The 144,179-nt window shown below is 38.4% G+C and overlaps 2 protein-coding genes across 3 annotated transcripts in view; both read right to left on the reverse strand.

Annotated features, from left to right (window-relative positions):
- Positions 1-47,044: 47,044 nt before the first annotated feature.
- On the reverse strand, positions 47,045-104,616 carry PPP4R2 (protein phosphatase 4 regulatory subunit 2). Of its 2 annotated transcripts, XM_069084087.1 has the most exons (9): positions 104,474-104,616; positions 103,786-103,867; positions 62,533-62,703; positions 53,848-53,941; positions 52,860-52,897; positions 51,162-51,236; positions 50,782-50,925; positions 49,804-50,108; positions 47,045-49,618 (listed from the first exon to the last, which is right to left on the reverse strand). In XM_069084087.1, exons 1-9 carry the CDS (start codon positions 104,505-104,507, stop codon positions 49,302-49,304), a joined length of 1,260 nt encoding a protein of 419 aa, XP_068940188.1. In that variant the 5' UTR covers positions 104,508-104,616; the 3' UTR covers positions 47,045-49,301. The 2 variants fall into 2 exon arrangements, with proteins under 2 accessions (XP_068940188.1, XP_068940189.1); XM_069084088.1 differs by lacking the exons at positions 103,786-103,867; positions 104,474-104,616 and adding an exon at positions 73,386-73,516.
- A 17,583-nt stretch (positions 104,617-122,199) lies between these two features.
- The window catches only part of GXYLT2 (glucoside xylosyltransferase 2), an 80,379-nt gene continuing 58,399 nt past the window's right edge, over positions 122,200-144,179 (reverse strand). Inside the window, exons 6-7 of the mRNA XM_069084089.1 lie at positions 133,505-133,677; positions 122,200-127,454 (exon numbers count right to left, since the gene is read on the reverse strand). Of these exons, the coding sequence (XP_068940190.1) occupies positions 127,269-127,454; positions 133,505-133,677 (359 nt within the window). The 3' untranslated portion in view covers positions 122,200-127,268. The remainder of the gene's footprint in view (positions 127,455-133,504; positions 133,678-144,179) is intronic.

Below are 144,179 nucleotides of genomic sequence, written 5' to 3' on the forward strand. Positions count from 1 at the left end.
CAGACAGAAAGATGTTAGCTGATATTTGAAGGAAGCCAGGGAAGCCAGAAGGCAGAAGTGAGGAGGGAAAGAATTCCAGGCAGAGGGCTTCTCTAATGGTTAGGAAATTTTTCCAACATGAAACTTAAATTTTTATCTTTGAAATTCATACTCATTCCTCCTTGTGCTGCCTCTGAGACCAAGCAGAACATGTCTGATCTCTTTTCCATCCATATAATAGTTCATCAGGTATTTGAACAGAATTCCCATGCTTGTCTGAGTCTTCTCTTCTCCTGGCTAACCCCCCAGTTCCTTCAAATGCTTCTCGTAGGAAATGGTCTCAAACCCTTTCACCATTCTGGCTACCCTCCTCTGGATGGTGTCCAGCTTGTCAGTATCCTTGCTAAAATGGGGTCCTAAGAATTGAGAATAAACTCTGGTTCTGGACCCTCTTGACAGCTAAGTCACACAGTTGATTCATTGAGTTTGCAGTCTGTTGAAAATCTCCAGCTCTGCTTCACAGGGGCTAAGATGATTTTTTTAACTTTGGCAAGATTTTACAATTACCCATATAGAAGTTCATCTTATTTGATCTGGCCTAACATTTGAGTCTGTTGAATCTTTCTGAACTTTGTTTTTTCCATCTGGTCTTAGCAAATCTCTCTCAGCTTTGTGTCATCTGGACATTTGATAGGCATGCTATGTATGCTTTTATAGGAGTAAATGAAAAAAAAAGTTTAGCAGCACAGACCCTCCCCCCAAGGTATTTCACTGGAGGCCTTTCTTCCAAATTGACAGCAAACTATTAATGACTAACCAAAATGTTTAACCAAGTTCAAATATACCCAATTGTACTAGTGTCCAGCCTATGTCTCTCCATTTTTTTCCATAAGAAATTATGAGAGGGGGCAGCTAGGTGGAGCAGTGAGTAAAAGCTCTGGCCCTGGAGTCAGGAGGACCCCAGTTCAGTTCCAGCCTCATACACTTAACACACACACACACACACACACACACACACACACACACACCTAGCCATGTAACCTTGGGCAAGTTACTTAACCCCAATTGCCCTCCAAAAAGGAATAATGAGAAACTGCCAAATTTGCTAAAATCTAGGTAAGCTGATGACAAACAAGTCATTGAAACTATCTGTGTCCTAGGCAGCCCAAAGACCACAAATTACAAATGAATTGCTATCTGCATTAGTGAAAGAAATTACATCAGGAAGTTCCTACATAGAAGAAGAAAAACAAACAAAATAATTAAGCATGAAAATTCACTAAACTTTTTACACCCTCTAACTCAGAGGTCCCACTAGACACATACCTCAAGGAGATCAAAGAAAGAAAGACCACAGACACATAAACAAAGAGTATATGGTTTGTGAATATATTACATGTGGTATATAGTTGGCACATATGTATATTCATACCAGCTCTTCCTATGGTAGGGGAAAATGGAATAAAACATGTGCTTATCGATTATCTGAAGGGCTGAGCAAACTGTGCCAAAATGAAATAATATTGTAAACAGTGACTACGGGGAATTCAGCTGAATATGGAAATGCTTGTATGATACAGAATGAAGTAAGCAAAACCAAGAGAACAAAATATACAATGGCTAAAATAATGTAAATGAAAAGAACACTAAAAATGAGGGCCAACACGGAATAATTATGATTGCCAGCTTAGGCCCCCAAGAAGAGTTAAGAAAGCAAGAGAGAGGGGGGCATGGATGAGTTGTCTACACTGGTCATTATATCAGTGGCTGGTTCATTATTCATCCATTCATCCATTCATTCCAGTTTTGCTTAACTCTTTTTCTTCGTTAAACAGGAGGGCTCCTTTTCCCTGGGATGAAGGAAGAGGTAGGAAAATGATGGTCCTGTATGAAAAAAAGGCTCTAATAAGGCATTTTTTTGGAATAAAACAAAACCTAGGTAAGCTTTAGCTGCAGCATTTCCCTAATCTTCCAATAAAGTAACCCTGTCAAGAGAGGAAATAGGTGAGTCTGATACGACCCATTCTTGATGACGGACCTATTCTTGAAATCCATAGCTTTTCTTTGGTCAGGAAGTTCAAGAAGACAAGTTAGGGAAACCAGGTGCAGAATGTATTTTAAAAGGCCTAGGCATGTGTTAGCAGCAGTAGCGTTGACAATCCCAAGGCTACATGTGCAAAGGACTCTCCCAAAGCAGATGGGAGAATCAGAGGAGATGTTAGAATAAAGAGGCGGGTTGGCGTCTGGGTCTTCCTTTGGGGAACCGGGAGTTCATCTAGGAAGAATTACATCTTTAAAAAAAAAAAAACCTGAAATGATTGGAAGCCAGCCATCAGCCCATCTTGCATCTGACAGAGGCATATGCATAAGGAAGATAAACTCTGGTGAGCAGGACTTAACACTTTACACTTCTTCCCATTTCACAAATGGCTGGACTGTCTCAACTGTTTTTGACATCTTCAAATCTTCCTCTAGTCTCCAAGTCAACATTTGCACCCAAATCACTGGCCTACTGTTCAGGCCAGAATATGTATTCTCTTTGTCCCTTTATGACCACTTGAGAGAGATCGTTATCCAATGAAAGCACACTAAATTAAAATTGTAATTAACCCTTTGGAAGACTTAGAACTGAGAGGTAAACAAATCCAACCTCCTCTTTTTAAAGAAAACTGAGTCCCAAAGACGGAAAGTGATTTGCCCACAGTTGGCCACCCAGCTAATAGGCGGCAGAGACAAGATTCTAACCAAATCCCCTGATTTCTGATCTAATCTTTTCCCTACACCTTGCTTATTGCAACACTTATTTATAGAGATTATAAAAATTTACTAGACCTATGACGCTGTGTAGTTACTTATTCATTAAGAGACAAATAAGTAGCCATCTCCTAAAAACTTACTGCTTAAAAAAACAAACAATTCCAGCCTTTACTGTACACAGGCTTGAAATAGATGACTGTTAATTATTCCAGCAACTTAATGCCTGGACGTGTTTACGTTTTAATTCTCAAACTTCTAAACAAAATCTCTCTGGCTTTATCTCATTAGCTTCTCCACATGTGGATGGTAGATTACAACTTTTACATTATTCAAAGGTTTGTTTCACACATTGAGTACTTTTCCATATTCTGGGTCTCTTTCAACTAATTTAGAAAGCATGCTGCTCCCCCTTGTGACCATTCTGCATATTGCAAGCCAAGGCTTTGTGTTCCCCCCTGGGTTTCACACAGGGATTCCAGTCAATCTCAAAAGTCTGTTCCCTGAAGGAATTCCTTCACATTGGACACAAAGGTCCGGATGCTTCTCATTTAAGTATCACCTAATGAAGGACTCTCCAGACTTACACACCTCTCACTGAAATCAGATTTTTAAAATTTGTTTCTAGTCACCAAAGTTCAGTCACAAAGTCCACAGTCCTTGTTTCTTGGCGAGGAGGGATTTGTATTTTTAATCCTCAGGTCCTAGCTCTGTATCTGGCAGGCAGCAGTCACTTGATAATTGTGTGTTGACTGATGGGTTGATCTTTCACTTTTCTCTCTCCAAAACTTTCTCTTGTCTAACTGGTCAAGTCTATACTAAGGAGGCATCCGTCATCTGTGTTCCCTTATCTCCACTTCCACAGCTACCCCACTAAACCAGGCTCTCATCGCCTCTCCCTGACCAAGTGCAACAAGCTGCTCTTTGGTCTGCCTTCTTCTAGCCTTTCCTGCTTCCAAGACATACACACAGGTACCAAAATAACCTTCCTAGGGCACAAGCCTGACCATTCACTCACTCCACAACTCAAGAAGTTTCAGCGGCCCCTTCTCGTCTGTAAGATAACATACAAAATCCTCATCTTGGCACATAAGACAGTCTGGTTCCCATTTCCCTTTCATGCCTTGGTTCATATCAGTCCCCTTCACACGTTCTCCCTTCTGGACAAACTGGTTGATCTTCAGTCCCCATATTCAGCCTCCATGCATGTGCACAGGCTGAATCTCATGACCAGAATATACTCCCTTCTCACCTCCGTCTCTTAGAACCAAGTACACACTTCAAGATTCATTTCACAGTTTTCCTCCTATGGGAAGTTTTTCCTTAACTCCCTAGTTGCTGACGATCTCTTCTGCCTCTAATAATTGGGTTTGGGTTGGGTGCATGTTGTGAACCCCAATCCTTTCTTCCAGTGGAATATAAAATCGTTGAAGGCAGAGATGATTTTTCTGTACATCTTTGTATTCCTCTACCTAGTACATAGTAGGTGCTTAATAAATGTTTATTAAACTCATGGGATTACAGGCATAGAGCCTCAAAGGACAAAAGAGGTCTCATTTTACAGAGGAGGAAACTGAGGCTGAGTGGAAAAGGGGCTAGTTCAAGTTAGCTTCATCTGGATTATCTAGGGGGATGGTAACTTCCAGGACTTATCAATAAATGCAAAGAGGCATACTCTAGGGAGAAGGGAGGAAAGAGAACATTTCGCCAAATTTAAGACACACCCAAAAATCTGATGGACAGCTCATATTTCAAAGCCAACTTGAACCTTGGGGGAGGTGGGGAGGGAAGTTGGAGTTTGTTTGTGCTTGGCAAGAAAGGACAGCTTCCTGTTTCTAAAAAGGGGGGCTTGAAAGGCCTCTCTAGCTCCTCAGCCCTCCAAGAACTGTTACACAACCACACTTTGATTACTTTAGTGTAAATGAATCGGAAACATGTGGAGTTAATTTCCCTGAAACTACACAAGGGATAAGAAGTAAAGGGGGGAGAAGGGCCTGGGGCCAAAGATGGAGCTGGGGCTGTGCCAAAAACCCTGAAACAGACAGCTTGTGATGTTGGACTAAGCCCCAAACATGGCCAGGTGGATCCTACCCTCCTCTGATTTTTATTGTCTAGGTCGAGAAAGCTCTCCCATGTCTGTTCACAGAAGGAAATCCCAGGAAAGCTCCCTCCTCTAACTGCTCATCTTCCTGGCTTTTGACTTTAGGAAGCTTGCTAATCAGGAACCGACTGCCTCCTCTCCCACTGTCATAGAGTACTGCTTTCTTTTTCATATATTGCTAAACCTAAGGCTGTGCCTCTGGAGCTTTGTCCCAGGGTGGCAAATTAAGAAGATGCTAATTGTACTGTCCTGGGCCATGGCAGTGGCAACAGTAGCCTCATGACAAAAGGTTCTTCCTCCCTTTCTTGGCCCTGCCTTGTTGTGGTAAAGGTAGTGACCTCATAACAAAATAAGCTTCCTCCCCTTACTGAAGCATAGGAAATTTGGGGTGACCCAGACAATGGCTCCTCCCCCAGCACTGCAACCAGGTAACCCCCTACTTCTAGTTGCCCCAGTGGGGGGGTGGGGAAATATTGCTACTTTCTGCTCTGTTAAACTCTAATGAACACTCATGTAAGATATGTATGTCCCATATGGGTTATCAAAATGTATAGACATATGGTAAGTGGGTGTCAAGAAAAGATATTTCTGGAATTTGGAATCTACCCATGTCCAAGGGAGATGGTGATTTCTACCTTGAGGGAAACAGAAGAAGGACCATGGCTGGGTGCTTCCTCCAAGTGCCAGTCTCCAAGGAGGATATTGGGCTAGAGAATATCTATTTGCCCCCTTCAAATAGTGCTGATTGAGTTGCTTGCCTGCTGTCTCCTAAGGGGAAGGATAGCCCTAAGCTTACACTTGCTAGTTTAGTCCCTCCCTACCAAATTAGTTATAAAAAAGACCATCCCAAATAGTGCACAGCAAGTAAGCCCGCGTATTTACATAAGCAAATAGCAAGCAGAAATTTAAGAAGTTATATAGATTAGAAAAATACCATAAACTATACGAGGGAATGAGCTCTTTAGCTTATACCAAGAGCTTTGCCTCACCCAAAGAGTTCTCTCCCAAAAGACTCTAGAAGATAACCTGGGAATCAAAGGTATGTTTAGGAGTCAAGTTCCCTTAAATGTCTGCAGCACCCAAAGTCTTTCTATCTCTATCTCTCTCCCCAAGTCTTAGAAGTTCTGACACCAACTCTCCTCCTTACATAGGCACATAGTATCATCTCAGCAGAGTCCAAATCTGGGTGTGTGAATCAGTGTTCCTTGAAATATATTCCCTTTTTGGGACACAGAAAACCCCCAGGCTGTGCAGAAATAAACCTATATGCAAAATAAAGTCTCTATCTTTGTCATTTATTTTTCTTTGAGTCCCGATCTTACCCTTAGCACAGGGCCACCTAGGTAAGTAGAGCATTGGGATTTGGTGTTAAAGGACCTGGATTCGAATCCCAACTCTGCTACTTACTAGAATAGACTGCAAAGAGTACCAGGTATGGAATTAGAAGACTGGAATTCAAATCCCAGGCCCTGTCACTTCCTGGGTGACCTTGGACAAGTCTCATCATTTCTCTAGCACTCAATTTCTCCTCCTTCAAAGTGAGGGGATTGGACTAGATAAACTCTACAATACTTTCCAGCTGTATGTGATCTTTCTCTTTGTGACCTTCAGCAACTATCTTAATGTCTCTAGCCCCAGTTTCCGGTCTCCAAGGCCCCTTCTGAATCATGTTCATAAGTGTTTAAAGTTTGTCAGAATCCTATCTGACTTCCCCCTTCTCCTTCATATACCTCCAGTTGCCATATCGTATCTGTTCTACCTGGATAATATCTCCTCCATCTTCTCAGCTCCCAATCAATCAAATGACAAGCATTTATTAATGGGTAGGCATCTACATAGTTAATGGCATTTATGTACTAGGTCCTGAGTTAGATGCCAGTGATACAGACAAAAATCGAAGCAGACCTCAATCACTTTTATTCAGGCCATTGTCTCCTTTCGCTTAGAGTATACACAAACATGGTTCCCATCTTAGGAATAGAGACTGGATGTGGGATTCTGCTGGTGCAGGGAATTCCCTCTACTAATGTGGGTTGGCACCTTTTCTGTACTTCCCAGTCTTAGAGAGTTGTCTGGGGGCACTGATTAGTGAGTGACCTGCCCAGGGTCCCCCAGCCAGCATGTGTCAGAGATGAGGCTTGAACCCAGGTCTCCCAGGCTCCAAGCTCAGCTCTCCATCCACTGCTCTGTGTTGTTCCAGTCACGTCCTCTCTAAAGAGCACCATCACATTCTGCCAAGTGATCTTCCTATCACACCTCTCAGATAGTGCCTTTCCTTTATTCGAAAACCTTCAGTGTCCCTCTGGGGTGGAAGTGAGAGGAAGGGGAACAAGCCTTCATTAAACCCCTGCTTTGTACCAGATGTTGCCCTAAGCACTTGACAAATAATATCTAATTTGATCTTTACAACAACCCTGAGAGGAAGATACCCCTAGCATCCATATTTTACACTTCAGGAAACCAAGGCAGATGAAGTGACTTGCCCAAGGTCACACAATTAGCCAGAGTCTGAGGCTGTATTTGAACTTAAGCCTTCCTGACTCCAGGCTCAGTGCTGCATCCACTTCACCATCTAGCTGCCATAACTTGCACAGACAATTGCCACCATCACTATGTACTGAAGTTCATCCTGGCCACCAGGTGCCATGTCCTGTAGGAAAGAGCTTGTATCTGATCCTCTGTCTCCTCTTTGCAAGTACAAATGATCTCTCCTCAAATATTTCATAGTGTTTTATAAGATGAGAGGAGCATAGATTCAGAGCTAAAAAAGGTCTTTGAGATCATCACATCCAACCCCCTCATCTTTCATGTGGGCACTCAAGGCCCAGAAAGGTTAAGGAAGTTGTCCAAAATCACACAGGGAGTATCTTTGCGCTCAAACTCCCTTACATTTTACAATTTTGTGTGCCTGTCCTACTTATTCTATGTAGCCCCTTAATGTAAACACTTAAATGCCTAAGTAGTTAATGCTTAAAAAGCATTAAAATGAATATAGAACCCCTAACATCTCTCTTCCCTTTGCATATATCATGCAGAGCCATAACTAGGAATTTGTGTGCTTGGGGCTAGGGTCACAAGTCAGGCCTAGGGCAACTGAATGAAGGGCACCTTCAGGTGTAGTGGGGGAGGTAGGCAATGTGGAGACTTACACTGACTTACCCAGGATGGCTGCTAGCACAGGTTCTTAGATCTGCTTTACTAGGAAAGCTAGCTGTTTAAGGGGTCAACAACCTTTTTTAATTACATTCACTAGTTCAAGGGAAAAGTCAGCACCTGAACTTCAGAGAAAATACAAGCTGAGAATTAAAGACAAAGGCCTCTGATTGCCTGAATCAACTTTACACTTTACAAGCATTCCCAGATGGAGAGAGCCTTTACATCTGAGCAGTCAGGAGCTCTGAACATACAGGGATCCAAACACAAGATCCTTCTCATTAGCAAGCCCCCAAAGCAAAATACCCACTCAGAATATATATGCACTTCTCAGAGCCAGAAGGCATCACAACCCTTGTGACTCAGTGCTAATTAGAAGTTAGCAGAGGGTGTGAAAGCCTTCCTGGAGCAAGCCTCCCCTAAGCAAGCTGCCCTTAACCAACTGCACCTGAGGTTTACTTGTCTCTTGGTTCTACCCCACCCTTCCAACTCAAACAGGAAGGTTACAGGCTAGATTCTCGGGGACAAGGACTACCTCAGATCTAGGGTAATTGATGGCTCAGCACTCCCAACCTGGAGTTCAAAAGCCCCCATGGGCACATTTACCAAAATAGTCAGATCAGAGATAGAAGTCGCTCAAAGCAAAGCATTTACTGAGATGGCATCCTAAGAATAGTAATAACCAAAAAGCCCTCCTCCCCTCCAAACCTGAAGCACCCTGTCCCATTAACACACACAGCATCATGAAGAAGAATTAGCATATCCATAGAGTATTATAGTGAGACATACTCATAGGGAATACGTGTGATAAGACTACAGTGATTTAGTCAACCAACCAACCAATCAATAAACATTTGTTAACTGCCTACTATGTGCTGCTAAGCACAGTGGGCAGGGAGGAGAGAGGAAGAAATCAGTTGATTAGTTGGGTCCTGACCAACTCTTCATGCCTTTAAAATGAACTTACAGATTTTGACTTAGAGGTCAGATAGCCCTGCTGTTCATTTTATGTATCGGGAAATGAGAGACCAGAGAGGCAAAATAATTTACCTAGAGTCACAGAGCTTGTTATCTGAAGAACTCAGCCCAGATCTCCTAGCTACTACTACATTGCTTGGTCTGCTTTCCTAACTCTCCCAAAAGAGTTAAAAAAATTTTTTTGAACCAAAACTTAAAAAAAAAAAAGGTTCACCCTATGACCGACCTAGTATGAAAAATATTTGGGAATAGTATTGGGGTGTTTGGGAGAGCTCTTCAAATCACCACACATACTCCATATACCCCCTCTACAATTTCCAAAGGTACCTAAGGGATTTTTAACACCTGAGTTTAGTGGCAGGGGATTGGAACCAAGGGATAAGTAACCTAGCAAGATATCATTTGTGCAGCAGGGAGAGGAAGCCGACAATGGAACAAATCAATTGAACAATTAAAGGGGGAAGGGAAACTTATTCCCAAGCAGGGAGTGGGCCACCTCCTGGTTTCTAAGAGCTTCCCACAGCTAATGGGAGCTAAGTAAAACTCTGCAGAGCACAGATTGGGCTTCTAATCTTTGTAAACAGATGTGAACATGGAGCTAGAGGGGGATATCTCCAATCCTGGGCAGAGCCAAAAGCAGGCGATGAATACAAGGGCCATATGGTATCTCAAAGTGTCAAATATTCCAAGCAGCCAGAACCAGATTAAAATGTAATTGGGAAATATTTAGCAAAATAACGTCGTTGTTCAGGCACATCTAACTCATCATGACCCTGTGGATCATACTGTCCATGGGGTTTTCTTAGCAAAGGTACTTGAGTGGTTTGCCATTTCCTTCTCCAATGGATCAAGGCAAACAGAGGTTAAATGATTTGCCCAGGGCTCACACAGCTAGAGATTCTGAAACTGGATTTTAATCCAGCTTCCTGACTCTAGGCATAGTATCCTATCTACGGAGCCACCTAACTGCCTCACAATAGAACATAGATAATGCCAATATGTGGCTTTCTAGCACACAGGAATCTGGTTTAGAGGTCCCCGTTTCAATTCGTTTCATGCCAGTGTGGTAGATAGAGTCTTGGAACTGGAATCAGGAAGATCCGAGTTTGATTCTTGCCTCTACCACTTCCTATCCATGCTACCCTGAGTAAATCACATATTCTTTTAGCCTCACTTTTTTTATCTGAAAAGAAGGGGATAATATTAGCACCTTCCTCACAAGGTTGTTGTGAGACTCAACCAAGATGTATGTAAAGTAGTTTATAAACTTTAGAGAGCTCTATCAGGGTGCATTATTATTAATTATTATTATTTATTACAACCATAGCAGGACTAGAGAAGCTAGCCCATCACCCTGGATAAAAAACAATGGAACGACACGCATGAGGAACAGAGAGAAACATACCTTGATTAGATCAAAGAGCTCAGGAAGGGTAGAGATGTCTAATACAGCTGGAAAGAGAGGTTGGAGCCAGGTTGAGAAGATTTTTGAGAAGTCAGAATCACAACTACACCCCTATAAAGTCCTAGCAGAGTAGGACTCTGAAAGAAAGAAAGGATTATTCACTTTTAGAAATTAGAATGGCATGGGGGATGGGGTGCTGGAACCAGCTCTAACTAGCTCAGGAAAACTGGTTGTTAAATTCTAGGTGTGAGCATTTACAAGTTGGAAATTCACAAATGCTAAAAATCAGCATGGCTAGGTGTCACCATAGTGCACAGAACACTGGACCTGGACTGAGAAAGACCCTTCCTGAGTTCAAATCTGACCTCAGATACGTCCTAGCTGTGTGACCCTGGGCAAGTCCCTTAACCCCATTTGCTTCAGTTTCCTCATCTGTAAAATGAGCTGGAGAAGGAAATGGTCTACCACTTAGTATCATTACCAAGAAAATCCCAAATGGAGTCACAAAGAGTTGGATACAACTGAATAGCAACAAATTAGGGCTTGATTTATTGTTTTGATGATTATCCAGTGATGTAAGTAAGTAAATAAGTGATGGAGAAAATGCAAATAATACAGATTAAATGTGAATTTCATGGGTACATTGTCTTCCCAAGAGAGTCAATTGTTAAACATTTACCAGCACACTCCTGCATCAAGGTCATATTAACATTTAACACACAACTTTACATTTGTATGGCAATTTGAATCTTTTCAAAGATTTTTCTTGTATTTTATGGCATTAGATCTTTACAACCACCCCCCAAAAATGCAATGAAAAGATAGATATGTTAGTGCTTTATTGGTGGTGCTCTGAATCAATCAGTCAGTCATTTTGATTTGATCATTACAACAATTTCAGAAAGCAATTTGGAATTATGCCAACAAAGTTATTAAAATGTTCATACCCTTCAATCCAAAATTCCATTACTGGACTTTTTAAAAAATTCAAATTACATGTAAGAAAAATTTTTAACTTTTTTTTAAATTTTGAGTTTTCAATTCTTTCCCTCCCTCCCTAAGATGGAAAGAAATTAGATATAAATTAGGTGCTGCCAGGTGGCTCAGCGAGTAAGAGCACCAGCTCCAGAGTCAGGATGACCTGGAGATCGAATCCCAGGCTCAGACACTCAGCACCACACCCAGAAATAACTGGCCGTGTAACCTTGAGCAAGTTAACCCCGATTGCTTTAAAAAAAAAAAAAAGAAATTAGATATAAATTATATATTTGTAGTCATGCAAAATATAATTCCATATTAGCCATGTTGCAAAAGAAACCCCCCCCCCAAAAAAAATAAGAAAAATAAAGAAAGTTTAAAAAAAAGTATGTTTTGATCTACATTCAGACTCCATTAGTTCTTTCTCTGGAAGTGGCTAGTATTTGTCATCATAAGTGTTTTTTAATAGTCTTGGATCATTGTATTGCTGAGAATAACTAAGTCATTCACAATTGATCATTGTAGAAATATTGCTGTTACTATGTACAATGTCCTCCTGGTTCTGCTCACTTCACTTTGCATCAGTTCGTGTAAGTCTCCAGGTTTTTCTGAAAGTATCTGGCTTGTCATTTTCCATCACAATCATATGCCACAACTTCTTCAGCCATTCCATAAATGTTTCTGTACAAATTGGTCCTTTTCTTTGGGTCTCTTTGGGCTACAGACCTCACTACTAAGCTTACACCCCAAGGAAACCATTGATAAAAAGAATTATACAAAATATACATAAAACAAAATATTTATAGAAGCTCTTTTTTGTGATGAAGAATTGGAAACAAAATAGATGCCCATCAACTGGGAAATGGCTAAGGAAATTGTGGTATATTACTGTAATGGAATATCACTGTGCTATAAGAAATGACAAATGTGATAAATGTAAATTATGGAAAGATCTACATGAACTGACTCACAGTGAAGTAAACAGAGCCAAGAAAACAATACACAATGCCTAAAATGATGTAGATGTAATGACAACAATGACAACATAAGTAAATATTGTGAAATTCACAAAGAATAAGCAGAGAAAGAAGAGCTATGAGAGGACACCCCCACCTTACCCCATTGCGGAGGAAAGAAGTCCAATAAATGCTGTGCATGGTGCATATTTTCAGACTTTGTTGATGTATTCAGTAATTATGCTGACTTTTTCTTCTCCTTTTTCTTTCATTTGTCTTTTTAAAAATATCATCTGTTATGTGAGATGACTTTCTGAGAGAGGGTGGATACTGGGGGAAATACAGTAATGTAAAAACAAAAGTCATGGACAAAAACATTAAAATGCTAATGATAGCAATTATATAGCACTTTGAGATTTGCCAAGTGCTCTGTATTTTACTTCCTTTGGACTTCACAATAATCCTATTATCAGCCCCATTTTATAGATGAGGAAACAGAGCCTGAGAGTGCTTAAGGGTCTTTCCCAGTGTCCCATAGCTAGTAAGGGGTGGAAGTAAGATTCAAACCCAGATCTTCCTGACTCCAAGCCCGTTGTGAAACTCACAGACAAACATGGCCCTTGAACTACACCCAAGTTTCCCTGCAGGTCACATATTGACTTAGAAAATCAAATATGAATATTACCTGTGCTCCCTTATATTTTTATTCATTTTGTTAAATAAAAAAGTACTTGAAAAAAGTACAAGTGGGGTAGGAAGTTATGATGAGGATTTGGTGAGCACCCATGTTTAATGGTCACCCCCTCTCTCTCTAATCTTCATTCTCCCTTAGTTCCTTCCTCATTGCCTTCAAACATGTCTCCTAAATCAATAAAATATGATCCAACAAAGGAACGTGAGTAGGAGCTGGCAGAAGGAAAACCAATGGAGAGGAGGGCCATGAAGCCAAGGCAAGAGGCAGCATACAGGAGGAAAAAGCGGTCAGCGACATTGAAAGAGGACTAAAGACAACCATTGGCTTTAGCCATTGAGATCATTAGCAGCTCTAGAAAGAGTAGTTCCCATGCAGGGACAATTCAGGCACCATCTTGGATATGAAGCCTTCCCTGATTCCCACCCTCCCAACTGCTAATGCCTTCCATCCCAGACCACGTTGGAATCAATTGCTTTGGTAGTGTCTAGTGAAAGGGGCTTTTTGTTGCTGTTGCTGTTCTTGGTTGGTTGGTTTGGTTTTTTGATGTTTGGGGAAACCCTGGCACGTTTGAAGGCAACTGGGAAGGAACCAGGAGAAATTGAAGATTGGAGATGGAGGGGATGACTGGGGAGGGAATCTGCTCAGAAAACCTGGAGAGGTTCAGATGAAGGGCACTAGAGGGATTGGCCTTGGAAATGAAAATGGAAATGAAAATCATCATCATCATCAGCTAACATTAGTGCTTACCACGTGCCAGGCATTGTGCTAAGTGCTTCACAATGATGATCTCATTTAATCCTCACAAGAACCCTGGGAGGTATGCACTGTTTTGTCCCCAGCAAACAGCAGTTAAGTGACTTGTACAGTCACACAGCTAGTAAGTGTCTGAGGGAAGATTTAAACTCAGGCCTTCCTGACTCCAAGCCTGGCACTCTACCCACTGAGCTGCCTAACTGCCATCTCAGTCCCAGAGGGTAGAAAGGAGGCAGAAGTGGGGCAGCAGAGAGAGCTCTGGGCCCATAGTCAGGAAGACCTGAGTTCAGATCTGCCCTCAGATGCTTAATAACTGTGTGATCCTGACCAAGTCACTTAACCTCTGTTTGTGCAATTTTTCTCAGTTGCAAAATGGAGACAATAATAGCACCTACCTCACAGGGTTGTTGTAAGGAACCAATGATGGAATACCGTGAAATGCGCAGTGCAGTGCCTGTCCATAGCAGAACAATGAATGCTTGTCCCCTTCTCCCGTTTGTATTCATTCATTTTACATTTATGATGTAGATGTAGTGTCCCAATAGTCTTAGTGCACTTTAAAACCTAACCAGCTTAAATAATGCAATACGCTAGAATATGTAATCCAAGTCCCAAAGCCCATTGGGATGGGACCCTCTCCTCATCACCGGGGATACCCTGCACCTGTGTGAAGAGTGAAGTGGAGTTGCTAAGTGGGAGAAAGGAGAGTTCTCTGGGATTTTTCCCATGTAAGGAAAAGCCATTGCTATGTATGTAATAGAACATAACAATACAGATCCCATGCCTAGTTTCCCCAGATGATCGCTCCAAACTGGGGAGCTAGGTTTTTAGGAAATGAACAGGCAGCCAAGTATAGTTATCCCTTCCACATGGGACTTTCCTCCTCACAGTTTCAATACATCACAGTTCAGAATAACAAATTAAATGTGAAGGGGCGGCCAGGTGGCTCAGAAAGTAAGAGCACCAGCCCCAGTATCAGGATGACCTGGGGATCGAATCCAGGCTCAGATACTTAGCACCACACCCAGAAATAACTGGCCGTGTGACCTTGGGCAAGTCACTTAACCCCAATTGCTCTGCCTTCCCTCCTCAAAAAAAAAAAAAAAAGACCAGAAATTAAATGGGAATTTTGGGAGAGTTTTGCAGAAGCCACAAATGACACATGAAGCCAGAAGACCACACAAAGCCTATGACCAAATACTTAGCCCAAAATTTACAGTAAGGTACTGTTAATACCCCATAAAAGAAAAAGAAAAAATTCAGACTTCCCCGGTACATAAAGAGGACCAAAAAAGGTCACAGGGATTTTCCAGATTGCTGGGTTACCATGCCCACAAACCCCGTGGTATAGAAGGAATAACTGTATTCTGTCTGGGCTATTTGGCTGCTCCACCCTTACTGCTGGCCCCATAGCTTCACCCCTAGAGGCACAAACAACACATGAAGCAAGCAAGCTCTGCTCTCCCAAGTTCTGAATCCCAGGAAATACTGAGTCCCTCAATGTGCCTTTGTTTCTCCGAGGTGGATGTAGTTCCACTTAGAGCTGGACAGGACCGAAGAAGCCAGAGAGTCCACCATTCTCATTTTATAGAAGGGAAACTAAGGCACAAAACGGCTATGTGACTAACCATGAACCACATAACTAGTGTCTGAGGTTGGTGGAATTCGAAAGCCAATCTTCCCACTCCAGTGCTCCACTTCCATGAGACTAGCTCTATAGGGCTTCTAGTCCTTCTGTATCTAAGAGGCTGGGATTTCTGATGCATGGGCATGATTTTCAGCACACATGCTCTTCTGCCCCTGGCTTCCTGAGGCTCAAGATGCCCCACTCAGAACCTCAGGCTCCTCATCTATAAAACAAAAGGATTAAATAATTCTGCCAATTTAACGATTCATCCATGGTAAACATTTTAGGCAGGCTTAGAACTTCAGGTCTCCTGACCCCCAGCCAAGGACCCTTCTCCACTACCCCATGCTGACCCTAACAAGGCAAAATTTCTAAGTTCTCACCTAGAAAGAAAGAACACTGGAGACTTCCAAAGCCAAGTTGTCAGAAAAGATCGTGCAATATTCTTCAAATGCTAAAATTCATTCTCTCCTCAGCCCAGCCCCTAAAGAGAGGTGTCTTCTCCTTATGGAGAGAAAAAAAGCAGAGATACCAAACAATTGTAGAGATCAATTATCTTTTCAGTTAGTAGACAACTGTTTAGTCACCAGCCACAGTTTGACTGCTCTGGGGAAAATAGTACGCACTCCAGGAGTTTTCTAATCACTGGACCGGTTATTCTGAAGAGGCCGAGGAGGGGGTTGGCATGCCTGCTGGCCTCTCTGTCCGACACTGTCAGTACCCAGAGCTCGGTGCCAAGAGCCCCACGGGCAGCCAATCGTGACAGCCCCTGCCAACTGCTGGGAGGAAGCTTGTCCTTTGCGCTGTATCCACTCTCATTTTAATCCCCAGATTTCAGTATTAGGTCCCTTGCAGAGGTTCAGTATGAATGTAAGTTCTGTACATCATTGATCTCTGTAATTGTCAGCTATCTACCATGCTTGCTTCCCCAGGAGACTAGTTTCTTTTAATGGTTTACATCTGGCAGGCCATGAAGGATTATTATTATCATTCTTTAATTTTAAAAGAACAGATGAATCTGGCATCAACTCGTTTGAACAGGAAGGAACCTAATGGCCTAAAACAGAGTAGATATTCATAAAAGTTTGTTTATTTGATTTGACTGGATTAATAATTTATCATTAGAATAAGCGTGTGCTGGTGCCCTATGCAAAATGAATTAGAGATGAAAAAAACAGAAGTAAACAGTTTACATGGTCTACATGAGGTCACACATACAGGGAGGAAAAGCTTTAGGAGTCCTGGGTTCCAGGCTTGGTAGCTGCTGGACCAACCATAAAATTGTACATGCAGGTTGTGTGGTATAGTGGATAGAGAGCTGGTCTAACAGTCAGGAGTTCTGGGTTCAAGTCCCTCATCAAACGCATCCTGGATGTGTGGCCCTGGGCAAGTCACTTAACCTCTGAGTGCCCCAGGCAATTCACTAAAGCTATCAGATGTGGAATAAGGGTCAAACTGTAGTGGTAAAAGGTGCATCTTCCCTGGGAGTTCCCTTTACCAATAAAATCATGGGTTAGTCTAAATGTATACATTTATGTATGTGATGTATGGAGAGACATAGACTGAGTCAGAGAAAGAGACTCAGAGGGAGAGACAGAGACACATAGAGTGATAGAGAGAGATTGAGAGACAGGGAGGTTGAAAGATAGATACTGAGAGTGAGACAGAGACACAGAGAGGGAGAGGGAGAGAGAAAAGCACAGAGAAAGGTACAAAGAGACAGACACCGAGAGAGATACAGATAGAGGTATAATATATCTTGGTGTGTGTGTGTCTCTGTATTTTGGTTCAGATGGGAGAGAACAGCTAGCAGTTTAATTTGACTGGTACATCAAGTGTGTGGAGAGCAGTAATAGGAAAGGAGCCTGGAAAGGCAGATTGGAGTTAGATCCTAGAGGGCTTTAGACCTGTGAAGCCTATAGACCAGAGCATACTGGAGACAGCTAAAAACCAGCTCTGAAAGCCAATTGCTAAATCTTTAGTGTGAGCATTTCACCTGGGAAATGGACAAATGAAGGCTTGATTTGTTGTTTTCTTGATTGTATTGATGGAGAAAATGTTAATGATGCAAATTAAATAAGTGTATCTTATGTACTTTTTTTTTTCAGAGAGACAGTTGTTAGTCTCTTACCTGTATGCCCCTGCCTAAAGGTAAAGGTTTCTCATCAAGCAAATGATATGGTCAGACTCCTGCCTTAAGAAAGTGGTTTTGGCAGCTATATGAAGGATGAATTGGGAAAGGAAGAGATTAGAGTTAAAGAGATCAGCAAACAAGTTCTTAAAATAGCCCAGGAGAGAGATCATCAGCCAGCAAGGGCCTGACTGAGGAACATCCACGTAGACTTCTGGAACAAAACATCAGAAGGAAGTCAATAAAATACATTTGGGCTGAAAGCAATCAGTTTCCTGTTCTGTAATCAATCAGTCAATCAACAAACATTTAATAAGTATCTACTCCAAATTTGTTTTGCCTGACTTCTTATGCATAATGGGTATTATATTTCTTGCCCATTCAATAGGTAGGAGAGAAACAGAATTTGGAACTGGAAATTTAAAATTTATTTTAAAAACTAAAATTAAACAAATATGTACTCCATACCATACTGTGTTAGGCATTGGGGATACCAAGACAAATAGAAAGCAGTCCCTGGCCTCAAGGAGGTTATGCTCTATTGGTAAGGTAGGTCATTGGATTCTTATGTAGGGTGTGTATGTTGCCCGGGTAAATTATACTCATGCCCACATGGGTTTCGCTGAATATAGTTCACAGGGAGGCATACATAGATTACCTCTGGAATTTTGCCTTCCTCTCTCCAAGGGAGAACTTGATTCTGCCCTAGAGGGGAGAAGAGCAGGGCCATGAGGCTGGCCCTTTCTGCTTTCCACAAAAAAAGGGATAGCAGGCTAGAAGTATGTCTATTTGCCTCACTAAATTTTGCCAATCTAAGGAAAATGGATTTTTAGGTTCAAGTGATTTTCTTGGTCATTATCCCTTAATGGGAAAAGAATGCACTAAGCTTTTATCTTAAACTTAAGTCCCTTCCCATCAAATGCTGTTGACGCTCCGTATCTCTCAACGCTGGGCATTCTCTCTGACTGTGCCTTTCCTGTTCGCGCCTGGAGTGCTCTTCCTCCTCACCACTGCCTCCTTCAAGTCCCAGCTGAAGACTCACTTTCTGGAAGAACCTTTTCCAATCCTCCTCAATCTTTGTGCATGCATTCTCTCTCTCTCTCTCTCTCTCTCTCCCTCTCCCTCTCCCTCTCTCAAATCATCCCCAATTTATCTTGTATCTCTCTTGTTTGTACATAGGTCTTTGCATGATGTCTCTACCATTAAACCATGTTTTTTGCCTTCTTTTGTATCCCTGGGGCTTAGCACAGTGCCTGGCACATAATAAACAATGGATAAATTTCTATTGACTTACTGCCTGACTGACTCAAAGACCATCACAAAAAATGAATGGCAAATAGACCCAAGCTGATAGAAAACTGAAAGCTGAGACATTGAGCAGAAGAGAATATACCCAACAACACAGAGAGCGAATGAGTTCTCCCACTGGGAATAAAATACAATAACTCAACCAAGAAAGGGTCCTCAGATTCACTCAGTGGAAAAGTCCCTAAAGTCTCCAGAACAACAAAGTAGAAATCAGAAAATCATCCGGGGCCTTCTCCTCCATCAGTCTGCTCTGGGAGCCTCAGTCTAGAATGTTTCTTGTCTCTTGTCTCAAAAGTGGAATCTTTCCTCCCCTCCCTTCTCACCAACTCCACCCTCCACAAAGGTGCAGAGCATTGATGAATCATTCTCTCTACCAATGAGGAGAGTCTTACACAAATGCAACAGGCCTGAACCCCAGGTTACAACTGGTTAAGTTCTCTTGAGTCATACAATAATAGCTTTCAATGCAATGTTATCTCCTGCATCCACAACTTTGCTAATACTGTAATATCTCTCTCGCTTATGGTCCCCTCTCTCTATGTACAGAGGATGGTATGCAGTCAATTGATTTCTGTTTACCTCCTTCAGTTTTCCACTTCCCTTCCTCAAATTCTTTCTTAATTAATTTTCTTTCTTTGGAGTTTGTTTTTAATTTCTTCCCTGTTCTCAGCCTTTGTCCCATCATGTTTTTTTTTCTTTTCATTTTGGCCACTGTTTATTTCTCTCTGCTGTGTTTCTAATAAAGTTCATTTTTATTGGTTTATTTTTCCCAGATACAATCAGAAAAAGAAAAAAACAAAAAGAAAAGAACCATAAGTCTATGGAGCTTGATCATAGATTGCACAGAAGAGAGCAAGGTATAAAAAAAAAAGAAAAATGAAAATATATATTTTAAATAGAAATTTTTAAAAGGTTTAAAAGTTAACAAAGAACCAGGTTGGAAAAATTCTTAAATGCCAGAAGACTTTATATTGAATGTTAAAGGAAAGAGGGAAGAAACTTGAGGCAGTGAAACCACCAAAAATCCAGATGAGAAGTGATGAAGGCCTAAATTTAGATGGTTATCCATGTGAATGGAGAAAAGGGGAATGTAGGTGTTGAGAAGGTCAAAATGACCAGATTTGGGGGAGAGCTAGACATTCAGGGTAAGAATAAAGAGTTGAAGGTGATGCCTAAATGTGTCAAAGCTAGATGCCTTGAGGATGGTGACGTTAAGAGTAATAAAGAAATTCATAAGAACGGAGGAGTTGGGAAAAAAGTGTAATGAGTCTTGGTTTGTTCATGTTGACCTTGAGATTTGCAAAGGAAATCATTTGAAATATCTAATAAACAGTTGGCAATGTATAATTGTAGCTTGGGAGAGAGGCTAAAGCTAGAACTCTAGATCTAAAAATCATCCACATAGAAATTACAAAGGGATTGTAAAAGTTCACCAAGTGAGATAGTATTGCACAGGAGTCATTAACCTGGAATCCAGCATCTGTGCATGAATGTCAGAGATCTGTGAACTTGGACCAATGATATCACAGGGTGATGTGTTGACTTACATAGGAATTGGGTTTAAGTGAGGCAGAGTTTCACAGTCATCAGCCCCACTCTCTCTTCCAGAGTTACCAAAATCCCGTGGCAAGGCAAAAATCAAGACAACTGGCTATGGCCCAGAATTGATCCTCTTTGATGTCTGACCAAGTGTCAATGATACTTGCAGCTGCTGTGGACACACCAGCATACAGGAGGGCTGCTAACACAGGTTTTTGATCTGCTTTTCTAAAGGAAAGATAGCTTTAAAGGGGTTAATAATCTTACCTTAATTAAACCAGGAGAAAGATGTGTAAGTAGAGAGATGTGAGTATCCAAGAAAGAAGCCAATAGACAGGGTTCCAACTGTCTAAACAGAGTAATGGAACAATTTACATCAGCAGACCAGGGAGCACCAGCATTGGAGTTCACAAAACTGTGGGGCCCCTTAACACCAGCTACCCAGAGTCTCATCTGGTCAAATCACAAAGACCTCTGGTGTACATTCTTCCCATGAGTGAGCCCCAAAGCAAAATCTCACCTCAGAATATATATACACTTAGGCTTGAGCTCAAAGGCATCACAACCCACTTGATTCAGTGTTTAATTGGCTCAGTACCAAGAGGTGTGAAAGCCTTCCAGCAAGCAAGCCTCCTAAGCAAGCTTCCCCTTAGGCAAGTTCCTCCCCCAAGGCAATATAAATCTCCCTGAATTTATATAGCTTTCACCTGATGGGCTCTATGTGCTTCAGCATGGAATGTACCACAGCTGTGAACTGGGCTGGAGTTCAAAGCACCAAGACATCCGTGACTGAAATACCTGTGTGCCTTTAGATCTGGAAACACGATCCCTGTTCCAAGGGGAAAAGGGAACACATATAGTCACGTAGGCTTATTAAAGAATGGGGAAGATTTTCATATTCCATTAACCCTATACCAAGCTATAAGCACTCCACAGTGCCTGCTTCCGCCACCTTCATGGACATTGGAACAAATTCTCATCTGCTCATTCCACTGGGGAAAGTCTTCACATGTCTGGAGGTTTGAGGCCTTGTTGTTGAAGGCCTTGCCTTCAACCTGGTTTAGCCTATCTACCAAGATGATTTTACTGGGGTGTGGCCTCTGGATGAGCAGCCCTGAAAAGGGCTCAGAAAGCCCTCACCCTAGAGGTCTTCCCTGAACACAGGGTATACCACATTGCTATTGGTAAACCTTTAACAATTCTCAGTTTGACAGAGGCAAGCCTAATCAGTAATTAAGGCTAGGTGTGAAATGAGATAGAGAATGATCTCTTTTACCTAGTCCAGAAAAAAAAAATAATAATTGCTATTTACATTCACTCTGAGCCCTCAAAAGTCAAACAATGTTGCCTCGCTCAAATGGAGATCTGTTAAAGACCTCGGCTTAAAATGACCGGGGTCTCCCACTTCATCCAGGGCCATATCCAGTGTCCTGATCTACTGCACCCAGATGGCTCTGGAGGAAAAAGTGAGGCTGGTGACTCTACATAACCCTCCCTCACTTAAATCCAATTCACTGCTTGTCATGAAATCACCTCCGTGATGTCATGGTCCTCTTCAAGAACAAAAGACAACATTGGTAAGACACTGCTATTGGCAAGGCATTTGGAAAGATCATTAAAGGAAGGAAGGATTCACATTGCACACTTTCTAACACATTATACTCATAATTGGATCAGAAGGTAGTGTGTTCTCAGGAACTAAGAGAGCCACAGCCCACAGTTACATGAATATATCCTTGAACCTGAATACACAAATTTCATGAGATATTGGAGATCATCCAGTCCAAGTGACCTCTCTAATAACTGGCTAGTAAATAGTATACCTAGGATTTGTACCCAGGTCTTCTCACTCCAAATTCAGATCTCTGTCCACCATACTGTAATAATAGCCAAAACCACTCTCCCATCAACTTTTTGTTTTTAAGTTTAGGGAGGAAACAATTCCCAGTCACCCTTTTCTTCCTCTTAATTCATCCCTCTTCATTCTCATGTGAGTAAGTGATTTATTAAACAAGAATTTATGAAGTGCCTACTGTGTGCCAGGTACTAATTATAAAGAAAAGCAAAAGGCATTCCCTGATCTCAAAGAATTTAGCCTAATAGGGTAAGTCATTTTCCTTTTGACTAGACTACAATTATTTCTTACTTAATTTACTTTGTTTATACTTTATTGTGCTATTTTAAATTTTTCAATTAACAAATATCTATTTTCTTTTCCTCCTACTTCTTCCCTCATTGGAAAAAAAAGAAAGAAAAAATGAGTACAAAACCTTTGTTTTCAAGGGTCATGTAAAACAAATTCCCAAATTGGCCACGTCCAAAAAAAATGTCTCTATCTGATGGAGTTTATTATCTTTCTGGCAGGAGGTGGCACCACCATGGATCCTCTAAAATCACAGCTGATCATTGAGTTGATCAGAGTTTTTAGATCTTTCATTGTTGTTTGTCTTTATAATGTTGTTATCACATGCATTGTTCTCCTGGTTCTGTCCACTTCACTCTGCATCAGATCATTCAGGTCTTCTTCTCTTTCTCTGAAACCATCCCATTCATCTGATAGCATAATAGTATTCCATTATATTCATTTAATATCATTTCTTCCACCATTCATTCCCACAATTAGTGGGCACCCTCTTCATATCCAGTTCTTTGCCACCACAAAAAGAGCTGCTAGTTTTACTCCTACTGGCCTCTTCCTTTTTCTTCAATCCCTGTGGGATAGATGCATCTGTCCCATTTTGTCATTTTCCATCTTGCTTTTCCCTCTGCTGACCCTCATTTCCATGTTGCATCATTTGTCACTTATCACCACAAATTTAAAGCTGCAATGAACCTTAGAGGTCATCTTCTTCAATCCATTCATTTTACAGAAAAATTAGCCGAGCCTCAAAAAGATGAAGCGACATATTCAAGGTCACACATACAATAAGTGGCAAAGGCCAGATTAGAGCCCAAGTCTGGCAGGATTAGACTCCCAAAACAGTCAAAATACTTTGGCACTGATGTTTTAGACTTCACTCCAAAGTGGTTTCTACATAATCTCTGTTGTGGTTATTTTTAAGTTTGTTGAATTATGGTTTTGACAGAATTGTCATATCTCAAAATTTGTTACTGACTAAAAACATATGTAAGGACTGACTTCTTTAAAAACTGAAAATCAAACAATCTACCTGTTACTAAACACATGACCACATGGTGGCACCAAAAGCTCAGTTTTTGCATTGTGTGACTGCTGGAAAAGTATCCTGGAAACCATCTTAATACCAAATAGTAACCCTATAGGTGTCCTTTATACATAGAAGTTCAGAGTTGTGGGCAAGAAGACAAAGTTCTGCCCATACCTAAAAAGATATCCCCTCCATAACATAACTGACAAGTGGTCACCCAGCCTTTCCCAAAAAACAGCCAATGAGTCTTTTCACTTTGGGGTTTCCAGACAAGCCTGGAGCATAGTCAATGAAGAGAGAATGGTGATTCTACCCTGTGGGACTGCTGAGGAGTATATTAGTCAGGCAAAGACATTCTTCATTCCTGATCTGAGTGGACAAGTATGGCTCCAGACACTCTAGGAGATTGACTCAAGACCCAAGGAGAGAGATGAACTTTGGAAAGCAGACATATGTGGGAAGCCGGCATCTCAACATTTCCTTAATGGCCAGTTTGCCTCCCTGGAAGTCGTTGGAGAATTTCCCCTTAGATAAGATTAGGGCCTCTCTTAGTCTAGCTGAAATATCTTGCTCCCATCTAAAAAGCTCATTCACTCTGTGTATCTTCCAGTATATTCCATGGTAGAACTTTTCTGATTTTTTGTTTCCTTTCTGATTGGATAAATGGGTTTACTTGAAATTTACTATTTGTTATGGTCTTTTGTGTAACATTTGGTGGGAAGGAGTCAAGCCTGCAGGTATAGTTTTGAATTGACAAAGACAGTGTCTGAGAAAGGTGTGTTTTAAACCTAAAAAAAAAAAAGCAATATGTATGTTTTTTTAGGCCATCACTACTGGAGGAGGGCAGCAGATAAATATAAAATTTTAGATTGATAGCATCTCTCTCAGAGGAAAATGGTTCAGCCAGCCTGATGGCGCCTTCTCCTACTATCCTTAAGGCAAAAATCAGTCTCCCTTCGAAAAGGATGGACAAGATTGCAAAGACACATCTCAGTACCTTCCCATGCACTGCCTTTAGACAAACCAGGTGGACAGGTAGAGCCTTTGTGAGCAGCACCTTTACAGAAGGACCTACCACCTCCCCATTCCTCTATTGGACAAGTTTCGTTATGAGGGAGGTTTTGTTTATTTGGTTTTTTTCCCTGACACCTAGTCTAAATGTGCTTCTTGGAAATGCCTGCTTACTGGCTAAAGCAAAACAAGTTTAATCCCTTCAGGTATTTAGAGACGGCTAAGTTGTTCCAGCCTTAGTCTTCAAAACTAAACATCTCCAGTTCCTTGCCATGATATTTCTATGACATGAAATAGAGCACTCTCCCCATTCCTGGTCTTCATCCTCTGGACCCTTTTCCTAAAATGTGGTCCCTGGAATTAAATACTTCAGGTGTCCTGGGACACCAGGCCATTGTCAGCAAGCTGACTGAATGAACTTCTCCTCATCGCCTTCTCTCTCAGCTCAGATAAGAAGTCTGGGTCGAACCCAGACTAGAAATTCACCAAAAGACTGAGGAAACAGTATGAATGATGAAATGACTTCAGTTCTGTCCCTCTCCCAACTTCCTACCAGAATCATCCTATAGAACCTTTTCTTTTTTTTTGCACTTCACATCGACCACTCTGCCTGGTTTCAGCTGTGTAGAACAAGCTACCTCACATCCCAAGCCTCCTGAGCCTCCCTCCCTGCCTTCCGGTCTCTTTTGTGTGTCTCCCTCCTCCCCCCTCCCCCCAACATTAGACTGTAAACTCCATGAGGATAGGAACTGTCTGTTTTTTTAACTGTACCCTAGCACTTAGCACAGTGCCTACCACAGGAAGTAGGCATTTAATAAATGCTTATTGGATTAGACTGGATTAAGTAAAAAGAAATCAGCAAAGCCTACAATTTTTTAAAAATCAAACAATATTTGCAATGTTGAACATCCATTGACCTCTCATCTCTGCAACAGAGTGGGGAAAGCTGAAGTCTCATATACATTCTCTGGGGCCAAGTTTGTTCTTTATAATTTTGCAACAGTCATTTTTCATTGTTTTGTGTTTTTTTTTATTTACATTATTGTAGTCTATATATATATATATAATGTATATCATTTCTTGGATCTATTTACTGTACTTTACATTAGCTCATCTAAGTTTTCCCAACCTTCTCTATATTGAAGGCACTCCTAAGGTATGCAGGGGGGACTTAGGTAATAATATGAGGAGAGGCTTGTTCATATAAATGTAAGGGGTGTAGCAAATAGTAAATAAACTCATTTATCCAAGTTAAGAGCAAAACAGAAATCACAGAAAGTATACATATGAGTATACTAAACAATAAGTGCATGACTATCCCATTGGGAGTGAGATAGTTCAACTGAGAGGGTCTTGGATCTCATCCAAAAGGAAATCTCCCAAAGTCTCTAGTATAGTAGACTGGGGATAGGGACATGGTCAAGGTTCCTCTACATGTAAACTTCTTCCCAGAGTCTTTTTCTCCCTTCAGGGACCTAAAGAGGGTCTGGAACCACATACCTTCTCTCCTGAATCTAGAAATCAGAAGATCAAGCTCTCTCTGAAGCTCTCACCAACTATCCCATTCACACAGGTGCAAAACATAGAATGATCAGTCTCCACCAATGAGGAGAGTCCCATACAACCAGGCTTTGGAGCATGGGTTATATAAATAATTTATTTAAAATGTATTAAAAAACACAAGGGTCCAAGTGAGGTATACTGATTTATCATAATAAATATGTCATAATTAAAATAGAAGTAAATATTATAAATAAAAATTAAATTTTAATATATTTTCAAAAATGTTGTTCCTACTAAAGTAATCAGAATTCTCTCTCACATTTAGTGATCTCACTAAATGAAGTCCAGGGTAGTTCTTAAAGGCTTGATATAAATTCATGCTTTGTTTATATCAATGCTTTACTTTCTTTATTTTTTTTAAAGCAATTGGGGTTAAGTAACTTGCTCAAGGTTACACGGCCAGTCATTTTGTGTGGGTGCTAAGTATCTGAGGCTGGAACCAATCCCGAGTCTCCCGACTCCATTGCATGAAAAAAACTCCACCAAATTATTTTTGTTTTGCTTTTTTAATCAAGACTTTTGCCAATAATGACATTCATATTTTCAGTGACTTCTTATCAAGGTAATGTGGCACAAACCACAAAACTATATTTTAAATAATGGTCTAATGAAGAATTATATAACCACAATCTCAGGGATTTTTTTTTGTCAAACTTTAACTTATTCCTACTTATTCTTCCTTCCATTGTTCAAATATGAGACTGAAATCACTCAATCTCCAGTCTCCTTTGGGCATTAAACTGACATTTTTAAAATATGGAACAATCTGACATCCTGAGACAAAATTTTTGAGGACAGCAGAACATGATCTTGAAAAGGGGGATGATGGGGTGGCTGGGTGGCACAGTGAATAGAGCACTGGCCCTGGAGTCAGGCGGACCTGAGTTCAAATCTGGCCTCAGATACTTAACACTTGCTGGCTGAGTGACCTTGGGCAAGTCACTTAACCCCAATTGCCCTGCCTTCCCCCCTCCAAAAAGCAAAAAAATTTTTAAAAAAGAGGATGATTTAGTAAAATATGGAATTTATATAAGTCCTGTTAACACTTTAGTGATCTCTTGACTAGTTTTGGAATCCAGACTTCTTTATGTCACTGATGGAAAAAAAAAATTTACAAAGATTTAGTGTGAGCTGCCCAGGATCTTTTATGTAAATTCTCCCTTATGTAAAAGTTATTGATGCCAGGTTTGCTACTGATAAGTATTGAAACCTATATGTACTATAACAACAACCCATTCCATCATTCACACTTTAATTCAATGAAACATGCAAGACCACCAACAGTTAAAGTGTGATCCCCACAACCCACTAATCCTTCCAGCTATTCACAACACTATTCATCAGATATCTCAAGAAAATGGATTCCATCACTATGGCTCACCTCCCAATTTTTTTTGTTCCTGTAATGATCTGGGTCCTCCAAAGCATAAACCCTTTGAAGCACAGTAATTCATGTACCACAACTTGTTCAGCCATTCCCCAATCAATGGGTAATTAATTACTTTCTTTCCAAGTCTTTGCTAACACAAAAAGTGCTGCTATCAATATTTTGACATATATGAGGACCTTCTTTTCATCAGTGAGCTCCTTAGAGTATATGTCTAATCAATGTAACCTCTGGGTAAAAGGGTATGAGTATTTTAGCCATTTTATTTACATAATTCCAAATTGCTTTCTAACCAAAAATCTTTTAGTTGCCAAATTTAAAGACCTCTCCTCAAGTCTCATTCAGAAGAATGTCAAGAATGATATGATGCAATTTCTCCCAAAATATGTCTGCTTTTCATTAAGTGAGAATCTCATCTTTGGAATGCCAACAACAAAATTCATATTTATAAACAGTCTACAAACTGGGGATCTTGGAACCTTCAACCCTTCTTCCCATCATTCTCACCATCACTACAGAAGGAGGTTTTGTAATAACTGAGGTTTATTTGGCAGTTTTCTTTTGATTCATGGATTGTTGCAACCAATAATTTCTTTGCCAACCGTCCAGCTTACTGGAGATGAGACCCTCCATACACAGGCTAATCCTCAGTAAAGGGATACAGTCAGTCGCCAAGGCCATGAACCATTCAGTTTAATAGTAAGAGACAGTTCTGTCTCTCAGTTCAGCTTCAGCTCTTTCCCCTCCCAGTTGTGTGGTTTGCAGACTTAATTGAAATTCAACTTCAATTCAATAAACACTTATTAAGCACCTACAATGCACTAGATGCTAGAGATACAACTAAGAAAAAGAAAAGATCCCTGCCCTCAAGGAGCATATGGTCTAATAGAGGAAGACAACACAAGAAGGAAACTTTAGCTTCTTTTCAGGAGGAGTGAGGGGAGATCACCTGAGGTTACCCAGTGTAGGCACATGATTTTCCATGGAGTTGAAAGCAAGCAGAGCTGCTCAGGGAGAGTGGAAGATTAATTCTGGGATTTAATCCTAGACAGGCCACCTGTGGAGGTGCAAAGGAGCCCCATTTCCGTCACACTCATTAGCTCATAGCAAACCCCTTACACCTCAGCATCCTTGATGCCTCACAAGTCCAGGGATTTCCCAAATGGGAAAAATAACAAAAGGAGTTAATGTACAATATAAATTTGGTATAAAACAGATTATATATTCCCACTCACAAAACAAAATGCTAAACATAAAAGAATCACAGCGCACATTAACAGAACAATTAGAACAGAATTCAGTAACAACTTAAAACTATGGTTATATTGGTTGGGAGGTTAATATTCAAGTCTCATCAGAATATAAGCGGTTTTGTAAGAGTGCTAATGTGGGACTGATACAGTGGACAGAGCACGGGGTTGGAAATTGAGAAAACTCATCTTTCCGAGTTCAAATCCAGCCTCAGAGACTGTGTGACCCTGGGCAAGTCACTCAACCAGTTTGCCTCAGTTTCTTCATCTATAAAATAAGCTGGAGAAGGAAGTAGCAAACCACTCCAGTATCTTTGCCAAGAAGACCCCAAATGGGGTCATGACCGAAAACGACTCAACAACAACAGAGTGCTAATTATTTTCTATTTCATCTCAGCACCACAATTTTTAATCATTTCCAGTACATATTTGCTTATGATATGGGCCAGGCTTGAATCAATTTTCTTGTCAATAGGTATCTTGTCCAATACAGAAAATTCCCCTGTCATCAACTGCCCATACTCCAGGGACTCCTCCCCTGTTGCCGTGAAGCTTCCCACACCATTGGAACTGCTAGACCTTCCAAACTCACAAAATCCTCAAGACATATACCTTTAGTACAAGAATTCTCAATCTTTATGGTGTCATGGACCCCTTTGGCAGGCTGATGAAGCTTTTTCAGAATATTTTAAATGCATAAAATAAAATACATAAGATTATAAAGAAAATCAATTATATTGAAATAAACATATAAAAATATTTTTTTAAAAACAAGTGCTAGGAACACAGGTTAAGAATCCCTGCTCTAGGGGTACGAATTCACTGAAGATAAGGAAAGAATAAACTAAAAGGCAGCCTGGGGACATAAGGTAAGTCTACCTACTTGAGAACATATTTCACTTGTGGTCAGTACAGGGGTGGGGAGAGTCAGTTGTCAAATTTTCAGCGTAGGCATTTGTACCTAAGAAATTGGAAAACACTATAAATCAAGGCTTAATTTATTATTTCATTGATTGTCTGGTCTTAAGAAAATAATGGATGGGGCAGCCAGGTGGCACAGTGAGTAAGAGTGCCGCAGGACCCGGGATTCCAGCCTCAAATACTTAACACCCACACAAAGTAACTGGCCGTGTAACCTTGGGCAAGTTACTTAATCCCAATTGCTTTTAAAAAAATGGGGGGGGGGGAGGCCAGGTAGCACAGAGAGTAAGAGCACCAGCCCCAGTGTCAGGATGACCTGGGGGATTGAATCCGGGCTCAGACACTTAGCACCCACCCAGAAACACCTGGCCGTGTAACCTTGAGCAAGTTACTTTACCCCAATTGCTTTAAAAAAAGAAAGAAAGAAAGAAAATAATGGAGAAAATATTTATAAAGCAGATTAAACTTAAAAGTGTGGGTTGCATGTATTTTTCCCTAGGAGAACAAGGAAATATTGTAAAATATTTACCAGCACACTCCTGGGTGAGGAAATAATAACTGTCCATTTCCCATGCCCCAATTTTGGAATGTTACACTTCTAGCCAGAAATGATCCTTCTTTAATAGTCTGATGCCTAGGAGCACAGAATGACCAAGGTATCACTTAAGGTTTGTGACATCATTTTAAAATATCAAGGTCTTTCAGCAACAGGTTATCACAGGGCCTAAAGCAACCCAAAGGTTCTCACATAGACCATTCAGAGCCAGGAAGGACAAATCTGAACATGCTTGATGCCTCTGTTATATCAGCAGGATAGAAATGAAAGTTTGTGCTGGCATAGACTTCAAAAACCCAACTTTATATTTATCCCAATGAAATTTCACCTTATTAGATACAGTCCTTCATTCCAGTCAGCCAATTTGTTTTTGAACCCTGACTCTGTCAATGAGTGTCTTAGCTACCTCTCCCCACTTTGTGTCATTCTCTAATTTGATAAGCATTCCATCTATGCTTTTATCCACACATCCCTGGGGCACTCCACTGGAGAACTCCTGCCAAGTTAACACTGAACAATTAATGACTATACTATAAATTCTACCATTCAAACCAGTTCCAAATCCATTTAATCACACTGTTATATAGCCTACATCTCTTCATCTTTTTAAAAAGCATAGTATGAAATGCTTTATCAAGCACTTTGTTAAAAACAATATAAACTATGCCTGCATCATTCAAAAAGGAAATACATTTATTCAGCTACTACCTGTCCTTGGTAAAGCAATGCCAGCTTTTTGAGATGATTACTTCCTTTGCTATACTTTTACTAATTACCTCCTTAATAATATTTTCTAGATGTAAGAGAAATACTAGAAGCCTTTCCAATAAGATTAAGGATAAAACAAGGACCCTATTGTCACCACTACTATCTGATATGGTTCTAGGAATGTTAATTTTAGCAACAAGATGAGAAAAAAGAGATTAGGGGACTATGCATAGGTAAAGAGGAAACAAAATTATCAATTGTTGCATATGATATGATGGAATAAGAGAATTCTAATTATAGAATTTAAAACAAATTAAAATAATAAGTAAAATAGTGGGATATGAAATAAATTCACAAAAACCCTTAGTCTTTTTGTATATTAGAAAAAAAAACCTAAAATTAAAAACTCGGGAAGAAGCGTTGGAAAAGAAATTCCTTTCAAAATAACCAAATAATATATAAAATATCTGAAAGTCTACTTACAAAGATATGGAAAGGAATTATATGAATAAAATTAGCATTTACAGCTAACTGGAGAGATAATAATTGTTTCTGGCTGAACCATGCCAATAGAATAAAAATTATAATAGTGGCTAAATAAATTTATAGATGCAACACAAGGTACTAAATGGTTACTTGATCAACTAGATAATATAACCACAAAGTTCATCAGGAAGACTAAAATGTCAAGAATCTCAAAGGAATAATGGCGGGGGGGAGGGGAGAAAGGGAAGGAGGGAAAAGGAAAGAGACCTAGTAGAACCAGATCTCAAGCTATATTACAAAACAGTTATGATGAAGACTATTTGTTATTCCTCTAAAAATATATAAATGTCGATCAATGGTACTGAATAGGTATAGAAAACCCAGAAGCAATCCAACATACCCAAGGGTATCCTTACAGGGGTAAGGACTTGTTCACTATTCCACAAAAAATGTTGGGAAATCTAGAAAACAGTCTGGAAAAAGTTAGGATTAAATCAACATCTCAGATGATATTCAACTTCAATAGGGTTCTTTGAAAGGGAGCAGTACTCTGCAGTTGGGGGCGGTGGGGGGGGGACCATCCTAGGAGACACACTGAATTTGGGGCTGGGGGTAAAGTTCTTTGGAGCAGGAGTTTTTTAACTTCTTAGTGACAAAGAAAAGGAAGAAGGACCTGGGGAGAGAAGAGGAGAGAAAGCATTCTTGCAGAGGAGCACCAGAAGAAAAAAACAGACCCAAAAGGACACAGTAGTAGTGTTCAACTACCATATTAAATTTAGTATCTTTTTTCTTAATGCTTTCTGAAGTAGAAAGTCATAATGTGTCATACATGATCTTTTTTTTCCTGTTCTTTGTATAAGGAAATATTCAGGTTTATTGATATTTGTTGAGTTCATAATTGTAAAGAAATTTTTATTTAAATGAGAAGCAAAAGTGCTCTGTTTTATATTTAAAGTTCTTCATAACCTGGCTCTTATCTACCTTTCCAGTCTTCTTATACATAACTCCCCTTCCATTCACTCTATAGTCAAGTCACATTGGCTTATTTGCTGTTCCCTTCATATGACACTCCAGTTGTCATATCTGCCTTTGCATTGTCACTAATGCCTAGGATGCACTCCTTCCTCACCTCCACAGTTCAGAATCCTTTCAAGATTTAGCTCAAGGATTACCTTCCAGTCTTCCTCATCCTCCCGGATTCTAGTGTTCTCCCTCCTCCAACCAATTTGTATTCATTTTGTATGTGATAAATAAAAGATTTTGTATTTGGTACATAAAAGAAGTTGTTAAATCAAGTTGACAATTTATGGAATAACCACATTGTAAATACTAAAGATTGTAAAGACTGATCAATGCATTAACCAGCCATGACTTCAGGAGACATGATAAAGGTAACCTGCCTCTTGGCAAAAAGATGATGGGCAGACTTAAGATGCGGATATGAGACATATAGACAAATGCAGGAGAGGATGTGGGAAAAAATGGGATACTAATGCATTGCTGGTAGAGTTGTGAACTGATTCAACCATCCTGGAGAGCAATCTAGAACTATGCCCAAAGAACTATAAATAATTTCATACCCTTTGACCCAGCAATACCACTTCTAGGGTTGTATCCCAAAGAGATCACAGAAGTGGGAGGAAGACCCATATGTACAAAAATATTTATAGCAGATCTTTTTGTGGTGGCAAAGAATTAGAAATTAAGGGGATACCCATCAATTGGGGAATGGCTAAACAAGTTGTGGTATATGAATGTAATGGAATACTATTGTGTTATAAGAAATGAGGAGCAGATAGACTTCATATTTACCTGGAGAGGCTTATATGAACTGATGCTGAGTGAGAAGAGCAGAACCAGGAGAAATCTGTACACAATTACAGACACATCATATGTGTGACAACCAACTTTGATAGACTGAACTCTTCTCAGCAATGAAGGGTCATAAGTCAACTCCAAAAGACTCCTGATGGAGAGAGATGTTTGCATTCAGAGAAAGAACTAGAAAGAAAAGAGTTTGAATGCAGATTGAAGCAAACTACCTGCCCTCTTTCTTTTTCTGGTTTGGTTTTGTTTCCTCTTTCCTGTTGTCCATTCCATCCAATACAATCCTTCTTTATAACCTGACTAATGTCTAATGGTAATGGGAAAGTATTTGCAGATCCTATATTTGAGTGCATGCTATGGGGGGGGGAGAGAAGGAGGGTGAGAAAATTTTAAACTCAAGGAATTGTGGAACTGAATCTTGAAAACTAAAAGTAAACAAACAAATTAATAAAGAAAAAAAAAAAGAAATGAGACATATTTTTGGACATAGCCAATGTGGGATTTTGTTTTGCTTGACTATGTATATTTGTTAGAAAAGCTTTGTTTTTCTCTTTTTGCTTTTTGGGGTTTTTTTTTTTTTGTTTTTTGGAGGGGGAAGACAGGGCAATTGGGGTTAAGTGACTTGCCCAAGGTCACACGGCTAGTTTTTGTGTTGTGTCTGATGCCAGATTTGAACTCAGGTCCTCCTGACTCCAAGCCCGGTGCTCTATTCACTGCGCCACCTCGCTATCCCTCTTTTTGTTTTATCTAATGGCAAAGAAAGGAGGGAAAGAAAATAAAGACTTCTTAATTTAAAAAATAAAACAAATTTAATGTAATAAAAATTGACAAGTAAAACAAGCCAGTGAACAAATAAGAGATTGGTGAGGGAAGGAAAGGGAAATAAGCAGAACCACAGGGATATAAAGTTGTTTGAAGAACAGGGACTAGGTATTGTTAGAGCTTCATAAATGGTTGTAGAGGTTCTAAATGATATTTATAAGATGAATGAAAATACCTAAAAGTATCTTGAAAACTAGGGCTGAGAATTTTAGTCAGAATCTTAGTCTTTGGCAGAGCCAAGATGGCGGCAAAGAAGCAGAAAAACTCCCTGCACTTCCCCCATAACCACCTCAAATACCTATGAAAAATGACTCTAAACAAATTTTAGAGCTACAGAACCCACAAAGTGACAGAGAGAAACAAATCTCCCACTGAAGGCAGCCTGGCAGGCCAGCAGTAAGGATCCACCGCAGCTCGCTGGGAGCCGAGCCCAGCCCCACACCAAGGCTTTAGCCCCAGGGCAGGCCTAACCAGCTGCCCGCCTGAGGGACTGCAGATCAGCAGCAGTTGTGGCCATTTCCAGATTTATCAACACATAGATGCGAAGGAAAAAGTGAGAGGTCAGTGCAGTCTGGACTTTGGGACCCAGTAAGTGGGAGTGCGTTTCTTTTGCCCCTGGGGCAAGAAGCTGCTGAGATGCCCTGCACAGCCAGCCAGCACCACGTGGCAGCTTCAGCTCCTGGCCTGCAGAGTATAGGGGGACCAAGCACCAGTCTGAGGGGTAATCGCTCTTGCATTAATCTTCTTGGATCTGGATTGCAGTCTAGGGTGGAGGTCCTGGGGTGTGTGTCCAGCTTGCCAGAGCATGTGGAGACCTGAGAAAAGGTACCCATCTAATACCTCTGGCAGCTGAGAAAACCCCAGCATTTGGGACAAAAGCTCCCCTGTATGGTGGCAGAGTCCTACTGTGGCAAAAAGCCCAGGGGTCAAGTGACTGAGGGGCAACATGACCAGTCAAAGGAAACAAAGCAGACAGAAGATTCCAACATTAGACTCCTATTTTGGGGACAAAAAGGAGCAAAGCATGGAACAGGAAGAAAACAGTGAAGTCAGAACTCCTGCACCAAAAGCTTCAAAGGAAAATACGAGCTGGTTGCAGGCCATAGAGGACATAAGAAGCAGATAAGAGAAGTGGACGAAAAATTGGGAAGAGAAATGAGAACGATGCAAGAAAATTATGAAATGAGAGTCAACAGCCTGACTGAGGAAAATCATACCTTAAAAAATAGACTAACTCAAATGGCAAAAGAGTCTCAAAAAGGCAATGAGGAGAAGAATGCCTTAAAAAGCCAAATTTGCCAGTTGAAAAAAGAATCTCAAAAGCTCAATGAGGAGAATCATTGCTTCAGAATTAGATTGGAGCAAATGGAAGCTAATGGCTTTATAAGAAATGAAGATGCTGTTAAACAGATCCAAAAAAATGAAAGAAAAAATGGCAATGTGAAATATTTCATGGGAAAAACCACTGACCTGGAAAATAGATCCAGGAGAGATAATTTAAAAGTTATTGGAGTACCTGAAAGCCATGATCAAAGTAAGAACCTAGAAATCATACTCCAGGAAGTTCTCAGAGAAAACTGCCCTGATGTTTTAGAACCAGAGGGCAATATAGAGGTTGAAAGAATCCACCGATAACCTCCTGAAAAAGTCCCAAAAAGAAAACTCCTAGGAATATTATAGCCAGGTTCTAGAATTCCCAGATTAAGGAGAGAATATTGCAAGCAGCCAGGAAGAAACGATTTGAATATTGTGGAAACACAATCAGGATAACCCAGGATCTGGCAGCTTCTACACTGAGGGATCGAAGTGCTTGGAACATGATATTCTGGAGGTCAAAGGAGCTGGAATTAAAGCCAAGAGTCACCTACCCAGAAAAACTGAGTATCATGTTTCAGGGGAAAATATGGTCATTCAGTGCAATAGAGGACTTTCAAGCATTCTTGCTGAAAAAACCAGAGTTGAACAGAAAATTTGACATTCAGATACAAGAAGTAAGAGAAGCATGAGAAGGTAAACAGGGAAAAGAAATCATAAGGAACTTATCAAAGTTGAACTATTAACATTCCTACATGGAAAAACAATAATTGTAACTTATGAAACTTTTCTCAGTAGTTGAAGGGAATAGAAATATATATATATATATGTGTGTGTGTGTGTGTATGTATATATATATGTCTATATATGAAAGTATATGGGCATATGAATACATATATGAATGTGTGTATATATGTTTACAGGTATACATAGATAGAGGGCACAGGACCAATTTAGTAGGAAGGGATGATACTTAAAAGGCGAAATTAATAGGTGAGAGAGGAATATAATGAGAGGAGATGGGGAGAGACAGAATGGGGTAAACTATCTCATACAGAAGAGGCAAGGGAAAATGGTTACAATGGAGGGGAAGAATAGGAAGGCAAAAGGGAATGGGTCAACCTTATTCCCATTGAATTTGGCTTGAGGAGGGAATGAAATACACACAAAATAGGGTATCTTACCCTCCAGGAGAGTAGGGGGGAAGAGGATGAGAGGGGGGATGATGGAAGGGAGGGCAGGCGGGGGGGAGGGAAGTTGGGAGCAATTTTGAAAACGGATGGGATCAAAGCAGAGAATAGAACAAATTGGAGGTGGGATAGGAGGGAGGGAAATATAGTCAGTCTTTTACAATATATCTGCTATGTTATTGTTTTGCATTAGCCACACATGTCCAACCTATACTGAACTGCTTATCTTCCCGGTAAGGATGGGTAACAAGGAAGGAAGGGAATGAATCTGGAATTCAAAGTTTTAAAATCAAATATTCATATATATATATATATATATATACTATTATTAATACTATTTTACATGTAATTGGGAAATAGGATATACAAGCACTGGGGCATGGAGATCCACTGGAAACATCAAAAGGGGTATGGGAGAAAATATGGGAGAGAGCAGATTGGAGGAGGAGATATCCTGTGGGACTGCTATTTTGGGGCAGTGGGTAGGGGGAAAATGGGGAGAAAATTTGTAACTCAAAATCTGGGGGAAATGAATGATGTAAATCAGAAGTTAATAAAGCATTTGGGAAAAAAAAAAGAAAATCATGAAAAAAGAGTCAACAACCTGACTGAAGAAAATAATACCTTAAAAAATAGATTTACTCAAAGGGCAAAAGAGGTCCAAAAGGCCAATGAGGAGAAGAATGCCTTAAAAAGCCAAATTTGTCAGATGGAAAAAGAATCTCAAAAGCTCACTAAAGAGAATCATTCCTTCAGAATTAGACTGGAGTAAATAGAAGCTAGTGACTTTATGAGAAATCAAGATACTATTAAACAGATCCAAACAAAAGAAAAATAGCAGGCAATGTGAAATATCTCATTGGAAAAACCACTGACCTGTAAAATAGATCCAGAAGAGATAATTTTAAAATTATTGGACTACCTGAAAGTCATGATAAAAAAAAAAAACCTAGAAACCATCCTTCAAGAAATTCTCAAGGAATATTGCCCTGGTATTTTAGAACAAGAGGGCAAAATAGAACTTGAAAGAATTCACTGATCACTTCCTGAAAAAGATCCCAAAAAGAAAACTCCTAGGAATATTATAGCCATGTTCCAGAGTTCCCAGATCAAGGAGAAAATATTACAAGCAGCCAAGAAGAAACAATTTTAATATTGTGGAAACACAATCAAGATAACACAGGATCTAGCAGTTTCTACATTAAGGGATAGAAGGGCTTGGAATATGATATTCTGGAGGTCAAAGCAACTGGGATTAAAAGCAAGAATCACCTACCCAGCAAAACTGAGTATCATGTTTCAGGGAAAAAATATGGTCATTCAATGAAATAGAGGACTTTCAAGCATTCTTGATGAAAAAACCAGAGTTGAATAGAAAATTTGACATTCAAATACAAGAAGAAAAGCATGAGAAGGTAAACAGGGAAAAGAAATCATAAGGAACTTATCAAAGTTGAACTATTTACATGAATACATGGAAAAACAATAATTGTCATTTATGAAACTTTTTTCAAAAGTAGGAGGATAGTTGAAGGGAATATGAATGTATATATACATATATATGTCTATATAGGAGGGTATATGTGCATATGAATACATATGTGAGTGTGTGTGTATATATATATGTGTGTGTGTACAGGTATACATTGACAGAGGGCACAGTATCAATTGAATAGGAAGGGATGGTATTTAAAAGTGAAATTGAGAGGTGAGAGGAATATAATGAGAGGAGATGGGGAGAAACAGAATGGTGTAAACTTTCTCATATAGAAGAGGCAAGGGGAACTGTTACAATGGAGGGGAAGAACAGGAAGGCAAAAGGGAATGAGTCAAACTTACTCTCATCAAATTTGGCTTAAGGAGGGAATGACATACACACTAAATTGTGTATCTTGCCCTATAGGAGAGTAGGGGGGAAGGGGATGAGAGGGGGAAGGATAGAGGGGAGGGCAATTTGGGGGGGGGGAGTGTAGTTAGAAGCACACACTTGAAAAGGGACAGGATCAAAGTAGAGAACAGAACAAGTGGGGGGCAGGATAGGATGGAGGGAAATATAGTCTTTCACAATATATCCACTATGGAAATGTTTTGCGTAACTACACATGCACAACCTATATTGAATTGCTTATCTTCCCAGTAAGGGTGGGTGATGAGGGAGAAAGGGAAAGAGTCTAGAATTCAAAGTTGTAAAATCAAATGTTTAAAATATATATCTATGTATTTTACATGCAACTGGGAAATAAGATATACAGGCACTGGGGTATGGAGATCTATCTTGACCTACCAGAAAGTTGGAGGGGGGATGGGGAAAGATATAGGATAGAACAGATTGGGGGAGGAGGTATACAGTGGGATCGCTGTTTTGGGATGGTGGGTAGGGGAAAGACAGGGAGAAAATTTATAACTCAAAGTCTTGTGGAAATGAATGATGTAAACTAAAAATAAACATAAAATTAAAAAAAAAGAATCTTAGTCTTCTTACACTTTAATTCCCACCCCCAACTCTAGTGTTTAACACATTTGCCCTCTGATTCTGACTCTAACCTTGAACAAGACATACCATCTCTTAGCTCTGGACGTTTTCTCCAGCTGTCTCCCATGCCTAGAATGTTTTCCCTCCTCATTCCCCCTACTGGCTTCCCTGGTTTCTTTCAAGTTCCAGATAAAATACCACCTCCAACAGGAAACCTTTCCCAACCCTCTTAATTCCAATGTCTTCCCTGTTTGGTGCATTTCTATTCAAACTGCATATAGCTCTTTGTACAGTTATTGACATTGCTCCGCCCCTCCCCCGTCAATTGTGAGCCCCTCTGGGCAAACACTGTCTTTTGTCTCTACCCCCCCCCCTTCCCGTGCTTAGCATTGTGCCTGGCACAGGGAAGATGCTTGATAAATGCTTATTGATGGACTGCTGAATCAGATACTAGGTGAAAGTGATCAATGGAAAAGGCAAAGTAAACACTTATGCTTCTAACATAAGATGCTGGGTATAGTGGTGATGGGGCAAGTAGATGGAACAGTAGAGTGTTGGATTTGAAATTAGGAAGACTTGCCTCAAACACTAGCTGTGAGACCCTAGGCAAGTCACTTCCTTTTTCTCAACCTCAGTTTCCTCATCTGTAAAATGAGTGGTAATACAAGTATCTACATCACAGGGCTGTTATAAAGATGAAATACATATGTAAACATTCCACAGTGCCCAACCATGTATATTACTGTCCACCCAAGCTGTGGAATAAGGGGAAACATAGTGGAAGTAAAGGAACCACAAAGGATATAAGTGAGATAGTCAAACAGCATAACCTGTCAACTAAGCATAAAACTGGCATGCGCATCTATAATCATTCCAGTTTCTTCTATTTTAGCATTTGTGTTGATATTGACAGGGGTCCCAAAATGATAAAAAAATAATTTATGAGTGTGAATGGTACAGAAATTGGTGGTTTCACTTTGTTATCCTATTTTCATATCTGCTTGGGAGTTGTCACCAAGGGATTAATGCCCTGAGTAGCTGTCTATCCAATGGGGTCATATTATTGGCCAAACTGTCTGCCATACTAGGTCCTTTTAGACCAGTGGTGTCAAACTCAAAAAGAAACAGATCCCTGCAGGTTGTATGTTGACTTAGAAAAGTATAGATTAACATTATCTCTGCTGTATTGTCTTTAATTTGTTAAACATTTCCAAAATTACATTTTAATCTGGTTTAGCAGCACTATGTTGCACTTGAATCAGGTCTATGACCGGTTGTTTTTTTGTCATGGCTTTTCTTGTACAGCAAGTGAAGAGGACTAAAGCAAGGTTGCAATGTATTGATCTTTCTGCATGGGTTCTTATAATAACATTCTCTATTTGCATAGTACCTTAGTTTACAAAGCCCTTTCACTGACATGATCTCATGTTCCCAAGCAGAACAATGTTATTAAAGCTTTCTTCCTCAATCAGTTATCACTTGGTGTCATTGCAAGAACCAAACAAGATCACTGTAAACTCTAAGGTATCATGTGAATACAAAAGCTTTTGTTATATACATTTATCATGTACAAAAAATGTTATAGCCAAAATTGGTTAAGATTGTTTGACTACTAAGGCTCTATATTACTAACATTTCATATTATGTAACACAACAGAACATATTGACACATTGGTCCTACTTCAGACATTGGTCTCCTTGGGGAAAAAAGTGTGAAAAAATAATATTAACTTTCTGACCCACTGGTTCCATTTTGTAGAAAACTTACTCCCTCTCCTACCTCTGAGAGAGAAACAGTGAGAGACAGAGACAGAAAAAGGTGAAGAGAAAGTGAGGCAGAGAGGAGGGAGGGAGGGGAGAAGAGAGAGAGAGACAGAGAGAGACAGAGAGAGAGAGAGAGAGAGAGAGGGAGGGGGAGGGGAGGAAAGTGAAGTGATTAACTACAGCCAATGTGGAAATTAAGGAATATTGGAATAAAGCCAACCAACAATAGTAACTAGAGTAATTTTATAATATGTACTCACAGAATTAGATATCTTGCAGAGTTAGGAAACTATCATATTTTAGCTTCTACAGAAAAAAAATTACCCAGACTCACTGTACTGATTTTTCCTTCAATAACTGTCTTGGTCATATGCCATTAAGATACATTAGATCCACTTGAGTTTCAAAAGACATTTTGTGAAATTCAATTTAATTTAGGGTATTAATTAAGTGCTTGTTGTGATAAGGGCAACTCTAAGACTATATATGTTGCAGAGACGTGCCAATCTCTCTCACCAGGAGTTCACTATGCTGATCATAGGTCCAGTAAAAAAAAAAAAAAAAATCCAAGGAACTGTGCTAAGTTCAGGGGCTACAAAAACGGGACAAGGAGAGGGAAAACATAAATACAAAGTAATTGGGGGAGAAGTGAGGCAGACGTGGATAATTAAATGGGTAAGAACTGGGAGGATCAAAAAAGGCTTCATATAGATGTCATCTGAGCTGACACTTCAACAAAGCCAAGGATTCTGAGAGGCACAGGTTAAGAAAGAAAGAGGGATCTGGAAGCAGAAGCTAACCAGAAGCAGGGCAGATGGAATGTCACATAAAAGAGGGGGAAATAGGCCAGTTTGGCTGTGAAGGGAAGCAATGTGAAATCAGTCTAGACAGTTATGTTGGAGCCATCATATTGCAGAAGGCTTTAAATGCCAGGGAGTGGTTTATATTTCATCCTGAAGGCAGAAGGGAATTCAGGGAGCTGAAGTTTCCTGAGCACATTGGTATGGTCAACACTGTGTGCAGCAATGTGGAGGAAGGACTAGAAAAGGGAAAGATCTAAAGGAATACAGGGACATGGCCATGACTCAAGCAGGGTTGAAGATGGCCACGTGACTAGAGAGAATAGGGCAGATACTAGAAAAAATGCAGGGATAGAAACGACAAAAGCTTAGCAATTGAATATAGGGAATGAGGAAAAGGGAAGGGGCAAGCTTTGCCCTCACAGTTGTGAACCTGGGTGACTAGAATGGCAGTGCCTTTGATTGTGATAAGAAAGGTGACTTTGGAATAAAGATGAGTTCTCCTTTGCCCACGCTGAGTTTAAGATTCTTTGGGGACATCTAGGGGAGATGGACAGCAACTGGTGGGTGATGCAGAGCTGGAATTCAGGAGAGATTAGTATTGGGCATGAAGATTTTTCTTCCCAAAGAGTTGTACATAGGCTATGTGCACCAACAATGAATATCCTTCAGTACTTAGACTGAAGGTTCTGCTGCTGTCCTATTTTCATACTAAAAAATTGAAGATTTTTTCCCACAATTAAGTGAAACTACATAGCCCAAATAAGCAATAAGCAACAAAAGCTTGGGGGTCGTTTACACAGAGATGATAGTTGAGACCAAGGGAGACGTGTCAAATGCTGTAGACAGGTCAAGGATGAGACCTGAGGGGTGAAAAAAGTCATTGGATTTAGCAATTAAGAGAGTATTTGTGTGACAAACTTTGGTGATGAAAAAAATAGCAACAACAAAAAAAATTTTTTAAGAGCATCAGTAACCTTGGAGTAGGGTTGAAAGCCTGATTGCAAGAGGTTTTGCAGTGAGGTGAGAGGAGGCAAGTAGTATAGATATAATTAATAATCTGGCTGTGGAAAGAGTGATACTTGACAATAGCACCAGGCAATGTCAGGGTAAAGTGAACATTTTTATCTTGAGATTTGCAGGCAACATGGAAGGGGCCAAATTGATTTCTTGGGACATCTCAAGTGCCTAGCAGCAACTGTCACATAGGTGCTTGGTAAATATGTAAAGAGAAACCGAAAATAAGAGATGACTGAAGGGGCAAGAACCTAGAGGCAATGAGAGCAGGTGGGAACAGGCCAGGTAGAGCGGCAGTCCTAGGAAAGGGAAGGGCCACCTGTTATTCAGAGAATGATGCAAAGCAGAGGATGATGGACAACACTGAAGGGATTTGTGGCAGAAGATCTCTTCTAAGACGTTTCACTATGCTTTCTAAGACCAAGGATCTTCACATAATTTTTATTTTATACTTGCAAGCCTATGTAAGATAATCTCTTCCTTGAAGCATAACAATAATGTAAGGGCAAACATTAATTAAATGGGATAACCAGAACTTGAAACTGTCTTCCAACTTAATGGTCTATCCACTACACATACCTTGCACAGAAAATTATGTGAAGCCACATGAACCACACAAAAATAAGAACAAGCAATGCAAGTGAGTTGAAGTTGACCAGTACTATTTGGTTTCTTTTAGCCCAAAGATTTTCATATGGACAAGTTAAGTTCACCTTGAACTACACCCAAGTAATTATTTTCTGGTGAACAAGAACAAAAAACGGCATTTTCTGGAGTGGAAAGAATACTGCATTGCAGGTTGGGTGCATCTTGTTGACACGGCTATTATGTCATATTGTCATAATGTCAACATATGTCATGTTGGCACAGCTAGCTATTAGATAATCTGATAGGTGTGGGTTTGAATTCTGATACTGTCACTCTTACTACTTGTGACCTTACTTCACCACCTCTGGGCCTTGACCATAAAGAGGTGATTTATACTACCAAGCAGTGATCATCAATACTATCTAGTGGAGTTTAAAAAGCTGCAGTTGATGAGTGAAACATTAGGTCCAGAGACACAGAAACAACTAATGTTCAATAAACCAAAGACTCCAACTATCCAGTTAAAAATTCAGCTGACAAAAACGACTGGGGAAACTGGAAAGCAATTTGGCAGAAATCAAGGTTAGACTGGTATTTCCAACCACATACCATAAGCTCCAAATAACAATGCATAAACTAAAGATTAAGAGGTAAGGTCAAACAAATTTGAAGGAAGTACCTTTCACAACTATGGATGAGAAGGGTTAACTAAAAAAAAAAGTTTCTAGTAAATTTCTAATAAAGGATTGATATCTGAGATGTATAGGGAATTGATACAAATATAACATGATCTATTCCCCAATAATCAAAAGATTCAAAGACAGCAAAAGGCAAAGTACTAACGACCATGTGAAAAATGTCCCAAAACACTGAGATAAATGTCAACTAAATCAACTGAATTTCTACCTCATATTAATCAGATTAGCAGAAATGATCCCCTCTCCTACAAGGAAAAAAGTGCTACAGGAAATATTATTGGTGTAACTGTGAATGAATCAAGTCATGCTGGAAAGTAGTTTGGAACTGTACCCCCCCCCCCAAACACAAAAAGTGCATGATCACAATATGGCTATCAGACATCTACCCCAAAGAGATGAAAGAAAGTATGCATATACACAAATACATATATTTGCTTTGTTTTTTGGAGGGGGGAGGGCAGGGCAATTGGGGTTAAGTGACTTGACCAAGGTCACACGGCCAGCATGTGTAAAGTGTCTGAGGCTGCATTTGAACTCAGGTCTTCCTGACTCCAGGGCCAGTGCTCTATTCACTGTGACACCAAGCCACCCCAAAATCACAACTCCATGAGAGCAGTGATGAATCATGTTTCTCTTTTCTTGTAATGGAAGTAAACTAAACATATGTAGGGTGAGACATACATTTGCATACATAGCCAATGTGTGGATTTATTTTGCTATTATAGGTGAGGGCTTTTTTCCCCCAGAGGAGAGAGAATAGTCATGTAGTCATTGAAATATCAAAAAGGGGGAAGCACTGCAAAAGACGTTTTTTAAAATCCAGAGTTCAAAATAGAACACAATGGAACAGCAGCATTGAAGACACCACTTTTAATACAATTTTTAAAAATTAATTTTAAAAATTTTTAAATAAAAAATATGCAATATTTATGGTGTTATCTTCAATTCTTTTGGTTCTCTCCCTCTTATATTTTTTTTCTTGAGGGAGGAAGGCAAGGCAATTGGGGTCAAGTGTCCTGAGGTCAAATTTGAACTCAGGTCCTCCTGACTCCTGGGCCAGTGTTCTATTCACTGTGCCACCTAGCTGCCCCTCTGTTTTTTAAATGAACATTTGCTAAGTGCATAATAAAAAATAAAATTTGAACAAAATTGTTATAAGGTAAAGAAAAAAGGTGGGGATGTGATCAGATCACAGATTCAAGAGATTTAGAACAATTAAGAGACCTAATGGGCTCCTTCCAACTCCAAATTCTTTCAATCAGACTAAATTTTCATTGGTTATTCTGAGCTAGACCCTGGTGAGAAAGATTACCACTATCTTGCTATCTACCAGTGTGAATTTATCCTCAATTCCTTTGTAGGCTTTATCTACTCCATAAAGAGAGAAAAACTAATTCAATGTGGCTAGCTTGTGTAGCCTAGGTGTAAACTATTATGAAAGCCAAAGCTGCTAATAATAGAAAAATATAGGAATTTACAGAAGAAACAAAATATAAAGTGGAAGACCAGTAGCTGTCATTGATATAACTGAGGGGCTTTTCACCTTCTCGAAATGTCTTGAGGAAAATACAAGATTAAAGAGCTGATCCCTTGTTGGTGTTAGACTAACCTTGGAAATAGTGAGGAAACAAAATTAAGATATTGACTTGTGATTTATACGAGTACGAGCATAATAGTCTTATCTACAGAGCACTTTTTAAGTCAATCGACACAGAAAAACCTTTTGGCAAAAAACAAAAGTAATTCCACAGATGCAGAAATTTGTCTAATTCGTATTTTATTGCATTATGAAAATAATACATTTTTGGCAAAGTAAGCTGGGCTCCAAGTTCAAATAATAAGAAAATCCTGAAGGAAGTTTATTATTGGTTCACTATATTTAAATATATTCTCATCAATACACTATCATTCTTATTAGACTATTAATGCATTAAACTTAGTCTTGAACCACTTTCCCATATAAAATAATAATTTAATGTCACGGCATTTATCCATTTTATGACTGCCATCTATCTCACAAATAGCTGAACATCCCTTTTGCCATGTACTTATGAAACTGTTCAGGGACCATAATTTTAAAGCCTCCCATAATTTAGTTCCTTTGGTTGTACAAGTTGTAAATTTATCCCCTCTCCAATTTTTTCATAAATACCATTTTAGCAGCTTTCCTAAGAATTACTTCACACCAGCACCTTTACATGAAAACTAGTTTATACTATATTATTTGAAAGTTAGACTCTGACTTTAGATTAAAATGCATAAATGCATGCCTATCTACATTGGCAAAATAAAGCACTCTTATGAACACAATGCTTTTATATAAAGCCAGTGCTTGCATGACCCAGTGTTTGGGCGGTTCTTTACAAAGTAGCATGATCACTGCTCCAAATTGCCAACAATAGACTATTATTTTGCCCACTCCCAAAGGTGCAGCCAAAAGTTATGATAACTTGACTGGGGGGGGGCGGGGGGAAATGATATTGACTGTTGTGTTCAACTATATTAGAACTGTTTTCAGCATTTTCAAAGCATACTGTATCCACTTTTAGAGGAAAAAGGCAAATTAACGAAAACTAATGTTTACTTATTCCTCAATGCCTAATTAGTACTAATTATTATTTTATATCTAGGCAAACAGCCTGAGTAGTTAGAAGCCATCTCTAGGCTAGAAAGGAAGAGCAAGGAAATGGCATTTTAAACCCAAATTTTTGAATCTTGATTTCAATCTTTTGAAATTCTGTTGGCTCACCAAGTTTAAGAAAAACTGTTGTCAGAATGAACATTGTTAAATGTTGGAAATGTACCAATTACTAAAACAGATCTGATATATTATTTTAAACTGTTATATTTTCTTAGTTTATCTCCTGAGTGCACCTTTTCAAACGTAAGAAAAAACTTCTCATTCCCTGATAGTTACCAACACCCTTACAGCAGCTAAACAAGAAGCCTATACTCAAGTTTAACCATGGAAGTATTTGTCCCATCCATCCTAATAAAGAAGTATGAAATATTCCATAAGTAAAACCCAGAGTATTCTTCAGTTAACCTTGTGTAAACAGCAACAAATTTGATCTATGATCAACATTTGAAGACTAACAATAACTAAAAATTAAAAAGCATATCTCTCATACAGAGTTAGGATAGCATTTTATACATTCATCATTATTTTACTTTATTTAATAAAGAGATGCATTTACCCTTGCAAAAACAGCAATTGCAAGTTTACAAGTTCACAGACCACAAAACCACGTTGCTAAATTTTAAAACTTAAAATTGACAAAGTAAGTTGGCTATAACCATTATATTAACAAATAGTCCATGGCACTATAACTATTAAAATAAAAATATCAAAAGGTCGTAGATGCTTAAAGAATAGGTTTATTGACAATATTTTCACAAAAATTCTAAAGGAAATTCCAAAATTTCTAAACTCAAAATGTTTAAAATTTGTTCTCATTGGCAAAATATCCCTTAACAAAAAAGTAAAATTTTACTATGAATGAATGTCATATTTAACCTTGCTTCATTTCAACATTTTGAACGTTTATTTTTGATTAAACACATCTGCAGTTAGCAATTTTGCAAAAATAAAAAAAATTTACAATGTTTGATTTTTTCTCTCTGGGAGACACTAATCAACATGCAGTGTTTTTTTTTGTTTGTTTGTTTGTTTTTAACTACCAAACATTCTTAAATATATCTTCTGGCTGCTGTGAACCTGACAGACAAGACAGTCAGTAATAAGTAGTCTACAAATATAGAAACTGAGCCAAATTATTCTGGTGTTTTTGTAAAGAAAATTTAAACAGACAGAATCCACAACCTGTGTTTTTCCCCAAATCATTCGTAAAGCATATGATATGGTCTCAGAAATTGCATCAACTTTTTAACCCATTTGTGTATTTCAGGCATCTGAAACTAAAAAAAGGTATCTTTTGTTTTGATAAAAATGTACTCGAATATTTTATAACATTAATATTTATTGCTTTATATGAATACTGTATTGAAAGCCCAAGCATTCAGTTTACACACAGAAATTATACAATTATATACCGCTTCACAAAGGCAGTGAACACATTACAATCTACAAAATCTACTTTACAGAAATTTAAAAATTCTAAATATCAAAAAGGTACAGTTGAAGAAACAGGTATAAATTTGGCAGCCAGTAATTTTGACTGGGAAGTTGCAGCTTGCATGACTTTATGGGAATCTGAAAACATTGAGTTGAGCAGTAGTTGTGCTTTGCGCTGATCTGAAAAATATAACACTGGCTGTCGGACTAGCATGTTCAAAAATATTTAATTCACTTCAAAATGTCATACAAATTATGTTGGTTTCTATGCACCCCTAGAACTGTCAATCACTTAGCTCAGGTACATCACTAAGGTAATATATTAATTCCTCCAGTACGATGGTGTATCACACCAAATCCATCTGCATACTTTCAAATAATTTAGAAAGAAATGTGTAATATTCACAATGTTCATAGAAGCAAGCGAAAGGTCGGGAGACCTGCCCAGCTCTTCTGAGATATTCTCACATCAGCTTCATAAGCATTCGCCCTACAAAACATGAAGCTAATGGCTGAAGACGGTTCTTAACATAAAGCAAATCTTCCTCATAAATAAATGAAGTCCTTTTAGTCAGGCACCTCAGAAGTATACAAAAGGGTTGTAGTTTGAACAGATTTCTTGGAATGTGTTTAACCTGGTATTTTCAACAGTGTTAAAGATTTCCAGGGTTTCATAGGGGCCAGATTTTATTTGAATCATCCAGAAGTGAAAGAAATTGCCTTCTGAAAGAGGTGAATTCAATTATTTCCAATAGAAAAAGTATTCACTGTATTCATCTCTTATAGAAACAGAAAAATAGAACATTTTCCCCCTTAGAATAGTATATATATATTTATACGTATTTATGACTTAAGGTTCCATTGTACATAGTCAAACAATAAAATCTGGAAACCAGCATGAAACCCTATAATTCACATGTTAAAATGTTGAAACTATGACCAAAATATGAAAACTGCTAGAGCTGTCAGAAATAGACAAGACAAAAAGCTTTCTTGCATATGTATAAACTAAATGTGGTAATCTCCAAAAAGTTTGTCAAAATTATAATTATTACCTTCCAGTTTAAAAACTTTTATTCTAAATTAAAAAAAAATCTATACACATACCACTGATTTGACCAGACCAAAAAGTCAGCGGTAAGCAGGACCTGAAGGAGCCGATATTCACAGTTCTTACATGTAAAACTCTTTCAGGATTTATTCCATGGGAGAATATTTTACAACCTGCTTCTCTTGTAAAACTAAAGGTCCACTTTATTACATAAAAGTTTTATACAGTGGAAAATCAGGGCCTTATGTAAAATACTGCATCTAAATGGGCTTCATGGTTAGTCCTGCTCCATAGGCTCTTCTGCAGCATCTGGGGCCTCGTCACTGTTTTCCATCGGGGATTCTGATGGGACTTCTCGAGTTTCACTGGCGTAGGCTCCTAATTCTTCAGTTTCACTGCAATCAGCACCACTACTTACAGGTCTTGTATTTTCACTGTCTTCAGAATGCAAATCTTTGTCTTCCTGAGATAGGACAGATTCCTCCATTTGATTACTCTCCTCAGAAGTCTCTTCACTCACAGTTAAGGCCTCATCAGTCTCTTTTTCTTGATCTTTTCTTTCCGGAGTAATTTCTTGTGAGGTCACAAAAGATTCTAAAAATAATCAAAAGTTGAAACAGTTAAATTTGTATTTTCAAAGCATTCTCTCCCAGTTAAAGTTATATTCATCTATACAACAGGCCAAACAATATCCTGAAACTTGAGCTACAATCAGAAACATACCTAGCACCAACACTGAAACAATGGTATGTGAATTCCCTCACTCTATTTTTAAATACCTTCCTCCTCCTCCTCCTCTTCTTCTTCTTCCTCCTCCTCCTCCTCCTCTTCTGTACAATGCTGTCTAGCAGAGCTGTTTCCTCTGTCTTTATCCTGAGATGCAGATGGCGTTCCTGTTTCTTCTACCACAGCTGAAGACATCTCACCAGGGGAACTCTGGCTGGTTGTGTCTCTGTCTTCACCTTCTGTGTCAAACTTGAGTCTTTTGACCTCATGCCCATCAGCTTCCACAGAGTCTTCATCGGAGTGTTTATTTTTTACAGGACTCGCTTGGGTACCTTCTGATTCAGATGTTGATGAATCACTGTGTAAATTTTATAAAAGCTTTATTAGGTGATGATATATTTGCCATCTCTACCACATTTTTGTATTTAAGGTATATCCTTTTCTACTATTCTGCTGACAAGCTAATATGTCGGCCAACAGAGGAATCTAGAAAGTCAACACCTCATGGCAACAACTCCCACTTTTTTTACCTGCTTCCTCCCACCTGCAACTGTGCCATTTACTATGTGAACCTCCTCTACCTACTCCTTGTCTTTTTACTGCTGATTTTCTCTTTTGATGTGAAAAAAAAAGGCAAAGTAAGCATGTTCTTCCTTTCTATTTCCTTTGGATACTGTCAGGAGAAATTCTGTCCCACGTGATTTCAAACCTTATTTGGAAAGATTGTTTTCTTTTCCAAGTATCTTTTTTAAATGATAAGTATATTTTAAACCTTATAAATACATGTAACTCCTCAAAACCTAGCTGTATGACCTATAGGTCACCATTAGAATATTCATTTGCTCCAAACCCCATGTTATAGAAGATTCCAAAACGTTTACCATCCAGGCCAAACACTCAGCTCAGAGCTGATCTCCCTCCCTATTAATAGCTTATATTTGTACATTTAGCACTGACAACATTAAACTATATTGGAATCTAGTGGCAGATTAACTTTGCTGAAAATACAGATATGAAAAATATATACAAACCTGTGGTTTTTCTCCTCAGTTAGTTGTAAATTTGACTCTTTACCTTCTGTGTTCTCAGGTAAACCATTTGTTGTCATAGGGGCTGACAAAGAAACCTTTGGTCGGTTTACTGGTCTGGGAGTTCCAGGACCATTAATGTTAGACCTATAATAGAGCACCATTATTGTTTTGATAAAAATTAATCCTTCCCCAGATATGAACACAAAAATTCCCCAAAAGGTAATATGCTGAACATTTTGTCTCCCAAGTCTACATGTCAAGAAATAAGACTTTTCTGTTTGCTATTTGTTCATTCCCATCAACAGCCTATGTTTGAAAGGACAGGACACACTTCCTAAAGTGGGGAAATGCTGTGTCTTCTGTCACTAAAACCAACTTACCTGTCAGTGTAACTTGGTGAGTTTCCAGGAAACATAACGCCATTCATCCGATTTAAACTGTTAGAACTGTTTTTCCTATGAGAAATGAAAACATTCTACTATATAACAAAATGCTGAAATTCTTTAATTTTGGTAATGAAAACCATGCCTTCTAAAAGAGGTAGAGGGTTTTTATTTGAGTCAATATTTGGTTTTAATACACCTAGGAAAAATATGTCCTTATTTCTCCCAAACATAATGACATGACCTTAAAATATATGTGCACACATAAACAGTCAAGGCTAAACGAGAGCCTTAACCAAGAGAAATAATTTGGGAGATATAGGAATGATAAGGAAAAACTTCATAAGATAAATCCTGTTTTACTAACCCTAAAAGTTGAAGACTTTTTTCATATTTTCCTCAAATTTTCTTTTTTTACCCCTTTCACATATTAGACAATATTACCCATGATAAATTCTAACCTAAAAAGTCAAACCGGCAAAATCTGAGTTATCAGAAAAGTGAGCTGCCTTGAACTCTCTTATAATACTAGTATTATAATTCCATTCCAGTGTTGAAGCTTTGGGGTTAAATTAGCAATGTCATTATTCTATAGACTTCTTATTTATGCCTTTAACAAAGGATAAAAAATGTTTTTATTGCCTTTCTCTTAGTTACTCTTGTTGGTTTTTTGTCTTTTTTGCCAATAAGTACAATAGGTTCCAGGGACGTTTCACTTTAAAACTTATGTTCCAGAAAGAAGTTTGTAAAGCGAAATAAATCTAATCAATAAGTCTAATCACCCACCCCCTGGGGTAGGGGTTCTTAATCCTAAGTCAACTTGTTCTTTAAATATTTTGATAACTACATTTCAATATATTAAGCTTCCTTTGCAATCTTATATCTTATGTTATATATTTAAAAACAAGAGATCTACATCACACACAAAAAGATAAAGATCCTTTGCCTTAAAGGTATCCTAGAATAGGGGTACCTAGCTTTAGGGTGGGGTAATTCTCCCCAAGTTTCACAAGCAGTATTTCATCTGTCAAACCTTAAATAAATCAATCATCATGGGGCAGCCAGGTAGCACAGCAAGTAAGAGCACCGGTTCCAGTGTTGAGAAGACCTGGAGATCGAATCCCGGGCTCAGACACTTAGCACCCACCCAGAAACACCTGGCCGTGTAACCTTGAGCAAGTTACTTAACCCCAGTTGCTTAGGGGTGGGCCAGGTGGCTCAGTGAGTAAGAGCACCGGCTCCAGTGTCGGGATGACCTGGATCCAATCCGGCCTCAGATACTCAGCACCACACCCAGAAATAACTGGCCGTGTAACCTTGAGCAAGTTACTTAACCCCGATTGCTTTAAAAAAAAAAAAATCAATCAATCATCAAAGCTCTGTCCTTTAAGATGGACAAAGAAAACATTATTCTGCCTGCACTGGACATGTCTGACAAATTACAGGCAAACTCCCTATCTGTGAGACACCTATATTATACACATTCAAAAGTCTGAGATTTTAATATGTTTAACCCACTGGCAACTGAAAATACAATTCCAAGTAATGTCTATCTTTGTGATGGAAAACATCACAAAAAAAACAAAACACCCAAATTGATGAGGCTAGGGTGAAAAGGCAGAGATGGGAGCATAAATTCCACAATTCCAAAAAAAAAAGTACTTTTAAAGCTATTTCAAGAATTTTTATACTTACTCTGAAGATGGATATACACAGCTAACAACCATCACATTCTGCAATAACAAAAATTGGTAATTTAGTAATAGAATAACACCACATGATGTTGTTTACTAATTCTTACTGTCACAACCATCCTGAGGTAAGGTTCCTGCTATTTTACTAATAAAGAAAATAAAGTGATATATAAAGATATTAATCAAAACCCCAAAGTTAGGGCCAAAAATCAAGCTTTTCCCCAACCATAATAATTAATTACTATAATTTGTTTCTTGGAAACAAAATCCATCAAATTTTCTTACCCTAAATATTGTCAATTTCTACTAAAGTTCTATTTCAATGTTCCATCATGGTGTGAAGGTGACTCTAGGCTTTCAAAGACTATGCAGTAGAAGACAATCTCTGGCAGCTCCTACATCAACCTAGAAAGGCATTGATGGAAGGAGTATTCTCAGCACTAAATCATGGATCTTTTAAAGTAATGAATACTTTGGAAGTCTAACACTGGTGGGGGAAAATGCTGGCAATGAAGTCCCAGACTGGAGGGTAGGCTCTGACAATAAATCTCCCTGGCAGAGCAGGAAAATTAATAGTACTGCTGAGTGTAAATGCTCTCAGTCAGAGACCTGGTAAGCCATAGAGAAGGAGATGGGATACAGGGATAGAAGAGTAGAAGGGAGCAGAGTCATGACAGAAGGAACTAACCCAGAGCCCTATGAAACATAAATGCCCTCAAATCCTGTTATTTTAGAGGTTCTAATAAGACTAAATTTAATTCGATGTTAATCAGAATTTTAAGATTAATTCTGAATATATTTAACAACCTGTTCCCAAATAAAGTTAATATAAATAAGGATTGACATATTATTACTAGATATAACTGATAAAAGGATAATTTTAACAAACTCCTAACAAAACAATTAGACCAAATCTCTCTTCTCTCAAGGTCCCTCGGTCAACCCTATTTTTCTATAGATACAATCCAATTCAATTAGGGAAAAAATACCTTTTCTACTCCTCTGAGAAATTTGTCTGTTCCTGTATAGTTCCTCCTTGGATCTGTTAGCAATTCACAAAGTCGTTGAATAGTAAAAGGAATACTGTAATAGAATACAATTTTATAATTAAGAAATTGTGGTGTTAGTGTGTAAGAGAACTGTGAGCATTAAGTTATGGACTAAGTTTTCACTGAGAGTATGTCCTAGTGCAATTTAACAAAATTGTGTCTTTAAGTGATGGTATTCAAAAATTCAATTTGTCCTTTAATTACTTCAAAAACCAAACTATTCCCCCACCCCACCTTCCTTACCTAAAAGGAAATACTACTTAAATTAGCATAAAAATAAAAAATATTCTAACTTAAAAATAATTTCAAAACATATGGTTAAATTTAGATATTATTTGAAATATAAGTAGCTCTGCACCTAACCTCACCGGGTTGTTGTGAGGATCAAATGAGGTAATGTGAAATTTAGCACAGTGCCTCGCACATAATCAACATTTAATAAATGCCACATAATCAACATTTAATAAATGCTTATTCCTTTCTCTTATTACCCCCTTGTAGATCAAGGTACCTAGCATTAAATTTTATAATTTCAAATTTTAAACAAAAATTCTTAAAATTATCACAAGTAGTCATAGTCATTTCATTCTATAAATTCAACTCTAATCCTTAGCAAGAGCTCTTCTGTAAGAGTCTAAGAAAATTGTATTTTTCTGTAGGACAGACTTTAAAAGTGAATTACTTTTGACTGCAAAGAGTACTCTTATGATTTCAAATGGAATTATTTCTTCATACCTAAAAATGTTTTAAAAGTATCATTATGGGCATATACCCCCAAAACAGAGAAGAATCTGTGTACCCAAATTAGCAAATACATTCCAATACTATTCGTAACAGAATTATTACACTAAAACACCTAAGTCCTACACCAAAGACAGAACTGTCATTAAAGTACTGCTCTAATATCTCACCACACATGGCCAGCTGATACTTCAGGCTTCCCAGGGACTATCCCTAAAAAGCACAAGCTTTGGTAAGTCTTATACCAAGTTGGAATAACGGTACTAGTTATTCTTAAAAGACCAACCTAGCTAAAAATAAGTAAAAGTTCATCATCAGAAAGATGGTCAACAGGGAAGGAATTTGGGGAGCAACAACAATTCACAAAGATCATGTATTAAGGCATAATATGATGGCACTCTGCACCAATGGAGGAAATACCTACATTCGTGAAAAAAAAAGCACTGATCCACAAACTTACTGGAAATAGTTATACACCAAGTTTTATTTCAACAAAGAAACAAAACAACTCCCAGTATGAGTCCCCTATCACAATGAACTTCAGTTCAGACACTAAGATCTGTAATAGGACAACATATTTAATTATATTTTTCCTAGGTACATAGATAAAAATCATAACAGTTACAAAACCTTGCCCTTTGAAAGTATCTGCTACATACATTTCTACGGTTTAACAGTACATTCTCTTATAATCATTACAATGTAATGAAAAGAATTTATATTTGAATTAAGACAACCAACTGAAAGTATATTATCAACATCAAGACACAAATACTCATCCATACAAAATGAGGCGGTTTTAAATATAACAAAGTACATTAAACACATTTTTAAAAACATAATATTTACACTAATTATTCTCTAAAGGAAATCACTGAATGTGTACTCTATTTTTTCTAAAAACATAAGCATTGCTAACAATATCCGACACCTGAATTAATCAGATATCACAGGTCATGGTTACTTTAAGCAAAAGTTATTCATCAAAATTAAAGCATTCTTTTGGTCACTTATGATACAGAGATAGGTAAATAACATCAAGAAATTTCATTTTCCAAATTAGCATATTGCTCTGAACTCAATACAACTAAAAATATAGTTGTAGTACAAAAGATGAGGCATGTAACTCAGCAATTACCCTTTTAAAACTTGTATCCCAAATACATTAGCCTATTAGCATAACTAAGGGACTCACTTTTTTGATGCCAAACCAAACCTTTATTTTTCTCTATTTTGCAGAAATTGAAGTATACTTAAAAAAATTAACTTAAAAGGAAGGAATGGTTAACAGACTAGACAGACATATCACTACAACATTTTCTCTCAAAGCAACATTTTAAGGACCAAAAGAAAAAGAATTAGTACATTATAATTACCACAAACTGTTTTCCTACTAAAATGTTAAAAGCGAAAATGTTACTAATATGTGTTCTTGAAGTTCTCAGGTTCTGTTTTCTATTTTTCTGCGTTTCAGAAGCACTCAACAGCACTTTACTTTCTGCCCAGGAGATGGCAGTATGTCATTTTTTCGTTTCCCATCTCTGACCAAGGCCAAAAAATTTCAGAGTTCTAACTTTTGGAAAGATGCCTTTAATAAAAACTGACTTTTGAGAAAAGAATTTAAAACACAGAAGTAACTATGAAATTACAATGTTGCATTCATATAGCTGGAAATCTTTTACTCAGAAATTTATTTCTGCAAGTTAGTGAGCTAATGATAATCTTATATGATCAATCAAAATATACCAAATTTGGTTTAATTATGGAAAAGGCTTGAACATTCCATTAATTTCCATTTAAGATACTTGGGAAAATGCCCTACCCTAGTAAAAACATTAGATACATCTCTATAAAAAGCTAAGAATAAAGTTGCTCAATAATATTAAACAAGGTTAACAGAACATTGAGAAGTATAAAAAAAAATTATTAAGTGCCTATTTGCTTGAAGAGGATAATCAGAGGCACTGGGGAGATACAAAGTGTTTTTCATAAGAAATAAACCCAGCTCCACTCCCCTCAACAAAATTAAACAGGAAACATGTATCAACTTCATTCAAGATTTTTTTCAAAGGGGAGGGATTTCAGGAAAGAGTGCAGTTACAAAAAAATGAGAAATAAAATTCAAGTTAAACAGCAATTACATTGATATTTTCAATTTTGCTGATTTTCGGAAAATTAATCAGATACTTAAATCAAATCAGGGAAAACAAGTGAAGTGCAAAAAGTATAAATAGAGTCAAAGTAATAGCTGGAAATCATAGGATTTATCCTAGCCTTTAGGTTGAAACAGAACACTAGCTCATTAACAATTAACCCTAATAAAGACAATAATAAATTACTGAAAAATAAACACTTCTAAAATCATTTGATAAAAGATCTCCAGTGCATAATACATAAAAATATGTAAGAGCAAAGTGAAATTCAAAATACTAGAAACCTGAATTAAACTATACAACAGTAGTGCAGGCCAAAAAAAAGAAGAGAAGAAAACAGATTGCTAAGAGTTCAATGAAGCCAGTCTCTAGCTAAGATTTCACAAAGGAAAAAAACTCTCCAATGCATCTACCAATGTTATGTTTTAAAATTGTAGTTTCATTAAAAGATTGTCAGTTATGTTTCAAATCTTAAGCATTCTTAATATGTACAACATGCATTCAGGTTGAAAGGACTAAAGAAAAAAGCAGAAACATAATCTCTTTGATAAAGTTAAAGCTATGAATTGATTTATCACTGGGGAATCCATGACAGTGCTTAACTATCTTATAAGATAAATTTAGTAACAGAAATTTCTTCATACTCAATATATAACTACTGTACTCAACCAAATTAAAAAGTTAAGAACACAAAATATTTCCACGTAGGCTAGTTAGTCCTCACTATCTTTACAAAAGGTTAAAATGAAAATGAGAAATGATTTTGAGGAAGCTTGGGTTAGGTGATAGGAGGTTTAGTCAGGAAGCCCTGAGTTCAGGTCCTACATGTGACACACACCATGAGACAGAAAAATCATTTAACTTTTTATTGCCCCCAAGCATTCATAAGCCTCAAAGTTTTAGTGGAATTGCTAATACGCTGGAAATTCCCTAAACAGTTAAATGAAAATACATTTCTGGGCAAAGCTCCTTACAATAAGAATAAAGTAGGCACTATAATCTATTTAAGAAAACATGTCCCTTTCTTCTATATGACAGGCCAGCTAAAGCCCTTCTTCAGGGTTCATTAGATCTGGTTAGCAATAAAAAGAGCAAAGCAACCTCTGGACCAAATGGGAATTCATTCTGCTCAATCTGAGTCATTAACACAAAGTTCTTAAAAACTGGATGTCTGTCTCCTAATGCTTTTTTTTTTAAAACCATTCCCTGGTTTTGAGGGACTATTTAGCAAAAGGGGCCATTGACACTTGCCCCTTCCCTTTCCAAGATCTTGGTTTTGTTTCAGATCTACCCTGAAGAAATCCTCCTGTAAATGTCACTGAAAATACAGGTTTTTAACTATAGGACCTAATTTGGATTTTTAATTCCACTAAGTGAATAGAGATGTAACTTTTCTTTTTTGTGCCCCAAAAATATTTAAAATAAAAATCAGCCCTATCACTGACTCAGAAAGGCATAAGGCAATGGGATATTTTGGAAAATACAAAAGGAATAAGCTCCTCTAATAATTTCAATGAATCCCAAAGTACTGACAGTGACCAGCAATTATATCCTGAAAAGAAAAAATGAAACCCCTATCACATCTATCTGTCAAAGCATTCTTAGGGTCTGTATGAAGACTAGTGTCTTCTTAATTTATTATTTCAAGAAAAACTACATTAGTTTACTGCTCATTTCTCATTTTTCCATTTCAAGAATACTAGAAGTAGAGCAAAACAACCTGCCACAATAAACCACACTAACCAAATAATTAACTTTTCCTAGATGACTTTATAAAAATCAAATTAAGTCAATTCTCTCTTATCTATGCTAAATGAAAAAATCGCAGTGTAAAGTAAACAGGATATAAAGCAAACATTTTAGTTACTATTTACAATGGCTTCACTGTAAAAGCAATTAAAAAAAATAAACTGAATACAATTTCTACTCCTCTAGCTTCACCTCCTACCCAGTGACCAAGAAGGAGTAAGAGGGAGAAGGAAATAAGAAAGATCCTGAAACAGTTCCTAGACAAGTTACAGAAATTAAGATAAAGAAAGACCATTTGCCACCTACAGAGAAATTTTCCTCTGAAACCGCTACTTCTGGTCTCATTTTTTTTTTTAAAGAAAAGCTAGCTAATAACGGTATTTTCTTTAATAGTACAAAAATCAAACATTTTTGTGCATGCTCCAAGATAATCAGAATCCCTATTCTCAAATATGCTTCCTATAAATGTTACATATTCCCTTAATATTTTATTCAATAAATATTTACTGAGCACCTATATTGTACAAAAATTTTAGGGAGGTACTTCAAAGTAGGCTATATGTCTTAATGGCAAAGACAAATGCCAAATCAACTGTTTACTTAGGTATAATGAGGGTTCCTGAATCCCTACATGAAAAGAATTTTTAGAAGAAGAAATGTAAAGCTATAAGAAAGAACACAAGTAACGAAGGAGTTACTTTTAAAACAAATTAGGGTGGTTGATTGAGAGTTGGGAAAGACCCTGGAGATTATGTAGTCTAACTCCATCATTGAACAGATGAAGAGACTGAGGCCAAGGGAGGACAGCAACTTGCCCAAAGTTCCCTCAGTGAAGTGGCAGAGCCAGGACCTCTGACCCCAATCAAGCACTCTTTTCACCACACCGCACATGCTGATTCTTGAGATGTGTCAGTGGTTCATAGTTTTAAAGTAACTACTACAGCAGAACAAGAATACAATACAGATTCGTGGTTCTTTAAAGATGAACACATTACATAAATATGATTGTTTCCCATAAAAATGTGGAGATGCTACATTATGACTGACATGGCTATACTACAAATGACTTAATTCTAATAGCTAAAAAGAAGCTTCCTCAATAAGCAAACCAGAGTTAAGGACCGACTTAGATTGAGGAAATGTCTTTTTTGTTTTTAACTGCCATCAACATGGTCTTCATCCTAGCCATGCAGAAAACACTTTTCCCTTTCTTTTAATCCAACAAGTATTATGAACTATTAGCATATCCCAAATAAAGAACAAGCCTAGGGGCCACAAGCAGATGACTATAAAAGTCCCTCAAAGTCCATGGTTCTTAACTTGGGGTCCATGGACTCAGATTCAAGAGTCTATGAACTTAGATGGGGATAGGGGAATAGCCATCTTTATTTCAATATGAGTTGTTTTCTTGGTAACTGTTATTTTATTTTATGCATTTAAAAATATTCAAAGAAAGGCCATCCACAGGCTTCACCAGAAAGGTTAAGTATCCTTGCTACATGGCCTGGTTTTTTCTTTTCTTTCCTAACTTAACCTTAAAAAAGGAGAGGAGAGGAAAGAAAAGGAGAAAGAAACAGGGAGGTGGGTGAAGGAAAGGGAGGAGTATGTATTTGGGAAGAGCCTTTAAAAATTATCCTACCAAATTTTTCCAAATATCATCATTGTTGCCTTAATTTCTCTTAATTTGCAGTTCTGGTGCTTCAACTTGAAGCACCAGGTAACACGAATGCCAAGTAACATAACTGCCTTAAAGACTTGACAAATCTTTATTTTATCCTAATACTCTACTCGTCCTATCTGTTTACTTCTGTCATTAAGAGTGGCTAGTTTCTGGAGTATGGATAACACTGTCACTTCTTTATCAAAATTTTAAAGGTATTCATAAACTAATTTTAAAACATAAGAAATAAAAGGCAAAACTTCAGGTAAAAAAAAAAGTAAAAGCTTTTTTCTGCAATACAAATTCACTTACATGTGAAAACAAATAAAACGTATACATTTTCTCATTTCCAAAGGGAAGGAAACTTTTATAATATACAAAAATCAATGTTAAAAAATTAATGAATGGCCCATTTTTGAAAAGCAATGCAAAAACACAAGACTCACAAAAATAAATCTCAGGCATGAGGTGACCAAACCACAGGGATAAATTTTGATTACACTAATGCATTAGAAAAAAAATGGAAACAGTAAAGTCCTCAAAAAAAAAAACCCATAATGTATCAAAGATAAAGATTCTGACTCTACCTAACTAAACAGAAACAGGGAAAAAAATGTTTTTTGGTTCATAACTCTGAAATCAAATGAAAAGAGGATATACATAAGTCTAAAATATCTTAAGAGCCTAGTTATATATATTGTTATTTTAATTAAAAGATAAACTCAAAAGGGAAGCATCCCTCTTTCCTCCATTATATCCCAGAATTTAACTAAATCCATCAATATTTCAAAAATTTTGTGTATGTCAGTCTAATTTCATAGCATTATGTGTTGTGTACATCTATCTTCCATATCTGATCACTTTGAAATATTCAAAAAGCAGGTTTGCAACAGCATATAACTCCACAGTATTTAACAATGAAGTGTAAAATGAAATTTAAAACATTTCATCTTATCTCAGTTTTTAAGAAACATACTGATAGTCTGGTGAACTTAAAGTTTAAATGCTATAAAATAAACGCTCACATTTTTTTTTTACATAGGCAACTATTTCAGAAGTCCATCTCCTAATTCATAGTGTTAGCTGGTTTCTACTTTTAAGGTGACATTAAAACTCTATTTTTCTAGTTTAAAATTCAAGTAAGTATCCTTACTTTTAAAAGAGTTCATATAAAGGTTTTATAATGGACTTCATATTGTAAGTTTTTGTTCTTTTTAGAGACATATTTTCAAGACATAGGGTTTTTGTATCCCTTCCTATATCACCCACCTCTCCCATTCTCTGGAGATGGCTTTGAAAAAAAAAAAACAAAATATGATTAATGAAAAGACAGAAAATTTAACGATCATAAAGAGTTTAGTAAAGATCAGTGTTGTAGTCAAAGTCTCAACATTGTTTATTACCTAAAAACATTAAGGACTTTTATGCTCCATCAACTGTCCTCACAGATGAAACCCCTTTCAATAACTACCCCAGGGTTTGAATATAACACAGATCTATTACTCATCATAACTGATGTTTTAAAGATATCAATTTGTTAGTTGTGAATCTAATTCTGTACAATTTAAATTCCCAAATATTTCATCTATTTCACAAATCCTTTTAAGTTGCTATTATAGGAAATTATTTAAAATTTCAATACCAAATAAGAGAGAAGACATCCATTTTTTTAAAATCAGCTTTATTTTAACAAAATATGGTTTCAATGAAACTTCTCACAAAGAAGCAAATAATATATGTAATGTGCTTTTTAAAAATGAGTTTAAAACCTGTCACCTTCCAGAAAAGTTACTCTGGGCAATTTTAAACACTTAATAAAATTTATATTAACTTCGCTGTAGGGAACTTCTGCAATTTACAAATATGTGACTATTATTAGTAAGCTATAAGTTCTATACAAACTTTAAAAATATCAAAAAGTTACAGTACCATTTAAGAATAAAATTCTTTAAGTTAAATACAAATCCTATTTACACTGTTGTTTCAAGAATACATTTTGTAAAATCTAACTTCATTAAAAAAGGCATGACGTATTTTTAGTAGAAAAATGAAGTAACTGCAAATATTTTTTAAATTAAACTGCACATTAGCCAAAAACTACTTACAGGATAAGACTCCCAAAAATGTTACTAACATGTGTTTTTAAATCAAATTCATACATTCAGATGTTCATAAAGTCACTCATGTTAAATTGTTCCAGGAAGCAAAATCTAGACTTCTTAATGGCAAGTATACTTAAAAAAAAAAAAGACATAGCAAAACTTAATTAAACAGTTAACATTTTATTATGAATTCAATGTTTAAAATAGTAAAAATGCATACCCATTGAATCCAGTGACAATTTTCAGAATTCTTTCCTTCATTTCATCAAAGGGAATATATTCAACATTAGGGTTAGGAGGACCTCTTGGTTCTGGAGCTGACGTTCTGAAATCATCCATTACTTTCTCCAATTTGAAAATAAAATAGCCTTTAAATTGGGACCATTGAATCCTACAAGTTTAAATAAAAAAAAAAGAGAGAGAGAGACCAGTTAAAATACAATATCTTTATAATTCTTTTACTATGGATAAAACTACACAAGTAATTCAACACAAATGTTGACAAAATAACACGAAGGAAATGATAACACAAGTAAAATGCAGCAATCCAGTCCAAACAATTTGACCAGGTTGGATTGTAGCCTTTAGGCTCCCTTCTAACTCTGATATTCTAAATCTCTATCTGACTCAGTGGTCCAAACTGCTTCAAAGCAGGTTCATATTGATCCAAATAATTTTTAATACTTGTAACCTCACCAATACAAATGTTTAGTAGTACTAAGCAGCAACAAAATAAAAATTTTAATTTTTTATAATTAAATTATTACTAAATAATTAGGTAAAAATTTTAGATTTAGTTAGTGTGTGGTAGAGAATTAAGGTAAATTACATAATCCATAAATTAACCCACAGGGCCTAGTTCATCACTAAAACAAGCATGTTTTGTTTTATTCAACAAATGTTTCTAAAAATACATGCATAGAACAAATTCTGGTCAACTCTATTAAACTTTGATTTCACTTACTTGCTGTCTTTACTATGCATATAGTCTTGCTTCATTTAACACATTTTTATTTAAAAAAATAACAGGAGTATATCATGTAATATGAAATCTGAAAACGTACTGAATGTTAATCTACATCGAACTCACCCAATCTCCATGCATCAACCTTACACTTCCATATCCCTCCTAATTCTATACCATGCTTCTCCCAATCTGTCCCTCTCTCAACAACCCCTGGCCTACAAATATACGACTAACACAGCCTCCTAACTGTGAAGGGAGACAGAAGAGAACTCTCTGATGGTTCTTTTTTTGAACCAAAGATAAAACAATTAACAAAATGAAATGTGAATAATAGAGGTAGAAAAAAATTAATTTTTTGCTTAAATAATTTTACTAAGCTTCTGGAGGAAGGGAATAGAAACAATAGTTTGAGATTAAGCCTATATTTAGAATGACAATACAAACAAAATCTTTCAGTTGCTTTCCAATCCATTACTCCACCCTTTTCTCAGAAGGCACCAAGTCACAGTGCCATCGAATAATCTGCCTCTGTGTGACCTTGGGCCAAGTCACTAGACCTCACCTAGCCTCAGTTTTATCATCTGTAAAGGGAGGGGATAGAAGTAGAAAACCAATAAGGTCCTTTTCAAACCTAAATTTATGCCCTAAGGGCCCCTCCAACTCTAAATAGCTCAATGTACTTAGCAATACTATGTAGAGATAATGCTGAAGGAAGACATTTTGAGGGCTCAATTAATTCTACTACTCTCATACTGTGTAAATCCTGAGAAGTCACTTTCTCTATAGTAAATGAGGATGAAATTATTAACCAGCTGCTTGAAAAAATTTTCCTTATCCTATTCTGAAGTCGAAGGGGCCGAAAATAGCTAAAGGAGAAAGAGCACTGGATGTGGAAACCAGGGAGGGACATGGATAGAAAATCCAGTTCTTTTGCTTTATTCTATGTGTACCCTTTGGGCAAGTCACCAAACCAAGCTCTCTGAGCCTCAGTGGTCTTGTGTTTAAAATGAGTGGTTTGGATGCGATTGTCTCTAATATCCCTTACAATTCTTAAGTCAATGATACTATGAATTTCCGTAAGCAAATACTAAATACTGTATTACAATTTGATTACTCTTCAATTGGCTACAGATCCTTAACTTTAAAGACCTTTAAAATTAGAATTCTTGTAAGTAAATCCCTTGTAAAATATAATAGGAATAGCTTGATATGTTTTATAAATTAGGATTTTTGTGTACGGATTTTTTTTAATACAAAACTATCAACCTTTGCATTAAATTATGGCACCCTCTTTCTAAAAAGCACCAAAAAGAAATTTTTAGATAACTCTAAATGTCTACTTTGACCTTTTATATGAAGATCTTCCTTAGGGAAACTTATACTTGATATTAGTAACCTCTTACAAACAGGGCATTTAAAACAAAAGCTCTTATGTGATAAATTCAATAAAATAACATGACTTTATAGTACTGTGTGTATGTATAAAAATAAAAAATTATATCCCTCACACACACACAATAGAGTTAGAGGTGGTGAAAAGTCAAGATCTGGAACATATACAGGATATGGCCAAGTAATTTAATCTCTCAGCACCCTAAGGAAATTTCAGAGATCTGCATTGGTGAAGGGAGTATCGATACCTCAAGATCCCAGGTCTGAGGAGTTCTAAGGTACAGGCCTTACCCTATGCTCTGCACCCCCAACTCCAAAGTATAATTAGCTCAATGGACTGGAAAAGGCACCAAAGGTGGGTCTGGAGTTCCAGCTCTCTCACTCAGCCTTCTGTGTCTCCATTTCCTTATCCTATATAGTGTTCCCTACACATTCCATTGGGGTCTCCCAGAGTTGGAATGATCTCCCTCCTCACCTCTAAGAACTGCTAGGACCTTCTCCTTCCTGATTCCCCCAGCAATTAGTGCGCTGTTTGTTTATGAACATGCTGCATCTCCCCATTAACATGTAAGCTTCTTGAGGGAAGGACTTTTCTCACAGTTTAATTCTAGGGCGCTTAGCAGTACCAGGAAAAAAGATTCTTTAAAAAATTCTCATTGATTTATTTGCTACAAGAGATAATAGCATTTATACCACAACCTACCCAAAGAGTTGTCAGAATCAAATTAAATACTGCATGAAAACATTTCATAATCATAAAGCACTATATAAATGTCAGCAATGACAATTATGATTCAGTATCTTCTTTATAAGCACTGATCTATAAAATTTAAATTGCTATAAATAATTTCTGGTAGTTTTTCCCCAACTAATAGGTTTTTTTTTTTCCTTTTAGTAGTTCCCCTTTCTGTATCTTTGGCTCCTTACTGGCATGCTGTACCTAAGTCTCCTCTGGCAGGACATTCCTCAGGCTTTCAACATGCAGAAGGCAGAATGTCCTGACATGTGCTCTAACTGACCACCTTTCTTCCCATGAAGGAAAATTTTCTGCCTAAAGCTTTAATTTCTTTAAAAGTCAACTGAGGGGGCGGCCAGGTAGCACAGCAAGTAAGAGCACGGCTCCAGTGTTAGAATGACCTGGAGATCGAATCCTGGGCTCAGACACTTAGCCCCCACCCAGAAACACCTGGCCGTGTAACCTGGAGCAAGTCACTTAATCCCAATTGCTTAGGGGTGGCCAGGTGGCTCTGAGTAAGAGCAAAGGCTCCAGTGTCAGCACCACACCCAGAAATAACTGGCCGTGTAACCTTGAGCAAGTCACTTAACCCCAATTGCTTTAAAAAAAAGTCAACTGAGGCAGTTATTCATCTTTGCCTATCTCAAAAAGAAGGTGGGATTCATTGCCTTCCAATGTCCAAAGCAACAGAAAACTATCCTGTCTGAATTTCCCTAAGGGAAAAGGATATAGATGGGGTGCTTGGGATCTATATCTGTAAAACCAATTGGCAACATAAGTCTATAACATCAATTTGTAAAACCAGTCTGTAAAATCCCTTTCCCAGCCTCAAACTCTGCCCCTTCCCCCTATGGCCTAGCCAACAACTTGTGACTCCTTTGTCCTTGCTTAATCTCCTCATGTCTCCTCCAGTCTGGCCCAAATCTCATCTCCAAGTTAAACTCCTCAAACTTTTATCTATGCACTGAAGTCACAAGTTCCTCTCAGTCAGCCCTAACTTTTATCTATGCACTGAAGTCCCTTACATCCATGTGGGTCAGCCCAGACAATGGCAGCCCTACCATTTAAAAGTAAAAGCCTGTGCCCCCTTTCACTTGCAGGTCCCCTAAGGATCCTTGCCCACTGCAAAGCATATAATAAACTTTTTCAACTCTGACTCCCAAGTAAGGCTGAGCTGAATTCTTTCCAAACTGAATCTCAGGTTCTGGTCTTAGATAAGATCATAGTTCCTGCTGAACCTATTGGGAGCCATCCCTCACTATTTCCTAAAAGATTACATAACCTGTACCTGATAGCTACTAAGATCTTTGTACTAACATTTATTCCCCCTACTCCTTACATTTTTATATATTTTTATTACTTAACAAGGCTTAATGTCCATGTGCATCAATTATCTTTCCACTTTGTAAATGTTTACCTATGTCTTTCTCTTTCCTCATTTACTTGTACTTCACATCTAGATTTATGAAGCAAAGAAAGAAAAGTCACTGGTTCTAAAGTGGAGTGCCATTTCCTTAACTCCATAAGTCTACCACTCTCAATTCTTGTTATGGATAGTAAGAGGCTGGAAGAATATACCAAATTTAAGCAAAGCTACAGTGGTGATGTTCACATCTGATATTTAAAAACAGAAGAAATATAGGCAAAGATGCCTGACCTCATTATTTGCTTGAAGAGAAACAATATGCCGTCTATTCTAAGACTTGAACAAGGTTTTGAGAAAAGAACAAGAATCCAGAATAGCAAGTGAGTGACAGGAAGATTTAAATTCAAGAGAAACCACAAAGTCTCTTACCTCAAGTTGTTTACATTCTAGTAGGGCAATAGAGATAATTCGTACAAGAATAAATAAATACAAGGTAATTTGAATGAGAGAGAACAACAGAAGACTTAGAGGCTTCAGGGAGGTGGAGTCCCTAGAACTGAAACTGGAAGGGAAGATCTGAAACTCTGAAATGCTAAGGTCCTTCTAAGCCTGGGGGTTGTGGAAACAGGAAAAGGAGGGCTGATGGACATAGTACATATCCCCAGCAACATAAGTGTGTGATATGAAGTGGAAAATGGAAAGGCTGGTGGGGCAGGGCAGGGGGAGAAGAAGGTTATGTTCAAAAGGTCTAGCAATCTCAATGACTCCACAGTCATGGATGACAAAAAGGCATGGGCTGCAGTGAAGGCAAACTTTCAAAAATAGGGAGGTATTTAGGCCACTATAGACTCTGCTCTGGTCAGACATCTAGAATCCTGTGTTTTGTTCTGGACACTATAGACAACTTGTGACCACCTACAGCAGAGCCTTCCAAGCTCACATAGGTCTGATCAGTCAGAAACATTGCACCTTGACCACAAGGTGTGATGTCATTTTGATCCTCTGAGTACAAAGGACAATAACCAACAATTTATAACAAAGGAAATGATAAACAGCAGGATGTCCAGGATGGTCAAATGTCTTAAGTCAGTATTATATGAGGTTTAAGTTGAAAATCTTAAGAGAAGCCTAAGAAGAAACTAAGTAGATTCCTTCAAGAAATCTCAAAGGCATATGGAAAGGGGATTGACTATATTTATTCCATTTGTCCTCCTCAAGCAAAACCAGGAGTAAAGGGCAGAAACTTCAAAGAAGCCAATTTTAGGCTTGAGGTAAGGAAAAACTTCCTCAGAATTAGAGCCATACAAATGCAGAATGTGATCTCAGTGAAGGTTTTGAAGCAGAAGGTAGATGACCAGTTAAGGGTGGGGATTCTTTCTGGGTATGAACTAGACCAATGGATGCTGAGGCCCCTTTCCAAATCCAAAAGGTCTATGATTCTGAATTTTTCTTTTATCTCAATGATAACAATCCATTAAATTGCAAGATTCTTGAGGTCAGGAAAGACCGAAGAAGCATCCTTTGGCTTCTTTTTGTATCCCCAGCACAATCCCTGGCATATAAAAGGCCCTTAATGAATGTTTATTCCTCCATTTAATTGACCACAGGGAGCAGACAGTAGTATTGATTCAATCAGACTTGTGCCTGGGTTGGTTGGTTTGGCAGCTCTTAAGAACTGACTGAAATTGGAAGAAATTATTCAAAAATTACTCTTTACAAAAAATTTTTAAAAAGATGGTTTTTTTTAACCACACAAAACACAGTGCAGAATAAAAGTTAGCATGAAAAAGTACCCATTTCAACAAATTTTTAAAAATCATGTTGAGTTAATTTTAATGAATTCTATCCAAAATTCAATTTCCCAAAAGATAAACTATTGACTGTGCTTGTTATGTAAAATTTAGGTTCTTAAGAGAGTTGCCTAAGGCTCAGAAAAGCTATGTAACTTGGTTATGGTCACACAGCTAGTAAATGGCCTACAGATCTTCCTCATTTCTTTTAAATAGTTTATATATTAAATGTAATATATTTCCATAAATTCCAATCTGAAAATTAAGTTCTGTCTGTTAGTCTTTACTTTGTGATCAAAATTATTAACAGTTTGAAAAGTTATTGGATGAAAGGGAAAAAATTGTAGCTAAAATGTTTTTAAAATTACAATAAATACTTAAAATGAAAATTAAGTTTAATAAAAATTTTAAAAGTAGGCTCATTGTAATCTCAAATTATTTTTCTGGTAACCTGTATATTTATAACAAAAAGAACTCTAAAACCTCAACTGACCAGAACATACAAGGATATTTTGCTTAAATTTACTTTTCTAATTATCTAAAAATTATCCAGAAATCTTTATTTCAACTTTTATAATGGAAAACTTTCTAAAATGTATCAATATGTAAGCAATTTTGTACTTAGGTATTCCTCACTTACCTATCTCCTTTACAAATCAAGTGCAGACAGACTTATGAGACACAAATTCCCCCTTTCCTCCCCTACTATTGCCTACATTGAACAAATCCTTCTCTGTTCCTAGAAATCAAATTATCTTAATACCAACCCCAAAGAGGCAGGGTGGTAGAGTTAGTAAAAAGCTGACAAAGAAGCTAAAAGATTAAAGTCCCGCCTCAGACACACTGTGTGATTCCCCCCAGTATGTCATTTAACCTTAGTGGTCTAGCTAGCAACTAAGACAATGAGTTACAGAGCAAGTGCATTAGTAGAGTAAGTTTCTTCACCTTAGATAGAGTTCCCTAAACCAATAAAACTCTAGATCTACCACTACCTACCCAAAAACCATCCCTCCCCCCCCTTCTACTACTAAGGACCCCCCACTCATGGTTTCTCATATCTTTCACCTCTGCCTCAATGACACGGATTTCTATTAAAATGATATCAACACGGGCAGCTAGGTGGTATAGTGAATAAAGCACTGGCCCTGGAGTCAGGAGGACCTGAGTTCAAATAGAGCCTCAGATACTTGACACACTGTGTGACCTTGGGCAAGTCACTTAACCCAATTGCCTTGCCTTCCCCCCTCCAAAAAAAAAAAAAGATAAAATGATATCAACATCAGCTAGAATTAAGAAGAAAGACCCTCCCCTGTCTAATTCCTGGTTTGTATCAATGATAGATAACACATGCAAGAATTCTGCAAACCTTAAAGATCCTGCTATGATAATAATTATTATTATAATACTTCTACTACTCCAACACTCCCAATTCCTCCAGAGCTCTTCTCTGTGGTTCTTACTTTTACTCTGCTACATGCTATTTCTGCTCCTTATCTCCACCTTCTACTAGTTAGAACTTGTCCAGGCAAACAAGGAAGGTATGAAGGAAAGAAAAGGTCAAGCAACCCGTTCTAATTCCTTGTGATTCATCACAAAACTGGCCAGAGTTCTTATCCTTGGTTTTCGACCCCAGTGCCCTATCTTCTCTTCTTACCCCATATTCTATACCCTCTCGCTCCAGTTGTATACTGGATTTCCCACAACACCATGATCCCTCTTGATATTTCCCTTCTCACAGCCTAACCCAAGAGGTACTACTACCTGTTCAAGAGAAGGACCTTCCCACTGTCAGTGAGACAAGAAACAGAAATAAAAGTTCTTGTTCCAGGGTGACCAGGTGAAGAGAGGGGTAAGGAGGGAATGAAGGAAACCTGTAAGGAGAGCATAGGATTGTTGTTGTTTTTTTAAAGCAATTGGGGTTAAGTAACTTGCTCAAGGTTACATGGTCAGTTATTTTGTGTGGGTGCCAAGTATCTGAGGCCGGAACTGATCCTAGGTCTCCCAATGCCGGGGCCGGCGCTCTTACTCACTGCACCACCTGGCTGCCCTCAAGAGCATAGGATTTTGTAGTGAAGACCTGGATTGAAATCCAGGCAGTACTGGCATACTACTTCGGGTAGTAAGAGGTACCAGCACAAACTCTCAGGGCTTCAATTTCTTCATTTGTAAATCAAAGAGGTTGGGCTAGATGATCTCTCAGGTCCTAATGGAATTGACATCCAATCTTGGAACTCGAGAAGCATTTGCCCTTAGAAACAATCTTATGAATTAATGGTGTTTAGATTCTATTGTATTATGTTTCAATTATATTATGGACTGTTTTTTAACTAATACTAGGTGCTTTAAAATATTTATTGTTGAGTGAATGAGTAAAACAGAGGCTTTCCTAAAACCTGCCCTCATCTCAAGTCATTTCTTTGTGATCCTGTCTTTTTGGTTCCCAAACAACCTAATAGGAAGGAAGAGACTAACTTTATTTTTCTACCTTAGTAACAGATACGTTACAATCAATTTTGAATTTAAGGGTTTTTTATCATACAGTAGTTTCATGCAGTCATTATTTTGAAGACAGAACTCTAGAATTTAAACAGCACTTGAGGATCACATAGCCCCCATTTGCTTAATTTTACAGATGAGGAAACTGATGATCAGAAAGGTTAATTGATTTTGTTATGTCCTTGAGTAGTTAGGAGCAGAGCTGGGACTAAAACTAGAACTTTAGGCCTCTCTCTCCAATCATGAATACTTAATGTACAGGATGTCAAATCATAATTTAAGAAGTGCCTGTTATATGCCTAGCTCTATTCTAAGTAAAAAGGTTTCAATATGGTACATATGCCACAAGGAATTGTTGCTTTTTGGAGGGCAATTGGGGTTAAGTGACTTGCCCAAGGTCACACAGCTATTAAGTGTTAAATGTCTGAGACCAGATTTGAACCCAGGTCCTCCTGACTTAGGGCCAGTGCTCTACTCACTGCACCACCTAGCCGCCCCTCCACAAGGAGTTTATAATTTCTTAAGGAAAAGTGAGAAATACAAAATGAAGCAATTAGAAATAAGACATTTTCATGCAATACAAGGGTTAAGTCAGAAGCATGTCTACAAGTGGGCTAAGAAATATTTTATGAATAACACACAGCTTCAGATGGCTCTTTAAAAGTATAGGCAGAACATGGAAAAAGAAATGAGAGCTAAGGTATGAGAATAAACATTCATGCAGAAAGGGCAGTGTGTATGAAAACTAAACAAAAATTAGTACATAAGGGTTATACTGGCAAATGGAGGGAATTAAGTATAGATACAGAGAAGATGGTACCAGAATGCTATGTATCACAACCCTTCATACCTTTTCTTCTTGCGTCATTCTTGCCCATATTTTTCCATAAATTCTCCACAGTATTCAATGTTCTGGAGACCTTCCTCTGGTTCTTTTAATAACTTAGGGATACTGAAGTAAGAATCAGATTGTTTATCTTCAATGTGTAACTTCCCTCTCCCTTTTTGGGTTTTTTTTTTTAATATTTAAACTTTTTTATTGCCAAGAATCATACAGATTAATTACCATGGGCAAATCAGGCCCTGGGGAGATGATGTTCCCTTTTTTGTTAAATATATTTGAAACTATACTTCTAACACTTCTTTTGTGCACATCACTGGTAAAATGCTATAGCCGAACATCATCATCCTATTCCCTTTTGGTCACTTGTAATTCTGATTGTTCTAAGATCATAGTATTCCTTAATTCATAGCCATTTAAAAGAAAATACAAAACACGCATTTAAAAAACAGGTTATGAGCAGGTGGAAAGGAATTTAAAAGCTAGGCAGAAAAGTTGAACTTGATCTGGAAACAGTATGATTGGAAGGAAAAGGAACTTAGGCAGAACAAGTGCTAGGAAACTACTTCACCATATCTGCAGGAACGAGAAGGAATACAAATCTGAGAACCATGAAGAAAGAATGACTGGACTGAACAATGACGACCTAACAAGGGAAGATGGTGAAGCTTCAACAAGTGACAAAGCTGTAGGTAGTCTATAAAACGGGATGGAAGAGGTAATTGATAAGTTTTATTTTGAAGCAGCTGAGTTTATGAAGATGAATTTCAAGTGGAGAAATTCTGTAGACATTTAGAATACAGGCTGGGATCAGAGGTTAGAGATGAAGGTGCAGACTTGAAATTATCCACAAAAAAGCTATAATAAAGCAGTAGTTCTCTGATGGAATAAGTATAGAAAAAGGAGATAGACTAAAGCATCCATTACATTTGAATTTTGCCCTAGAAATTTTTCTGTTCTGTTGTTAAATCCACGATGCAAATTTTTTTGTCATTTGCCTTTTTCATAAAAATAAACTGCAGAAAAATTTTGATGGTTTAAGAAGGCTCCAGGGTGTAGTGAAATTTAACATTTTGTTTTTTTCTACACATTCAAATATGGATTATTTTGTTGATTAAATTCTAAAGAATTTCCATCCTTCACTTGTTTAGCAAACATCATCTTCTACAATAAAGTTCCTGATAAGAAAGATAATCCTTAAATATCTGTGAAAAATTATATAAACACTACAAGGATGCATTAAAAAAATCCTAATTAAAATTAGTCAACTTCCAGCTGAGAACAACACTATTATTGCACACCTGTCCTGGTCAGGGAGGTTGTAAAATTAAAAATGTCTACAGCATGAACCAAAAGGTAAGCTAAAGAAATTAAGGTCCTTGTCCTAAGTAATAAAGTGCATACAAGCATATTGCCCTCTGCTGAAACCAGGGCTCTGAACTCAAAAGACCCCTAAAAAATTAAGTGGAACTTCTCCAAACTCACTCGTATTTCTTGATACTGTTGTAAAGTAAACAGCATTAGCAACAATATGAAGACACACCATGATGGATTAACTTGCTGTCTTTAACATAAGTCCCGAAGACACAGCTTCAACTCCTAGTGTAGAAAAGTTTCTAAAATTAAACAGAACCAATGAAGAAGCTTATAAGTTTGACAAGCCACTCAACTTTTTTATGGTTCGGGTCTTAGCAATTATATAAATCTTTTCAAATAAAAAGTTAAATATTTAACAAAATCACATAAGTACCAAGGTTAGTATTTAATATTTTCTGTCTTATTTCTGCCTTTCATGCCAATAATATTCACTATTAAATAATATGATTAATAAATCTGTATAGTAGTAAAAATGTATCTGGATAATGTGGCATGTATCAGAATTCCAAAGACAGAAGCACAAAATTTCACAATGGAGTTTCATCCTTTTAAGATGACCAATTCTACTGTCTTTAAAACTGAGTTTCTGTGTGCTCACATAAGTAATTTTACCAACAGCAACTAAAGTTGGGACACCTTAAATGAAATCTGTATGAACATAATTTCCAATTTTTCAGGAGGTGAATCAAGCGGCATCAGCCAGTTTATACAGTCTGTAGAATGGGAGTAAGGGAGAATGATAAATGATGGTAAGTAAAATCCTTGATGAATATGGTTAAACAAAAATATCAGTCATATTTGGAGATGTATAAATAGGGTGAGTATAGGCATATCATTCTTTAAACCAAACCTGAAATCTGAAACTCTTTAACTTATCCAAGTAGGTAAGTCAGGAGCAAATTATTCAATTTTGAGAAGGTTTTTGTTTTACAAAAGGAGTCATGATGACCACAGGATTATTTTAAATCATAAACTTTCCAAAAGAGCGTTTCAAGTGGCTAAATCTTTAATAGTTCCATTTTAAATCGAATTTTGCAATTTAGTAGCATAAAATGACATGATATACATGTAATACTAATCATGTGTTATAAATACCAAAATAAGTCATCTACTGCTTTCCTCTACTAACAAAGAACAATTTAGGACACATTTAAACTCCAACTTTATACATCCCTTGCTTCCTAGGGGTGCTCTTTGTGTGAATACACAAAGTACTGAATAACTTTTAACTGAATCCACACTTCCGGATACATAATTGTTGAGAGAAGTTGTGTCTTAGGATGCCTTTCGAAGTCAGTTTTAACTATCATCTTTTCTAATCATGTTCTAGAAAAAGAATATGAAGCTCACCTTAGGTTGGTACAAATCACCAGATTAAAATAATTAAGTGCTCCCTCTAAAGCCTTTCCTTAATCAAGGGCAATGATTAAGTGTTTAGGTTTCAAAAAACTTTCCTGTTGGAGGGGAAGCTGTACGAAAAGTGTAAACAGAAAGAAGGACATGTGTCAGGACAGATAAGCAAGCAAAGAAGGTATAAACAGAGATGTATCACAACACAAATAATTAAGATTGTGTGCTGTACAATTTGAAAGAACGAACTGTTAAGAATAAACTGGCCAGGGGCGGCTAGGTGGCACAGTGAATAGAGCACCAGCCCTGGAATTAGGAGGAACTGAGTTCAAATCCAGCCTCAGACACTTAACACTTACTAGCCCATGTGACCTTGGGCAAGTCACTTAACCCCAATCACCCTGCCTTACCCCCTCCAAAAAAGAGGGGGAAAAAAAAATAAACTTACCAGATTGAGTCACAAACACAAGTAACTGTTTCCACACTAGTTTTTTACACAGTACATTTTTCTTCAAGTGCTGACATTATCTTATAATTCTGTCATATAGCCCATAAGTCACTTATTTTTCAGTCCCGTTGTCTAGAAATGAGGGCAGCTAGGTGTAAAGTGTAAAGTGTATCAGGCCTGGAGTCAGGAAGACTCATCTTCCTGAGTTCAAATCTGGTCTCAGACACTTACTGGCTGTGTAGCCCTGGACAAGTCACTTAACCCTGTTTGCCTCAGTTTCCTCATCTGTAAAATGAGCTGGAGAAGGAAATGGCAAACCACTCCAGTATCTTTGTCAAGAGAACCCTAAATGGGGTCACGAAAGTCAGACACAACTGAACAAATGTCCAGAAGTAAATCTGTTCTATAAGTGAAGAGATAAACTACACTTTTGTAGTCATTTTAATTTTTATCATCCCACTCTCCACTCAATGAAAAAACTGCTAGGATAATTTTTTAACTTTTTCTTAATGAGCCATGTTTCTATGTACCCATTAGAGGATTTTCTGTGAAGGTAAGAGCAAACAACTTTAAGAAGTTGTTTGAAATGCTGAAGAATCATACAAGCCCTGAGAATCATCTAGAAAATTTTTTTTAAAGTCTTCAAATGTAAGAGGGGGGGGGGGAGAGGAGAGAAGACCCGTGATTGCACTGATATCTACCAATGAAGATATGAAACCACTCTACAACTTACAGTTTTAGGAAAACGCTTAGGGCACTGAGAAATTAAATGACTTGCTGACAGCTAATACCTGTCAGAAGAACCTAAACCAAGGTCAAGAAGACCTTGGGGTCCAACTTGTGTTCCCATTCTTTCCCCCTTTCCTTTCTCCTTTAATGCCTCCCTTGTCCAGGGACCCAGAACCTATGAGGGATGCTTGACTGCTCCCACAGCTTGGATGAGATGGAAGCCAACAACTATGGTAAGATGGAAAAAGTACCACTGGGGCTTATCATTACAAATGCCTTCTAGCTCTAGAGACCCTCAGCACTGACTGTCACCTGTTATGCTGATAAGTTTTAGGTCCCCTGGACAACCTCAAGTATTTCTAGACCTTCCCATCCACCCTACAAATGACCTTTCTTTTATGTGTAGCTTCTCTCCATTAGTGTGAGGGAGACAATTCTCCTTGAAGAGAAAGGATTAATTTAACTCTATTTGTGCCTAGTGCTTAGCATGTAATAAACTTAAGCACATTTTCTCAATTATATATGCTACACTGCCTTTCATACTTATTATTTTTTAAAAAATTAAATGACCTTTGAGATTAAAAGTTTAGCACTTAATTTTTGTGCTAAAAGTTATGACAATACATATTCTAAAACTATATCAACATATATTTCAAACTTTTAGCTTAAATAATACCTTAGTTAATTAATATACTTTAGTTTAAATAAGAAAATTCGTTAGAAAACACAAAAACCTTGGGTTTTTCAGGATTCCATGTAGCTTAGTATGAGAAACACTGACCTAGACTAAAGATTTTTTTTAACTATTTTGTGAGAGAGTGCTAGGAACATGTAAGTATATTTAAAAAGTGTTAAGTTTTAAGAATTTCTTAATATTATGTAAATTTAAGCTATAAATAAATTTCCTTATTTTTTTTGGAAGGAGGAAGGCAAGGCAATTGGGGTTAAGTTAAATTTTCTTTCTAAATTTAAGTTCTCTTTTATTTCCACTCAACATCTCTTCACAAAGTGCATCTGATCCTAATTAAAAAAAAGCAAACACTTTTTTTTCACCTGAAAATATAAAAATTTTTACATTTATATATAACTTTAATATGAAATAACACTGTAGAAAAGAAAAATATTTCATTGTTAGCCACAATCTCTCTCCAATGAGAAAGTATTCTATTCTAATGTCTAGTAATTCAGTGGAAGGACACTGACTGGTTTAAAGGCTACACCTACAGAACATAAGTTCTGGTAGGACATGTACAAAATGCAAAGTTGAGACTACTAGACCAATAATATAATGCAGTATCTCTGTCCCCTAAAGACAAGACCACCCTGGTCCAGAGAGGTTCATAACCAGATTAACTTCAGAGTAAAGAAATTCTAGCTAAGAATTTCATAATAATTTTCTAGGTTACAAAAGAGCTTCGGTCTATATCAATGTAAGTGATATTCACACAGTAAAAAAAAGTTACAGATCACTGAAATATTAAAGAAATAGCAACCTAACTACCTAGTTACTAATTACCTAAATACCCATCCTACCCAACCCCAACTACTACAATATAGTATAAATTCATTTCATCACAGCTTCAAGTACTATTCCTGAAGTCAAGAACAGGATGAAGTTTTTTGTTTTTTTTAAATAAATGTATTTAGTAATTTTAATACTTTAAGTAGGAAGAAAAGCTTGGTATTACAGATCTTAAACTGTACTTCAAACCAGTAATTCCCAAAACTATCTAATATTCTACAAAAAGCAGCAAAGATCTTCCAGAGAGAGTAGGACAAGTAAGACCTACAAAAAAATGTGCTCTGTAGTCTATAGTGTCTACCAATCCTAACCAAACTACTAATGTGACTAGGGGGAAGAACTGAGGATTCACTCAACAATAACTAAGAAAACTAAAATTAAGTTTAGTCAAAAACTGGTTTTGAGTAACATCTTTTAAGTTACACCACAATAAATTAATCAGTTCTAAAAATGAATAATTTATTCAAAGTAATACCATAAGTAATTCAATGACAATAGAATGAAATGCACATATACAACACAATTACAGATGGGGATGAATTCATGACCCAAGGATAGACAAGGCAAATTAAACACTTGAATATACAAAAAAAACCCTTCTGAACAAGTAAAATCAATGCAGATGAGACCAGCAGATATGGATTAGGAAAAAATGGACTACAAAAAATATTGCAAAAAAAAAAAACTTTGATCAAAGTTTGGCATCCAGATATATAAGATTAAGAGTTTTTCCCCAACATGATAAGTAGAAAACAATTTAGAATTATACAATAAAAGTTACTAAACTGTTCATACGCCTTGACCTAGAACTCTCACTACAGGGTCAATATCCAAAGGAGGTCACTGACAGCAAGAAAATATATTTATAGAAGCAATTATTTGTAACGACAGAAAGTTGGAAATAAAATAAAATGCACCCACCAAATGGAGAAAGGCTGAATATATGTAAAGGGCTTCGCAAAGTTTAAAGCACTATATAAATGTGTAATTGTGGTGGTGGTTGGTAGTAATAGTATTAGTAGCAGCAGCAGCAGTCATGTGGTAGTGGTGGTGGTAGTGGTAGTAATAGTAGTGGTGATAGTGGTGGTGGTGGTATATTCATGTAATAAACTATTATCATGCCATAAAAAATGATAAATATGAAGGAATTATGCATCCATTCATTCAAAAGAGCCCATAACTACATACAAAGAAAAAGAAACTATACTTGGTCAAGGAGCCTACATTTCATTGGAGAGAAACAATATGAACAATGATTAAATACAGACAGACATTTTTGGTGGGGTCCAAGGAAATGGGCAACTGGAGGAGGTGCAGGATAACTCAAGACCATAACTTTGAACCTTCTACAAAGTGGTACATTCCAGCCAGGCATATGGAAGAGCCTGTACAAAATGATAGAAATGGAAGACAGAATATGTGTTTGGGGGGAGAGGACAAGTAGGTCACTTTACTTGGAAATGTCAGGTGCAGGAAGCAAAGTAAGAATAATATGCTTTAAAAAAAAGAATAATATGCCTAAAAGCAATGCTTTAAATTTCACTAAGACTTGTGGGACTCCCCCTTCAGGCTAGAGCCAGGATGTGACAAGTTTTAAATGTCCAAGAGAAGAGTTTGTATTTTATCCTAGAAGGTACTGGGAGACACTGGAGATAAAAGAAAACTACTGATGATGACAGCAACAATGTTAACATGAAGACACAATAAAACTAGTGCTATTTTTAAAAATACGTACTATATAGTAGACACTAGATGCAGGAAAGATCAAGTCCCTCCCCACTACAAGGTTTTAACAGTAAGTTATAATACTAGAGCATGTACAAAGTACAATCTGGCATGCAATCTAGAGAAGGAAGTAAAAAAAAAGAGCAGAAGGAATATATTTTTACTCTCCACACTATCAGCGAAAGAATTTCTTTTTTCTCTTGAGGAAGACAAAGGACCTAAAGAGGCAAAAGGAAATTCTGACTCATGTGGGCAGGTGAAATAATGTTAGAAAAGGATTTTTTTTCAAATGAAGAACATGATGAATACAGAGAAACATGGAAAGATTTAGACTTACATGAACTAATGCAAAATGAAGTAAGCAGAGCCGGGAAAACAATATAGACAATGACTACAACAATGTAAATGAACAAAAACAAAATAATAAAAAATGAATATTAATAAATACAAAGCACAAGCCTGACCCCCAAAGAAGATACAAGAGGGCTATTTACCCCACTCCTTTGCAGGGAAAGGAGGGAATCCCCCATAGGTGCAGAACACCACATATAACCTAAAGAATTTTTTTTCCTATGTATTGATCAGTTTTGCTAAAATATTTTCTCTTTCTTTTAAAAAATTCTGTTATAAGAGAAGGATCACTGGGAAGATTAGGAGGAGTAATAGAAGGGAAAGTCTAGGCAACAAAAAGAAAGCAGCAAAAATATACATTTTTAAAAGGAATCAAAAGACCATTGAACATTTGGAGCTATATAATAGGCCAAAAAAAAAAAAAAAAGAGGCTCTTCCTACAGAAGAGGAAAAAGAATTTCTAGAGAAAGTAGGCTCCTGTGTTCCAAGGAAATGATAATGTGGATCCTTAGGTGACACTAGTAAGAAACCATCCAAAAATGACCAGAGGAAGTAGAAAAGTAGAAGTGGTTGGCGAATCCCTACCGAGGGAGCTGTGACAATTAAGAGGCAATTAAGAGGCATGTGGTCTTCTGGGTCATGTATCTAGGACAAAAGAGAGTGTCCCAAGAAGTGCCAAACTTGATAACTACTACACAATTGTGGCAATGAATGCTGGATTAGCAAAGGGGAAAATATTTTTTCAATGTTTCAAAAAAGGATAGCGAACGTGATCTGCAAACTAAAGTTCAATGAATTTAACTTTTTTCACAACAAAACTTTAAAACTTATAATTAAAGGGTCCCCAAAGTTTTGTTCTGATGCTTTATTATTAGAATATAAGCTCTGATAAATGATACCATGCAGAAAAGGTTTCAAATAAGGTCCTGGAAAAAGACCATCTTTGCTTTTTGAAGGCCATACTGCCGTGTTAACTCATGAAATAAATAAAAATACAAAATGGCACTCAACTGAGTTTTAAACTTCCACAGTGACCATGTTAAAGTGGAAGACAGGCCGAAGGAGGTGTTCATCGTGACTCAGCTACCTTCTCACCCTGGAACTTCCCCCAGTACTCAGAGCCTTCTCATTCTGGTATATTCTTTCTGGGCCCTTTCTCTATGATTAGTTCCTTCCAGGGGCCTCCATTTTGGGATCTGGCTCAGGTAGCCCATACTTCATTCCCCTCTCTGCTGTACCTCCAACTCTCTGGATTTTGCTCCATCTGAGTACTTTCTCCACCACACTTTTCAGCTTCCTTTACAGCTAGTCTTTCCCCCATCAGAACGTGTCCCTTGAGGGTAGGGACTATCTTTTTGTTTATATTTGTATCCTGAGTGTTTAGCGTAGTGACTAACATATATTAAGTGTTTAATAAATTTGTTGCTTCCCTGATTGCTTGGACTAACAATTTTTCTGAAAGTATAAACTCATCTATCTATACACATTTATTTAGATACTGGTATACTATTTGTGAACTCCATTGTTAACTATTTAACAGGTGGATACACTACCAGAGGAATCAAATCTACAGAAATGAAATCAAATAATAGTTGCAACGAAAGGAAAGAATGATGGTTTATGGATTAAGCACAGAGAAGCTAATAAGAAAGTTGAGTTTTATTTTGATTCCAAATGCAATGAGAAACATCATTTTATAGAACACTTGACATTTGATCATATTATGTTGTAGTGCTCATGCTAAGTATTTGCAAAAAGACCACTGTTAAAAATTGCAGCTTACATACTAACATCTGTTGCAAAGGATAAGAAAAATTCAAAGAACTCAATGTGACCCCTCCAAACTAAAACAATACAAACTTTGATACTTGATAACTTTAATGCAAAGATGGGTCAGAGGTAAGGATGTTGAAAAATATGCTGGAAAATGATTCAGGAGTGACACATGAGCATCATACCTAGACACTGTTAATACTGAATATACACTGAAAAAAGTACTGTAAAATGCTAGACATAGAAAGAATAACAGTAGTCACAGTAATTCTGGGACAAAATTTAGAAATAAAACTCACAGATATCCTCTAATTTCTATAAACAAATGTACCAAGTGCAAGTATAAAACAGGGTGAAATTAGATATCTTAAAGCAAGGAGGCAAATACTAACTCATACATATCAACAAGTGTAAGTGGGATAGAACACACTCAGGACTGGAATACTGCTCTGGAAGGATGCATCTGGATCAAAATGAATAAAAAGTAAAGGGAAATTAGCATTGTATATTAAGCATTTGTATTCATGAGGAAATACAGACATCTGAGGAGAAACCACAGAACACTTTTGAGTGAGGCAAAAAGAGAAGTGACATTGCTATAAAGATGTTCACGAAATAGATCACAAACCTGACACCTATGAATCATACAGTAGTGATAGGCTGACTTCAGTTATCTAGACATCTGTTGGAATTTTCTCTGTGCTAAAAACAAAGCATTTAATAATATGTAACTTGCTTTAATTTCATAATTTCTTCCTTCAAAAGATGAAATAGACAACTGCTGTGCTGGACCTAAGTCTGACCAACAAGGAAGAATTATTTTGCTAAAGCAGACCCATCAGATTTAGAGCTGGAAGGAACATGAAAAGCCAGTCATCTACATCCAAAAGGAATCATCATGATCTCCAAGCAGGAGGAACACCACACCACCTCTTGGGGAAAGCCATTCCACTTGTGGTCAACTCTAATTGTAATTCAGTTTTTTCTGAGTACCACTAAATGTACCACTTCCAAATATCCTTTCTTTTTTTCTCCTGGTTTTGCTCTCAAACCAAACAAAAAGAAGTTCTATTGGTCTTCTACCTAAAAGCCCTTCAAATACTTGAATACAGTTATGCTGTCCCTTCTGAGTCTTGATAGCAAGTGACCATTCCATATTTGATAGAGCAAAAGAAAAAGGTCAGGCATTATCCAAAATTTACCCTAGATTTTGAGAGAATCGATTTGAAAGGCTTTAACATGAGTAGGATCTGATGGCCTAATATTTTACAGAAGTCATCCCAGGTTGAATAAGAAGTTCTGAAAATGCAATTCTGAAGACACAAGAATCTAAAGGAATGGAGAGAGGAGCTACTACCTAAGAAGATCAATCTACACTGGTTTTAACAACTCAATGACCAAATTAGATTTTTAAAAGACAATTATAGCGAGTAGAATGGAATTATAGAGCAACAGAAAATAAATTAGGATACATACAAAGGAATAACATGTTTTTTTTTGTTTTGTTTTGTTTGCATTTTAAAAGGCAATTAGAGTTAAGTGACTTGCCCAAGGTTACACAGCTAGTTTTTGTGTTAAGTGTCTGAGGCCGGATTTGAACTCAGGACCTCCTGACTCCAGGGCCCATGCTCTATTCAACTCACTGCATCACCTAGCCACCCCTTATGACATGGTCTTTTGAGAACTGTCAAGTTTAGTTGTTGTTTAGTCAGTTAGTTTCACAACCAAAAGATAATGGAAGAGGACCAGTGATAAAGGTGGAAAGAATAACAATAACCAGTGATAATGAAAAAGCTGAAATGTTCAACACTTATTTTGCTTCTGTTTTCTCTTTCAAGGGCGTTTGTCTTTGCAGCAGGGAAAAATAAGACAAAAACGGTTAGCAGGGAATGGAAAACCAAGATAAATGAGCTTGTCAGGAATCATCAAATTCGCCCTCTGTAAGTCCAAGTCTTCAAGCAAGAATAAATGAAATTTCAATATGATAAAAGAACCAGGATACAGAAATACTAAATCAGTATAAATAAGCTAAAATAAAAATCTCAAGGATGGAAGAGATGGCTCAGGATAAGAAAAAAGCAAATGCCCTGACAATTAAAAAAAAAAAGGCTTTAGGTCTTCAAACTATAGGCCAATGATTACAAAATTCTAGGAAACATAAAAGAAGCACTAAGTATTAAATGTTATTATGCTTCAAAAACTAAGATAAAAAGAGAAATCAACTGGGGAAAAAAATTTTTCTATCAAATACCTAAGAATATCTCATATCCAAGATACATAAAAAACTAACACAAACATAAGATCAAGAACCATTTTCCGATAAAAAAAATAAGACCCATATAAAAGTTTGCTCCAAACCACTAATAAGAGAAATGTAAATCAAAACTCTGAGCTTTTACCTCACACTTAAAAAAAATTGGCAAAGGTGATAAAAGATGAATAAATGAAAAAGCATTTAATAAGCGTTTAATACACACTGGGATAAGATGGGGACACTCATTCTAATAGAGGGAGATAAAAGATATAGAAGGCTTCAGCTGAAGAGGCTTGGGGTGTAATAGTAAAACAGATGGCAAAGAATCCAATTTAATTCCATTTCCACTGATAAACTTAAAGTCAAAGTTGGAGCAGCTGAAGGAAGACAGGAATACCCACACTTCTGGTGGACCCATGAGCTATCACAATTATTCTAAAAAGAAATTTAGAATTGTGCTTTAAGAAAAATTCATTGGGGCAATTAGGTGGCACAGTGAATAGAGCACCGGCCCTGGAGTCTGAAGGACATGAGTTCAAATCTGGCCTCAGACCCTTAACACAAAAACTAGCCATGTGACCTTGGGCAAGTCACTTAAACCCAAATGCCCTCCAAAAGAAAAATTCATCTTTTGCCTCAGATCCCATTTTTAGTCACATATCCCAAAGACATCAAAGACAGAAAGAATAGTCCTATATACAACAAAAAAATTGCTTATTGTTGTTTAGTCATTATCAGTCATGTCCAACTCTTCATGACTCTGTGTGGGGTTTTCCTAGCAAAGATACTGAAATGGGTTGCCGTTTCCTTCTCCAACTCATTTAAGAGATGAGGAAACTGAGGCAAAAAGGATTTAAGAGACCGTCCCAGGGTCCACAGGTAGAAAGTATCTGAGGTCTGATTTGAACTCAGGAAAATGAGTCTTCCTAACTCCAGGGCTGATACTCTATCCACTGCTACATTTTGTGATCAAAAAACTGGAAACAAAGTATATTCATTGGTCAGGGAATGGTTAAATAAAACCATTATCATGAATGAATGGAAAATTACTGTGCCCTAAGGAATTATGAAGAATTTGGTGACACAGGAGATTTGCAAGAACTGTGATAGAGTGAGATAAGCAGAATTAGTAAAACACTAAACAAAATTTACAACAGAAATCAAAGAAGAGAAAAGAAAAGCAAATTGAACCAAATGTAATTACAATGGCCAAGCTCAGCCCCAGAAAAGACATAAGAAAATGAGCTACCCTCCCCTCTACTTAAGACGCAGTTGGACTGCAGCTGTGAGATTCAGTTAAGAGCCTGCCTTCTTCTTTCTTTTTAAATAATTATGTTACAGCTGGGCCCTCACTGCAGCGAGGTGATCTTTCTACACCTCCCTCATCTATCACTATCCTAACAAGCAGAGGTGATTTGGACACCTTTTCATCTCCTCCCACTCACTCAGTGGCAGACCCACCTCATGTTTCACTAAAAAATGTAGGCTCTTCGACCTTCCTCTGCTCTATGTCATCCCACCTCCCTCAGAAATCTTCCTCAATAATCTCCTTCACACCCACCTCACTTGAAGAGGTAGCCTTCTCCTTGCCAAGACAAGCAGCCCCTTGATTCCATCCTGTCTTCTCCAGCAGACTGTCTCTACCATTACTCCCACATCTTTCTCTAATCGACAATCTCTCCCTACCCACAAACAGGTTCACCTCTTCCCCAGTTGATCCTACTATCCTATCTATATCTTTTCTCCACCCCATTTTAGTTAAACACCTCAAAAAAAACCTAATTAAATGACCTCATCATTAAACTGAACTGTCAAACCTAAAGCTCTTTTTTCAGACTTCATTGTTCTTGACCATCTCTACAATCCCTGAGTGTCAAATCACTCTTCTCTTGCTTCTCTACCTACTTAATCTCACAGTTCCATTTTAGTCTCCTTTGTTAGATCTTCATCTAAGTCATGCCTACCAAAGAAGAGTTGTCACACCCCAAAGCTCTGTCCTGCACCCTCTTCATTATCATTATTATTATTAGTGATTTCAACTCCCATGAGTTTAATTATCTCTATGCAGATGATTCCCAGGTCTATATATCTAGCTCTAATCTCTGGGCTCCAGCCTCCCATCAACAACTACCTTTTGGACCTCTAGAACTGGATGGCACACAAGCATCTCAAACTCACCATGTCCAAAACAGAACTAATTAACTTTCTCCAAAAACCATCCCCTCTTCCCAACTTTTCTATTACTGTCAAGGGTAACCACCATCCTCCCCATCACCCTGGGTCCCAAATAGGTGTGTCACACTGGCCTCCTTACTCAAACTAACCTACATAACATACCATCCCTCCTGTAAGATCTGTAAGCCATCCCTTCCTCTTCACTGACTCAGGTTTGACCACAATGGAGGCCTCTTACACCCTGTTACATCAGCCTTCTGCTTGGTATCTCTGTTATCAGACTCTCTCCATTCCAATTCACTCTCTTTTCAACTGCCAAAGTGATTTTCATAAAACATAGTTCTGACCATGTCACTGCCCTATCAATAAACTGGAGAGGCACTTGTTATGTTTAGAATTACATTTAAAATTCTGTTTGACATTTAAATTCTTTTACAACCTCTTACATTTTACTCCCTTCCACACACTCTACAATCCAGAGACACTGTTGCTGTTTCTTACACAAGATGCTCTAGTTCCCTACTCCATGTCTCTTTATTGGCTGTCCCCCATGCTTGAAATGCTCTCTCTTCTCATTTTATCCTCCTGGCTTCCTTAAAGAACCTGTTCAAAGCTCACCTTCTGCAGTAGGCTCTTTATCTCTGATTCGGTGGATATATTTGGAAAGGAATGTAATATGACAAAAGGCACTAAGATTTTTTAAATTGCATTTAATGGAAAGCAACAACTAATAAGATATTCCATAAGTGAAAAAGAAGAAAAAATCAAGAATCAATAGAGCATTTGCTAAGCATGAAGTAATGTGATAAGCACTAGGCATGCAAAAACAAAAATGAATCAGTTCCTACCCAAGAAAAAGGCAAGATGAAAGAAGAATAAATTCACATGATACAGGAGAAAAAGCACTGAGCTCAGATTCAAAAGATCTGGGGTGAAGTTAAAGAAATGACACTTAACTCTCCAGAAAGCCTTAGGTGAGTCTCTTTACTGCTCTAGATCTCCCTTAACTTGTCTGTACAATGATGATAACACTCAACTATGCTTATTAAGTGCCTACTATGCGCTAGGCACTGTGCCATGCATTGGAACAGGTGTACTACCTAGCTCGCAGATGGCTAATGGAAAGAGATCTGTAAATCTTAAAGTACTATGGAAACACATCACTAAATTTATGATTAATCTGTTCTTTTTAAATGACTCAAAGTGAGCCTTTAATAAGTAAAATGTTCAGAAAGCATTTAAATTAATAGTGCATAATTCTATTTCTTCATTTGACGCAGTAAATATATGGGCATATTTCATCTTGACCTTAATATATAAAAATCAAAATTTGTGATAAATTAGGGACTGTTACAGAACAAAAGTCTTCCCTTAACAAGGAAACTCAAAATTTCTTCAAATGACAACCTATACTAAAGGATTAGAAAACTTGAGTTAATAAATACATAATTTACATTAATTCTGTATGCACTGGAAAAGGTAATACGGTACAGTAGAAAAAGTAGTGGCAATGGGATCATAGGACCTAGGTTCTCTTGTCTTTGCTGTTTATTGCCTGTGTGACTTTGGGTACCTCCCTTTAGCTCTATTGGCCTCAATTTCTTTCTGTGTAATATAAAAGGGTGGTACTATATGGTTACTGTGGTACTTTCCAGCTCTACATCTATGATTCTACAATCCTATGAGGTACACTTGTATTTTCTTTTTTCTTTCTTTCTTTTTTTGTTTTTTGGGAGGGTAATTGGGGTTAAGTGATTTGCCAAGGTCACACGACTAGTTTTTGTGTTAAGTGTCTGGGGCCACATTTGAACTCAGGTCCTCCTGACTCCCGGGCCAGTGCTCTATTCACTGCACCATCTAGCTGCCCCCCTATACTTGTATTTTCACCAATAATTCACAAAATACATCACTGGTAGGTACCTTAAATAGCCCAATTCTCTCATTTTATAGGACTGAGACCTACAGATTACATTCTGCCCCAGACCAAAGGGCTACTAAACAGCAAAGCCAGATTAAGTTAGACCTCTAATTTCAGCACTCCAGTGCCACCATACTATGCTGCCTGTCAAAATAGGATATAATTATAACAAATACCTGCTTTATTTAATATACATACTGGATATAATAAATATTTTACAAAACCATGAGTTCAATTTAGCAAAAATGTAAGGCACTAAGGACACAAAGCTGAAAAAAAGATAGTCCTGGCACATAAGACTTTTTTTCTAATCTACTAAGAGGGATACAATATGTACAGAGATAATTTAAGATGAAGGAGCGATCCAGGCAAATCAAAGTAAAAACCTCAGAAAATACAGTCCTTTATTAATAACCACTTTTAAACAGAAAAGGCAATCTCCATTTCTAAATAATGGCTAACATTTATATGGCACTTCCTATGTGCCAGGAACTATGCTAAATGCTTTCCAATTATCTTATTTGATCCTCAAAACAGCCCTTGGAGGTAAGTGATATCATTATCCCCATTTTACAAATGAGAAAACCAAGGCAAATAAAGGTTAAATGAGTAGCTATTTGGAATTTCTTAAAAGGCTGACAAAGTTCAATTGCAAAAATTAATCCTGTTCATTCCATGAAGATACTAAGTAAAATGACATCACAAGAGTAATTTCACAGAAAAGTTAAGTTTACTGTCCCATCTGATTTAAATCTTGGGGAATGTACCAAATAATAGTCACATAGGGTTTAATGACCTAATAGCGGGTTTGTTTAAAATGTACTTTAATGGAGTTGTTTCAAAATAATGCTAGTGACATGTGTGATGATTATACAGTGCTAAAATCAATAGTGAAGTATATAGATAACAATATGTATCACTGGCACCCTTAAGAGGGATTTGATTTGTTGATTCATTTGAGGATTCAGCAGAAGCACCAAGTAGATCCATTTTTAACTTGTCAACTAAAATAGAGAACAGAGACTTTTACCTGATTGCATTTCTAACTGTAGGACAGTGGCTTTGAAAATAATGGATACACTGACACTAATAAGTAATTAGTGATGACAAGAAGTCTATCAATTTCAAGACAGGTTCCAACAAAAACAGAAAGGAAATTAATATTGAGGGTGGCTCCCTATGTTCTGGGGGTCTGAATAACAGAAATGAAACTTGTATTGAATGTCACTGGGACTTTTCTTAAAAGTATGGAAAAAGGAAAGGTAAGAAGGGAATAAACATTTGTATAATGACGACTTTGTGACAGGCACTGTTTAAATGATTTATAAATATCTCTTATTTAATCCTGACAACAACCCTGTGAGGTAGGTGCTATTATTCCCATTTTACAACAGAAGAAATGGACACAGAGTTTGTTAAGAAACTTGGCCAAGGCCACATAGCTAAATATATCTAAAGCTTCATTTGAACTCAGGTCTTACTGATTTTAAGACTAACATTCTATCCATAAGCCATATAGCTGCCCCTAGAGAAGAGAATTCTTTCAATCATCAGAAACAGAATTTTCAAAATGCTGCATTTTGCTTTTGGAAAATTAGATTTCCAGGGAGAGTGCAGAGAAAGAAAACTACAAAACAATTTCCCTAATGAATAGATAGAAAAATGTTAAACTACTAGCAAAGAAATTGTAGCAACATATCATAAAAAGGTTGGATTTATATCAGAAATGCAGGGCTCATGCATTATTGGGAAAACTATGAAGTGTCACATATCAAAATACCTTATACAAAGAAGTATATCAACAGATACAAAAAAAACCTATCAAAAATACAATGCCCATTTCTAATAAAAACACTGGAAATCATAGGAATAAATGGAGTCTTTCTTAAAATAAGAAATATCTTTCTTAAACCAAGAGCAAGCTTTTCTGTGACTGGGATAACTAGAAGGTTTCCAATAACATCAGGAGTGAAGTAAGGATGTCCATGTTTTTTATCACCATGTTTTCAATTTGTACTAGAAATGCTAGCTATAACAGTAAGAAAAGAAACTTAAGAAATAAGAATAAAAAACAAGAAACAAAACTATCACTTTTTGCAGATGATATGATCATATTCATAGAGAATTCTAGAGATTCAACTTAAAACTAATTGAAACGATTACAAACTATAGAAAAGTTGCAGGAAATAAAATGAACCCAGACAAATCATAAGCATTTCTATATACTGCCAACAAAATCCATTAGGAAGAGATAAGAGAGAAATTCCATTTAAAATAACTGCAGATGGGGCGGCCAGGTGCACAGCGAGTAAGAGCACCAGCTCCAGTGTCGGGAAGACCTGGAGATCGAATCCCGGGCTCTGACACTTAGTACCCACCCAGAAACACCCGGCCGTGTAACCTTGAGCAAGTTACTTAACCCAGATTGCTTATAAAATAAATAAAATAAAATAATTGCAGAAAGTATAAAATACTTAAAAGTTCACCTGCCAAGACACACAGAGGAACTATGTGAACACAATTACAAAATATTTTTCACACAAATAAAGATAGATCTAAACAACTGGAGAAGCATTAATGGCTCATGAGTAGATTAAGCCAATATAACACAAATGACAATTCTACCTAAATTGCCTACTCAGTGCCACACCAATCAAACTATCAGGTAGTTATTTTATAGAACTAGAAAAAAACAATAACAAAATTCATCTGGAAGAACAAAAGGTCAAGAATATCAAGGAAATCAATTTTTTTTTAAAGCAAAGGAAGGTGATCCAACAGTGCCAGATTTTACACTATGCTACAAAGCAATAATCACATCAAAACAATATGGTACTGATAAGAAATAAAGTGGTTAATCAGTGAAATAGGTTAGGTACACAGTATACAAAAATAAATTACCACAGTAAACTAGTGCTTGATAAACCCAAAAAATCCAAGAAATTGTTTAGAGCAAGAACTTGCCATTTGGCAAAAATCTCTGGGAAAACTAGAAATCAGTTTGGCAGAAACTAGGTCAACATCTCACATCAGATACCAAGTCAAGTTCAAAATGGATACGTGATTTGGACATAAAGAATGATATCATAAGCAAATCAGGAGAGCACAGAAAAAAATTACCTGTTAGATTTATGGACAGAGGAAGAGTTTACGACTAAACTAGAGAAAGAGGATCGTGGGAGGTAAAATGAGTAATCTTGATTATATTAAATTAAAAAGGATTTGCACAAACAAAATCAATATAGCCAAAATTAGAAGGAAAGCAGGAAGCTGTTCTGATAAAAATCTCAGTTCCCAAATATATAGAGAATTGAGTCAAATTTACAAAAATAAGAGCCATTGCCAATTGATAAATGGAAAGTATATGACAGGCAATTTTCAGAAGAAATCAAAATTATCAAATAGTCATATGAAAAAATACTCTAAATCAATAATCAGTGGAGAAATGCAAATTAAAACAACTCTAAGGTACCACCGCACAATTGTGAAGTTGTGAACTGATCCAACCATTCCGGAAAATAATTCAAAACTCTGTCCAAAAGTCTATAAAACTGTGAATACCCTTTGTCCCAGCAATACTACCACTAGGGTCTGTGCCCTAAAGAAATCAAAGAAAAAGAAAAGATCTATATGTACAAAAATATTTATAGTAGCTTTCTGTGGTGGCAAAGAATTGGAAACAAGAGGATGTTCATCAACTAGGGAACAATGAAACAAGTCATGGAATATGATTGTGATGGAAAACCATTGTGTGATAAGAAATGAAGATGATGGTTTCAAAAAACCCTGCTAAACCCTATATAAACTGATGCAAAGTGGAGTCAACAGAGCCAGGAGAACAATGTACATAGTAAGAACAATATTGTCATGATTATCAGCAGGGAAAGGCTTATTAGCAACTTTTATCAGTGCAATGATCCATGACATCTCCAAAGGACACCTTCAGAAAGAGAACTGATTGAAGGCAGACTGAAGCATATTTTTTCCTATTTATTTTTTTGCTTCTTTTTTTCACAACATGGCTAATGCTAAAACGTTTTGCACGGTTTGACATGTATAACAGGTATATTTCTTGTCTTTTCAAAAGGGGAGAGAACGGATGAAAAGAATTTGGAATTTAAAACAATTAAAAAAACAAACAAAAAAGACTTCCAATTTTTCCAAACACAAGTCAGTTTGGAAAATTACACACAATGATGCAATATTTGAAGATATCCAAGTCTACTATTGTGCTTACTTCATAGATCAATGAAAAAAGTCTATTTGTAAAGGATTATTGGGGGGAGAGGGGGAGGCAAATACAAAGAGGAAGGAAATTAGAAAAGGATGTCATTGTATTCAACTCATAAAAATAATATCCCTATCTATCACACAAAGGAATTATACAACTACAACTACAAAACATTATAGAAACACAGACCTAACTAGAGATATTAACTGCTCATGGTTGAGCCAGGCCAAAATAATAAAAATAACAACAGTACAGAAATGAATTTGTATATTTAGTGCCATAACACAAAATAATGTTTATAAAACTAGAAAAAGGAACAATTAATCTAGAGGTTAAAAAAAGTTTTTTTTAAGATAAAAATGAGGGGCAGCTAGGTGGTACAGTGAATAGAGCACTGGCCCTGGAGTCAGGAGGACCTGAGTTCAAATTCGGCCTTGGACACTTGACACAATTACTAGCTATGTGACTCTGGGCAAGTCAATTAACCCCAACTGCCTTCCAAAAAAAAAAAAGGAAAAAAAATACTTTCAAAGTATCAGAACTCTGATCAGTGCAATAAGCAATAATGACTTCAGAAGACTGATGATGGACCATGCTTCCCATCTCCTGACAAAGATGTGATGTAATGGACTAGAGGTGCAGAATGAATGAGATATCAATTTTTCAGACACAGTATGTGAATGTGCAAATTTACAATACTTTCTTGTTAAAGATAGGGATTCTATGGGGGGGGAGGGAGATGAGAGGGGGATTAAGCTGTGGAATTGGAGAAATTGGTGGGTAGTGATAGCAATGCTCCCCCCAACAAGAAAAAAAAAAGTGTCAATAAAACTCTAAAGAATATAGGAGAAGAAAATCCATAAAGGGACAAAGATAAATCAGAGCAATTTTGTTACTGTTCATGTTTTAAAAATGATGCTTTTTCTTGAACTAACTATAATTCCACATTATGGCTGAATCCTGTTGGGAACTTAATTTATAACAACAACAACAACAGTAATAGCAGTTAAGTGTGCCAGGTACTGTGCTTAATAATAAGCACTTTATAATTATCTCGATCCTCACAACACCCCTCGTGGGTAGGGACTATTATTATCCCCATCTTATTTTTTTTTAATTTTTGCCTTTTGGAGGCAAATTGGGGTTAAGTAACTTGCCCAAGGTTACACAGCTAGTTTTTTTGTGTGGGTGTTAAGTGTCTGAGGCTGGAACCGAACTCGGGTCCTCCTGACCCAGGAGCCAACGCTTTACTCACTGCGCCACCTAGCCGCCCCTGTTATCCCCATTTTAAAGATGAAGAAACTAAAGCAAATAGAGATTTAAGTGTAAAGGGACACAAAGTTAGTAAATGAAGTCACATTTGAACTCAAGCCATCCTGACTCCAGACCTGATACTCTATCCACTGCAGCACAAATATACATATACATATACAAAATTATATGTGTGTGTGTGTGTGTATATGTCAAATTAATGTATCAGACTTATAGGAACAGGGACCAGACCTGGATTTCAGTAGTACAATAAACTCCCAGATGAGGAAACTCACTCCTGCAATGCATATCAGCTTTTCCTGTTAAGTGACTTTCCCCAGACTCACAGAGCCAGGTACATGTCAAAGGTCTTACTGGTTTTAAGGCAATCTCTCTACACTGTAACCTATCTACCTGACTTTACCATGTCTTCTTACAAATTTCCTTCTATTCTGTAATCTTTTTTTGTTTTATTAACATTCTTTTATTTTGAAAGAGCAAATCACTACCCATCCTACACTATCACTTTAATTATAAACTATTTATCTGTTTCAAGATGGCTTTGAGATAGGCAGGAATGAGACCAGATTTGCCTTCAGGCTTACAACTAGACTTCCAGACTTCTTTGACATCAAGCCAGAGAGAGCCTAAGTCATCTGGCCTGCCTAAGACAAAGTTACATTCTGATAAAAATCTGGAGCTAACCCAGAATATACTGACCCATACACAGGATACATAAAATAATTTTTTAAACTTTAAAAAACTTTTTAAAATCACACTAACTTGATGTGTAATAAAGGTCTGATAGGCATATGTACTTTTATATGCATGTGTTTACACATATCTCAAAACACTGCTGAGGAAAAGGTGCCAAACCAACAATCTCACCACACCCTAAACACGTGAGAATCTCCTTTTGCAGAACCTGCTTCCAACTCTGTCGCACACTTTAAATGTTCTTCCCTATCATTCTAAGTAACTATAATCCAAAAACAATTATTTCGTCATTAAAAGCATCAATATCACCTTATTTTGCACTTGTTTTTTTCTACCAATAAAACAGGAAAAAACAAGTAGAGAAACAATTCTGATTAGCCATAATTAAATGAGGCAAAGAATAAAAACAAAAACTAAACTTCATCTCTGCACACAATACAGCTGGATTTATTATACATTTGTGGACTGAAACATAAATTTGTAAAGATCCAAATAGTACACATCAGGCTTTTGCCAAGGGAAAAACATCACTTAAATATTTTAATCACAGTAAAACCAAAAAGGCATGCTATCTTCCTCACTGGAACCATGTGCATAAATTACAATGGCAGCATTACAAGGCGCAATCCATACAAAACCCAAGTACAGCATTTATTAGCTAACTGAAACTCTGAAAAAGAAAAGTGTGTTGTATTCCACATTTTGTGTTGGTCCTTCAGGCCATACCAACCACCCCAACATGGATATTCAGAAAAGATGGGGGTGTTAAGAGGCAGAAGGGGTTCAATCCGGTGGTCCAACGTTACTGGGGTCCTGTATTACTTCTCAGGGTCATTTCAGGTCCATAGGTACAGTAAGGAGATGAAATATGTTTTGGAGTTGATCACTGTCCAGAAGATGAGTCTCCAAAAGTGTGTAAAGTATAAAATCAAGTAAACTATGAAATTCTCCTCATATTGGTTAAAATTATCCTAGTTTTCTTTTTCTTTCTATAGAAAAATCTAATTTCTAGGTTCGCCCTCCTTACAAAATATATGGCTGGCAAAGGGAGAAAGGTAAGACAAAAACAAAAAAAACACACTGGCCTGAAGATGGAGGAAGAGCCACTCATACACTGCTCCAGACTCTACCTTGGGGACCACTTCAAGCAAGTCATCTCTCACCATCCTAACCAGTTTTTTATCTGTAAAACTAGGATGACACAATCTGTGATCTTGATCTCAGAAATGTTCTGAAGACCAAATGAAATAATGCAAAAGCACTTTGCAAACCTTAAAAAACAATGTGTATAAATAGTTGATGGTAAAGAATTAAACAGTAAGTTTTTGCTATTTATGTAGAAATGCAGTACTCAGCTTGGGTGAAAGGTTATGGGGAAAGACTGACTCCTAGCAATTATTCTAAATCTAGCAATGACTGCTTCTTTCATTTCTGAGGGACTATCCATATCTATCTATTATGCCATTACATAAAAGACACCTTTTTCCTAGACAGAAAGCAGAAATAAATCATTTACAAGCTTATACAAATTACTTGCCTCATGACACTTTGCCAGAAAATTTCTTTTTTTCCCTCAAAATGTACTAAGACAAAACACAGTCTAATAGGTCCTATGACATATCCTGGCTAGTATCTACGGTCACTGGTGCCAAAGCAAGAGATGTGAGAGTAACAGATATATATGGGAGTCTAGGGACAGTGAGTGTCATGGAGAAACAGAATTTTCAAGCAAAGCAAGTAATACAGAGTCTCAAGCCTGGTTTCTATGAAAAAAGCATAGCACAATTCCAAATTGAGCTCCAAAATATTTTGAGAGATTTAACAGGAAGTAAACATGAGAACAGAGAAAATAGGAGGAATGAAGACACCTAAGTAGACATGAAGGATTCCAAAATCAGTACTTCCACCTGGAAGTTCCCAGATAATTAAAGAACCAGGTTAACCAATTACAGCCTACAATTTTTAAAGCAATCACTCTAGGCAGGACAGAGGATGGGACTTCTGAGAAAATGCTAAACAATACTTAAAAGAGGCCATAACACTGAAAGGAAACAAGCCTGGAACAATCAAAAAGAATGGGGTAATGGGGGGAAGAGCAGAGACTCAGATATATACACATGTGTATAGGTACATAGTCTTGTATATCAAAAATAAGTTTCCAAATAAGAGGGTCTGACTAGAAAAAAAAACCGCACTATATGAAACATTAGTTCAGCATAGATATGGCAGGACACCTGATAAGATTTGAACAAGTAAGTGGTGACTATATTAGCCTTAATTCTAGAGATTCCAATTCAGAAATTTTAAAGTATTCATATATAGCAAATAAATGTAACAAAAATAAACAGTAAATTTTTCTCTCTACTATGAAGTGTAGTATTTTTTCACTAGTTTTTTTTTAGGCCATATTTGCATTAAAGCTTATATAGGCGTGGCTAGGTGGTGCAGTGAATAAATCACCAGCCCTGAAGTCAGAAGGACCTGAGTTCAAATCTAGCTTCAGACACTTAATACTTACTAGCTGTGTGACCTTGGGCAAGTTGCTTAACCACAACTGCTGGGCTTTCCCCCCTCCAAAAAGCAAAAAACAAAACAAAAACAAACAAAAAAGCTTATAAAGGCATTTAAACACAAGTAATTGAGCTTTACTGCTAATCTGAAAGAAGTAAGGCTTTTTAACCATTTTTGTCACAGATTCCTTTGGCAACCTAATGAAGCTCCTCAACTCCTTTTCTCAAAATGATGCTTTTAAATGCAAAAAAAATACAAAGAATTTCGAAGGAAATTAATTATACTGAAATAGTTGTCAAAACAAGCTTAAGAAACCTTGAGCTAAAGGAATTTTCTAAAGATTCAGAGCTAAAAAGGACCCTGGAAACTATCTGGTCCACCCTCATTTTTCAGATGAGGAAAATTAAGACCTAGAGACATTAAGTGACTTTTCCTAAGGTCACAACAGGTAACAAGCAAACAAAGCTGGGATTTGATTATAATTATAGTTTTATATTCCTGAATCTTTGCTGATATTAAGTGTAATAAAACAAGTGACGCTCTCAAATCTCATGCTGGAAGGGACCTCAGAAACCATCTTGGGCAGCCCCCCTCCTTTTACAGATGATGCAACTAAGACTTAAGTTAGCTGGCTACAGAAACTCAGATAGTACATCAGAGGTTCTTTGAGAGTAGAGGTCCTCACGTTTCTCTACCCTTAGTGTGCTCCATCTGTTTCAGTACTACATATGAATTAATTGAGCAACAAATATTTAAGTGCCTACACTATGCCAGGTTCTCCACTAGGCACCTGGTATACAAAGACAGAAATGAAAGTCTTTCCCTCAATTTTATATTTTAATGAGGAAAACAAAAGCTTACCTACAGCCATACCAAACATATCTAGTGAATTGGATTTAAGTGAAGGAGGACTGTACAAAGTCTCCAGCCTCACATTCTCCTGAGCTATCTTGGGTGCAGTGTCAAGACGTAGATTAGGATGACTAGAGATAACCCTGGAGGCAGTGAGAGACTTCCGTCTTTTAAACTAAGGTCTTTAACAGATCTCAGTTTGACTGAGGGAAGGTCCAATCAGTAATTAAGGCTAGGTAAGAAATGAGCCAGAAAATGGCCTTTTATCTAGTCAAAACAAAACAAACCAGAAACAATTGCTATTTACACTAAGAGCCATCAAAACCCAAACAAAGACCAAAAAAGGTTTTAAGTTGGGACCTATTATTGGCCAAAGGAATTTTCATTGAAAAAACCACCAGGGTTTACAGGGTTAGATTTCTTTCTTAAGGACCAGCCTTAAACCCAAATTTAGTGCTCTCATAGATTACACAACAATAGGTCCTGGAAAAAGACCCACTTGGTCACAGAATGTAAACAGCAATTGTTTCAATTTTGGCCAGAAACCCAGAGGATCTTCCCCTCCCAGATTGACTATGCCATTAAATACTTGTTCAAATGTACAACAAGAAATTAAATTGGAAAGAGTAAGAAACACATCAACAATCCAGTCCAGATACACTTAATAAAAGGGGTACAAAGTAAATAAAATTAAGGCAAAAATTCATGGTGGTGACCATATTGTCCTATTCCTGTCTTTTTCGTAATAAGTTTTCAAAAAATGAAACTTGGACAATGTTTTCCCCCTAAATTCCAATTCAAGATTCTCTCAGGTTAAATTCCTGTGTTAAAATTACACTGCTGTGTTCCTTTTGATTCAATGAATAAGCATATTTAAGACCCTATGAAAATATTACTGGCCCTTGATAGATACAAAATGGGGAAAAAAATCCTGCACTCAAGAATATCTCAATACATTAAGGAGATATATAGCTATGCAGATACATAATTATATGATGACATTTCTAAATGAGTAACAAGAACGTATATATCATCAAACATCACCGGTCAGCATTTAGTCTCATTTTTGGTCTCAATGAACTTTTAAAATGCACTGTTACAATTTAAGACAGTCAATATTTACTGAAGAACTACTATGTTGCTAGTCACTAAACCAATCATTCACAGGAGTCCTCACAATTAATCTCAAAAGAATAAGTAACTTATTCTTGAGAGGAAGTTTTTTTTCCCCATGTGAGTAACCTTTATTGAAATGTATCAGGGTTGGAAAAATCAAAGAACTGTTTACCCTATTCCAGTATACGGAAACACTTATATAGAAAGTTTCTTAAAAACTGACCTAGACCAACTAATATAGTGGTATGTTTCAAAGAAACACAGAATAATTAATGTACCTCTTCTGAAATCACAAGCAAACTATAATATATAGAGGTCTCCTGCCTAGAGACAAACTTGGAAATCATTTTCAATATACCGGAAGAGAATCCTAATATGCTACAACGATAAAGACAGAGAAGCAACCTGACATAGTAGACAAGAAGGTTGGACCTGGGAATCAGAAATACCCCAGGGTTTGAATTCTGCCCCATACAGTTTCACTTTGAACTTGGGCAAGAGTTATCCTCAAGTTAAATCCTGGCCTTCGATGACTCCCATCATCTTTCATCTTTGTTCCTACACACATGCTGCTGAACTAAGGTGGAAAAAAAAAATCACACAATCATTCTGACAAGGTTACACTATAAATTTACATTATACATCATTACATGGGCCCTCACTACTACTAAGCAATTCTTCTATACCTGCCTTAACAACTCACGGGCCCACAGAAGCCCTTCTAAATTTTTTCCTCCTTCCTCAAACCTCCCACGTCTCCACTCCCTCTCCCTGAGAACCCTGCTTCATATTTTATACAGAAAAAAACTGAGGCTACTGGCAGTGAGCTCCCTCTTCCTGATCTCCTATCACTCAGATGCCTTCCTTCTGCTACCATCTCCTCCTTTACCCATATCATATTATAAAAATGGCCTCACTCCTTACCAAGCGTAACCACTCTACTTGTTCAAGCAATATTATTCCATCCCAACTCCTCCAAGAGATTGCCCCCTTCATCCCAACCCATGTAATGATTTATTTTCAAGTTCTCCATACCACCTACTAACACGCTCATGTCTCCATCATCCTCAAAAAACCTCTAATGAACCTACTATATCCCCAACTGTAATTTATATTTCTTCTACCCTTCGTGGCTAACCTCTTTGAAAAGGTTGTCTACTAAATCAAAGTTATGTATAGTCATATGAAAAAATGATTTCAATTACTACTGACTTGAGAAATGCAAATTAAAATGTCTGAGATACCACCTCATACCAACCAGACTGGCTAACATAACAAAAGGAAAATAATGAATGATGGAGAGGATGTGGAAAAAATGGGACATTAATATATTGCTGGTGGAACTGTGAACTGATCCAACCACTCTGGAGAACAATTTGGAACCATGCCCCAAGGATTAAAACTCTGCATACCCTGTGACCCAGGAACAGCACTACTACATCTGTATCCTAAAGAGAGATCAAAGAAAAAGGAAAAGAATTTATACAGACAAAAAAAATAGCAGCACTTTTTGTGGTGGCAAAGAACCTGAAATTGAGGGGATGTTCATCAATTGTGGAAATAGTGAACAGATTGTGGCAGAATACTACTGTGCTTTAAGAAATGACAAGTGGGTGGTTTCAGAAAAGAGGGTGAAGACTAATATAAACTGAGGGCAAAGAGAAGTGAGCAGAACCAGGAGATAGATGCACACAGTAACAGCTATTATTGTATGATGATCAACAACTAGCTTTTCTGATCAATAATGATCCATGACAGTTCTAAAGGACTAATTCTGAAAAATGCTATCTACCTCCAAAGAGTCTGAGGGCAGACTGATCTGTATAATTTTCTCACTTTTTCTTTTTTTCTGAAACATGGCTAATAGGGAAATGTTTTGCATGATTTCACATGTATAACTGATATCACATTTCTTGCCTTCTCAATGGGTGGAGGAGGGGCAGAAGGTAGAGTTTGGAACTTAATATTGGAATTTTTTCAAATGCTAAAAATAAATAATGGGGGGGGGTGTAAAAAAAAAGGGCTGCCTAATCTACAATAGCTGGTTCCACTTTCTCTCCTTTTACTCTCTCCTTAACCGTTTACAATCCAGCTTCTAACTTCATTATTCCAACAAAATGCTCTCTCCAAAGTTACCAAGGATCTCTTAATTTACAAATCCAATGACATCTTCTCTATTCTAATTCTCAACCTCTCTTCAGCCTTTGACACTGCTGATCATTCTCTCTTCCTTGACACTCTTTTCTCTCTAGGTTTTTGGGACAACAGCTTCCCCTGATTCTCCTACCTATCTGACCCCTCCTTCTTAAGTCTCTTTTGCTGGATCCTCATCCAGGTGGACCTTGCCCTGTAACAGTAATTGTCCCACAGGGTCCTGCTCTAAGCCATCTTCTCTTCTCCCTTTATTCTGTATACCAGTGGTGGCAAACCTGTGGCCTTCTGATTGAGTCCATGTTTTACAGAACAAATACTTTTATTAAGGGGATTTGTTTTGTGAACTTCTCTACTCTGACACTGACACCATCCTGGCATAGGCCTTCATCACTCACACCTAGACTACTTCAATGGGGGGGGGGGGAGAGAAAGAGGGGCGAGTCTGCCTGCCTCAAGTCTCTCCCCACTCCAATCCATCCTCCATTCATTCAGCCACCAAACTGATTTTTCTAAAGTGTAGGTCCAACCATGTCATGTCCCTAACTCAATAAACTCCAGTGGCTCCCTACGGCCTCCAGAACCAAATATAAAAGACTATGTTTGGCCTTCAAAGTCCTTCATAACCTAGTCCCCTCCTGCCTTTTCAGTCTTCTCACACCTTACTCCCTGACACAGATTCTTTGAGTAACACTGGTTTCCTGGCTTTATCATAAAAAAGATCCACCATCTTCTCTGGCTGTCCCCCATGTCGGAAATGCTCCTCATTTTATACTTGATTCCCCAGCTTCCCTCAAGTCCCAATTAAAATCCCATCTTCCATAGGAAGCCTTTCTAAACTTCTATTGAAGTAATCTTCCCTCTTTTAATTATCTATTTATCTTGTATACAAGTTATTTGAACATATTTTGCTTGCTTGTCGTCTCCCACATTTGTGAGTCCTAGAGTGAAGGGACTGTCTTTTGCCCTTTATGTATCCCCAGTACTTAACATAGGGCCTGGCACATAGCAGGCACTTAACTTCCAAGACTTTGATGATTTGTAAAATGGGAAAATTCACAGGATTATTTTGAGGATCAAGTAAGACAATATAGGTAAAGCAAACTGCAAAATACTAAAGCACAACAAAAATGTCAATTACAATAAAAAGTGACCTTTAAAAGTTATGGGTAAGTTAATCATTTCCAAATTTCATTCATAAGCTTTTTTACTAATGTCTTATTTTTATTTCATCCTGCATCTTCTTTCTTATTATATCTTAGAGAAAATACCAATGATCAAAAGTTTGACATTTTCACAAACTACATTCAAAAACTGAATTGCTATTCGTCCATTTTTCTTTCCCCAGCTGCAGAACCAAAAACCTGACAAAACTGAACAATCACAGGTGTACAAATATTTTAGTTTCTCTTTCACTATCAAAAGTTAATCCATACCCACTCTGGGAAAAAAATTAATACTAAGCGAAAAGCATAAAGATGTCTTGGTTGTGTGGCAAGATGACAAAATGTGTTCCAAAATCTCGGAATGAATAATTTTTAAATACTGATCATTTTAACTCCAGATGTTAATATTTCACAAATATTTATTGCAATAAATAAATTCATTTAAATTCCCCAATAGGGATAAGAAATAACTTCCAAGTAGCTAGGCATATTCAACTGGTGAGTCAATAAAGTAATTTTCAAAGAACTGCCTACTGGCCTCTTTACCATATTTAAAAATTCAAAAATTAGGTATAACACCATCTATCATTTGGATTAAGTTTATTGGTCTCTCTATATATTTACTCACAGATGAAATTAGTAGTAATTATCTATTGGAAATTTTCAGAAGTTTTGGGACCATGGACCATTCCACTGCTTTTCTTTGAATGTTCTGCTAAGATAAAGAGGTTTGGCTTAAGTGGTCAGTCAATTATGAGGATTAAAAATGTGAGCCTGTATAGTGATATTTTAGAAACCAATGTACTTAAGCAAACAAAACTTTACTAAGTTTTAGGCTTGTCTGCAACTAAAAGAGCAAAAATGATCCAGTTACTGTATATTTACTTTTCATTTTTTCTCAAAATTACAGTGCACACAGAGGCCAACATTAGCATTTAAGGCAAATATTTTTCTCAAGGTACATTATTTAAAAATGGAAAATGACAGTCACCTTTCAGCTCATTGGTACATTTTCAGCAGAATACTAGAAAGGTTAACCTTTTAAAACATATCCATTAATTTAAGCGTTAGGGTTTGTTTGTTTGCTTTCTCTTTGAGACCAAACTTGTTAACAATACAGCATACAAGTACAAACAAATCCTTTATGAAATCAGAATTTGATAAAAGTAAGAACCCATCACTTGCTGAAGCTTATAATCTTGTACTAAGCCTCAAATCAAGAGTTGAGGAAGGAGCCAGAAAGAGAGCTTATTCCCTAGCATAGCACCCAAAGAAATCTTTCCCCTTCCTGCCAAAAAGTGAGGCAACAAGGAAGTCATTAATGTAGCTCAGCTTTCCAGAGATTAACCCTAGGTAGGGCACAAAAACAAGTCTTTGTGTCACACACCAACACTTACACATGGTACTGATAAAAACATCCTCCAACTTAAGATGAAGGTGACTTTCAGGCCAAGTGTCCAATAAAATGCTAAGTATAAAAACTCAATTATCCTAAAAAGTTTCTAGGGCACATGAAAGAGGAGCAAATGGCACTAATAAGATACTTGTCTCTTCCCCCAACCCAACAAAAAAAAAATAAACAGAAATGGGGCTTCACCCATCTACAAAATCACACTAGGCTGGACACTACTTTGAAGAAAATGGTATCCTCGAAAGACAGAATCAGAACCACAAAATTAGAAGAAATGTGGCCAAATGAATTTCGGTGCATTTTTTTCTTTTCACTGATGCAGATTTAACAGGATTTTTGTTTCAGGACTTCTGATTTAACCATCAGTTGTGGGAAACTCCTAAAGCAGAAACTCTTCCCCTATTCTGGAAAGGAAGCCCCAGCAAGGCGCAACTGACAATCCAAAGGAAGCTGCCTGGGGCACGGACACCTTCAGTTTCAGGCTCAGGACCTCACAACCCAGAGGTACCAAAAGTAGTCATATTTACACCAAGTTTTTCCTTGACTCCCAGGCAAGTCCTTGGGCCCACCAGGCCAAGACGTTCTATCAGTCTAACCCAAAATAAATGGGACATGATATAGGGAACCATCGGCTCCTAGAATTAAGAATTAGAAACATTGCAAAAGACACCTAAAACCAATTATGAAACTCAGATAAGCTTCCCGGGTAAACAACCCTTTCAAAAGCTGGAATAAAGTAAGTGAATATAAGTGTTTAACTTCCTGAATGCTTGGTTTTTAATCCTCTAACCCTAACTCAAGAATCATGTTCGACCTCTATTCCTTTTTATCCATTAAAATAAAATGCTTGAACTCACATCGTCTCCCCCGTTTTGGCTACGTGGGAAAGAAACTGATCCAGCACTGGGCAGACTTCCTTTTTCCCCCTCTTCTCAAAATCTGGGCCGGGGATTGAAAGAGAAAAAGAAAAGTTAAGATCGCGCCGTGTTTTTGTCCCTCTGCCCCCCCCATCACGAGGGACGATGCCGGGCTCCCCCTCCCCACCCCCCTCCCCCTTCTAATCACAAACTTTTCCCCAAGTTCCTCCCACTGTCATTCAAAAGAAGCGACAAGTCCCGGGGCCACCCCACCTGGGGGCTTCTCTCCGGCCCGGCCGGCCCGGAGCGGGGGCCCTCCCCCTCTCCCTAGCAACCCGAATTTACAGGCTGCGGCTTGGAACGCGAGCAGCCCAGGATCCTGTGACACCGCCCGGGCCGGACCGAGCAGGGGAGAACTCTCCAGGTGCAGAGCCGTCCCAAAAGTTCACAGCCGCCCGTCTACACCGAGGTCAACAAGTGGAGGGCGGGGGGCGGCTCCGCTGCCCCTTTTTTCCTGTCTTCCTCCTCCCCCCATCCCGGGCTTCGGGGGGAGGGGAGGGACAGGTCCAGCCTCCCCTGCCCCCCAGCCCCTACGGCTCCCGACACAAAGCCCCGGGCGGGCGGGGCTGCCCCCGGGGCCCGGGGAGGGGAGGGGTCGGCGCCGAGAGCCCCCTCCCCCGGCCCCCACCTTTGAGCGCCTCCTGCAGCCTCTCCATGTCCATGGTGGCCCGCGTCCCTCGCCGCCGCCCCCGCCGCCGCCGCCGCCTCCCTCCGCGGTGTCCCGAGTCCCCGGGCCCGGAACGCCGCCGCCCCCCCGCCGCCTTCACACGCGCGCCCCCACGCAGGCCGCACACACGCAGGCACACGCGCGCACACTCGCGCCGTCCCGGCCCCCTCTCTCTCACGCACACACACACGCGCGCACACTCGGCCGCACACTCGCGCCCTCAGACACCCACACCCACACACCCACGCACACACCCACCCGCACACACGCGCGCACACACACACACACACGGAGGCGACGGTGGCACTGGCGGCGAGAGGGGCGAGAGAGCGACGGAGCACCTCCCGAGCGCCCACAATCAGCTCCCCAACATGGCGCCCGGCACGTCACCGCGCGCACGCTCCCCGGGTCGCCGTCCTCGTTCCCGCCGCCGCCCGGCGCGGCCCCGCGCCCCGGCGCGCCCCCACAGGCTCTGGGCGGGGCCAGGGCCCCGGGGCGGCCGGAAGCGCACCTGGGAGGCGGGGCGGGGGCGGGGCCTCCGCGACAACGCCCCGCCCCCCGGCCGGCAGCGAGGCTGAGAGTGCAGGCTGCTGCTGGCCTGGAATCTCAGGGTCGCTCCAGCCTGCGCTCTGTTTGGACACTTGTGGAAACTGAGGCCCTGGAGGGGAATCGCGGGATGAGGAGTACTGGGTCTGGGGGCAGAAATCCTGGGTTCAAATCCCTCCTCTGATCCATTCGACTGTGAGCCCCTGGAGGGCAAGCGCTGTCTTTTGAGTGTAGTACAGTGCCTGGCACCCAGTAGGAACTTAATAAATGCTGACTGGTCGATCATGTCATGGTCGATGCTTAACCTCCTTGCGAGACTGCACCAACCAGGTCACCTTTCTCGACACAGTTTGTCCATCCATCCAAAGAGGGAATTTTGGACCAGCTCCATCACTCACTCATGCATTCATTCATTCAGTAAGCACTTATTAAGTGCCTGTTGTGTGCTCTCATAGACTCCAGGCCTCTCAGATGAGCCAACCGCCTTTAGGAAGGGCACGCATGCTCAAATCTCACCTCCCACACTTGACCCCCGGGTGACCCCGGGCTGGTCACTCCCCCATGCTAAACCTCGGTTTCCTAGTCTGCGCGATTCTGGCCCGAGCTGTCCGCAGTTCTGGGAGCTGGATCTGGGAGCGCGGCCGGAGGCGATCTGGGCCGGCTCCTCACCGGACCCCTGAGAGGCACCCCGGGTGGAAACCGCGTGCGTGGAGCGGTCCCACGGGGAGCCAGAGAGAACCACGATAACCCACTGAAGGTCTGCAGAGCACTTAGCTCAGCCCGTCTTCCTGGGTCCACTCTCCCAGCAGGGGAGTAAACGCCGCGATTATTCCCATTGGACTTAGAAAGAAGAAACTAGCCCCCCCTCCTCCACCTTCTCCCCCCCCCTCCAACTTCTTCCCTCCCCTCCCCCCTCCCCACCTCTTCCCCTCCCCCCCCCCCCAGGCTCAGTTTCCTCCACTGTAAAACACGGATGGTAAAAGCACTCCTCCTGGGGTCATTGAGAAGGTCAAATAAGATAACATTGATTTAAAAAACCGTTCAGCACAGTACCTGTCACTTAGTAAATGCTACAAAAGGGTTAACCACAGCTCCTGCCCTCAGCAGGCTCACATTTCAAAACTGGGAGATAAAACACATTAAAAGAGATACTTCCTCCGCTGGCGGCTTATCATCCGATCCTGGGCTCCCCTTCCATTTACTGAACTCTTCCTGCAAGCCCTGACGGAGACAAGGAAACAAATGATAACTAGAGAGAGGGAAAGTAAAAACCAAAGCGGGGCTAATAGCCAATGACCTTCCCGAGCTGAACCTTGAAGAAGTCAAAGAATTCTAAAATAAGAAGAAATAGTGTGTTCCAGGCACCCAAATGCAGTCTGTGTTAATGCACGGAGGTGGTAGACGGATTGCAGATCAGTTTGGCTCGATCCTCCCAGCGATATCAATAGATATTTTAACACTTGGTGACTCCAGTGGGAACAAGTAAGGCAATCTGACTGGAACATGGCATGTGTGAAGGACCATACTGGGGAAAGAGACATGGGCAGGAGCCTGGTTTTAAACTCACTTATTCAACCAACATTTGTTGAGTGCCTACTCATTGCCCAGTGCCTATGCTATTTCCCGAACCCCAATCTTCAGGACTCATGATGACAAAGGATAGATACCCTTTTGCTGTTGTTGTTTGTCCTTTGTTCTTCGAGAGGATTAATGATATCAGGGGGCAGATCTTGACTTGTGAGGGAATTGTATTTGAGTGAGTTAAAAAAAAGTTAAAAAGTATGTTTTCTTCAAATCAGACCACCTCAGAAATTCTGGGGAATATTGTTCCAAACCGCTGGGCTGGGTACTCAGGGGAATAATAAAGGTGACCAAGACAGAGCTCTTGCACGCAAGGACTTTTTTGATGGTTTAATAAGATTGATAAAATTATGTAACAGAATAATACAGTAATAGCTAACATTTATATAGCCCTGGCTATGTGCCAGGTACACTTTTTACAAATATCTCACTTAATCCTCACAACAACCCTAAGAGGTGGGTGCTGTTATCCCCATTTTACAGATGAAGAAACTCAGGCAGACAGAGGTTAAGTGACTTGCCTAAGGCCACTCTCCTAGTGTGTATCTCAGGATAATTTTGAATTCAGGATCAAAGAGATCTCCCTCCACTGAAGTTTTCTTCCAAAGATTCATCTGGTGTGGGTCCAGACTCATAACCTCATCAACATGGCTGCTGGGAGAAGGCTTCTTGTCCATTCCCTTGTGCTGATACATCTCAACATGGCAGAGGCCAAGAATACACATCTGCCCTCCACCTCTGATCACAGCCAATACAACTTGTCCTTTCCTGAAGGAAATGTTCGATTTTCTAGGGCCACAGACTTCCTTCTCACATAGTTAAAAATCAGAGATGTTCAGTTGGTCTCCCATGTCTGTACTACTAATATTCCTTAAAAAGGTAAAGCTTCATCTAAAACCCCACTCAGTCCAATAGGCATATAGAACACACAAACCACTCCAGAGAAGATCCATCAATCATTTTACAAGTACTTTTTGAGCTCCTACTGTGTGCCAGGGACTGAACTAAGTACTAGGAATATAAAGACAAAAACGAAAGGATCCCTGCCCACAAGTTGCTTACATTCTTTCTGGGAAAACAATACTATAAATAAAACATAAGCAAAATAAATGCAAGATAATTTGGGGAAGGAAGTGGCGAGGAATGGGGGGGAGAGAAATACAGGACAATTGAGAAGTCCTGACCCAATGCCTACACTGTAATTTTTGCCCAAAATGATAAGTCTAAATTTGATTTTTCATTAACCTTCTGCAAAGTATTTCTCACTATCAATGACTACCTTGAATATTTCTCAGACTAACTTGCAAATACTCTATATGTGAGTAATGTCTTGTAGAAATAGGGGAACAATTTCCACTATACCCCCCACCCAACCAGGGAGCATTTGAAAATAGGGAAAGTTGTTAGATAATAGGGTTTAGAACTGGAAAAACACCCTGAGATAATCTAGTCCATAGTCTCCCCTACCACCCCCTTTTTTTTGCAGAAGAAGAAACTGCTTCTCAGAGAGGTGAAGTAATTTGCCCAGTCACATAAAGAGTACACAGCAGGGTCAGAATTTGAACCTACATCCTCTGACTCCAAATCTCTTTCTTTTTCTGCTACACCAGTGACCATGTTTCACAATCCTCTAGTAACCAGTGGACCTCCTGAAAATTGGCAAAGAGGGTAATATGGTAACAATAGGCAATTAGGTGGTGCAGTGGATAGAATGCCAGGCCTGGAGTCAGGAAGACTCATCTTCCTGAGTTCAAATCTGTCCTTGGACACTTACTAGTTGTATGAATCTAAGCAAGTCACTTAACCCTGTTTGCCTCATTTTCCTAAACTGTAAAATAAGCCAGAAAAGAAAATGGCAAAACACTTAAGTATCTTTGCCAAGAAAATCCCAAATGGGGTCACTAAGAGTTGGACACAACTGAAAAACTGACTGAACAAAATGGGAACAATACTGGCATTCAAGAATTAGTGTTAAAGACATAATAAATTACAGGAAATGTAATAGTACTAGTAGGCCAACTATGTCAAATGATGTTTAACAGATGTTGCTGATGGTATCCCCAAAATATCCAAATGCCCAGAAGAAAATCTCCAGCGCATTGAGTAGGTACTACATGGATTCAGATATTAAAAGGTTCATGGATGAGATCCTGAATTTAGTGAATCATTGAAGCATAACTTATTTTGGCTCCCATTTCCACTTCTGATACTTTCTTAGCTCCTTTTCAGCTCCATGATGGAGTAGTCTGTTTGGATAGCTGTCCAAGGACCAGTCAAGGATGACCGATAAGCAATGGAATTGTTGGTCATAGAGTGGAGGAGACATACATGGACTCTTCATTCCTTCTAGTTCTTGAAGCTGAGAGAACTTCTTCACTCATTAGAGGTAATTTCCTAAACTGTCTATTTTAAAAGGTCCTTTATGGCCCCATCACATGATGGCATCTGTGATAGTGTACATGAATGGGAGTGAAGAAGCCCCAGTCTGGGAGCTTTAAAAACAGCGTCACTGGAGTCTTGTGATGGAGTCTGGTGCCAGCTCCCAAGATGCAGTCAGGAAAGATGGCATCTAGGGGACAGAAGTGGGCATAAAGTAGACTGAGGTTGGGGATCTCATGATCCGACTGATCATGGCTGTGAGAACAGTCAACACTCGCTAGACTTTTGCATTGAGATGGGATGGGAGCCAGTTAAGCAGGGTAGACTGCAATTCCTCTTCAACACCAGTGCCATGAATGATTTGTGTCCTCTAGCTTTGTTTGGGAGACCAGGGAATTAATGAGGGATGATTGGTGCTGGAGACATTTCGACAACCTGATTCTATTCTTGCTGTTTACTTTGGTAAGCTGATTCATTGAATGTCTTTTACTCTGCATTTGATTGTGACATGATCCACCACAGATATACAGTAGTGGGGTCTTGGAGCGCTGGATTTGAATAGGTAACGGCCCAAATATTACCGTAAACTCTGTGAGGCATTTAAAGGAATGGGATACTAAAACAGCAGGTCCAAAAAGCATCAGTTAAGGGGTTATGACATGCACGGATCAAGGAGTGACCATGAGGAAATAATTTGTCTTTTGATATACTGAAGAGGGACTACCTGAGCAACTGAAACATGAGCCAGTCAGCTCCTCCATGAAGCCCTTGCTGATTCCCAGGCCTAGGAGCTACAATCTTTTCCCACATCTGAACTTCCTTAATGTTTTATTTGCACTTCTCTCAGAACACCCAATTCTGCCCTGCATTATAGTTATTTGGGCATATATCACTTTTCTCCTAAAAACAATCATAAACTCCTTGAAAAGGATGGAAAAAATTATCTCGAAGTTCCCTGCTGACTCTTCAGTTTTATGACTTTGAGTTGGGGAAAGTTTGAAAGGGCTTTGTTTTCAAACACATAGCCCAGCATCTTGGCACATAAAAGGCATTCTATCACCATATGTTATTGAATCTTCATTTTATCAAGGTACAGCTGAAGTTTTCCCTGCCTTGTAGTGCCTTCCTCACCCTCTCTTGGAAATTCCTATTACACTTATAATTTACACCACACCATTTGGCCCTTTTTTAATTTATTATAGTTGGAAGATCAACAAGGTTTCTTGCTGGCTAGCATAAAAGGCTCTGAAGACAGAGCAAACCTATGATCATTCTTTTTTTAATTTGTTCTTGAAATGCCTGGCCCACTCAGAACTTATTGTTTTCTTAGACATGGGTTCTGCATCTTGGGCTTTTACTACTAAGAAATATTCAGAATAAAGACCAGAATATGAACCAAGTTTGATGAGTGATAATGACCTTGACTCCTTCATCTAGTTTTTATTGGGGTCAAGAGGACTCTGGGAGCAAGATAAATTTCTGTACCCCACCTTTCACATAGTTCCTTTTTCAAGGTTCCAAAGGTTTCAGGAATACAGGATCACAAACAGGTAATTAACAGGAGTTTAAAAAGAATTTTCTAACCCAATCAGATAGATGTCCAGAGGCAAGGACCGTGAGTCTGCACCTGAGAAAAGCTGTCCAAAAATAGACAAGCTTAGCCTGTGGGATTCTGATAGCTTTTGCTGGCTGTCTGGATCATACACTCAGCTAAGTACTAAAGGAACATTACTGCAGCTTCTAGGCACTCCACCTCAGTAGTGAATGGTAGCAAATGACCCAGTAACACCCAACAGATGGTAGCAAAGACCAGCTTGGCAAATATAATCAATCATTCAATCAACTATTTTTATTTATATGTACTTTGTGCTATGCTTAAGACCAGCAGGGGCAATATAAGGGAGAGGAGATAAGACCCCAGGCAGAAATGAGGCAATGGCCAGTAGAAAGTTGGGGGAGGGTGTGTGTGTGTGACATTTCAATGACATTACCAGAGGATATTGATGCAGTTTGGGGTTACTGGGAACCCCAAAATGTAAGGGTACAAGAAGCATCTGCCTGGAAGGAATTCAAGCACACAAGTCTTCTTTCAGTCAGAGTAGCAAGGTTTATTGTAACTCCAATAGGAGCCAGAAAGATTTCTAGTGAATATGGGCCTTGATGGGGGTGAGATTGATACTTATATACAAAAAAAATACGGTAAGAAGATTTGGATGGGATTAAGGAGGGGTAAATCTGGGGTGAGTCAGGTGCAACAGTGTAAGGACTATCAAGTAGTCTAATTAGTCGATCTAAATGGGATTAAGGAGTGGTAGGTGTATGGCAGTAGTCTGGGGTGGGCCAAGGGCACAGTGAGAGGAATGTCAAATAAATTAAGTGATCTAGGTGGGTTGGGTTGAGCCAGATACCTTGGGCCAGACTCCAGTGATCAAGGCTACTGAAATATATGGGAAAATTCAGGGACTGGGTTGCTCAAAGACATGTTCTTTTCCTTTTATGGGTCTGGGTCCCATCACCCTAGTCACCTTGACTTGGTCACAAGCTTTCCCAGTGTTCCTCTGGCCACATGACTACCCAACACAGGTACTTTCCATATGTATGCCTGGCCACTATATTTCCTCCATGTTACCACTGGTCACATATCTTCTCTCTATGTATACCCTCCTCCATGATGACATGGTTACCTGTGGAAAAATGGACACCTTGGGATGTCTAGGTGGCAAAGTGAATAGAGCACCAGCCCTAGAATCAGGAGGACCTGAGTTCAAATCTGGCCTCAGACACTTAACACAAAAACTAATTGTGTGATCTTGGGCAAGTCACTTAACTCCAAATGCCCTCCAAAAAGCAAAAAAAAGAAAAAAATGAGCCCAAGAATGGACACCTTGTGTATGTACATGGTGGGAGATAGAGCAGGCAGGAATTTTTTTTTTTAATTACATTGTTTTTAATTAATTTACCAATCCCAGTCTAGCTCTAAGGTTAAACTGCTTAGTAGATACTTGACTGCTTGATTCAAACACTGAAGATAACAGAAATCCTCAAGACATACTTCACAAGGAGGTGAAGAGCCAGTCCTTGTTCAACAGCAATTAGAAGAAATTAGCCAGGAGGACAAAAGAGGGCTGGGTTTCTGGCCAGGAAATTGCCTTCAATCAAAAATCAATTTCCCCCAAATCTCCTCCTTCTAGATCTCTTCCTAAACTCAAGGTACTTCCATACTGTTGAATTCTCCAAGCCTTCCCTATTGTTGGACTTAAGTGTTTCAGGATGATCCCATGTCATTTGCCCATCAGTTACATCCCTAGAGTAAGTGATTTTTAAAGAGGAATGGGCAAATATAACTAAAATGGGGTATAAAAGTGGGGGAAGTTGAATAAAAATAAAGTGAAACTACATTGGTATTCACAGTTTTTTTTTTAGGTAAAGGTTATAGAATGTATCATCATTACTTATTATGAGCAAAATACTGAATTAGATGGCATTTTGATTACAGACCCTTTTAGACAGGAACTGTGGCTTTTATTTTATTTCCTTTGTACCTCCCCCACAGCGTGCTGCAGACAGGATAAATGTTGCTTACCTTGTGGGGGCAAAATGACAAAGATGTAAGAGGCAATTCCTGACTTCCAAAAGCTTATGGTCTTAAAGACTCAGCTGCTGTAGTTAGTTCATATAGGTAGCATTTAGCAAACACAATATCTGGAACAAAATAGGTGCTTAATATTGTTGTTAATTGTTGACTTTGATGAAGTGCAGGCTCTGGGAACCCCCTTGAACTCTGATTAAATCTTCCCATTTGATGAGGCATTTGCATGAGGCCATAAGCCTTACACTGTGGCTGGTTCCAGACCTCTGTTACTAGCCTAGCCCTCCATTGTCCCTCTACTCCCCACCCTTGAGCCTATCAAAATATCAATCCACCATTGAACTGGCCTAGCCCACCATGGTCTGCCAGGTAGCCTCCTGCAATTTCCCACCCTTAATCACTCATTTACCTCATTAACTCCTCCTGAAGACCCTCCCCAACCTCCTCCTCTAGACTACCACTAGATTCCTCCCACAAACTTTCTGTATATAAGATCCCATCTTCCCTTCATGTGTGTGAGAGCGCCATAGAATGACCTAGCACAGACTTACTCTGTGTCCAATACAAGCGAAATTTTAATAAATTTTGTTTTCTTTGGCTGAGAGAAGACTTGAGTTGAATTCATTTGGCAGGACCTGGCGTGTTGGTATTTTGGGGTCTCCAGAGCAACCCTAACCCTCTTTATGGGTAACCTCTTCAACTTGACCAAAAGAGTAGTGGGTTGGCCATGACCATATCCTTCACAAAATGAAACAGTACTACAGTTGAGTGTGACTCAGCCAAGGTTGAGTTGTACATTCTCTTATGGTATTTAGCACATTCTGTCTTGTATCAGTAAATGTTTAAAGAAGAGAAAGAAGAAAAGAAAGAAAAATAAAGTTCATCAAAATAAAATGAAAGTGGTGGGAGCTGTTTACTACTAAGAGGAAAGGGGAAAAAAGGAAAGAGAAAATAGGAAAGAGAAAGATCACAAGTGAAAGGGAAAGAGAAAGAAGGGAAATATCATAAGAGCAAATGAGGAGGAAATTGAAACTCAGAAATGTGAAGCAATTTATCCAAAGCCACAGAGATGGTAAGTAGTCAAGGAAAGAGAGGGATAGGGAAAGAGAGAGAGCAAGAGTAGGGGAGGAAGAGGAGGAGGAAGGAAAGGAGGGAAGAGAGAAGAGGAACAAAAGAGAGGAAAGTGAGAAAGGAGGGAAAAGAGGAAGGAGAGGGAAGAAGAGGAAGAAAAGAGAGGGGAAGAGAAGGGAAGGAATGAAGGAGGAAGAGGAACAAAGAGAAGAGCCTGGGTCTTTGGCTTTTGCTTTTTTTTCCATTCTAAGTACAGAAGGCAGAGTTTCTGATCTGGGCCAGGAGTCCAAGCAATGCAGATCCAGAAGTCCAGAAATCCAGGCCATGTGTCAGAACCAGACCAGCAGAAATACCCTGAGGAAAAAGGGTCTAGGACTCTAGCCCAACAGAAACTAGTAGCCATGTTGTTGGACATGAACTTAGTTAGATCAATGATATGTAGGAAGTAAGCTAAATTGTAAGCCTAATTCTATCCCTAGAGACTGAAATGACAGAGGGGGTTATGCCCCTGAAGTGTTGAGACAAATGTTTCTACTTGGTCCTGGTTAGATCTGTAAAATCAATATTCCTTTGTAGGAACCTGAATGCTAGTCAATGGTCTCTTAAAAATGAGAGGAACATAGCCAGTGGGGGCTTGAGCTGATGGCAGACAAGAGAGGCACTCCAACTCCCTCTGGGTATCTGAGTACCCTGAGAGACCCCCAGAGAGTCAGGCCAAAGTCAATTCGTGTTACATTTGGATGTTTATAGAGAAGAGAGAATGTGCTCAGGGTCAGAGAAGAGAATAGCCCAGTTGGGGTATAAAGTTTATATTGAAAAGTAGTCACAGATAAAGTTGGTGCACAGGTGGAGCCAATTTGTGTATCCTGCAGACATTGGAGATCCAGAATGAAGGGGTGGTGATAAGACAAAATTAAAATATTAACATCTAGACGTACCAGAAAGCTAGGCCAAATTGTTCGTCATATTTTTATTATATCATACATTTATTAAGTGCCTACTATGTAACCAGATACTGTGCTAAGCACTGGGGCATGTCCCTACACAGATGCATTGATTTCTCTGGACTACATTTCCCAGAAGGCTGTGCACAGAATCACTGTGCCCCCTCATGCATCACTGACTTAGATCACGTAGGCATTCCTTCTAGTATAAAGAATTTAAAGACTAGACAGTCTCGTGGTGTGCGATGGGGAGGAAGAGGTTGGTTAGCAGAGAGACTGGAAGGAATGGCAGCTTCACTGAGACCTTGCTGAGGTGGGTGAGAGTGAACTGCAAGATCCGGCATGCCCAGAGGAGTAGAGCCAACATGGAAATACATTCAACTGATGGTGTTTAGGGCCCAGAGTGGGAGGTGCCATAGCTGAGCTGACCAGCACTGTCTATCCTGTTGGACTAACAGTAACTAGGCAGTGAGTTATGTGCTTTCTCATTCTGTGATACTGACAAAGAGAGATGGAATGCCAAATCGGCTTAAAGTTCTCCTTTAAGGAATAGGCAGTAACTATTACTAAGTATGGGGGCCCATGAGTGCTTGCTGTGTGATCTAATTCTTTGTTACCTCAATGCTATTGGCTTCCTTGAATGGTTTCCAATCTGGCTTACTCTGGTAAAGTAGATGACAGCTCATGAGCTAAGGATTTTAAAAGAGGGTAAGTGTAGCCTTTGGGGGTCATGTTGAGGGGATCTAAATTTCACATTCATTTTGCATTCAAAACCAATCTTCTATCTCCTCCCTTGTTTCTTCACACCAAGGATTCCTAGACCTAGGGGGGTAATTTTTCACAAAGAGGATGAAGAGAAGGCTGCCTAAGTAAACTGAGAGCCCCCTGCCATGGTCTTCCAACTCATCACCATCCTCTGTTCCTCTGATTGGAGAATGGAGTCATGAACTTCAAACCTCCATTTATGGAGAGTTCAGTTCAAAACATCTTACTGCTCAGCTGGAGGCACTACAGCCTCAGGAAGCTCCCTCTCCTTTTCTGCATCCCTTTCTAAGTTATCTTCCCCTATTTGACTAGAAGCTCCCAGAGGGAGGGCAGAGTCTCTCTGATTTCCTATTTGTCTCCCCAGTGCCTGACACATAGTAAATGCCTTTGTTGACTGACTGACTTACTAAGCATTCTATTCCCTGGCTGGGTAAGGCAGGAGAGACCGACCTCAGAAGAATTCAATTCCTCTCAAATCATTTATTCATCCTTCCACCTCTGTTGAAGTAATTCTAGTAAGGATTTAGAGAAAAGCACTTTATTACGTTTATGGAGCTTTTTCAATGCGAAAAAAAAAAAAGACGATCCAGCACAGTTGTTTTCATACACCTATCCAGGGAATACTCTCCTTCCTGTTTTAACACAAGCCAACAATACTACTAGGCTCCAGCTGGACACTCAGACAACGTATTTCTTTCCAAAGTAGAGACATGATACTACAGTTATACAAAAATGTCATTATTCCTGGCATCAGAGAAGGAGAAAATACTGGCCCTAAAAAAATAAAATTCAATAACGTGTGGTTGAAAGGGTGATTTCCTCCAACACCTGTTCATAGCATCATAGATTCAGAAAGGAGCTCAGAGGCCATCTAATAATAATAGCAACAATAACTAGCACATATAGAGCACTAGGTTTGCAAAGTGCTACACGTGTTATCACAGTATCTTCCTCCCAGGGGTTCGACACCCCTGGCTAGTAGATGCTAATGTCATCTCTATTTTATGGATGAAGAAACTGAGGCAGAGGTCACCCATGCCCATAAGTAACTTTTTTTTTTAATTTTTTTTTTTTTAAGCAATTGGGGTTAAGTAACTTGCTCAAGGTTACACGGCCAGTTATTTCTGGATGTGGTGCTGAGTATCTGAGCCCAGATTTGATCCAGGTCATACTGACACTGGAGCCAGTGCTCTTACTCACTGAGCCACCTGGCCACCCCTAAGCAATTGGGGTTAAGTAACTTGCTCAAAGTTACACGACCAGGTGTTTCTGGGTGGGTGCTAAGTGTCTGAGCCCAGGATTCGATCTCCAGGTCTTCTCAACACTGGAGCTGGTGCTCTTACTCGCTGTGCTACCTGGCCGCCCCCCATAAGTAACTTATGAAGCAATCTGACTCATTTTATTACATTAATGATTACAAAAGTGGACATTCATGTAGAACTTTAAAGCAGCTAGATGGCTCAGTGAATAGAGCACTGACCTTGGAGTCAGGAAGACCTGAGTTCAAATCTGATCTCAGACACTTGATACACTCACTATAGTAGTGTGTAAATGCTTCTTTCTTTACACTTCATCATTTCACATAACTTTTCCCATACTTTATTCAAGTTCTTCATATTTGCTATGATAAAATCATAATTCATTATCCAGAATTTAAAGTCATTTCCCAACTGTTAAGTGGTCGAGAATTTTTCACCCTTTCTATACCTGCAAAAGGCATAACTTTACAATCTCCTCTAATTTTTTCAATATTCAGACTTGCTATATTTGGATCATTGTGTCAAAGTTGTAATATTATAACGATGCAACTTTCCAGGACTACACACTACAGACCAATTGCTATCTGCATTGGTAAAGAAAGTTTCTTTACTGTGAGCTCCCTGCTCCAATGGAATTAAAGATTTGTTCTTCTCACTTCCCCTTGGTGCAAGATACTGGTCTACATCCATTTTCTGCCAAACTCTTAATTTGACATTCTCAGTAGTTTTTGTTGAACAACCAATATTTTTTCTAATAATGTGTGTTCTTTTCAACAAATATTTACCAAATGCTTACCACTGGCCAATGCACTGTGAGTCCTATTGAGTTTACTGTTGGGCCAAAACATATGGCTGATTAGATGAATATCCTGGTGGGGAATGGCACTCTATTTTGGTGGATAGAAAAGATCTGAATGTTGAGCTTAAACCAATAATCCAAACTAGGTTAGTGCAAGACTATCTTCTGACCACTGAAATGCAAAGAGTCAGAAGGCAGTGAGGAGAATGGCTTTTGGAGAAGAGATAGAAAAGGTCAGTCAAGATTGGAAGTCAAAAATGCTCAACTTGCCTCTCCAAAGCCTAGGTGGTGCAGTGAATAGAGCACTGGTCCTGTAGTCAGGAGGACCTGAGTTCAAATCTGGCCTCAGACACTTAACTCTTACTAGCTGTGTGACCTTGGGCAAGTTATTTAACCCCAATTTCCCTGCATCCCCCCCTCAAAAAAGCAAAAAAAAAGGTTATGGATCCCTGGACTAAGTTTTATTTATAAAATTGGTTGATGAGGGCTCCAGGTTTCATCAACGACCATTTCAAAACAGCACAGGAAAATAAACAGTGAGAAAATATTTAGTATTATGAGAAATTATTGGACTTTTCCACATGCCATAAAAATAATGTATGAATAGGGAAAACACATTAAGTAAATGCATTTATAACATTTCACTGGTGGGAAAAATTAAAGAGGAAAAAATGAAAAATTCAGCTTATATAGAACCAAACAATTTACTCTGTTGAAGTCATTTTAAAAAACAAACCAAAAAAAAAACCCCTCTGTATTTAACAAATTATTTACCATGTGGAAAGCAGAGTCAAAGATCTGGATTTGAGTTCTGTTGTTTTTTTTTTCCTCACCTCATTTTTTTTATTAAAACAAGACAGATGGTACAATGTTTGTATGTTCCTACAAAGGGTAATACAAGGGAGACAATATTTAAACCAAATACACAGTAGATAGTAACAGATATCCTTCCTAGACCCTCTACCTCCATCCCCACCTTAGCGCTTTTTTGTTTTTTGGATTTGAGTTCTGTTTAGATCTGCCTCTCACTAGCTGTGGGACTGGGAAGTCACTTAATTGTCTGAGCATCAGTCATTCCTCATCTATAAAATGGGGCTAATAACACTGTAACTACCTACTTTATAAATTTGTTCTTTGAAAAATGTGAGCTCTCATTATTTTATTGGTCTCACTTTTGAAATTTATTATATTAAAAGTAAGGATGTGGTGGCTTAATTTTCACATTTCCCAAACTAAATCACATCATAAAAAACATAATTAAAACTACGAAATACATTCTCTTCTATACATGATGCAGGATACTTAAAGTATTAACATTTTTGAGTCTTCTTTTAAGGAGTAGTTTGATACATCTGTTCTAAGCTTTTTGCCAGATGAGACCAAATCTTATTGAATAAGAAAATAAAATGGTAAAGAAAAAAGGGATAAATAAGTATAGATTGAGAATAGTATAATATATAGCATAACATAATAACATAATAAAATGTAATACATGTATAAGTATATTGTATACAGGTATATGTGTACATATGTATATCTTTGTGTGTATATGTCTATATGCATATGTATGTGTATATATAAAAATATATATATATATCCACACTTAATTGTAGACTTGGGCGGGGTAGAGGGGAAGGAAGAGGGAGGGAGAACAAAGTAAAAAAGTGCACAGCAGAGAACAAAAGAAGTTACAAGGAAGCAGAGATGGACAGTTCTGAACACAATGCATAGCATTTATTATGTAGGTTTTCTTGAAATGGAAATTTGGAAATTTATTGTTGTATACTTTGAATCCTCTTTCATGTTCTACCATGCACATGACGATGCTTTTTTTTTCTTATTTTGCATAATTTTAATTTTAGTATTTAAAAACTCTCTTTTTTCTTTTCCTATTTTGTATTTAACTTTAAAGTAAAATTTAAAAAAGAAAAATGTTTTCATTACTCACTTCGCTTTAGCTGTAACATGGGATTTCTAGACAAACATTCTGTGATTCTTTTCCATGAAGTCAATGGCATGCCTCAAAGCAGTCAAAAACATTTCTCTCCAAACTCTCCTTTTTTTTTTGGCTTTTTGAAGGGCAATTGGGGTTAAGCGACTTGCCCAAGGTCACACGGCCAGTTTTTGTATAAAGTGTCTGAGGCTGGATTTGAACTCAGGTCCTCCTGACTCCAGGGCCAGTGCTCTATTCACTGCACCACCCTCTTGTAATGGGAATGTAAATTTTAAAGATCTTCCCTGCCCCTAGGCTAAAGTTCACCTGGAGCCTGGGGTGGGAGGCTTGTTTTTCAGTAGATACTTTTTGATTGGCCAGTGGGTCCAAAAGGTTGTTACATTCTCTGAGCCAAGAAAAGGCTATATAAGCCCTGATGTGAGGCTTTGTTTTGGGGCTCACTTTGAGAAGTGTTCTGTGATTTGTTATGGATTCTGGGAAGCCGTTGTCCTGAGCTCCCCGGCTTTGAAAAAAACCCAGATGTTGAAACCCAGATGTTGACTGCGTATGGATGTAATGGTTGGACAGTTTGAAATCTGTCTACTAGATCTGTTTCTATCTTGATAATTCTGTTTGTGTACTTTGAAGTTCGGGGTGCCGACCTTTTCCCCTGAACAAGGTAAACGATATATGTCTGACTGATTAAAGTAAGCTTGTTAACCCATTTTGAGTTGCTTTCCTTTAACAAAGCAGATCCAAGAACCTGTGGTGGCAGCAACCCTGAGGACGCTTGGGGTGCTTGCCGCTACACCTCTCCAAACTCTCAACTCACTTGTCCAATCAGGTTACATTTGTATTTGGTAGACCGCAAGACAGCATTAAACAGGTCCATGTTATGTCTGCTCCAAGAACTGAGTTTTGTCTTTTCAGTTTCATTAATATCACTATTAAAATGACCAGAAAAGAGTTTTATCTTTTCAAACTCACTTACATCAGTTTATCTGATGTTATTTATGATATATTATGCTGAAATTACTATGCACTTTAAAATCATCCACAAATATTTATTTGCAATTTTGCAAAATAGTGCTAGGTGCTATAAGGAATACAAAAAAAGTTTAAGATGAATGCCTCTGCCCTCACAGAGTATATAATATAGTTGAGGAAACAAAACATAGAAAAAACTAGTAACAGTACAAAGCCACTGTTGTTCACACTAGAATGCTCTTCCCCTCCCACCCTTGCATCTTTTAAAGTCCAATTCAAATGACAACTCTTCCAGAAATCCTTCTCTGCTGGTTTCGGGTTTTTCCCAGTTCAGATTTCACATAGCCCTCCTTCATCTGCACCTTCCTTGTGCTCTGTTATCTCATCTTTGCTAATCATGTTTGCACCATAATCCTCTAATATGCTCCTTAAGGGCAGGGAACCACACCATTTTATCTAAATTTTTTATCTGAGAGGAGAGGTTGTTCATATATAGTATAGTGGAATATATACACTCTCCGTGGTGTATTGGAAAGAGCACTGAACTTGAAGTCTCTGATTCTAGCTGGGTAATGCTAGACTAATTCACCTCATTTTCATTATCTGTAAAATTGAAATAATATTTTTATTACCCATCTAAGAGTTGCCATAAAGGAAAATGCTTTGGAAACAATAAAGCATTTTATAAATATATATATTATTTCCCCAGCTAATTAGTACAATGCTGTGCTTGTCCCCTTTTTTTGCTGAAACACAATTAAATTCCAGTTAAGTAACATAAATTTAGGTATCATTGTTAAGTATTGTTAGTCTTTTTCCTATCTGCAATAAAGACATTCTGCTTTGGCTTAGGGCTCATTTGGTAGCCATTTCATATATGAATGCTGCCATGTAAATCTTTGTAACCTCTCATAGGAGAGAAAAATGAAACTCTTTAACAGGAAGAAAAAAAAGTAAACAATACAATTTACACTAATTACACTTAACTTTTATAAAGCAAATGAGTTATAATCAAAGTGACTTGCTGGGCAAAACAATTACTTGATCTAAAAGTACATTATATACCAAAAGTCTTAATGCAATAAAGTTTTAAAATGCACTAAGACTTTTGGGACACCCTGTATGATACTTGACTAGACTATATTTGCCTTTTAAAGCTTGCAAGGTTATAAAAGAAACTTAAATTTCCCAAAATCATTCCAGAGAATGAATGTATATGTATATATATATATATATATATATATGTGTGTGTGTGTGTGTGTGTGTGTGTGTGTGCGCGCGCGTGTGTATGTGTGTATACACATGTGCGTGCGCACCCACGTGTGGTATATACTTGTGATGGAATCCTACAGTCCTGTAAGAAATAATGAGCTGTTGATTTTGGAAAAACTTGCACAAAATAATGAAAAGTGAAGTGAGCAGAATCAAGAGTATGTTGTATATAGCAACAGCAATATTGTTCAAAGAATAATTGTGAACAGCCAAGTTATTCTGAGTACTATACATACTCAAACTGACTACAAAGGAGCTATGAAAGAAGATGCTACCCACCTCCAGAGAAAGAACTGACAAACAGAAGTATGCATAGCATGGTTTTACATATATTTACAAATCTGTGTCAAATGATGGCCTTCTCTAGTACAGGGTGGTGTGGGAAGGAAGGGAGGGAGTTCAGAACTTAAAAGGTAATAAAAAAATGAAATTTAATTAAAAAAAATCTAAACAGGAGGTAGCATCTAAAGAGCTCCAGAATGCTAATTATTTTTGTAGTACTTAATAATAATTCTGTTCCTTTCAATTTGCTATAATAACAAAAACCCCAAGACACTGCAAGTTCCTTTAAAAGTTCATTTATTCACAATGTAAGCAGAAAAATTTTCAAACAGAAAAATGTACTGTTACAGTCTCCTTGGGAGCAATAAACAAGTGGCGCATTTGTCAAGTGAAAACAAATGAGATATTTTTTCAAATGATGTAGTAATGGGTTCTGAATTTAACACACACACACACACACACACACACACACACTCTTTCTGTCTCAGACTCAAAAGGTGATTTCCAGTTTGCTTTGTAAAAAAAAAACAACTGCCACAAAACTTGGCCAAATCAAGCCTAATTCCAAGGAATCACGTTCTACGAAATCATGGGACTGAATGTTAGCAATGTAATATTTTTGTATTGAAGAGAGTGCAATCAAATTATGATGCCTCATTTTAATCCCTAGCAACATAGCAACATGAAAATATGCATTAATATCAGCCCCTTTTGTGCTGCATGCCAATATCCATAAACTTCTGTGCCAGAAAGAAGTGGATGAATGTAAGCTCCTTGAGGGGTAGGACCTGTTCCATTTTTTAAATGGGTATCCCCAGTACTTAGCACAGTGACTGGCATATATAAGGTACCTAGTAAATGTTTATTGAATTGATTTTAACTGAATCAAGGAATGAAGGGGGAGAGAATAAAGAGAATGGGGTACATGAGATGGGAATGAACCCATGGCCCCACCACCAATCCCCTAGATTACCCTCACCTAATGGCATTAATGCTACAGGTTGCTGACCTCCATTAGCACTCACATCAGAGGGTAAATCCATTCCCTCCCTCCCAACACCACAATTCAACATTTTTCATGAATCTAAATAAAGTATTACATTCAGCCTTTTGGTTGAACCCATGCAATTTTGTCACTACTTCCAAATATAATGATTTCACATGAGTTATGGAGGTTTTGATGGTGCTGTTATTTCATTTCTTGTCCACTCTTTCAGGACTGTGTAAACAACAAGGTTACGATTGCATTCATATATTCAGTTACCAACACCATAACTGTAACATGAAAAATTACATGTTTATGACTTACAAATTCCTGTTGTCAAAATAAATGCCAGATTACTTACAAGCAACTTGAAATGAGTGCATTGAATATGAAATGTGTATGACTTAAAGTGAGAAATGAAATCTATCACACTGAAGTAGAAATCACTAACTTTTCTGAAATGGCGGTAAGTTAACTTTCTAGCTGTTCACTGTCTTAAAATGTTGGAGTTTTCCACTTAAATCACAATGTGGGGGAGAAGAGGGACAGAACTCTGCTGGAAAAGTACTCAGATTGGGCCTAAGTTTCCTTATCTACAAAATAAGGTGGTTAAATTTGATAGCATTTGAATTCTCTTCTTGCTCTAAATAGATGGTTCCATGATTTCTAGAGACATTTGCTGAAAATCCCAGGCCCAAGGCACAGAACATGTCTCAGGATGCTTGGGTTTAGAGCTTCTTAGAGAACTCAAAAATCACCCTCAGTCCCATTACCCTTATTTTTCAATATTATTATTGCTAAAAAAAATTTTTTTAAGAAATAAAGAAACAGACTCAAAGAGGCTTTCCCAAGGTCACATAGGTTGTAAGAGATCAGATCCCAGACTCCTCGAAATTCAAACTGTGGGTTTTCTTCCCCTTATTCCAGAATACCTCTAGTTTTCTAATAGCAACTCTGTTTCAGTGTCAAATGAAACAATAATTAGTCACAAATGTTTTGCAGTGTAAAAAGCAAACACCACTCTACTATTTTCTTTCTCAATCAAAACTCACTTGTGACTTTAGAATAGCTGACAGCCTGTGGGAGCTCAGATGGCATATTAATGACAGGACATTTGTAGTTCTCAGATTCTGGGGTTTTATAACAAAGCAGCTTGATTGGAATTAGGCTAATCCCATTAAATGGGAGGGGGGTGGCAGTAAGGAAGAGGGTAAATACTACCCTTTGATAACTTCCTGGCCATAAGAGACACTGGGTTGGTTGGAAAAAGATGCCCCTGTGGTGTAATATGACAAGAATGACATACTTAAAGACTATGAGTAGTCAGTCCCCTTGTGCTTTACAAATCAAAGCTTCTCCATCCCTTTTCATCCTTTGGGATTCTTGCCTATATGCTAGATCCTAAGACTAAAGTGTGGAATAATTCATGGATAATTCAAATATTTCACTGCTGGGTTGCAAGGGAAAGGGAAAAGAATGGGAGGTGAGGACTTCGATACAAAAAATGCAGGTAGCTTTTTCTAGGAGCTGGCAATGGATAGAGAACCAGGCGTGGAGTCAGGAAGTCTCATCTTCTCGAGCTCAAATCTAGCCTCGGACACTTACTAGCTGTGTCACCTTGGGCAAGTTACTTATTTCAGTTTGCCTCAGTTTCCTCATGTAAAATGAATCAGGGAGAAGGGTGGCCATTGCCAGTTGTCTTGACTATTGTTTTGCTGCTGGACTTCAATGACTCTGGAGGAGAGAGTGAGGCTGGTTATTTGTGCCTCACTTAAATCCAATTCAAGATATCACCCTCATGATATGTCCTCTTTGAGAACAAAGGATGAACAATAATAGTGGTATAGCATGTCCTTCTCCAGCTTATTTTACAGATGAGGAAACTGAGGCAAACAGGGTTAAGTGACTTGCCCAGGGTCACACAGATTAAGTGTCTGAGGTTGAATTTGAACTCAGGTCTTCTTGACTTCAGGCTGGGTGCTCTATCCACTGCACCCACTGTAGCTACCCACTACACAACACTGTCTCTCTAACATACCCTTTCAAAATCACATTCCAGTCATGCTCCTGATCCCACCAAGTCTCTGCAACAATATAAGGTCAAATTTACATACCCAACACTTGCAGGCTTTCCTTTGGTTCCTTTTCCACTTTAAGGCTACCAAAACTCTTTAGCCAAATTAGGTACAGCCAAAATCAAATGTATTCTTATGCAGAAAGTCACAAAAGTATTCACAATATTTACATTTTTATACTTTTTCTAGGACTTAACAGGATGGAGTCTTGGACTCCTAGGCAATTCGGTATCCCCACCTATCACAGCAGCAAAACTTGGGTTTTCCTTTTCTTGGCTGTTAAAGTCTCTTACGGAGAGAAGCATTGAGAATTGTGATTAATTGTATCGAACATATTTATCACAATAAAAAAGCACTGCTTTTACAGTTTTTTTTTTTTTTACAGAGGAAAAAAAGAAAAGTTTTTTATACAGTTATCCAGTTCAGGGTTCAGAAACAATTTTTATTTTTTGGCCCTAAATGCTACCACCATTAGTACTAAAGGATGCCTGTGGAGACAATGGGGGCAAGCCTAAGCCAGTGAAAGAAATACTGGATGAGGAGGCAGATAATAGGAGTTCCAGCTTTGGCTTTTTCAGAGGTGTCCCCATTTAACTACCTATGTGGGACCTTTGGCAAGTAGCAATGGACTCTTCTTCTACATTAACATTCTTACCTGTTAAATGGGGACAATATCTGCCCCCACGCCCCTCAAAGAACTGTCATGAGGGAAACCACAGATTTAGAGTTCCTTAGAAGCTATCTGGTCCAACCTTATTTTTACAGAGGGGAAACTAGGTCCAGAGAGTTTAGTGTCTTAGCCAAGATCATACAAACAGAGAGTAGCAGGACCAAGATTCAAACTCAGGCCCTCAGACTCCAAAGTCAGCAGCATGTCTACTGCCTCTGTAGCACAGTGGAAAGCCAATCAATCAATCAACCTTTGTTAACTGCCTAACATGTGCCAGGCACTGTGGTAAGCACTGAGGATTCAAAAAGAGGCAAAAGATAGCCCCACCCTCCAAGAGTTTACAATCTAATTGGGGAGACTCTCTCATTTTAATGGTAAAGAAAGGAATGCTTAAATAACAGAATGGGAAAGCCAGTATTTAAATCCTGAACATCTGGCTTCGAATCCAGTGGTCTCTCCACTGAAATATAGTGTCTCTCAAAATGCATGTAGCAAACCCCTTGAAAAGTACAGACCTAGAGCATCCTTAAACAACTACAACCTTATGGAACCAAATGGAGATGCGGGAAACCCCCATGTAAGAGGAGATCTTCCTCTACTCTGCACAGGTCCTAGGACATTAGTATTTTCTTGGCAAATGCATAAATTTAAAGCAAAGTATAAAACAGAGTTTCCGTGGCCAGCAGAAAGTTCAATTTTCTGCCAAATGAATTGGCTATATGCTTTGGTGTCCATTACAACAGGGTGGAGTTGCCTTTCAATTTTCTTCTCTTGCCAATGAGCTCAGAGACACTAGATACCTGATGACCTGGACTTATGCAGACTGAAGCTAGACAATATCTCCCTGTGTGTAAATACATCTCCCGCCCCATAGTTCAATAAGCTCCTCAGGGGGTTTAACCATCACCATATTTCCTTTTTGAGTCTATTGTTGCTTAGTAAGTCCTTCTGGTTCAGAGTCTCCAAATGACATGGAAAAACTCATAGGAAGCACCTTGAGAAATTCTTACCACCTGCGACACCGCCTCATAAAAACCTAATTAATGGGAACCCTGAATCACTCTGGAGTTCTATCAAGAGGCTTCAAATGGCATACTGTAAACACAAAATTCTTCTTGTCTCTTTTTTTCTAAGGCCACTATAGAGGATCTTGGCATAAATGGCCAGGTTTACTTACACTACCTCTAACAGATGCATTGTCATGGAAAAGGCAATTGAACGGGGAGTGGCTCCCTCAGGAGCTCGGATGGCAGTAAGGTGCCAATCGACCCTTAATATTTTTGTGCAGCTGATAGGAGTCAGAAGGCTCCCAAAGACTCCTTTTCACAGCCAGTTCATACTGTTGCAGCAATGTTTTATGAGCAATAAAATGAAAACCTACCAAAAAAACAGTTTTTTTAAAATCCTTTAACAAAAAGCATATTCCATTAAAGCAAAATCAATACTGCAAAATTTTTGCAAGCATTTTTTCTGACAGTCTGGGAGCATCATGAAACTGTGAAAGAGGATCCAGCCTGCTTCAAGCTTTTTCTATCTCCTTGATCATGAGAGGTGCAATGATCTGCCAAACAATAAACCAAATTTAAAGTATTTTTAAAAAAAAAGACCAGAAGGCCTATTTAATAATACATCCTGTTGGATCTGAGGTGGACGATGACATGCTTCTCATACACTCTCTTCATCGTTTTCTCAATTTGCTTCAGAAAAACCTGTGGAATCCGTCCACATAAAGTATGTACAGTTTCCAAAAACTTCAACTGAAGTGGGTAATACATGGATTGAAAAAGATTGTCTTGAAAGGGAAACTGAAAGACAGAAACACAAAGGGAAGCAAATTAATTTTGGCAACTGAAGATGCTATTCAAAGAAAAAAAATGTGAACCATTCTTATGGGAAAGGCATAAATGGTAAAGGTTTTCGTAGCTTCTTGCATCTTCTTTGCATTCTGCTGTGGCTGAGGAAATGATTTTTTTTTTACATTTTAAAGTCCTTAATAAAAACATTTTTAAATTTGAAAAAAAAAAGTCCTTTAATAAAGAAATAAAGGCAAACCATTTTTTACTGGAAACTAAATAAATTGTAAAGGGGGGGGTAGATATTGATAAAGAAAGGCAACAGTTTGGGGCTTGTTTTGCAAGCATGGTATGGTTGAAAGAATGCTGGATAGGGACTCAAATTGTCCTGGGTTCTACTTCTAGCTCTACCCTAAAAACAGTGGACTTGGAATCATATGACCATAATTCACAGCTTGTTAGTTATGTGACCTTAGGGAAGTAAAATTACTTCTCTAGGTCTCAGATCCATTATCTTCTGGACCATCTGAAAGAAATCTTAAATTAAATCTAAAATTCACATTCTCCAAAGATGGGCTTGGTTTGGGTAAGAAATATTGAATAAGGTTTCTGCTTAGTGGAAATGTAGTTTGTTTTTTAGGCATTTTTGTTTGTGTCTGTTACAAATTCTGTACACAAAAATGTGGTGTAGAAGGCATAGAGAACCTAAGTTATGGTGGGTACTTATTTTAATTTCAAGGTTCTCCACAAAGGGGGTGTCAGAGAGAGCAAATAAAATATAATTAGGTATTCAACAAAATAAATAAAAAATACAACAGGACATAGGTAATGTTAGTATGTGGCTTTCTGAGCTATTATGTTACCTGCAGGGATCCTTATGTATGAATTAGTGGCTACTGTTTCAATTTTAATTCGACACCATCACTCCATCACACCCACTGTGGAAAGATGCTATCTCATACTATTATCTACTTACAGGAACTTTTTTTTTTACTTTTTTGGGGGTTTATCATTTTAATTTTTCAAGTAGTAAGTATTTTAAAATTTTAATCTGTCCCTCCCACTGTCACCTTCCCCCAATGAGAAAATTAATACAAATAAGCCTGAAAAGTAAATCCCTTGGTACATATCTGCATAATCTAGAAAATCAGTCCCCATATTAGCCATGTCAAAAATGTGTATCTCTGCATTTTAAGTTCAACATCTTTATGTTAGGTGAATGGAAGGTTTCATCTTCATTTCTTTTGGACATGGTCTACATAATAGCAACTAGTGTTTATAGTGTCTTAAGGTTTGCAAAGTGCTTTACAAATATTGTCTCATTTTATCTTCACAACAATCCTGGGAGGTAGGTGCTATTATTATTATTATTCCCATGTCATAGATGAGGAAACTGAGTGAGGCAATAGTAAAGTGATTTGCCCAGAATCATACAGCTAGTAGTCAAGTGAAGCAGATTTTGAACTCAGGTCTTTCTGACTTCAAGTGTAGCAATCTATGTACTACCTAGTTAATTGTTTGTAATACATACATTGCCTCAATCAGAGTTCTCAAATCTTTCAAACTGAGTTTCCTTTTAATGTTGTTACCATAGCATAATTACTCACCTTGTTCTTCATTGGTTCATAATGATCTTCCCAGTGTCCTCCAAAATTGTACATTTGGTCATTTCTTATTGGCCCAATAATATTCCATTCCATTCAAATACCAACACCCACTTAAATTCCAATTTCTGACTACCATGAAAAGTGCTGCTAGAAATATTTCTTTGTGCAGATAGATCCTTTTCATCTTTCTTTGATTTTTTTTTGGGGGGGATATTACTTAGAGGAGCATAAAGAGTTAAAGATTAAAGGTACAAAGGACTTCTGAGGTCATCTAGTCAAACTCTCCTCCTTCATTTCACAGTTGAGGAAACTGAGGCCCCAAGAGATGGAATGACTTGCCAAAGATTACATGGGTAGTAAAAAGAGTAGGGCTGATATTGAAACCCAGATCCTCTGACTCCAAAGCCAGTGTGCTTTCCAGTGGACCACATTGTCTCTCACTGAAAGGATTTTAGGGCTGTGTCTACATGGATCAAGTATCAGTCAATCTCTGAGCCCTTAGTAAGCACCTACTATATGCTAGGTGTTGTACCACAAAGACAAGCAGGAAACTAGTCTTTGTTCTTAAGGAGTTTATACAATCTAATGGGATACAACATGTCCATATAAAGATATATACACAACAGAGCTAAGATAACTGGGGGGAAAGAGCAGGAGTAGAGATCATACCATGGAACAGTCATTAGTAAAGCATTTCACTGGTATTCAATGGAATTTTTTTTTTATCGGGCTTCTTGGTCTTGTTTTTATTTATTGTCAGGGTATGTAAAAAAAAAAAAAGAAATATGAACTGGTGTTGCTCTGGTTTATTTCCTGGGACTGTTTTCCTGTGGAATGTGCTTATGACAGCACTTCCCAAACTAAGTTGGTCATGGAAAATTTTGGGGGATTGAAATATCTTCTTCTAACCCATAAAATGCTTGTCCGGGTAGTCTGAGGCAACCTAGTGAGGTGAAAAGAAATCCCAGCTCAGACACTTATTAATTTGAGACTGTGGGCAAGTCATATAACCCATCAGACCCTCAGTTCTTCATCTATAAAAGGAGGATAATACTTCTTTCCCTACCTTGAAGGGTCACTATGGGAAAAGTGCTTTACCAATCTTAATGTATTACATAAACATGAACAACTTTTATTGCTCAATATTTTAGAAGAAGAAATAACACTAACACTATTTTCTCAGGGAGCCTCTGGTCATGTTGCAGGGAATTATGCCAGCGATTGCAAAGGAGACAGTGCGGGTTGGCAGGTCTACTGGAGTACAGCCAACCTACCTGTGTGACAGACAGGCTATCTTCATATGGTAATAGCTATCTAGTCAATATCCTCACAGAGACCAGGGATGAATGCTGTAACTGAGGCAGGTAGAGAAAGCTGAGAGACATTGGCTTGGACAAGGTGTTGGGTAGGGGCATAAATCCTTTGGGATAGTCCATTTTAATTAGCCAGTTTTCTTTTTCTTTTTTTTTTTTTTTGCAGGGGGGAAGGCTGGGCAGTTGGGGTTAAATGACTTGTCCAAGGTCACACGGCTATTAAGTATTAAGTGTCTGAGGCTGTATTTGAACTCAGGTCCTCCTGACTCCAGGGCCGGTGCTCTATTCACTGCACTACCTAACTGCCCCCACAATTAGCCATTTTTCAAGTGATTTTTTTTTCCTGAATAATCTCCTCAACAATGTGTCTCTGTAGAACCAGTTCAAGCATGATCTTAAATGTTTCATGCATGACCAGGAAGGCAACACGATATGTTCACAAGCTAGACATTGCAAATCAGCTACAATATCAGCTAAGTGTCATTTAGCCAAAGGAACTCACAAGTTGCCTCCATGTGCCCCAAATTTTGTTTACTTTGATCTGCTTGTTTATTATAGTAGGATCTTGTTTTACCCCTCTGAAAGTGTTGATTGTTAACCAAAAACAGAAGTTTCCAGTCTCTTTTGCCTAATTCAGTTTCCCAGGCTTTGAAAACCCTGGAAAAGAGAATATTCAAAGGGGAAAGGAGAAGGAAATAAGTATTTACATAGAACCTACTATGTGCCAGGCACTGTGCTAAATCCTTTTTTAAAACAAATATCTCACTTAACACCCACACAAAAAAACTGGCCGTGTAACCTTCAGCAAGTTACTTAACCCTAATTGCTTAAAAAAAAAACAAACAAATATCTCATTTAATAATATTTAAGAGAGAGAATATAAAGGAGCACAGTGTATAAAATGTGCTCTGCTTTGCCTTTATCAAAATTCGATTGCCCAAGAACTCGTTTTAAACTCAGCTAGGAATCAAACAAATCCAACTTTAGCACAAATGCCAGAGGAACCTTATTTGTGTTCATATTTCCTTTTCAAATATGTGATATATAGAACAGAAATAATCCCTGGGAGTTTTCAGTAGTGCAATCTAATGTCTTAGGCATGCTTATGGCATTGCACACATTATAAAATTTGGTGGGGCAGCTAGGTGATGAAGTGCATAGAGCACCAGCCCTGGAGTCAGGAGGACCTGAGTTCAAATGCGGCCTCAAACACTTAACACTAGCCCTGTGACCTTGGGCAAGTCACTTAACCCCAATTGCCCTTCCAAAAAAGCAAAAAAAAAAAAAAAGGTACGGGGGTGGCTAGGTGGCACAGTGCATAGAGCACTGGCTCTGGACTCAGGAGGACCTGGGTTCGGATGTGGCCTCAGACACTTACCAAAAAAAATAGCCATGTGACCTTGGGCAAGTCACTTAACCCCAATTGCCTTGCCCTCCTCCCTCCAAAAAAATAAATAAATAAGATTTAGTGTAGTACCATCTTCAAATAGGCAATTGACCAAAGGATCCTATGTGCTGTTTTGTCCAGACTGCAGGTTCCTCCAGTTGAGGTAGCTAAGTGGATCAGTGGATAGCAAACTAGCCCTGGAAATAGGAAGATGAGTTCAAATCTGACCTTGGACACTTGCAATTTGTGACACTGGGCAAGTCACTTAGCTTCTGTTTGCCTTAATCCACTGGAGAAGAAAATGGCAAACCACTCCAGTATCCCAGTCAAGAAAACTCCATGGACAATATTGGCATGCTATTATTCATGACATAACAAAGAGTGATATGACTCAAAGAACAACAACCAACCTGTATTTCTAGTGAAAGAGAACACTCATTACCTCCCAAGTAGCTAATTGTACTTTGGGATGGTTATCATTCTTTTGTTTGTTTGTTTGCTTTTTGGAGGGGGAAGGGCAGGGTAATTGGGATTAAGTGACTTGCCCAAGGTCACATGGCTAGTAAGTATTAAGTGTCTAAGGCGGGATTTGAACTCAGGTTTTCCTGACTCCAGGGCTGGTGCTAAGCCACCCGACAGTTCTCATTCTTAGGAAATTGTTCTTTCCATCAAGCTAAAATCAGCATCTGCAACTTTCATACATTGATGAAAAGTCCAGTGGGACCTCAGAGAAGAATTCCAATCCCCCCTCCCAAGTGACAGCCCTTCAAATATTTGAAGACAGCTATCATGTCCCTCTCAAATATTCTATTCTGCTGGTTGGACCTCCCATTGTTTCAATCATCCCATGAAGTGCCATCAAGGTCCTTCAGTGCCTAGAATGGTGCCTGGAGCATAGTAAATGCTTAATAAATCCATGTTGCCTTCTTTCCTTTGTGGTCACCCGTCATCCTCTGAAAGCACCCTGGATGCTTTCGGCCTTATAAGTGTCTTTCCTACCATGCAGCAGCCAGAACTAAATGCTGTGATGTGGTCTTTGGTATTGTGCCTTCCTTAATAAAAGCCTCAGATGGCATTAACTTTCTTGGTTGGCATGCCGCTGTTTGCTTGTTCTGAACTTGTAATGCCATGAAAGAACCAGGTCTTTCTCAGTCTCACTGCCTTCTAGCCATGACCCCCTTCCCACATTGTACTTAGGAAGTTTATTTTTTTAAACCCAATGCTAGACTTTGCATTGATTGTCCATGAAATTTCATCTTCATGAATCTGGCCCAATGTATCAGCCTAAAAAACTCTTCTTTTTACTCTGGCTCTATCATTCAATTTAGTAACTATCCCTTCTCAGCTGTGTCATCTCAAAATCAAAGCCTTCTTTGCCTTTACCCAAATCACAGATAAAAATATTTAAGGACAAAGACAGCCATGGATAGAGTCCTTGTGAACTCCTTTCCTCAGTCTCTTGAGTATCATGCCCCACACTCTATCAATCACTCAATAAACTTTTATTAAATGCCTACTACACCCTAGGCACTGTGCTAAGGGCTGAGGATGCAAAAAGAAGCAAAAGACAGTCTTTACCCTCAAGGAGCTTCCAATCTAGTGGGAAAAAACAACAGGCAAACAAATGTCCACAAAACACTCTACAGGATAAACAGGAAATAATTAGACCATTAATGACTACCTTTTGGACCTGATTGTTCAAGCAAAGCATGCTTTTTGCCTGGGAAAAAGTTTATGCCCAGAATTAGAACTTACATCACGCATTACTTCATATAATGCTTTGAAAGTCGGTTGCTTGTCATCATGATAGACGCCACGATTGCCATGAAGAACAGACACGCCTTCTTGTTCTGCTCCTTTACAATTACTGCCATACATGCAGTGGTCAGGCCTGTAATTCCACTGGCATGGAAACACATAAAGACACTCTGGGGGCAAAAAAAAAATGTATATGCATAATTATACATCTGAACAAATTTAACTGACAGTAGTAATTTCTAATGTTTTAAAATAGTAGTTCTGCCGGCTACAAATTTCTTTTAATGTGTTTCCAGATATCCATAATCTATGCATACACTTATAACCTAGTTTCATTGACATCTGCTAAAAATGATGAAATGGGTGACCACTGGCAAACTTTTACTAGTCATAGTTTTGTTTTAACATATAGACTGAACCAAAAATTATAAGGGGAGGTGAGGGAGGATGTCTTGATACCCTTTAGGAATGTAACTTATTTCATCAAAATCACAGGCTTGTAAAAACAGATTTAAAGCAGGAAGGGTCACAGAGTCATCTATTTCTACCCACTCATTTTATACATAAAGAAACTGAGGCCCTGAGAGATTAAATTATTTGTCCAAGGTCACACACAGTTAACAATAATCTTAGTAAATAAAAGAGCTTAGATCTCAAATTTAATCCTCTTTCCAAGATTAATAACTCCATTCTCTTTAATGTTCCCCTCAAAAAAATACAGACTGCAGGGGCAGCTAGGTGACGCAGTGAATAGAGCACTGGCCCTGGAGTCAGGGGGACCTGAGTTCAAATCCAGCCTCAGACACTTAACACAAAAAACTAGCCATGTGACCTTGGGCAAATCACTTAAGCCCAATTTCCCCCTCCAAAAAAAAAAAAAAAAACATGGACTTACAAAAAAAAACCTAATGACTCACTCTGAGTTCCAATTCTGAGCATTTTTAAGAAAGTACAGCTAGAGAACTGGTAGCATCTGTAGAGTTAGCACTTCAAGGTTTGCTAAATGCTTTAAATATATTGTCTTATTTGATAGATTCCCGGTGTGGTCTTTGGTCATAAAGCCCAGTTGGTTTAAGATGTCAAGTTCTTGGGTTTGATTCCACAAACAACTACAACACAAAGTGGTTTATGATGTCCCCATAAAGACAGGTACAAAGCGCTATGGGAAATCAGAAAAGAGTTCACTTCTAGGAGAAATCAAAGAAAGCTTCATGAAAGAGATGGCCTCTGTGGACCTTGTAAGATGGATTGATTTCAGTAGGCAGAAATGGGAGTGGGAGTAGGACAAGACATTCTAAAAGGAGGGAATGGTATGAATCAAAGCCTGGAGGTGGAAGAGCCCAGACAACATGCAGAGAATAGCGAGTGATTGGCACAGTGGACAGAGCATTGGATCTGGAGCCTGGAAGACCTAAATTTATATCCAGTCTTAGATATGTAAGTTATGCAACTTTTGGGCAAGTTATTCAACTTCTGTCTCCGTTTCCTCATTTGTAAAATGAGGATAATAAGAGCACCTACCTATAATAACAATACAAGGTTGTTGTGAGGATAAAATGAGATAATATTTGTAAAAACTTTGCAAAAATTTAAATAAAAGTTTAAATAAATTGCTATATAAATTCTAGCTATAATCATAATCATAATAATTCCAGTATAAACATAGTGTAGGGTATATGAAGAGGAGGAGGTAACTGGAGGACTATAAGGGTCATCAAAAATTCCATTTTGGTCCAAGTGTTCACATCACATTGGGCCAAAGAATACTAGGAATCAAAGTCTACATTTTATCTAAGTCATTGTTATATTCCATCATTTCCCCAACTGTCACAATGGGAAGGAAAAAAAAAACCAACATTTATTCAGCAGAAAAGTAACACATGAAATGGACAAATGATAATTTAAAAAGATGGTGCGGTGACCTTCCTACATGAGTGATGTCACTAAATTCCCTTCACCAACTGGGGCCTTAGTTTTTTTCCACATCCATAAAATGAGAGGGTTAGACAAAGTAATCTTTAAGGGCCTCTTCTAGCTCTGAATTCTATTAAACTTTCAGCTTGTTCTTGCTGCCCTCATGGTAATCACAATACAATACATAGTTTTGACATTTTAGCTCAAAATTGCCATAATTTAAAAAAAATGACTTTCAGACAGCAGTGTCTTCTGAATTTCTGTCCCTAATTCACTCCATAACTTGCAGAAGTAACAAGGCCCTGGGAGTCAAGATGGCGGAGTAGAAAGCAGGACCTCCCCGCTGCTCTGGCTTCCACCTTCCCCGATCCATGTCAAAAGGGGACTCTAAACAAACTCTGGAGCTGCAGAACCCACAAAATGACACAGAGAAGCTAACCTCCTGCTGAGGACAGCCCAGCAGGCTGGCAAGAATTGGCCAGCACAGCGCTCAGGAGCGGAGCCCAGCCACACCCGAGGCTTTAGCTCCAGGGCGGGGCTGACCAGCCATGGCCAGAGGGACTCCAGATCAGCAGCAGCTGTGGCCATTTCCAGATTTATCAACACATAGATGCGAAGGACAAAGTGAGAGGTCAATGCAGTCTGGACTTTGGGACCCAGTAAGTGGGAGTGCGTGGCTTTTGCCCCTGGGATGAGAAGCCTCTGAGGGGCTGGCAAAGCCAGCCAGCGCCACATGGCAGCTTCAGCTCCTGGCCTGCAGAGTGTAGGGAGACCAAGCACCAGTCTGAGGGGTAATTGCTCTTGCTTTAACCTTCTTGGATGTGGATTGCAGTCTAGGGTGGAGGTCCTAGGGTGTGTGTCCAGCTTGCCAGAACGTGGGGAGACCTCAGAGAGGGCACCCATCTAATACCTCCGGTGGCTGAGAAAACCCCAGCATTTGGGACAAAAGCTCCCCTGTCTGCTGCCAGAGTCCTACTGTGGCAAAAAGCCCAGGGGTGAAGTGACTGAGGGGTGACATGACCAGGCAAAAGAAACAAAGCAGACAGAAGATTCCAACATTAGACTCTTATTTTGGGGATAAAAAGGAGCAAAGCATGGAACAGGAGGAAGACAGTGAAGTCAGAACTCCTGAACCAAAAGCTTCAAAGGAAAATACAAGCTGGTTACAGGCCATACAGGACCTCAAGAAGCAGATAAGTGGAGGAAAAATTGGGAAGAGAAATGATAATGATGCAAGAGAATTATGAAATAAGAGTCAACAGCTTGACTGAGGAAAATCATACCTTAAAAAATAGACTAACTCAAATGGCAAAAGAGGCTCAAAAAGGCAGAAGAATGCCTTAAAAAGCCGAATTTGCCAGATGGAAAAAGAAGCTCAGTGAGGAGAATCATTGCTTCAGAATTAGATTGGAGCAAATGGAAGCTAATGACTTTATGAGAAATCAAGATGCTGTTAAACAGATCCAAACAAATGAAAGAATAGAAGGCAACGTGAAATGTCTCATGGGGAAAATCACTGACCTGGAAAATTGATCCAGGAGAGATAATTTAAAAATTATTGGACTACCTGAAAGCCATAATCAAAGTAAGAACCTAGAAATCACTCTCCAGGAAGTTCTCAAAGAAAACTGCCCTGATGTTTTAGAACCAGAGGACAAAATGAGGTTGAAAGAATCCACCGATAACCTCCTGAAAAAGATTCCAAAAAGAAAACTCCTAGGAATATTAAAGCCAGGTTCCAGAATTCCCAGATTAAGGAGAGAATATTACAAGCAGCCAGGAAGAAACAATTTGAATATTGTGGAAACACAATCAGGATAACCCAGGATCTGGCAGCTTCTACACTGAGGTATTGAAGTGCTTGGAATATGATATTCTGGAGGTCAAAGGAGCTGGAATTAAAGCCAAGAGTCACCTACCCAGCAAAACTGAGTATCATGTTTCAGGGGAAAATATGGTCATTCAGTGGAATACAGGACTTTTAAGCATTCTTGCTGAAAAAACCAGAGTTGAATAGAAAATTTGACATTCAGATACAAGAAGCAAGAGAAGCATGAGAAGGTAAACAGGGAAAAGAAATCATAAGGAACTTATTAAAGCTGAACTATTAACATTCCTACATGGAAAAACAATAATTGTAACTTATGAAACTTTTCTCAGTAGTTGAAGGGAATAGAAATATACATATGTCTATATATGAGGGTATATGGGCATATGAATACATATGTGAATGTGTATATATGTTTACAGGCATACATATATAGAGGGCACAGGACCAATTTAACAGGAAGAGATGATACTTAAAAGGTGAAATTAAGAGGTGAGAGAGGAATATAATGAGAGGAGATGGGGAGAGACAGAATGGGATAAACTATCTCATATAGAAGAGGCAAGAGAAAATGGTTACAATGGAGGGGAAGAATAGGAAGGCAAAAGGGAATGGGTCAATGTTATTCCCATTGAATTTGGCTTGAGGAGGGAATGAAATATACACTAAATAGGGTATGTCTCCCTACAGGAGAGTAGAGGGGGAAGGGGATGAGAGGGGGGATGATGGAAGGGAGGGCAGGCTGTGGGGGAGGGAAGTTGGAAGCACACACTTTTGAAAAGTGATGGGATCAAAGTAGAGAATAGAAGAAGTGGGAGGTGGGATAGGAGGGAGGGAAATATAGTCAGTCTTTTACAATATATATACTATGTTATTGTTTTGCATTAGCCACACATGTACAACCTATACTGAACTGCTTATCTTCCCAGTAAGGGTGGGTGACAAGGGAGGAAGGGAATGAATCTGGAATTCAAAGTTTTAAAATCAAATAAATATATATATATATATATATATGTATATATATATATACACACACATATATATAATGTATGTATATGCTATTATTAATACTATTTTACATGTAATTGGGAAATAAGATATACAGGCACTGGGGCATAGAGATCCACTGGAAAAGTGAAAAGGGGTATGGGAGAAAATATGGAAGAGAGCAGATTGGAGGAGGAGATATCCTGTGAGACTACTATTTTGGGGCAGTGGGTAGGAGAAAAATGGGGAGAAAATTTGTAACTCAAAATCTGGCGGAAATGAATGATGTAAATCAGAAGTTAATAAAGCATTTGAAAAAAAAAGAAGTAACAAGGCCCTTTAGTACAGGGCCTGGCACACAGAAGGTGTTTAATGAATGTTCATTGATTCATTCATTCACACGCTCATTCATTCATTAACTGACTTTCCTTAGGATCTTAGGTTTTCCTGGAAAGTTCCATGTTCATTTCCAAAGCATCTTGAGCACTGAAAGAATGCTTTGAGAATGGATTCTTTTTTCCATTTATGTTCTCAAGTTTTTGTAATTTGTTTATAGCAGATTGGTTCTATCCCTCATCTAGCACCTTCTCTGTGGAACAAGAAGAATGAGTTAATGAGTTGTCAGCAACAAAGGTTTTCCACTACTCTGTTAATAGTTTTGGAAACCTGACTCATTCTGGGACTTCACCTCCCTTAGACTCCTTTTCATTGTCCTCTCTAAGGACTCTCTATAAAAACAACAATGATTCATATTTATGGAGCGTGTTGGAGCTCACAAAGGAAGCCTTCCCTATGACTCTGTGAGCTATTCCAGCATCAGAACTATTACCCTCATTTAACAGGTAGGGAATCTGAGCTTCAGAAACATTAAGAGACCTGTCCAAGGTCATACAGGTAGTAAGTGCTATTGGGCTACATATGCTGGGAGTGAGCAATGTGTGGCACCAGTCAACCCAAGGAGCCACTGAAGTCATGAGGTTCTCTTATTCAATCAACAAACTTTAGTAAGCACCTACTGTGTGCTAGGCATGTGCTAAGAGCTGGGGATATAATGACAAAATAAAATGAGAAAAGTAACCTTAAGAAACTTACATTCTATAAAAGGAGACAATGAATACATATATAGTCATATGCTATATATGTGTGTATGTATATGTATGAGAGAATGAAAAAGTATGTCTTAAACACTTATTATGTTAGAACACTGGAAATACAAAACCACAAAAATGGAATGCCCTCCAAGCCTGGTAGTATAATAGACAGAACACTTCTTGACTCAGAAACAGGAAGACCCAGGGTAGAATCCTGCCCTAGTCACTTTCAGGTCTTACTTTCTCCATCTATAAAATGAGGAAGGTTAGGGGCAGCTAGGTGCCACAGTGAGTAAAACACCAGCCCTGGAGTCAGGAGTACCCAAGTTCAGTTCTGGCCTCAGACACTTAACACCCACACACAAAAAAAAACTAGCCATGTAACCTTGGGCAAGTTACTTAACCCCAATTGCCCTCCAAAAAGGCAAAAAAAAACAAAAACAAAAAAAATGAGGAAGGTTAGACTTAATGACTTCTAAGATGCCTTCTGGCTCTAAATTTATGATCCTAAAAGAGTTTAAATTCTAGATAGGGGAAAACAAAACATAGAGTGGAGTGTAGCCAGGGAAGGGAGTTTTAGTTTGGGGAGCCACAACCTTGATGAGATGCCATATATAACAGTATATGGATATACCCTTTCTAGAAGCAGTGATCCCACTGATTTGAATACTGTGCTCATGGTATGAAGTGGAAAATGGGGAGAGCAAAGAGGATGGCCAAGGAGGGGCACCTAATAGGGACAGACTGATGACTAAATGGTCTAGGTAGACAGCTAGCTAGGATATGAAGATGAAGCAGCATCTGAGGTCTGTGCCAGCTAGTAAATCCAGTTTATACTAGGACGTTAACTACTTAGTCTAACTTCTATCTAATCAACAGACAAAAGGCAACTGTGATTCATTCAGTCATCAATCAGGAGTGGATTAATTTCAACAGGGACCCAAGGATTCCATAAGTGTAATTCAGGTGGGGAGAGTGCTGGCCAGGTGAGAAAAGGCAAGAGGGCAAAATTCTTTTGGAGAAAGCCCTAGGAACTTGGAGCATCAAGAAAGGTTTCCTGTACATAGTGGCAAGTGGGTGGCACAGAGGATAGATTGCCTAGTCTGGAATCAGAAAGAAATGAACTTAAATCCAGTCTTAGACACTTACTAGCTGTGTAACCTTGGGCAACTCACTTAACCCTGTTAGCCTCAGTTTCTCATCTGTAAAATGAGCTGGAGAAGGAAATGGCAAAACATTCCAGTATCTTTGCTGAGAAAACCCCATATGAGGTCATGTATGGATACAACTAAACCCTAATAGACAGTGGCCCCTGAGTTGTGTCTTCTAAGATGCAGGGGTGAGAAAAGTGTGAGAACATGGGGAGGGGCAATTTATGCAAAGGCAGGAAGGTAGTAAATGGAATATCTTGAATAAATCATAGGAAGATCAGTTTGGCTGGACCATAAGGTATGTGAAAGCTGCAAAGAAAGGATGGGGCTAGGATGAGAAAACATTTGATCCTGGATGTAAGGGAATCCCTACAGATTAGTGAGCTGAGGACAGAAGTGGTCTTTTTTCCTTCTTTTTTTCATTTTTCCCCTTTATCTCTTCCTTTCCTCAGAACCTCATTTCCACCCTGCTGAACTCAATATGGACTTCCTTTGCCCTCTCTACCATACCGCCAGGTACCTCATCATTGGGAAGGCTCATCATCTTGCAAGATCCATTCAATCTTGTTACCCTCTCCCCCTCTAAGTGGAGGTAGCACCATAAGCCCCTCCATTTAAGGAAGAGAACTGGACTAACATCTCATCTGCCACCTAGCTGCCCCCATTTTGGCCCTCTTTGTCTTCTCCACCGTGCCCACTCCTGCTATCTGTCTCTCTCCCATCCTTTTCAACGTGTTTTTGTGTGTTGACTTCCATTCAACTATATTCTTGCCCTAGAGGGCAAGAACTGTCTTTTTCTTATTTTGTGTCCTCAATATTTAGCATAATGCCTGGCATGTAATAGGTACGCAATAAATGTTTCCTAACCATTGCATTTCCTCACTCTTTTCTCTTTCCTCCTGCTCTCTCTCATTTCCTTTTCTCCCCTTTTGCCCCTGACTATAGAAAGGAAGCTTGGCACAGTAGAGTGAGTTACTGGACTTGGAGACAAAGACCTGAATTAAAATCTTGCCTTAGACATTTATCTCCTATGTGATCCTGAACATTTAGCCTCAGTTTCTCCATTTGTAAAATGGAGATAATAGTAGCCTATATTTCACAGGGTCGTTGTGAAGATCAAGTGAGATAATATATCTAAACTATAGTATTACTATTATTAGCAGCAGCTAGGTGGCACAGAGCACTGGACCTGAAGTCAGAAGACTTGAGTTCAAATCCAGCCTAGATACTTACTAGCTATGTGACCTTTGACAACTCATTTAACCTCTGTCTGCCTCAGTTTCCTTATCCGTAAAATGAGGATCATAATAGAACCTACCTTCCAGGGTTATTCTGAGGATCAAATGGGACATTGATAAAGCTTGGCACAGTGCCTGGCACATAGTAGGTTCTTAATAAATTCTTGTTTCTTTCCTTATTACTGTTAAGCCTACAAGACACAGCCAAGGTCAGAGTCCTCTCTGGGGAGGGGGGGGTACTGCAAATTTAAAAGATTATAAATCCCTACACTGTAGCTACCATAAAGTGGGTTACAGAATGTTCTGCTTTTTATGTTGAGCTTCCAAAAGAGGATTTTTAACATGCTTTTAAAATCACATTCAAATGAATGCTTTTGGCTCCACGAAGCAAGGATTACTTGAAAAGCAGCAGTCCTGTGGAACCACTCTGGATAATAATAGATATTACAATCTGATGGTATTTACGATAAGCCCAGGGGCAGGGGGAAGCCTGATTGACTCCTGTCATGCTTTGCTCCCTCTGGCTCAGTGTAACAAGCTTCCCCACACCCGTCTCACAGCTTACCTCCAGCCTGGAACACTTAGGAACCATGCTGGCCAACAAGTCTCTTTAGGAGCTCATTTTACCCCCCACAGGTCACTGATGTAACATGTTTTTATTTTTATTCAGACACATCAAACAAAAACATACTTCTATTTTTACATGAAAGGGAGGTTTTTAAAAAGGCAGCTTAAGAGTCACTTTGCCCCCATCACCATTTCTAAGCAGACTCACCCCTACTGTAAGCAAGGTCCTGGGTTGAATGCTAGGGAAAGGCAAGGAAAAGCTAAGTGGTGAAATGAATAGAGCCCTGGGCCTGGAGTCAGGAATACCTGAGTTCAAATCTGTCCTTAGACACTTACTAGCTATGTGACCCTGGGCAAGTCACTTAACCTAGTTTGCCTTAGTTTCCCCATCAGTAAAATGAGCTGGAGAAGGAAATGGCAAACCATTCCAGTATCTCTGCCAAGAAAACCCCAAATGGGATCATGAAAAATTAAACAAGACTGAAAAAGACTAAGCAATAAAAAAAAAATACAAAGACAAAGTGAAGAAAGGTCCCTGACTTTACAGATCTTAATTCTACTAGACAGATACAACCTGTAAACAGGTGATAATCTAATGACTGTGGGAATCTAGAAAGGCTTCAAGGAAGAGAAGAAAAGAAACAAGGAAGAGAGGAGGAGACAGATGTCAGACAAGAGAGAGACACTAAGAAAATCATACAGAGGAAAGAGAGCAGAAAGAAACAGGAGGAAATGTTGAAGGGGAGAGGAGAATATTATGGATAAGGACTTGTTTTTCCTTTCCTTTGTAACCCCAGTCCTTAACACAGTGGCTGGAATATAGCAATCCTTTAATAAATGCTCAATAAGTGATGAGACCAAAGGCACTAATAGAGAGGCTGGCCTCAGTGAGAGAAGACCCATCTCTTCATAAGAGACTGGACAATAGGAGGCAATGTTGAGGGGTGCTGAGTTGTAGATTAGGGGACGTTCATGACAAATGACCTCTTGTAGCAGTTAAGTATGAGTCAAGGCTGTCCATTGAAAGGGAGGTGGAAGAGAATGGGTGGGGTAGGCCTGAGGAAAAAATGAGAAAATCTGGAAGTCATTATGGGGAGTATAATAAAGTCAATAAGGAAGAATAAAATGATTGCCTTGCTGTAGTGAGGGCCCACTGGGATTCTTACTTGACCTTAGTTCAAAGGTCAAGAAGTCATATTAAATTGATAGGCAATACAATCAACAAAGTTCTATGACTCCCTTGAGCCTCCTTCCAAACAAATGAATAGCAACACAGAAGGCTGAGGGTGAAAATAAAGGGGATTTCTTCTTTAATCATCAATCCTCATTGAACTTTTACTGAAAGTTCAAAATGTAAAGAATTGTAAAAGGTGTTTATTCCCTTAGTCCTTTTTGAATTAATATATTTTTTATTAAGGGCCTACTACATGCAGAGTGTTGTACTATGTGAGGTGCAAAGCAACATTAGCCATGGCCCTGCCCTTCAGGGACTTATAATCTGTTTTGGGAAAAAGATATTTATGTCTTTGAGATTTGAATTGCAGCTCAAAAAATAATAGCTGTCACATGGCAGCACATGAATTATGTAGACAATTATTGCCACAGTTGAAGGGAGGGACATTCATTTTTATGAATGGGGGAGGCCAGAGAAGTTTAGAGGAAGACATGTATAAAATGTTTATGAGTGTCTAAGGCAGACAAAACCATAGGGAGGGAGTACTAAACATTTAATCATATTTCTATCAGATCAACAGACAAAAGGCTGAAACCTAAGCTTTCTCACTACTATTCTAACTCAATCCTGGGGACAAAGTAGGCACTTAAAAAAAATCTATTTCCACTGGGTTTAGGTACAGCTTTGGGAACAGGGCATTCTGTTAACAGAACTTCCTGACT

Source organism: Petaurus breviceps, unplaced genomic scaffold (genome assembly GCF_028583685.1).
Source record: "Petaurus breviceps papuanus isolate PSGF00001 unplaced genomic scaffold, PetGlider_PUasm1.0 174, whole genome shotgun sequence".
Lineage (NCBI taxonomy): Eukaryota > Metazoa > Chordata > Mammalia > Diprotodontia > Petauridae > Petaurus > Petaurus breviceps.

Excerpts from the sequence above, each read along its gene's own strand:
- PPP4R2 (XM_069084087.1), bottom strand. The coding sequence starts at position 104,507 with ATGGACATGGAGAGGCTGCAGGAGGCGCTCAAAG. Across the intron at positions 53,942-62,532 it reads ATTGTCACTGGATTCAATGG|TATTCCTTTTACTATTCAAC; the intron begins GTATGCATTTTT and ends ATTCTATTACAG. Across the intron at positions 49,619-49,803 it reads AGAGGAGGAGGAGGAGGAAG|AATCTTTTGTGACCTCACAA; the intron begins GTATTTAAAAAT and ends GATTATTTTTAG.